General features: G+C 44.4%; 1 long non-coding RNA gene across 1 annotated transcript; it reads right to left on the bottom strand.

Annotated features, from left to right (window-relative positions):
- Nucleotides 1-49,724: 49,724 nt before the first annotated feature.
- LOC130277607 (uncharacterized) lies at nucleotides 49,725-106,616 on the bottom strand. Its single transcript, XR_008845489.1, has 4 exons — nucleotides 106,530-106,616; nucleotides 64,979-65,050; nucleotides 63,455-63,560; nucleotides 49,725-49,791 (listed from the first exon to the last, which is right to left on the bottom strand). It is a non-coding gene; the product is annotated as an uncharacterized LOC130277607 (long non-coding RNA).
- Between the last annotated feature and the right edge of the window lie 37,563 nt (nucleotides 106,617-144,179).

Raw genomic sequence — 144,179 nt, 5'->3', positions numbered from 1 at the left:
ATACCCCTTGTTACGTTCCGTGAGGTGTGTCGTTTCCAAAATGGGGTCACATGTGGGTATTTATTTTTTTGGGTTTATGTCAGAACCGCTGTAAAATCAGCCACCCCTGTGCAAATCACCAATTTAGGCCTCAAATGTACATGGTGCGCTCTCACTCCTGAGCCTTGTTGTGCGTCCGCAGAGCATTTTACGCCTACATATGGGGTATTTCCGTACTCAGGAGAAATTGCGTTACAAATTTTGGGGGTCTTTTTTTCCTTTTACCTCCCGTGAAAATAAAAAGTAAAGGACAACACCAGCATGTTAGTGTAAAAAAAATTTTTTTTTTACACTAACAGGCTGGTGTAGACCCCAACTTTTCTTTTTCATAAGGGGTAAAAGGAAAAAAAGCCCCCAAAATTAGTAGTGCAATTTCTCCCGAGTACGGAGATACCCCATATGTGGCACTAAACTGTTTCCTTGAAATACGACAGGGCTCTGAAGTGAGAGAGCGCCATGCGCATTTGAGGACTAAATTAGAGATTGCACAGGGGTGGACATAGTGGTATTCTACGCCAGTGATTCCCAAACAGGGTGCCTCCAGCTGTTGCTAAACTCCCAGCATGCCTGGACAGTTAGTGGCTGTCCGGAAATGCTGTGAGTTGTTGTTTTGCAACAGCTGGAGGCTCTGTTTTGGAAACACTGCCGTACAATACGTTTTTTTATTTTATTAGGGGGACAGTGTAAGGGGGTGTAAATGTAGTGTTTTACTCTTTATTATGTGTTAGTGTAGTGTAGTTTTTTTAGGGTATGTTCACACTGGCGGGTTTACAGTGAATTTACCGCTAGGAGTTTGCGCTGCAGTGAAAAATTTGCCACAGCTCATACTTGAAGCAGAAAACTTACTGTAAACCCGCCAGTGTGAATGTACCCTGTACGTTCACATGGGGGAGCAAACCTCCAGCTGTTTCAAAACTACAACTCCCAGCATGTACTGACAGACCATGCATGCTGGGAGTTGTACTTTTGCAACAGCTGGAGGCACACTGGTTGGAAAACCTTCAGTTAGGTTCTGTTACCTAACTCAGTATTTTCCAACCAGTGTGCCTCCAGCTGTTGCAAAACTTCAACTCCCAGCATGTACTGATCGCCGAAAGGCATGCTGGGAGATGTAGTTATGCAACAGCTGGAGGGATTGCAACTACAACTCCCAGCATGCAGAGACAGCTGTTTGCTGTTTAGGCATGCTGGGAGTTGCAGTTTTGCAACATCTGGAGAGCTATAGTTTAGAGACCACTGCACAGTGGTCTCCAAACTGTGGACCTCCAGATGTTGCAAAACTAAAACTCCCAGCATGCCCAGACAGCAAACTGCTGTCTGGGCATGCTGGGAGTTGTAGTTTTGCAAGATCTGGAGGTGCACAGTATAGAGATCACTTTGCAGTGGTCTCAAACTGTAGACCTCCAGCTGTTGCAAAACTGAAACTCCCAGCAAGCCTAAACAGCTCTCTGGGCATGCTGGGAGTTGTAGTTTTGCAACATCTGGAGGGTTACAGCTTAGAGACCACTATAGTGGTCTCAGACTGTAGCCCTCCAGATGTTGCTAAGTAACTCACCGGCTTCCGTTGGATCCAGGGAGCTGCGTCGCGGTCCTCTTCTTCCGCCGTTCGTCGCCCGCTGCCGCCGCTGATCGTAGCCAGCTGCCGTCGCCGATGGGTAAGTGGATCTTCGGTGCCGGTCCCTGTCGGTTTCCCAGTCCTGCCCCGCCTATTGTGGGTGGGCAGGACGGGGAAACCGAAAGTAAACCCCTCCGCCCCTGATCTGCTATTGGTGGTCGCGTCTAGACCACCAATAGCAGAGAAAGGAGGGGTGGCAACCCTGCCACCTCACTCCTATCGCTACAGGGGGATCGTGGGTGTCTAGGACATCCGCGATCCCCCTTTTATTCCGGGTCACCGGGTCACCATAGACCCGTAATGACCCGGAATCGGCGCAAATCGCAAGTGTGAATTCACTTGCGATTTGCGCCGATCGCCGCCATGGGGGGGGGGGTCTAATGACCCCCCTGGGCATTTGCGCGGGGTGCCTGCTGATCGATATCAGCAGTCACCCTGGCCCGGTCCCCGCCCGGCTCGCGGTGGGGACCGAAATACAGGTACGCCCTTGGTCCTTAAGTACCAGGGAGCAAAGGCGTACCTGTACGCCCTTGGTCCTTAAGGGGTTAACATCCTTCTTCAACAGTGTGATGATGACATCAGCAACATAAGCCTTTTAAAACACTTTATAGGAAACAGTACCACACTTTAAACCAGTGTTTCCCAACCAGGGTGCACCCAAGCTGTTGCAAAACTACAACTTCCAGCATGCCTGGACAGCCGTTGGCTGTCTGAGCATGCTGGAAGTTGTAGTTTTGCAACAGCTGGAGGCACACTGGTGCAGAGACACTGCTATAAACAATGGGATTTTTCTATGTTTTTTATAGGGTGTATTGACAGCTCACAATGTTTAGATCAGTACAATTGCATAGCTCGCAGCATGCTTCATCTCATGTAGTATAATGTTTCAATGGAGCCTGAAATGGATGCATATTTGTGTTACAATGTGTGTCTGCAACCTGAGAGAAAATGAAAATAAGCAAATAAATACAAATGTAACAAACAGCAGAAACATTACTGAGATTAATACTGATGATGATGCTTCTCAAACCATTCAGATGTTATGTCCTACTAAGCTTAGTGTTTTAGGCTAGGGCTACATTTCGGGGTTAACGGCACTACAACCTCAGTGTTTCCCTATCAGAAACAAGGCAACCATGCCAAGATAAAAAATTGGTTGGAATTTTTACACTGGTCTCATAGGGAAACTTGTGGTTGTGTTAAGAACCATGTTTCATGACAGTCAGGTTAATGCCTATCTATGAAATTGTTAAGCTGTGTTCATACATAGTATTTTTGTTAGTATTTGTTGTTCCTTATTTTGGTTAGTATTTTTAGCCAGAAGCAGAAATGAGTCTAAAACACATAAAAGGTGTAAGTCTTTCCAGTACAGTGACCCCCGACCTACGATGGCCCCGACATACGATAATTTCAACATACGATGGCCTCTCAGAGGTCATCGCATGTTGAAGGCAGCATCAACAAACGATGCTTTTGTATGTCGGGGCCATCGCATAAACGGCTATCCGCCAGCGCTGACTGCTTCATCTGCCCCCGGACAGCCATTTAAGGTGCTCCGTGTGGTCCGGTGACGATCACTCACCTGTTCCCGGCGCTCCGGACCGTCCTCTTCGGGATCCCCTGCATCGCCGTCGCTCTCCTTCATCGTCATCACGTCGACGCGCACGCTGTCCCGCCATCCAATAGGAGCGTCAAGCGCAGCGGCGATGAAAAGCGACGATCCCGGGCAGCAGAGACGGTCCGGCGCGACAGGGACACCCCGGGGACGCGGTGACACCGATGGAGGGCGACATCCAGGGCAGCGGTGACGGTCTGGAGCGGCGGGGACAGGGGAGTATAAGTTCCTATTCTTTTCATTGCACGGATCCCTCAACATACGATGGTTTCAACTAACGATGGTTCATTTGGAACGAATTACCATTGTATGTTTAGGGACCACTGTATATCACACTTGTCACGATTCGGCAGGCTGGAGGTGGATCCTCTGTGCCAGAGAGGGATTGGCGTGGACCGTGTCGGTGGACCGGTTCTAAGTTGCTACTGGTATTCACCAGAGCCTGCCGCAAAGCGGGATGGTCTTGCAGCGGCGGTAGCAACCAGGTCGTATCCACCGGCAAGGGCTCAACCTCTCTGACTGCTGAGATAGGCGCGGTACAAGGGAGTAGACAAGAGCAAGGTCAGACGTAGCAGAAGGTCGGGGCAGGCGGCAAGGTTCGTAGTCAATGGTAATAGCAGGAGGTCAGGAACACAGCAAAGGCAAACACAGAAGAAGCCTTCTCCAGGCACTAAGGCAACAAGATCCGGCAAGGAAGTGCAGGGGAAGTGAGGTAATATAGCCAGGGAGCAGGTGGAAACTAATTAGGGTGATTGGGCCAGGCACCAATCATTGGTGCACTGGCCCTTTAAATCTCAGAGAGCTGGCGCGCGCGCACCCTAGAGAGCGGAGCCGCGCGCGCCAGAGCATGACAGCCGGGGTCCGGGACTGGTGAGTGACTTGGGATGCGATTCGCGATCGGGCGCGTCCCGCTATGCGAATCGCATCCCCGCCGGCAATGTCAGTGCAGCGCTCCCGGTCAGCGGGTCTGACCGGGACGCTGCAGGGAGAGAAACGCCGCGAGCGCTTCGGGGAGGAGCAGGGACCCGGAGCGCTCGGCGTAACAACACTTCTCCAAGTCAATCACACTTCTGTGAAATCACACTGTCCACTCAGGAAGCAACACTGATTGACAATCAATTTCACATGCTATTATGCAAATGGAACAGACAACAAGCGGAAATTATAGGCAATTAGCAATACACCCACAATAAAGGAGTGGTTTTGCAGGTGGTGACCACAGACCAATTCTCAGTTCCTATGCTTCCTGGCTGATGTTTTGGTCTCTTGAATGCTGGCGGTGCTTTCACTCAAGTGGTAGCATGAGACGGAGACTACAAAACACACAAGTGGCTCAGGTAGTACAGCTCATCCAGAATGGCACATCAGTGCGAGCTGTGGCAAGAAGGTTTGCTGTGTCTTTCAGCGTACTGTCCATAGCCTTGAAGAGCTGCCATGAGACAGGCCAGTACATTAGGAGATGTGGAGGAGGCCTTAGGAGGGCAACAACCCAGCAGCAGGGCCGCTACCTCCGCCTTTGTGCAAGGAGGAGCAGGAGGAGCACTGCCAGAGCCCTGCAAAATTACCTCCAGCAGGTGTGCACTCCAACAGTCAGAAACAGACTCCATGAGGGTGGTATGAGGGCCCAACATCCATAGGTGGGGGCTATGCTTACAGCCCACCACTGTACAGGCATTTGGCATTTGCCAGAGAACACCAAGATTGCCAAATTTGCCACTGGTGCCCTGTGCTCTTCACAGATGAAAGCAGTTTCATACTGAGCACATGTGACAGATGTGACAGAGTCTGGAGGCGCCGTGGAGAACGCTCTGCTGCCTGCATCATCCTCCAGCATGACCGGTTTGGCAGTGGGTCAGTAATGGTGTGGGGTGGCATTTCTTTGGGGGCCGCACAACGCTCCATGTGCTTGCCTTAGGTAACCTGACTGCCATTAGGTACCGAGATGAGATCCTCAGACCCCTTGTGAGACCATATGCTGGTGCAGTTGATCCTGGGTTCCTCCTAATGCAAGACAGTGCTAGACCTCATGTGGCTGGAGTGTGTCAGCAGTTCCTGCAAGAGGAAGGCATTGATTCTATGGACTGGCCCGCCCGTTCCCCAGGCCTGAATCCGATTGAGCACATCAGGGACATCATGTCTCGCTCCATCCACCAATACCACATTGCACCACAGACTGTCCAGGAGTTGGCAGATGCTTTGGTCCAGGTCTGGGAGGACATCGCTCAGGAGACCATCCCCCACCACATCAGGAGCATGCCCAGGCGTTGTAGGGAGGTCATACGCCCGTGGAGGCCACACACACTACTGAGCCTCATTTTGACTTGTTTTAAGGACATTACATCAAAGTTGGATCAGCCTGTAGTGGCGTTTTCCACTTTGATTTTGAGTGTGACTCCATATCCAGACCTCCAAGGGTTGATAAATTAGATTTCCATTGATAATTTTTGTGTGATTTTGTTGTCAGCACATTCAACTATGTAAAGATGAAAGTATTTCATACGATTAGTTCATTCATTCAGATCTAGGATGTGTTATCTTAGTCTTCCCTTTATTTTTTTTGAGCAGTGTATTTAGGTTCCACTGTTTTGGATGCGTTCCAAGTGACCACATCCAAATGAGATAAAATACTGACCTTATGATTACTGAGGAAGGGGTAGTTATTTCCATTATCTAAAGTACCCTGAAATGCGTCTAGTCTGAATTGTTACCCACTGACGCACCACTAATATTGTTAAGTGGAGATAAGGGATTGCAGTGGAGCTTTTGAATGCAGTGGATTCGCTCCTAAATCGGCACCATAGATTGCACCTTTGATTTCATCAGAATGGCTCTTAGAACCTCATCCATAGCAAAAATACCTCCCACCATCACTTACCTGCTGCAGCTCTTCCACCAACATCAGACGCTGTCCCACAGAGACTCCGAACTTGCCAGTTTGGGACCACGGAGTCACAGAGTTATTTGCCAGTCTGCGATCACGGACCTGCTGTCTGTACTCCGGAACATATGTCCTGCAGTAGAGGACTCTGAAAGTGGCTTGTCAGACCAAAAGCACAGCTTTCCACTAACATGGAATGGCTAATCCAGACTGTTTCTGTGCAGGACATCTGGTGGGCATCAGGTGAGAGGTACATAGTAAAGATTTTTACAGTGCCGGTCATCCTGAACTAATAAAGGGGTGAAAAACCTTTCTTTTTTTTTTTTCGATATCAACTGGCTCCATAAAGTTAAACAGATTTGTAAATTACTTCTATTAAAAATCTTAATCCTACCATTATTTATCAGCTGCTGAAGTTGCGTTCTTTTCTGTCTGACAACAGTGCTCTCTGCTGACACCTTTGTCTCTCTCAGGAACTGTCCAGAGTAGGAGAAAACCTCTCCTGCTCTGGACAGTTCCTGAGACAGACAGAGGTGTCAGCAGAGAGCACTGTTGTCAGTCAGAAAAGAACAACTCGACTTCAGCAGCTGATAAGTACTGGTAGGATTAAGATTTTTAATAGAAGTCATTTACAAATCTGTTTAACTTTCTGGAGCCACTTGATATAAAAAAAAACTTGTTTTTCACTGGAATAACCCTTTAAGCCTTGGATGAGAGCCAAATTGATGCATACAAGGCTACAGTGATCATCTGACATCTACCACACCCTAACTGCGTATCTATCCAGCTTATGATCAATATGCCAGAGTAATGGATGCCGGACTATGCAACTTTTAGTGAACCACATATGCAATTGGTATGTCATTTTTCTATCTCTGCACAACTGAGTAATATCTATATACAATATAACATCCAATAGTGGTAACTCAGAATTATTGTATTTTAATTTTTATTATCATATCTTGTATTATATCCTTTCACAAGGGCCCTGTGTTAATATTTTTGTTAAAATATTTTAATAAATTCTCCTATGTATGTGAAGCACGGTTCCATCACTTATTCATAATTATAATTGTCCATCATGCACCAACTCCAAGAAGGATCTGGTGACGTCTTCAAATTTGGTCCTCTTCAAGAAGCTCATTTTAACTAACATACTTCATGTGAACCCAGCCTAAAAGTGGTTTAAAGGGGTACTCCACACCCCAGCGTTTGAAACATTTAGTTCTGAACGCTGGCTGCGGGCTTTGGGAATCGTCACGCCCCCTCCCATAGACTTGCATTGAGGGGGTGGGGCATGACGTCATGAGGGGGTGTGGCGACCCATCGTTCGGAACTAAATGTTCCAAACGCTGGGGAGTGGAGTACCCCTTTAAATTCACTGTGAGTTTGGATAGAATGGGACTCTGTTGTAGTAACAAGTGCAGCTGCCCATACAAGGTGCAGTGTCTGTGTAAACAGAGAACATTCTGCTGATCGAAGAGGGTTTCCCATTTCTTTTATGTCCTAGATAACCCATTTAAGGGGAACTCTAATGCAGCAGTTTTGCTGCAGTCTGCAACTAATAATCAGTTTTGATAGTTCAGGTTAATAGAACAGATGAAAAAAACCTCTGCAAACATATGTGGTGAGCTCTATGTGGAAAGCCTTGTGGGGGTGTAGGGTAGTTGGGGTGTTGCTGTTCAATATAATAAAGGGCGCTGTTAACCCTTGTCACTCGTGATGCCAGGGTGAGGGTTAAAACTCTGTAGTGATGCTGGGCCTATCGCCACCCTTCCCAAGAGCGATAGGTGAGTGTGAAATAAATAGATTGTCCACAGCAGTGCTGAACTTAAAATTGCAGGAATCTTTACTGAAGATTTTCTGTATATGCAGTAACAGTGCAGATAACAGAGTCTTTACAAACAGCACAGCAGTGATTGACAGATGCTTAGGACCGGAAAGTTCCCTTTAGATATTGAGGATTGTATTGCTGAGATAGCGGAGAATTGTAAGAACTATCCATCTCTAGCACAGGCCTAAGCCGCAAGGCTTTGGGCCTAGTAATTTGTCTTGTAAGCTGCGGAGGTCCTACCTCGTCCAAAGTCAACAACCCAAGAGAGCGACAATATGGCCCAGCTCCCTTATATGGGCAGGGGGCTGGCCATTTTGGATTGGTCCAATCAGCTGTCACTCACCATTACAATGGATTGTGGGTGATCACATGTCCAAAATCACCAAAGGTCCTTTAACAAAAACCATAGAGTTCTGCAACACGGTCACATGACCCGCAGGTCCTGCAACGCTAAAACAGTGAGTAATACCATATACATTTAATTATATAGATAATATTTACAAATATTAAGTGACTAAGGGGTGACTAGGGGTTAAATGTGGAAAGCGAACCCCGACAGTCCTAGGGACTCTAACTTTGGGGACTAATTACCAAGGCACAGTATGAAATACGGTGCCGGGACACCACACACATTTTTTATGTAAATATGATAAACATTTCTAATTAGATCTCATGATCTCCATTACACCTGATATGGAGAATCAGAACCAAGTGTCATATCATTAACCATGAATTTACTGAGCAGAGGTGGTCATTATGTGTGGGAAATATTGGTTTTTTAAACAAGTGTTATCTCTGTTAAGTAAAGCAAAAACCATGAGGCCACCAGTGATAAGGATGATGTTCTGTGATTTCAGAGATACATTTCATTGACCCCAGACACTGAGAGATGTTTTTTTGGCTTCCTTTCTCACAGAGAACAAATGATGCATTTGATTAATGTTTTAGTTTGGGGTTTTGCTGTTCCCCAAGGAACCCTTGGATGAGTTGTGGAGTCTTTATATTGGCAGCATCTGAATGTAATGTAGGACCAAGCTGTAAATGCTGCCTGTTGCTATGGAGTGTTCTCCACTAAAACCTTGGCGTTCATCAAGCTCCCAACTGTTCATTCCCATTTCACATTGTATTTCAAATGTTTTCCATTTCCATAGTATGCGCCACTGTCTTATTAAGGGCTGGAAATGCATTATTGAAAAACACAGTGGTCATAGTTAAAGCCAATTGTAGAGATTTGTACTTATAACCTTTAGAAAGCCCTTTGTGCAAGAAAAAAAAACATAGCATTTATGAAGAATTAACGGCATAGGCCATATTCGAATTTGCGATATTTCGCGAATATATGGACGAATATTCATCATATATTTGCGAAATTCGCATATTCGTTATATTTTCCTGCTTATTTATGTGCACATGCAAAAATATATGCGCATATTCGCGAATATTGAGCCCTCCCTTCTTTAAAGGGTTATCCAGGAAAAAACTTTATATATATATATATATATATATATATATATATATATATATATCAACTGGCTCCAGAAAGTTAAACAGATTTGTAAATTACTTCTATTAAAAAATCTTAATCCTTTCAGTACTTATGAGCTTCTGAAGTTTAGGTTGTTCTTTTCTGTCTAAGTGCTCTCTGATGACAAGTGTTTTTTCCGGTATATTTATGCGCATATGCAAAAAAATATATGCGCATATTCGCGAATATTGAGCCCTCCCTTCTTTAAAGGGTTACCCAGGAAAAAACTTTTTTTTTTTATATAACAACTGGCTCCAGAAAGTTAAACAGATTTGTAAATTACTTCTATTAAACAATCTTAATCCTTTCAGTACTTATGAGCTTCTGAAGTTAAGATTGTTCTTTTCTGTCTAAGTGCTCTCTGATGACACGTGTCTCGGGAACCACCCAGTTTAGAAGCAAATCCCCATAGAAAACTTCTTCTAAAGTGGGCGGTTCCCGAGACACGTGTCATCAGAGAGCACTTAGACAGAAAAGAACAACCTTAAAGGAGTATTCCAGGCAAAAACTTTTTTTTTATATATCAACTGGCTCTGGAAAGTTAAACAGATTTGTAAATTACTTTTATTAAAAAATCTTAATCCTTCCAATAGTTATTAGCTTCTGAAGTTTTCTGTCTAACTGCTCAATGAGGATGTCACGTCCCGGGAGCTGTACATGATGGGAAAATATCCCCATAGGAGCTGCACAGCTCCTGGGACGTGAGTCATCAGAAAGCAGTTAGACAGAAAACAGCAACTCAACTTCAGAAGCTAATAACTATTGGAAGGATTAAGATTTTTTAATAGAAGTAATTCACAAATCTGTTTAACTTTCTGGAGCCAGTTGATATATAAAAAAAAGTATTTTCCTGGATAACCCCTTTAATGGTATAGGGAACTAATGGGCTAGTGCAGTGCTCTCCAACCTGCGGACCTCCAGATGTTGCAAAACTACAACTCCCAGCAACACTAGAATTAATATACAGTATGTGATTTTTTGGGTATACTGACATCAGAAATACATTACAATGTATCATCTTTTAAATTACTGTAGTTGATATGTGGTTGTATTATGTGCGTGTATAGGAGTTAAAAGCTCCTTGAGTAAAGCATGTGGTGAGTAAAGCTACCAAAGGCATTACAGACATGGTTGTGAAAGCTGCTGCGACAGTCTCCTAAGACCTCAACATGAAGTTGCTTAATCCTGTTTGAAGAAGGAAGTCTATTATTTGTGAGTGGAGGGTTTACAAAAAATAGGTCTAAAATCAGATCCAGAATCAACAAGCGAATTTCAAAATTTAAGATATTTCATCATGTTGTTTTCAGGTATCAAGTTACCATTAAAGGGGTACTCCCCTGGCCAGCGTTCGGAAGTAAATGTTCCAATCGCTGTTTTTGCGAGCATGGAATAGAAAAAACATTAAAAAAAACAAATACTATGCGTCTCCACTCCTGCCACTGCCACATTCTCCCAACGCTGCCCTCATTGCACAGCATTGGCTGTGTTTGGGGTTGGCGCATGCACTGCCTGCTCAGCCAATCAGCCGCTGAGGCTGGAAACCATTGTTGCCTAGCTAAGTGGGGAGTGCATGCCCTGTCCCCAAACATCCAAACAGTGCTGTGCTATGGGAACAGCTCTGGAAGAATAGGGGTGGTGGGAGTAGGGAGGGTAGTATATATGTTTTTAGGTTTCCCTCCAAGGCTGAGCACATTCCATGAATTAAAAAGAGATCCAGAATACCCTTTTAAGGGATTAATGAAGACAGGGGTAAAGAGAAGGAAGACTTCTTAGGGAATGTGAAAAGCCTGCTCATGGGCATTATATTAACAGCCTTTAATCATATAACGCAAACATATGTAGATGCACTTTGCAGTCACAGGGAGAAGAAATTATTCAAGATAACAAATGATTAGGGATGAGCGAATCGAATCTGCCGAATTTGAATTTGTTACGATTTTCAGGAAAAATTTGATTCGCAACGAATGCGAATATCGCCAAAATTCTATCGTGCAAATCACTTCATTAAACTCCATTTAGTGTGGTTCAGGCTCCAGGGCATCTAAAATGGTGGATCCACATGGGGCAAGGAATCCAGGGAAGGCGGGAACAAGAGTAGGCGGGATGACCCTGAATCGCATGCAGCCTATCATCAGCTGCAGCACTGGTGTGTACTGCTGGTGTTGTGCACAAATACTTTTTAAGTGTACTGTAGCACATTTTTCTCCCCTCATAAGTGGATACCACATACCTACATCTAAGTGGTGTACTATTGTACTATTTTGTACCTGTTAAACTCTCAAGTACTCACTGCCTGGTGTTGTACACAAATACTTTTTTAAGCGTACTGTAGCGTATTGTACTCCTCTTATATACGCACTATGTCAGGCAGAGAAGTGCACACGGTCATCCACTTAATCACAAGTGACATCTGATACCCACAGTCAACAGTCGGTGGGTTCCTCAGACACAACCATCTGTTAGCATGGCGCGCGGCAGTCCCTGTCCTCCCATTGCCTCTGTCCTATGCTGTTCCCTCCCCCACAGAAGTATCTTATACTGTGGGTTCAGCTCCACTATTTAGGGAAGACGATCTAGAGGACAGGCAGCAGCTACTGCCCAGCCAAGAAGTGTAGAAGACATCCGCCACTTCCTACGCTAGGCGGGCAGGTAGTGATGAGGAGAGGGGAGAGGGAGGTGGTGTTGTAAACATTGAGACTCCTGAAGCAGACACTGTTGAGTAACCTGAGGAAGACATCACCTGAGGGGCCCTCTGCGCCTACCTTCCACTGCCATTACTGCTGGGGAGGGGTGGGGTGGCAGGAGCAGTACCAGCTCCATCAGCAGCAGCCTAAGTCTACAGTCGCTGATGAGTACCTTTCTTCAACTGCATAGTGAAGCAATTCATCAGCAGCAAGTAGACCTGGAGCAGGACCTGAACCAGCAAGTGGTGGCATATCTTGACATGACTAGTGTTGCTCGCGAATATTCGCAATTCGAATATTATTCGCGAATATCGCATATTCGCGCATATCGCATATTCGCGAATTCGCGAATTTCGCGAATATAGCGCTATATATTCGTAATTACGAATATTCGTTTTTTTTTTTTTTTTTTTCTTCACAGTACACATCACAGTGATCACCCCTCTCTGCTTCCAGCTTGTGTGGTGTAAAGAAGGCTGTAATACTACTGTGTGAGACTGTCGTGCAAAAAATCGCATATACGAAAATTAGCATATGCTAATATTCGCATATGCGAATTTTCGCGTATGCTAATTTTGTATATGCAATTTTTCGCATATGTTAATTTTCGCATGCGCGAATTTTCGCGTATGCGAATTTTCGCGTATGCGAAAATAAAACGAGGATATAACGAATATGCGAATATTCGCGAATATATGTCCATATATTCGCGAATATTCGCGAATTCGAATATGGCCTATGCCGCTCAACACTAGACATGACCATGCCAACACACCTTGAAGATCCGCTGGACTTCTGGGCAGCCAAAAATTATTTGTGGCTGCAACTAGCAGAGTTTTCCCTGGAAAAGCTGTCCTGCCCGGCCAGTAGAGTGCCATCAGCGGGGGTGTTTAGTGCGGCGGGGCCATAGTAACCCCAAGGAGAACTCATCTGTCCACGAAAGATGAGTAGAGACTGACCTTTGTGAAGATGAATCAGGCATGAATCAGCCAGAATTTCTACCCACCAAATCCTGATGCATCAAAGTAGATTGAACATGGTGCCACACCAACACTTCACAAATATGGATAGTGCAAAACATGTTTAAGGTGCTGCTGACTAGTTACAGACATTCCTCCGCATCAGACCACAAGTATGTATTGAGGATATGCATTAGCTAAAACGTAACTTTTCTTAGGATAAAATATGCGTACTCAAAAATTTTTTGAAATCAAACAAAAGTAAAGGTGTGAAAAAAACACCATTTGCCACCTACACCACCAAGTATTGATGTGATGCAAAGACCTCTAAAAGGTGGAAAGAAACAACGTATGGTCCATTGTAACCGGTGGGGGTAAAAACTTACCCTGTAAGGCCCTACTTTTGCATTATTAATTCCCTTGTTTGCAAGAGTTACAGGCCCTAAAAAGGGCGGCCCCACACACCCATACAGGAACTTCTCCCTATTTCCCCCTACAAACACTGCCATTTCCCAGGATATTTAGGTGGAGATAGAGAGAGTTTCCGGTGTGGGGCCGCCCTTTTTAGGGTGAGTAACACTTGCCAAGAAGGGAATTAATAGGACGAGAGTAGGGCCTTACAGGGGAAGTTTTTACCCCCACCTGCTACAATGGACAATAAGTTGTTCCCTTCCTTTTCAAGGAAAGTGTTAGTCGTGTTAAAAAGGGCGGCCCTACACAGGATCCAATCCCTATTTCCACCTGAAAACCCTGGGAAATGGCAGTGTTTGTAGGTGGAAATAGGGAGAGGTTCCTGTGTGGGGCCGCCCTTTTTAGGGTGAGTAACACTTGCCAAGAATGGAAATAATAATGCGAGAGTAGGGCCTTACAGGTGAAGTGTTTACCCCAACCCATTACAATGCACCATATATTGTTCCCTTCCACGTTTTAGAAGTCTTTGCATCACATCAATACTTGGTGGTGTAGGTGGCACATGGTGTTTTTTGCACACTTTCCTTTGGTTTTTTGGTATATTTTATCCCAAGCATATTATTAAAAGTTAAGTTTTACGTAATGCATATCCTCAATACTTACTTGTGCACACTAACACTTTTACAAAAGAGACCGTTTTCTTCTGTCTACCTGCCTCAGCTACTATTCTGATCCTGCCACCCGCCTGATGCCAAACATCTGATGCCAAGTTCTCCTTTTTTCACCCACCTTCATCACCGAGTACTGGTATTGCCACCCACCGCACCACTCACCGGGTCACTTTCAGGACTCCTGATACTGCTGCCACCTCCCAGGTTGTCTCATTCTGCCACCGTATGTTCTCCTCATGTTGCCGCCACCTCCATGCTGTGTCATTCAGTCACTATATTATCTCCTCATGCTGCCGCCAACTCCAGGCTGTGTCATTTAGCCACTATATGTTCTACTCATGCTGCTGCCAACTCCAGGCTGTGTCATTCAGCCACTATATGTTCCTATTTTAAGACCAGTATATGGAGGGTTAATTGATTAAATCAAGTTTACCAATAGATTTCCCTGCAGGGTCATCCAATAGTTCCCATTTTTCCCATACACTTAAAATATTCCCAAAAGCTTTATTGAAAACTTAGCACCTAAAGTTAAAACATCAGTGCAATAGCCTATTGCTATTGTGCAATGGATATATATAACTGAGTGGGATAATTCCCATCTGTTGTAGATATAGTTGTATGAATTCTGAGTGTGTCTGCAGTAGACTTGCATTGAGGAGGCATGGCCGTGACATCACGACCCCAGCAGCCCGCACCCAGCGTTCGGAACAAAATGTTCAGGACGCTGGGGCAGTGGAGTATCCCTTTAAAGGGGTACTACCATGCTGACAACTTATCCCCTATCTAAAGGATAGGGGATAAGTTGCCTGATCGCGCGGGGTCCCGCCGCTGGGGACCCCCGCGATCTCGCACGTAGCACCCCGCTCTCATCAGGCCCCGGAGCGAACATCCCTCCGGGTCTGATGACTACCGTTCACGGGGCCGGAGTATCGTGACATCATGGCTCCGCCCCATGTGACGTCATGCTCCACCCCCTCAATGCAAGTCTATGGCAGGGGGCGAGACAGCTGTATCGCCCCCTGCCATAGACTTGCATTGAGGGGCAGAGCGTGATGTCACACGGGGCGGAGCTGTGACGTCACAATCGCCCATCATCAGACCCGTGGGCTGCATATGTAATAACTTGCAGGTTCCTTTAAAGGGAAAGACACAATTTGTAGCTGCTAGCAACTCTTGCTGATGAAGGTCTAAAACCGGGTATCCTTCTTCTATTAGGTAATAATTCCCTAAGGATACGTTCACACATACAGGATCTGCTGCATATTTTTACTGCATATTTTTGCAGCTGATTTTCCTATTTATTGAAGTTAATGGGTGGCAAAATCAGCGGCACAAAATATGCAGCAGATCCTGTACATGTGAACGTACCCTATAAGTGTATTTGAAAAGGGATTTTGTAAGCATGACAAGGTGTTGATGCATACATTGAGATAAAAATGCTAATGTTTAGGCAAAACAAAAGAGATTACAGTAGTGAATATATTGTATGGACATCCAGCTTCTCCTACCGGTCTACAAATAGTACACTGGCAGATGTATTAATAGGTACTACGTGCTGGCACATCATAAATGACCTTTTATTTGGCTACTAGGCTCACAATGCATATTGATTCAACATGTCCCTTGTGCTGAAGTATTTGTGTGTGTATTGTTCCTTTATATAGCTTACAGATTCTCAAGATTGCTACATTTTCAAAGGTTGCAAAACCTACAGTACAGTTTTGTGCGGAACACTAGGAGACATAATACTAGATGTTTGTAAAGTTTCTTGGTGCATCTATAAGACTCTTAAAATTGAGATATGTGACATAAAGTAGTGAATGTGTCAGCCAAGAGTTTTCGGTATTTCCGGTCAGTCATCCCTTGAAGAACACTATAGTTATCATCTTTCTAATATGGCTGATAACAGGGAGCAGTAGATCGCAATATTTTGATAACATCTTGGGGCATAAGGAGTAGATTGGGAACTAGTCATCTGCACATCATTAAAAAGCTTGCGGGTGGTTATAGTAAAATCCTTTATGTCTCTAGGCCTTTGCCAATCTTAAAACTATGCCTTGCTTCAATGTTTCAGTGATTTAACCCTTTCTCATCCCAAGGAGTCATCGACGTTCCGCTGATCCTGCCAAGAAGTGGTTAATGCCCTTTGCTGAACTCCGTGAGGCCAAAGGTGATATCATTTACTGGGGCTTTGATGAATTTGATACAGTTTAAGCGCAGAGGAGGGGCAAGGGAAGGCTTAATCCTGTTTACATTAGAACCGGATTAGTGTAAAATTGACAGACTCATTTTATAGGAGATGGGGATGAATGTAGAGAGGGTTTGGAGAGTGGGGTAAGGTTAGGTTTGTTTGGATTGACAACACAAGAGAACAATACCGACAGAGGATGCAGGGGGGGCTGGTTGAGTGCAGACATCATGGAGCGAAGGGGTCATGTTATGTTACTTATACAGCATGACTAAGTGTGGAAATGGCTTCCACATTTCCTTCTTTTAGTAATTGAATGCGTTTTCTTTTACAGCATGGCTCATCAATACCATCCAGTAGCTACATACCAGTGACATGACTGATCCATTGCACTAGCCAAATAATAGTGACTAGTTACACAATAGAATTATTATTTTTGTTTTACATTACCTTTAGGCTGTGTTTAGATTTGCAGATTTTGCAATGCATTGCAAAGGGGGAAATCCACTGTGGAAATCACAACATTTCTGCAAAATAATGCTGTTTATTTCCATGTTAATTTGCTCTTATACATGTGGATAAGGTGTTAAAGAGTACCCCTCATGACCTTGTTAAATGTTATAATCCTCCCAGTTCACTGCCCCCATCATGATAAACCACCCCCTGCCTTTATTTTTATTATTTTTTAGTTCTCTACCTTGATATTGCTCTGTATTTTCTACTCAGTGTCAGTCAAATTCCCAGACCGGAAAGGGGCGTTACACAGCAGGTGTGACATCATCTTAAGCCATACAGGGGAGAACTTCCTCACTCACTCTGCTAAACACAGCCCAGAGCAGTTCAGTGTGAGATGAGCTATAATTGCATAAGGCTAAAACCACCCGAAGGTGTACCGCTGGATCCTTGGCTAGGCACTGGGGCAATAAAGACTCTGACGCCAAGTTATAGACAACGGTAGCTTTACTGAGGGTAGACAGTTGGTAAAGTCTATATGGTTCAGCCAGGGCCCCAGGAGGTGACCAGTGACGCAAAACCTTAAGGGCCTGCTGGGACTTGTGCTTACTTAAATTGATGGTGGCTGCAGGACTTGACTTTGAGGCCTCCAACACTCTGGACACACACACTAGGAACGATTGTACCGGACCTCAGCAAAAAATAAGAGAGAGAAGCTAGCTCCACCCAGAGCTTATATGGGGGAGACTAGCAGGGAGCTCTTGGGATCACCTGGTCACTTATACCTCCTGGGTAACAATCACATGACATAACTCTTAAAGATAAAACACATTTTATAATGCGATACACTGCAGAACATTTTTACAGGGGGGAAACAGGTGCAAAGGGCCCTGGGGACACTGAAGGAGGATGCCTGATAGGACAGCAAGGGTATGGGGCTACATCTCCCATACTGGGCCACCACAAACTCCCCCTCTTAAATACAGTTGTTCTCGATGCGCAGTCCTGGAGGGCGGAGGACTGAAGTGTCCACTGGGGCCTAGTGACAGTTCCTGGGGCATTATGCAAAATGTCCTTCACAGGTTTGGTTATAGAACAAGGTAGAAACAAGTCCATGTAGCCCTGTAAATGTCCATACATGATTTGGTAAACATGTGGTATCAACAAGCTTTGTAACTGCACATTTTAGACCATAATACACATAAGTTTGCAGATTGGGCTGCCGGAGGCTATCTACCCAATGCTGCTGGGACCCCATTGGGTTCTTAACACTTCTCCCCAGAACTCAACAAGTAGTGTGATACTATATAACCATTTTACCTCTGCATGATGTACTCTGCCTCTACACATTTCTTACTGGGACAACAAGTAATGTTACAGTCCTACCTTATGTGTTTACACTACATTGTTAGCTAATCCTTGTACCTTGTGGGAATTTGTCCTTGTGTTGACCTTTGGGACCTGCGCAACACCACTTCTGGAGAGTCTGGAACACCTTCATCTTCAGGAGCTCTTGGAACCTCTGGAATGGCAGCTGGCTCTTCCTCAGCAAACTCGGTAGCTGGTATTATCCAGGACTAGTTGGATTTGGAGTGGTTGGCAGCAGTGGTGGAGAGACTGGTGACAGGGTCGGCACTCTAGAAACGGGGGTGGAGCTGGAGCTAACAGTGACAAGACTGGGACTGGTGTAGAGATTAGTGTCGGTTGGACTGGCCCTGGGGTTGGTGAGACAGAAGATCACAGGCTGACTCGGAGAAAACATGGGGAAATCCATAGATGGATGGATCCCTTCGCCTGGGATGTATTCTCTCTCAGGTCTGGCGTCAGAAAGAGATGGTGCTTAGGAGCACTGGCAGATCTTCTTTTAGACACAACTTGGTCCGCTTTCGGTGAACAACCTGCAGCTCATAACCATGCTTTTGTACTTCGTACACATCAGAATCTGGATAGGGTATGGCCGTCACCGTGTATGGTTCTGTCTCCTAGAAAGAGTCTAACTTATAGGTTCTTGGAAACCTCCACAGCCACACTTGACCAATTGAAGTGCTTTGTCAGAGGCATGACGATTATAGTCCTGTCATTGTCTTTGCTGAGCCTCGCCCATCTTCTTGCCAACAATTTCTTTGGCTCCTTGGATTCTTCTCTGGACCCACTCAAGGGAGGCTTGCGGAGAGTTGTTGAACAGGGCTTGGAGCCCAAATGTTCGGTCTTTAGGCAGCTGTCCATGTCCCCCATCATCAAGTAGAAAGGGGCGTACCCCGTAGAAAAGTGGTCTGTGTTAATATAGATTTCCAATAGTTCGGGCAGCAGTCGGGGCCACTCTTCTTGTCTTGGCACGGAGGCTGCCCGCAACATGTGGATAAAGACTTTATTGATGTGCTCACAGAGCCCGTTCCTCTGGGGGTGGTAAGCAGTAGTCAGGAGTTTCTTGCAGACATGGAATTGACACAGTCCTCTGAAGAGTTGGGCCTTGACGGCCGTTCCACGGTCTGTTAGGACAGACTCCAGACACCCAAGGGTTTGCACCCAATTGGAGTAGAACATCTGGGCCGTTGTCTTGACTGTGAGATCTATGACAGGAACAATGACAACCCATTTAGAGTAGTGATCCACCATGGTGAAAGCATAGGTGTACCCGGACAGGGTAGGAGATAACTTGACATGGTCTAGCACGACCAACTGGTTAGGCCTTTCATTCTGGATGGAATGGAGGAGTGCTCTTGCGTCCTTGCGGATGTTCTTGGTGACGTTACAGGCAGCATATTCACTACACCATTTCTCAATGTCGTTCCGCATTCCAATCCAATAGAATCTTCGCCTGACAGTAGCTCCGGTCTTGTGGACTCCAAAGTGTCCCGACTGATCATGGCATACGTTGAGGACCATCGCCGCATTTTTTCAGGGAACCAGAATCTGATGAAGTCGATCACCAGAGACCGGATCCAAAGAATTTCGGTACAACAGTCCTTTGTGCACAAACAGTCAATTCCTCTGTCGCCACAGACGTTTCAGCTCGGGCCACCAGACGTTCTGTCATAATGTCTTTCGACTCTAGGAGGTACAGCTGGGCTACAGGAGTATATTTGGGCAAGACAGTAGCAGAATCAGACAGGTTTACTAACTGCACCGGGACTCTCCCGTTGATGACAGTGACAAGGCTTCTCGCAGCTCGAACAAGAGGATGATCTTCCAATTGCATAGGTTCCAGCAGGGCTTTATAGTCCCTATTCTTGACTCTGGGACGTGCACGACACCAGATGATGGTCTAAGTGTTGGGTTGTAATGTCACTGATCTGATGTCTTGAACTAGTACTCTGCAGATTTCACCTGGCTTGTTGGCAAACTTCTGCTCCGCCTGTAGAACTTTTAAGTGGTGCTGCGCAGCCCACTGGCCTGAAGGGGACATATGGGGAAGAAAGGCATGCAAGGCATCTTACACTTCAGTGAAACAATTCTTCATAATGTTCATCCCCAATTTAAACTTAGCAGACCCCTTATCTGTCACATTAGTTACAATCACTCCCTGCCTACTAAATACATGCTCTCCCAACTGAATGGTTGGCTCTCAGTATCCATGTCTGGGGACTGGTTGCCACCCACAACCACTCAGAAGTTATCAACATCAGGCTCACACAATAAACTAGCATCCCAATGCTGATAGAAAACACTTTTAGGTATAAAACACTTGTTACCCTGTATCTATCAACGCCTCCAACGCTACACCTTCTACAATAACTTTTACATAGGGGCAGGAGGCGACATAAAGTGAGAGTCCTGACATAGGTTGTTCGGGGACTGGACCTGATGACTGTTTTCCTGAGGGTTGATCCGCGATCTCAAGGGAAATCAGTTTAAATCCCAGCACTGCATTTTCCAATGTCCTGATTTGTTTCAGTAACTGCAAAAGGGTCTTTGAGTCCCCAATGGTCTGTTGGATGGAGGATTGTGGTAATTGAATTTGCGGGGAGCAGGATCAGGGGCAGGTTTTCTAGGCAGGGATGGTTCATGGTCAGTTGGAGGTGCCCAGGTAGCAAGCTCCTTCACAGCCTTAGTCAATTGTTCAATGTCCTGCCTAACACTCTGTAAATCTGAGGCTGCAGTGACTGACAAAATAGAGGACACTGGGGTGAGGGCTGGTGACGATGATGGTATAGATCTGGCTACCGCCCCTAGTGGCTCTGATACAGGTATAAGGGGTGCACAAGCTTCCTCTAACTCACTTGGATAGCCAGTCTTTTAAAAGCAGGGAAATACAAGTTGGGGTTTTGGACCGCTAACATTCTTAGCTGGGCTTTTCCCACTTATTATGAGCTTTATCAATAAATCTGTCCATTAACACATTGTTGCACTGCTCGGGAGTTATACCATCTAGTTTTTGGACAGTCTCTAGAACATTCTGTAGGGCTATAGCATATGCTCTCAAGGTCTCACCTGGCTTTTGTCGCCTTTCGTACAGCCGAAGATGTACCTCTGATGGAGAATGTGACTCAAATACCTGATACAGTCTTTCAAAGATCTGCTCTACAGTTGCCTTCTCGGAGGATGGCCAGGTGCAGACTTACTCTAGCGCCGGTCCCTGGAGTTGTCCTGTGAGCAATTGCACCTGTTGATTAGGAGGGAAAGAATAAAAGACAAGCAAAAACGGGATTCTTTCTTTGAAATCCCTCAAGGTGTAGGGGTCTCCATTGTAGGTAGGGAGGACGGGGTTCCCCCATGAATACCGGTGCAGATGCTGGAACACCAGGACTTTTGATGCTGACTGCAGGTAGAGCTGGCAAGATCCTGGCTGCTGGAGATGAAGGGGTGCTGTCGGCTGGTTGACCTGGAGAGCTGGGTTCTGACATCTTGTTGAGTTTTAAGTGCGCTGTCGCTTCAAGAAGAATAAGATGCTTTCCCCTTTAAGATGATTGCTGAAGTGCTGCAGCAGCTTGGACTTGACTGATGGGGGTACTGTAATAGATGCTTCCCCTCTATTTTGCAGGCACCAGTTGTAATCCGTCTTGTGACCAGACTTGCAGGTACTAATGGGTTAATGCTAGCAGGTACTGACACCGGAGACTTAAAGGGCTACTCCGGTGAAAACCTTTTTTTTTTAAATCAACTGGTATCAGAAAGATTTGTAAATTACTTCTATTAAAAAATCTTAATCCTTCCAGTACTTATTAGCTGCTGAATACTACAGAGGAAATTATTTTCTTTTTGGAAAACAGTGCTCTCTGCTGACATCATGAACACAGTGCTCTCTGCTGACATCTCTGTCCATTTTAAGAACTGTCCAGAGTAGAAGAAAATCCCCATAGAAAACATATGTTGCTCTGGACAGTAAAAAACAATATGTTGCTCTGGACAATAAAAAATAAATAAATAAACATCTGGTATGGCACTGTTTCCAAATCGGAGCATCCAGCTGTTGAAAAACAACAACTCCCAGTGTTGCTGGACAGCCACTGACTGTCCAGGCATGCTGGGAGTTTTGCAACAGCTGGGGACACCCCGTTGGGGAAACAGGGTATTTTTGTTGCGGATTCAAATCCCCAATTTAAGCCTCAAATGTGCATGGTGCACTTTGGAGCCCTGTCGTATTTCAAGGAAACAGTTCATGATCACATATGGGGTATTTCCGTACTCGGGAGAAATACTTTTAATTTTCACAAGAGGTAGAAGGGAAAAGAAGGAAAATTTGTAAAGCAATTTCTCTTGAGTACAGAACTACCCCATATGTGGGTGTAAAGTGATCTGCGGGCGAACAACATGGCTCAAGAGTGAGAGCGCACTATGTACATTTGAGGTCTAAATTGGTGATTTGCACAGGGGTGGCTGATTTTACAGCGGTTCTGACATAGGCCATGTTCACACTATGGAATTCTAGCGGGCTGAATTCCGCGAGCGGAGGTTCCGCCTGGCGGCCGCCGCTGGGGTTGCTTCGGCGCTAGGGCCGCAGGGCACTGAGCCGTCACCATCGACGGCTATGCAGTGCTCACGGAATCCGCGCAAAGAATGAACATGTCCGCCGCGGAAATACTGCAGTGTGAATGGGTCTCGCAGAGACCCATTCACACTAATCTTAAGTTCACACCGCGGAATTCCACTCGCGGAGAAAATTTGTCCGGAATTGAACGCCACGTGTGTTTACAAAGCCCCCATAGTGCCAGAACAGTGGACCCCCCCTACATGTGACCCCATTTTGGAAACTACACCCCTCACGTAATGTAATAAGGGGTGCAGTGAGCATTTACACCACCAGGTGTCTGACAGATTTTTGGAACAGTGGTCCGTGAAAATGAAAAATTTAATTTTTTATTTGCACAGCCCACTGTTCCAAAGATCTGTCAAATGCCAGTGGGGTGTAAATGTTCACTGCACCCCTTATTAAATTGTGTGAGGGTTGTAGTTTCCAAAATGGGGTCACATGTGTGTGTGTGGGGGGGGGGGGGGTCCACTGTTCTGGCACCACGGGGGGCTTTGTAAATGCACATGGCCTTCCATTTCTATTCCAACTAAATTCTCTCTCCAAAAGCTCAATGGCCCTCATTCTCTTCTGAGCATTGTGGTTCGCCTGCAGAACACTTTATATCTGCATATGGAGTACTTCCTTACTCAGAAGAAATGGGGTGACAAATTTTGGGTGGCTTTTTCTCCAATTACTACTTGTGAAAATGAAAAATTTTGGGTAACACCAGCATTTTAGTGGAAAATATATAATTTTTCATTTTCACATACAACTTTAGTGGATATTTGTCAAGCACCTGTGGGGTGTTAAGACTCACTGTACCCCTTGTTATGTTCCTTGAGGCTTGTAGTTTCCAAAATAGTATGCCATGTGTTTTTTTTATTTTTTTGCTGTTCTGGCACCATAGGGGCTTCCTAAGTGTGACATGCCCCCCAAAAACCCTTTCAGCAAAATTTGCTTTGCAAAAGCCAAATGTGACTTCTCTTCTGAGCATTGTAGTGCGCCCGCAGTGCACTTGCTGTCCACACATGGGGTATTTCCATACTCAGAAAAGATGGGGTTACAAATTTTGGGGGGCATTTTCTCCTATTACCCCTTGTAAAAATGTAAATTTGGAAAACCAGCATTTTAGTGAAAAAAAAAAATTAATTTACGCATCCGACTATAAGGAAAAGTCGTCAAACACCTGTGGGGTGTTAAGGCTCACTGGACCCCTTGTTATGTTTCTTGAGGGGTGTAGTTTCCAAAATAGTATGCCATGTGTTTTTTTTTTTTTTTTTACTGTTCAGGCACCATAGGGGCTTCCTAAATGTGACATGCCCCCCAAAACCATTTCAGAAAAACTCACTCTCCAAAATCCCATTGTCGCTCCTTCCCGTCTGAGCCTTGTAGTGCATCCACAGAGCACTTGACATCCACATATGAGGTATTTCCTTATTGAAGAGAATTTGGGTTACAAATTTTTGGGGCTTTTTCTCCTTTTACCCCATGTAAAATTTCAAAAACTGGGTCTACAAGAACATGTGAGTGTAAAAAAGGAAGATTTTGAATTTTCTCCTTCACTTTGCTGCTATTCCTGTGAAACACCTAAAGGGTTAAAACACTTTCTGAATGTTATTTTGAATACTTTGGGGGTGCAGTTTTTATAATGGGGTCATTTATGGGGTATTTCTAATATGAAGACCCCTCAAATCCATTTCAAAACTGAACTGGTCCCTGAAAAATTCTGATTTTGAAAATGTTGTGAAAAATTGGAAAATTGCTGCTGAACTTTGAAGCCCTCTGATATCTTCTAAAAGTAAAAACATGTCAACTTTATGATGAAAATATAAAGTAAACATATTGTATATGTGAATCAATATATAATTTATTTGGAATATCCATTTTCCTTACAAGCAGAGAGTTTCAAAGTTAGAAAAATGCAACATTTTCATGACATTTTGGGATTTTTCACCAAGAAAGGATGCAAGTAATGATGAAAATTTACCACTGTGTTAAAGTAGAATATGTCACAAAAAAAACAATCTTGGAATCAGAGTAATCGGTAAAAGCATCCCAGAGTTATTAAGACATAAAGCGACAGTGGTCAGAATTGCAAATAAGGGCTCAGTCCTTAAGGGGTTAAAGGAGTAGTTTGAAAAATAAATAAATAATAGTTTGAAGAAAAAATAAATAAATAAAAATTATCCCTTATCCTCTACCCCTTATTTACCCATAATTCACTAAAAGGGTATTTGGAAATGGGTTTTATAGCTCCAAAAATATTATTAGATTGTTAAGAGAACAAGACAAATTGGGTGGGTCAAAGAAAGCTTATGTCTTTCTTGTGCCTGTCTGATAATTCAGCCTGTCTAAGCACAGCCCATTAGACTAGTTATTGCACTAGTCTAATACTCTCTTCACTCATACAAGAAATCCCGTGACATTATGCACTGCTGGCCAGAGATCACAGGCTGCAGCAGACTCCACTGGTCTGACTGTAATTGTGACACTGTGACAGGGTCAGGAGACTGTATACTTCACGCCTGTTTTTCACAGTTGACAAGATAAAATCTTGTGATGTATAATCATTGTCAGGACTCAGTTTGCGAGAAATTACTGAGAAGTCGTTATAAATGACATATTGTATAGCTTAGAAAACTGGTTGCGGATCTAAAGAAGGAAATATCAACCATAATATTGGAACTAATCTAGACTTTTCCTTGTCTTGGTGTAACTGTTCAAATTTAGATGCAGTGCCGACACTGTAAAATCAAATGCTGGACACAGATATGCAGAACATTTGACCTTACATTTATACCACCGAAGAGACTTACTCACCCTACAGATTTCTTTATTTGTAAGATCCGTCATTCAGTCCGTTAGAAGGATGGGAGTTAAAGTCAATGGGATGTGTCATGACCTGGTGGTGCCAGTTGTGCACCTACCCAATTAGCACTTACCCAAAACATGAGACGAACAGACCCTGAAAGGGTTGGAGCACAACGGCCATGTGAATTTGGCCTAATCAGTCATCACCTACTACCTTAAAGGGGAACTCCACTGGCCAGCGTTCAGAACTAAATGTTCCAAATGCTATTTTCATGCTGTGGGGATCGGCCACACCCCTCATGACATCACGGGCACGCCCCCTCAATGCAAGTCTATGGGAGGGGGTGTGATGGCCATCATGCCCCCTCCCATAGACTTTCATTGAGGGGGTATGATCGTGATATCACAAAGTGCGTGGCCGACCCTCCCAGCGCGAAAACAGCGCTGGAACATTTAGTTCCAAATGCTTCCCAGTGGAGTACCCCTTTAACCACTTCCAGACAAGACTTGTCACCCCTTTAATATCTTGTGGCCATAATACAGAGGCTAGAATGCACCAGTAGTATTGCCATGTGAAAGCAGATTAGTGTATTTAACATCCGTACTATATTTGTATTTTGAAGACATCAATATGTGATCTGTAGGGGACGTGTCCTCATCTGCATGACTTCCTGAGTGCTGGGTCTTTTCATCCAATCACTGCAGGCTCTCTGTAACCCCCTCCCCTTTCTATGCTGCAGTCTGATAGGATAGGAGTGAGCACAATGGAGTGATATAAGGAGAGAGCACAGAGGAGTGCTATGAGACAGGACAGAGCACAAAGGAGTACTTTCAGACAGGAGAGAGCACAGATGAGTACTATCAGACAGGAGAGAGCACAGAGAAGTACTATCAGACAGGGGAGAGCACAGAGGAGTGCTATCAGACAGGAGAGATCACAGAGGAGTAATATCAGACAGGAGAGAGCACAGAGGAGTCCTATCAGACAGGAGAGAGCATAGAGGGGTGCTATCAGACAGGGGAGAGCACAGAGGAGTACTATGAGACAGGAGAGCACAGATGAGTCCTATCAGACAGGAGAGAGCACAGAGGAGTACTATGAGACAGGAGAGAGCACAGAGGAGTCCTATCAGACAGGAGAGAGCACAGAGGAGTACTATCAGATAGGAGAGAGCACAGAGGAGTGCTGTCAGACAGGAGCGAGCACAGAGAAGTACTATCAGACAGGAGAGAGCACAGAGGCATCCTATCAGACAGGAGAACACAGAGGAGTGCTATCAGACAGGAGAGAGCACAGAGGAGTCCTATCAGACAGGAGAGTGCACAGAGGAGTATTATCAGACAGGAGAGAGCACAGAGGAGTACTATCAGACAGGAGAGAGCACAGAGGGTACTATCAGACAGGAGAGAGCACAGAGGAGTCCTATCAGACAGGAGAGAGCACAGAAGAGTACTATCAGACAGGAGAGAGCACAGAGGAGTCCTATCAGACAGGAGAGAGCACAGAGGAGTCCTATCAGACAGGAGAGAGCACAAAGGAGTCCTATCAGACAGGATAGAGCACAGAGGAGTCCTATCAGACAGGAGAGAGCACAGAGGAGTGCTATCAGACAGGAGAGAGCACAGAGGAGTCCTATCAGACAGGAGAGAGCACAGAGGGTACTATCAGACAGGAGAGAGCACAGAGGAGTACTATCAGACAGGAGAGAGCACAGATGAGTACTATCAGACAGGAGAGAGCACCGAGGAGTACTATCAGACAGGAGAGAGCACAGAGGAGTCTTATCAGACAGGAGAGAGCCCAGAGGAGTCCTATTAGACAGGAGAGAACACCGAGGAGTCCTATCAGACAGGAGAGGGCACAGAGGAGTCCTATCAGACAGGAGAGAGCACAGAGGAGTGCTAGTCCCACCCCCTCTTACTGGACTTGGACAAAGATGATGCTGCAGCCAGACAGGTTTGTGTTCTGGATGGAATGGTTTGCTTTTTATAAGCCATAAGTAAAGTAGAAAGGTTAAAGGGGTAGTCCAGTGGGGAAAAACGTATCCCCTATCCTAAGGATAGGGGATAAGTTTGATATCGCTGGGGGTCCGACCGATGGGGCCCCCTGTGATCTCTCTGTACGGGGGCCAGGCTCTCCGGCCAGATAGCGGGTGTCGAGCTCCGCTCGAATCGGCAGCCGACACGCCCCCTCAATACATCTCTATGGCAGAGCCGGAGATTTCCGAAGGCAGCGCTTCGGCTCTGCCATAGAGTTGTATTGAGGGGGCGTGTTGGCTGCCGCTTCGTGCGGAGGTCGACACGCCCCCCTCCCGCGGGCTGTCGGGGCTCCGTACAGGAGATCGCAGGGGGCCCCAGCGGTCGGACCCCCCCGATCTCAAACTTATCCCCTATCCTTAGGATAGGGGATAAGTTGTTCACCACTGGGTTCACCACTGGACTACTCCTTTATATATAAAAAGTTTTTGAATCTGACAGTGTCCATTTAAAATTAATTAGCCCTAAAAAAGGTTACATGTAGCTGGGTGAAATGAAATATTCTTCTTGACTGAAGAAAATGCTCTGATTTCTATATGAACGTGGCTGTTGTATCTTCATTGGACACAATAAGGAGGCTGTTACATGAGGCCAATAGTTCCCTGTTTAAAAAGGACCAGCAATCATCCGATAAACTAGCAATCACTCAATTGTTAGCTGTTCATTTTGTTCTGCAATGCTAAAAAATCATTGGCCATTGTTACGAAGTATGTGCACTTAAAGGGGTACTCCGCCCCTGGCATCTTATCCCCTATCCAAAGGATAGGGGATAAGATGTTAGATCGCCGCGCTCCCGCTGCTGGGGACCCCAGGGATCACCGCTGCGGCACCCCGCCATCATTACTGCACAGAGTGAGTTCGCTCTGTGCGTAATGACGGGTGATACAGGGGCTGGAGCAGCGTGACGTCATGACATCACGGCCCGTCCCCTTAATGCAAGTCTATGGCAAGGGGCGTGATGACCACCACGCCCCCTCCCATAGACTTGTATTGACGGGGGTGGGTCGTGACGTCACGAGGGGCGGAGCCATGATGTAACAATGCTCCGGCCCCTGTATTGCCCGTCATTACGTGCAGAGCGATCTCGCTCTGCGCAGTAATGATAGCGGGGTGCTGCAGCAGCGATCCCCGGGGTCCCGAGCAGCGGGACCGCAGCGATCTGACATCTTATCCCCTATCCTTTGGATAGGGGATAAGATGTCTGGGGGCGGAGTACCCCTTTAATGGTTAGTCGCAGCAAAGGGACGCACAAATAATCTAATGTGCAGCCCTCTCCGCATGATATTTGAGTCTTGTATTAGGCTCTGCAAGATCAGTGCTGGTTTACTGCACTTCTTAACTCGTGTAATAGGGCCCTTACTTTCTTAGATAAAAGTGTCTTGTACTGTTGTATGCTACCATGTAGTGTACTGTCCAGAATTTTGGTTGAACACCTAAATATACAATTGTTAAGAAAACAAAAACATTGAAATATGTGACATTTCACAAACACATTTGATATGTATGAATTACTTTTATTAAATCATTAAGTATTAGTCCTAATTCAGTATCTTCGTATAAAAGCAATTAGAATTTTGCCAGGACTTAAAGGGGTACTCTGGTGGAAAACTAATTATTCTTTTTTTATTATTATTATTTTTTTTTTTTCAAATCAACAGGTGCCAGAAAGTTAAGCAGATGTGTAAATTACTTCTATTAAAAAATCTCAATCTTTCCAGTACTTATCAGCTGCTGTATACTACAGAGGAAGTTGTGTAGTTCTTTTCAGTCTGACCACCGTGCTCTCTGCTGACACCTCTGTCGATGTCAGGAATTGTCCAGAGAAGGATACGTTTGCTATGGGATTTGCTTCTACTCTGGACAGTTCCTGACATGGACTGATGTGTCAGCAGAGAGCTCTGTGGTAAGACTTAAAAGAACTCTGGAGCATACAGTAGTTGACAAGTACTGGAAGGATTACAATTTTTTAATAGAAGTAATTTACAATCTGTTTAAATTCCTGGAACCAGTTGATTTGAGAAATTTTTTTTCCACTGGAGTACCCCTTTAAAGGCCCATTATACATTAGATATGTGTCAGACTTTTTGATTTCAATGGGACCAGGGGTCTCCAAACTCTCTCTTGACAGATGATGTCAGTCTAGGGAAGGATTGGATATGTTAAATTTCAACTACCCCGCGCTATTGTTCTCGGTAAGATAAGGTGCGGCAGAGGAGTCTGGCAGTGGTCTAACCCCCCCACATTATAAACACATGAAAGATCACTAGAGCAGTCATGTATATGTAGGGCTTAGGAGACATAGCTGTTAGCCGAATGTCCTGCATCGCCCACACACTCTTTCTTTTCTTTATTAATTAATTGTTGATCAATTTTCACATTACGCTTAGGATCTGAATTTCTTAATTGATGTGTCCAAGTTGAATCCAAGGTGATTGAGCCTCCTGGTCACTTGAAGGACTAGTCTTTATATCATTTACAATCTATGAAATAATTTTCCACTTGAATGCTATAAGTACCTAAGTATCCGTCTGCAAACTTTGTGCCATCATTTATTTTTAGAATCCGGGGTACTCCAGTGGAAAACTTTTTTTTTTTTTTTAAATCAACTGGCGCCAGAAAGTTAAACTGATTTGTAAATTACTTCTATTAAAAAATCTTAATCCTTCCAGTACTTATTAGCTGCTAAATACTACAGAGGAAATTCTTTTCTTTTTGGAACACAGAGCTCTTTGTTGACATCACGAGCACAGTGCTCTCTGCTGACATCTCTGTCCATTTTAAGAACTGTCCAGAGAAGAAGAAAATCCCCATAGCAAACATATGCTGCTCTGGTCAGTTCCTAAAATGGACAGAGATGTCAGCAGAGAGCACTGTGTTCCAAAAGGAAAATCATTTCCTCTGTAGTATTCAGCAGCTAATAAGTACTGGAAGGATTAAGATTTTTTAATAGAAGTAATTTACAAATCGGTTTAACTTTCTGGCACCAGTTTTCCACCGGAGTACCCCTTTAAATTCAGTATGCCGCTCTAGGTTCTGATTCTTCTAGACATTCTCCCAGTTTCTTAAATGTGCATGCCAGAAAAAAAATATATAATAATAAATTAAGTGTTAAGGCTCCATAATCATAGTCGCTTAGTTATAGATCTCATGTTTTTCATCGACCGCCCTTCATACCCCTCGCTTTAATTCTATTACATAAAAGCTGGGAATTCCACCATCTCTTCTGGTGTGTAGGTAGGTAATACTCATGAACTGTAGACCTTTACCTGTTGTAAATCAATCAGTCATGGAAAGGTAGGGGCATTGTCAGCTGTATGTAATGAATGAGGGCATTCAACCCTATCTAGATCATGCCCCCAAACCTACTCAGCCTTGTATACTGTTTTCCATAGTTAGGTCCTGGAATTAAGCAATTTATAGACCAGCATTCCTCAGTACTGTCTATGTCTGCTCCAGAGATGTGAGACCGGGTGGAAATACAGGTATAAAGAAGTAGACTAAGTCAAAATCTATCACTTCTACATGTCGTCTACTTCATGGACCTTACAACATGGAACTTATAAAATATTTTTAGCATCAAAGAATTATTGTAATTTTCTTATGTCTTCATTAGAGATGAGCGAATTTACAGTAAATTTGATTCGTCACGAACTTCTCAGCTCAGCAGTTGATGGCTTATCCTGCATAAATTAGTTCAGCTTTCAGGTGCTCCGGTGGGCTGGAAAAGGTGGATACAGTCCTAGGAAAGAGTCTCCTAGGACTGTATCCACCTTTTTCAGCCCATCGGAGCACCTGAAAGCCAAACTCATTTATACAGGATAAGTCATCAACTGCCGAGCCGAGAAGTTCGTGACGAATCGAATTTACTGTAAATTCGCTCATCTCTAGTCTTCATGTATCATCCACTGTCCATTGCTGCAGAGATTGCAGGGCACTTGACTGCTATAGAAACACCCAGTGAAAAGTAATATGCATATGGCACAAGAGCTGCTAAAAAAAAGTCTCTGTTTGTAAGCTTTGTTTTAATACGGCTATAATACAGTGACCCCTCGACCTACGATGGCCCCGACATACGATCATTTCAACATACGATGGCCTCTCAGAGGCCATTGCATGTTGAAGGCAGCATCAACATACGATGCTTTTTTTTGTCAGGGTCATCGCATAAACGGCTATCCGGCAGCGCAGACTGCTTCAGCTGCCACCGGATAGCCGTTTATAGCCGTGTGCTCCGGTGACAGTCAATCACCTGTCCTCCGGGCTCTGGCGCGTCCTCTTCGGGATCCCCTCCATCGTCGGCGCTCTCCATCGACTTCATCTCGTTGCTGCACACTTCATCCAATAGCAGCGGTGTGCGTAGCGACGTGATGGCGGCAACGGAGAGCGCGGATGCCGGGGAAGCAGAGGCCTTACCGGAGCGTCGGGGACACCACGGCAGCGATAGAGGGCGACATCCCAGGCAGCGGTGGCGAGCGGTGACGGTTCGGAGCGGCGGGGACAGGTGAGTACAACTTCCTCTAACAGTGGTCTACAACCTGCGGACCTCCAGATGTTGCAAAACTACAACACTCAGCATGCCCGGACAGCCGTTGGCTGTCCTGGCATGCTGGGTGTTGTAATATTTCAACATCTGGAGGTCCGCAGGTTGTAGACCACTGTCCTATACTTTACATTGCACGGATCCCTCAACATACGATGGTTTCAACAAACGATGGTCCGTTTGGAATGGATTATCGTCGTATGTTGAGGGACCACTGTATGTGAATATTGTTCTGAAGTGTCTCTCTATCCCCAATGTAGCTGGTACAGTGGCTTATTGTCAAAACAATACATTACAGGTTCCCCTTAAAGAGATCTTCTGGCCAACCCAAAGGAAATGAGATACTGTTATTTTAAACGTACTAATTTGGTTAAAAAATTTGCGATGTATGTAATCATGGGTATCATTTTAATTGTATGGACCCACAGAATAAAAAAAACATGTCTATTTTACCATTAAACTACAGCATGAAAAAAAAACTTCCAAAATTTGGAAAATTGCGGTTTTCTTATCAATTTCCCCACACAAATAGTATATTTTTTGTTGTGCCATACATTTTATGGCAAAATGAGTGATGTCATTACAAAGGACAATTGGTCACTCAAAAAACAAGCCCCATACTAGTCTGTGGATGAAAATATAAAAGAGTTATGATTTTTAGAAGGCCCAAATTAGCTGAGTCCTTAAGGGGTTAAGCACACATGGTGCAATGCTAAACTGTAAATAGTTTGCCATTCTTAGATGCAGTATTCTTGTGTAAAACCTGTAAATCCTGCCTAGCAACAAACAGAGAATGATCAGCTCACCGGGTTCCGTTTGTGCAATCAGCTAACAGATTACCTGTGAATGTAGCTCCATATAAAGTACCAGGATTCCAGCTCTGACTATAGTGGTCAAATCTTCCTTTATTAACTCCATATTAAATTCATTACATTACACCTTGGATACAGTCAGGGGCAGACGGACCAGCCTGTCCCATCGGGCGAAGTCCGAGGGCCCGGCCGGGAAAAGGGCACACTGCCGCCGCTCCTGAGGGTCCATGACACTTTTCCCGGATCCCCAGCAGACAGCCTTGCCTTCGCCTGTATGTGCGGTACACGCACATATAGGAGAAGGCGTACCCTCTGTGTGGGTCGCATCTGCGACCTACATAGAGGAGATGTGACCTCCGAGCCCATGCAGCACAGGCGCCGATGACGTCACTCATCGGCGCCTGCACTGTGGAGGAAGAAAGACACGGGTCCCTGCTGCTGAGGAGAAGATCACTGTGTGGGACATCAGGTGAGCATAAATTTTTTTAATTTTCAACAAGGGACTCTGCTGCCTGCACCTTGGGGGGGGGCTCTAACTCTGCTGCCTACTCCTAGTGGGGGAGGGGGGACTCTAACTCTGCTTCCTGCACCTAGGGGGGGCTCTAACTCTGCTGCCTACTTCTACTGGGGGACTCTAACTCTGCTGCCTACACTTATTTGGGGGGGGACTCTAACTCTGCTGCCTACACCAACTGGGGGAAACTCTAACTCTGCTGCCTACACCTACTGGGGGAGGGGGGACTCTAACTCTGCTGCCTACACCTGATGGGGGGGACTCTAACTCTGCTGCCTATACCTACTGGGGGGACTCTAACCCTGCTGCCTACACCTACTGGGGGGGACTCTATTTCTGCTGCCTATACCTACTGGGGGGAGGGGGGACTCTAACTCTGCTGCCTACACCTGCTGGGGGGACTCTAACTCTGCTGCCTACACCTACTGGGGGGGGGGGACTCTAACTCTGCTGCCTCCCACCCACAAAAGTCTCATTACCGCCTGCAAGTTTTAGTTTTTTTGGGGGGGTCCCGCAGGATCCCAATCCCGATGCAAGGCTCTGGTTGGGACAAACCTGGTCAGATGATGTCCTGATCCTTTCTTAATGGGAAGTTATAATAGCGAAAACATAGGTCATAAAAATTGTTATTTTAATGGGAAGTTAACATCTACTACCTAAATATGCAGGTAAAACGTTGTTTTTCGTAGGTGTCTACTTGATTCTTCATCCATCCAGCTGGTCACTCCACTGTATCCGCCGTAACTAACTATATGCAGAATGGGGAACTGGTTTGACCAGTAAGTGAGGGGTTAATGTGCCCGTGAGTGACATAAATATTTACTTCTCAGTGGAGTCACTGGTAATCCGAGATAATAAGTAATGAGTAGGACAAGCACCCAACGCTGCTCACAAGTGTAACGTGAATTGTGTCTGCAGTGTCAGGTTTACGTTGTCCCTGGTGATTTCGCTCCTGCGCTTATGCTGCTCATTTCATATAGATGTCACTACTGCATTATAAGTGTTTTCTCAGCTTGTGCGCTATCAGACCTGAGTGGCACATTATAGTAATGGGGTAAGTGTATGAAGCACTGAAATCCAATCTCTTTAAACAGATTTGATGTCTGCCTGTAGCACAACATTTCCTACTAATGGTCTCCTTCATTTTGTAGCAATGTTATCCACCTGATCAGATTACAGTTGGTTTTAATTACCCAGCTAATAGAGTCCTTAACCACTGTCCTAGCTCATACACTATGTAGGCCGAGATGTAGGTCTAATGGACAGCAGGGATGTTTCTATTACACCCATCTGCCCGCAACATTGTATTCATTCGAAACGTAAACAGCAATGACATAGACTTTGATGTGGGTGTGTATAATCACTTTACACCCCACTGCAGTGTTTACCAACCAGGGTGCCTCCAGCTGTTGCAAAACTACAACTTCCAGCGTGCCCGGACAGCCGAAGGCTGTCCGGGCATGCTGGGAGTTGTAGTTTTGCAACAGCTGGAGGAACCCTGGTTGGGAAATACTGCCCTACTGTCTTTCAAGGGTAAAACATTTAATTCCATAATCATAGGTATTTCTTCCTATAAAGAGAATCTGACAGCTGGTTCACCCGCACTAAACCCAAAATGCTAGGTTATAGTGCTGGTAAAAAGCTGTAAAATGAAGGGACACTCACTCATTTTGGTGGCTTCTGTGCATAGTTGTGACTGATTATTGTTTTATTCATAATGCATGCTACTTGGAGGTGGGGAGCCAGCTCGCCAAGCTCCCCTGCCTCCTCAATATTCACTCCCTGGCCCACCCTCTTTTGCGATGTGTGAGCTTGGGAAAGCTCTGCTCTTGCTACATCCAAGCTTAGTGCCTGTGCACTGCTTTTGGAGCACTCAACCCCACCACCCCCCTTGAATTTTGATGAAGCAAGGGAGATTAGCGAGCCAGCTCTCCATCTCCAAGGGGTAAATGTGCCCATGAGTGACATAAATATTTACTTTTCAGTCATTGGTAATCCGAGATAATAAGTAATAAGCAGGACAAGTACCCTTACCAAGGCCCCTTTCCTCTGATTACTTAGCTTAGTGGGGTGGGCAGCTCTAGGAAGAGTCCTGGTTGTTCCAAATGTCTTTTATTTATAAATTATGGAGGCCTCTGTGCTCTCGGGGACTTGTTTTACCCTTTTTCAAATCTGTGTCTCTACACAATCCTGTCTCTGAACTCTACAGGCAGTTCTTTCAACCTCATGGCTTGGATTTTTCTCTGATATGGATTGTCTGCTATGACAGTTTATATAGACAGGGCTGTGTCTTTCCAAATCCTGTTTGAATTTACCACAAAGATGATCAAGAGAAATAGGATGCCCCCCAAGCCGAATTTCAGTTTCATAGTAATTGGTCTGAATATTTATGTCCATGTGAAATTGTTGTTTTTACTTTTTATTAAATATGAAAAAAATCAATTTTCACATTCTCATTATGAGGTACTGAGTGCAGAATGATGGGGGAAAGTTTTTTTATTTTAGCACAAGACATTGTACATTAGTTATTGACTCCCATTGGTAAAAAAAAAAAAAATATATATATATATAATAATTCTGTGCCTCTACATATGGGCAAAAAGAGGTATATCTACACACACCAGCCTGGAGTAGGCCTATGCCAGGTGAATGGAGCTGTACGAATACTTTGAGATATTCTGTGGGAGCCTTCATGGCATATACAACAAATAAAGTGCTCAAATAAGATATAAAGAGAGTCTCCCCATTGTCTGCAGATGTCACTCCGTACTTCAAGATTTGATGATGTAAACCAATATGTTCCAACATATTAAGAAACAGTAGTTGACACACGTGCCAGGCAAAATGGCTCTGGTGGATGTCACCAACTAATTGTGACTTCAAGACTCCTGGGCAACAGAATGGGTCTCAGAGCCGGGGGCAGAAATGTCCTGCTGGTCTGTGCTCAGGGACAAAGATGCTGTTTATATGTGCTTGAAACATAATGCCAAATTGTAAGGTTTAATGTAAGTTATTTTTATACCACACATGATATCTACCCTAATGTTGTTGCCTGACACAGGCCCAAACAGACACAGCCATATTTTAGTGTCATCTGCAATGCCCACTTACACTCTGGTGTAAAAGCACTAAAGGAATATGTTGGTGCTTTATATATTCAGAATTATTATTAGTATACTGATCACTTTATATCAGGTGATGTTGTGATGTCAGTAGGAAAGATACTATATGTCTGTCTCACTAGTTGACTTCTTTGCACGATACAAGACCATTTTCATTTTTAAAGGAGTACTCTGATTTAAAAATTTATACCCCCCAAATGTCCCCCATGGCTGCACCTCTCTGGCCATGTACTTTTTACTCCAATCGGTAAAGCCTTTCTCCCAGTGTGGTGCTCGGTATTTCATGGCACTTCCTGGTTATGGTGGTGTGGAGGATGACGTAAAAATCGTCATCCCCCATGCTGCTTTGCTGCAAGTTCCTGTCCCTCCGTGCCTCCCTTCTTCGCAAGCTCTCTCCTCCCTCCTGCTCTCTCCTCCCTAATAATGTCAATAGTAATGCCGCCCATGCCCCTAACCCCACCCCAATCATCTGTGTCTCCCTCCCCCTCCATTCCCTGGCTACAATATGAAGATAACTAACTTGCTACTAGAATATCTCTGGTAACTATCAGGGATATAATTGGACTACAGATGACCGATCCCGGAATGCGCAGTGCGCAGGCGCATCTGGCGCAGGAGCTTGCCCGCTATGTAAAACTTACTAAGTATTTTTGAGAATATCCCTGGTAGTTACAACAGCGTAACTATCAGAGATATCATTGGCCTAAAGAGATCACATGTCCGGTCCCGGGAAAGGATTAGTGCGCAGGCGCGTCCGGCGCGCGCTGATAGGCTAGGGGCATTGTGAGGTGTTTGCACAGCCCAGCGAATGACGGCTGTGCAAACAAAGATTGTATGAATATGTAAATGGTGGGAGTGATCGAGTCGTGGCTAGGGGGGCCGGCATAGAGCGGGGAGGATCCTGAACAAGGTGACGTTTCGTTACCAAGATGACTGCGGCCCGGGAACGAAATTCATAATTGTGACAGACAGCCTGTACTTCGGGGATGCGTGGAAGTAAGACAACGGAGGTAATTAAGGTTGTTATATAACTTATTGCTGGCTTTACAATGGGATAAGATAAGGAGTACTCCTTTAACTAGTGTTGGGCGCGAATATTTGCATTTCAAATTTTTATCACGAATATCGCAAATTCGCGAATTCATGACCATTACGAATATATTCGCTATATATTCGAAATTGCGAATATTCACTTTTTTTTCCACGTATGTGAATATTCCTATATACGCATATTCTTATATGTGAATATTTGCATATTCCTTCTTTTCACTTGTGGGCCAATGAAAATGATGCAAATACACTTGTCAGAGGTTCTCAACAACATCCCTAGCAACCAATAGTAAAGTTGCCCACCCCCTCACTGTTTTCTTCCTCGAATACGTGAATATTCACATATGCGAATATGCAAATATAACGAATACGCGAAATTCGCAAATATAGGACGAATATTCGTCTATATATTCACGAAATATTGCGAATTTGAATATGGGCAATGCCTCTCATCACTATTTTTAACATGAAACACTGTGAACCGTGGTTTTTTTTATTTTTATTTATTTTTTTTTTTTTGCATGTGCTTCGACAAATGTGGTGTTAATAAGAATGTATTACTAAGAAAACACTAAAATGTTATATAAAAAATAGGTACTAAAAATCATGGCATACAAATTAGGTACTATAAGTTGTGGCATAAAAATTGGTGCTTAAATAATATACAAATTAGGTACTGAAATGTGTGGTCTCCAAATTAAATACTGAAAATTGTACAAATTTTGAACAAAAAAAATGTAGCATTCATATTAGGTACAAAAAATTGTGGCTACAAATAAGGTACAAAAAAATCATAGTTGGAAATGAGGAACATAAACTGTGGTGAACAAATTAGATGCAGAAAATTGTGGCATATGAGTTAAAGCGTTACTGTCATTTAAATTAGCTTTTGAAATGTTGGACAGACATGTCAAAAGTTAAGATAGGTGGGGGTCTCAGTGTTAATGAATGCTTCAGCCAGCTACAACTTGTGTTTGCGACAGGTCTCAGGAGTGAGGTCAAGTGAGTGCAATTAAAACTTTTGACACAAATTGTGGCTGCAAATTTAAAAAGTTGTGGTGAACAGATTACGTGCTAAAAATAACAATATGCACTGAACATTGTGTACTGCAAGTTTATTACTTACAGGGGTACTCCGGTGGAAAACTTTTATTTTTTTATTTTTTTTATCAACTGGTGCCAGAAAGTTAAACAGATTTGTAAATTACTTCTATTAAAAAATCTTAATCCTTCTAGTACTTATTAGCTGCTGACTACAGAGGAAATTATTTTCTTTTTGGAACACAGAGCTCTCTGCTGACATTCCTTTCCTTTTTAGCAACTGTCCAGAGTAGGAGAAAATCCCCATAGCAAATATATGCTGCTCTGGACAGTTCCTAAAATGGACAGAGATGTCAGCAGAGAGCACTGTGCTTGTGACATCAGCAGAGAGCACTGTGTTACCAAAAGAAAATAATTTCCTCTGTAGTATTCAGCAGCTAATAAGTACTGGAAGGATTATTATTTTTTAATAGAAGTAATTTACAAATCTGTTTAACTTTCTGGCACCAGTTGATTTAAAAAAAAAAAAAGTTTTCCACCGGAGTACCCCTTTAACCCCCTAAGGACACAGGACGTAAATGTACGTCCTGGTGAGGTGGTACTTAACGCACCAGGACGTACATTTACGTCCTGTGCATAACCGCCGGCATCGGAGCGATGCCCGTGTCATGCGCGGCTGATCCCGGCTGCTGATCGCAGCCAGGGACCCGCCGGCAATGGCCGACGCCCGCGATCTTGCGGGCGTCCGCCATTAACCCCTCAGTTGCCAGGATCAATACAGACCCCGGCATCTGCGGCAGTGCGCGATTTGAATGAATGATCGGATCGCCCGCAGCGCTGCTGCGGGGATCCGATCATTCAGAACGCCGCACGGAGGTCCCCTCACCTGCCTCTGTCCGGCTCCCGGCGTCTCCTGCTCTGGTCTGAGATCGAGCAAACCAGAGCAGAAGATGACCGAAAACACTGATCTGTTCTATGTCCTATACATAGAACAGATCAGTATTAGCAATCATGGTATTGCTATGAATAGTCCCCTATGGGGACTATTCAAGTGTAAAAAAATGAAAAATCCCCTCCCCCAATAAAAAAGTAAAACGTCCGTTTTTTTCCTATTTTACCCCCAAAAAGCGTAAAAAAAATTTTTTATAGACATATTTGGTATCGCCGCGTGCGTAAATGTCAGAACTATTAAAATAAAATGTTAATGATCCCGTACAGTGAACGGCGTGAACGGAAAAAAAAAAGTACAAAATTGCTACTTTTTTAATACATTTTATTAAAAAAAATTATAAAAAATGTATTAAAAGTTTTTTATATGCAAATGTGGTATCAAAAAAAGTACAGATCAAGCCGCAAAAAATGAGCCCCCATACCGCCGCTTATACGGAAAAATAAAAAAGTTAGAGGTCATCAAAATAAAGGGATTATAAACGTACTAATTTGGTTAAAAAGTTTGTGATTTTTTTTAAGCGCAACAATAATAGAAAAGTATGTAATAATGGGTATCATTTTAATTGACCCTCAGAATAACGAACACACATCATTTTTACCATAAATTGTACGGTGTGAAAACGAAACCTTCCAAAATCAGCAAAATTGCGTTTTTCGTTTTAATTTCCCCCAAAAAATAGTGTTTTTTGGTTGCGCCATACATTTTATGATATAATGAGTTATGTCATTACAAAGGACAACTGGTCGTGCAAAAAACAAGCCCTCATACTAGTCTGTGGATGAAAATATAAAAGAGTTATGATTTTTAGAAGGCGAGGAGGAAAAAATGAAAACGTAAAAATTAAATTGTCTGAGTCCTTAAGGCCAAAATGGGCTGAGTCCTTAAAAACTCTATTCCACTAATTTCATGATTCAGAAAAAAGAATGATCCACAAATACATGGAACCAGCAGATCACTGATTCGGCACTAGAATGATAGTGATCAGTTATAGGGGGATCACTGGGAGCAGGGGTGTAGCTAAAATCTTGAAGGCCTTATTGCATAAGGTTGACCCCCCCATCCCACACACATACAGGATTACAACAAAACCACAATTTCACCTTGTATACATTTTAATATTTAAGTCCAGCCATCCACACCATGGGCCCCACCTCCTTAGCATATCCCCATCCATTCACACCATGTGTCCTTCTCCTAACGCACCAGTTGTATGTCCCTGCTATCCCCTGAATGTCACAAGTGCCGTCTTTTCAACTCTTCTCCATTTGAACATGGTGGTACTGCTCATTGTGACTGAGCACCATTCTAAGACTGTGAGGATAACAGCTGTGTAACTGCAGTAGTGAATGGATAATAGATCCGTTTTCTGATTGAGTGTGTGGTGCCGGCTGTAAACTCTTTGGTCTGATGGTCTCCTTCTCCTTACCCTTGCCCTATCCATCCACACTCTGTCCCCCGCTCCTTAGCATGCTCCCCACCATCATACCTGTTGAGTAGTGGCCAATGGCGGGTCTAAACCCAGTATGAGCATAGGAGAGAGAGTACCCTTGTGTTGAATTTACTACTAGCCTGCTAGCAGGAGTTAATTGTAGTTGAAATCTATGCCAGCTAGGAGCTACCATCGATTTCCACTGCTGTGGCACGTACAGCCTTAAATGCACTTGAATACATCAAGAGGCAAACGCCATCAAACACTGGCAGGTCTTTACTTAGGACCAGCAAATGAAGCAGCGGTCTTAGTAAATTCTGTAATAAATCCCCATTTCCACTACAAGTGACTCTGCCCTAACAGCTTTACTTTTTCTACTGTACAAAAAGATTTCTTGCCTGGAAACGAACAACAGGTAGGAAAACTACTGTTGGTTGATCTTAATATTAGTTTCTCTACTATTTATGAGTTACTTATGCAAATACCCTGTCATAATTATGTGAATAATAAAAAATAAAAAAGCCAAACTAAACTAAAATATGAGTAGAGTCCTGTGCATTTAGCCACATTATGAGTCGAGGCAGGACTGGCTGAGGCAGAGCATTGCTGTGGCTGGTGATTGGTGAGCGGGTCATCACTTACCTCTGTCCAGGAAGGTGGAGGCCGGAGTGTGCGTTAATAGCTGGGCCCTGTACAAGAAATCATGGGGAGTCCCAGCAGTCTAACCTACCATGATCAGACACTTATCCCCTATCCTATGCATAAAAATATTCTGTGCATAAAAATGTCAGCGATATCCAAAGAAACTAAGCAGGTGCAAAATACTCACAGATGGTAAAAGATCGAGGAAGGTGAAAAAGCAATTCTCATTCCTCATATCCAGGTAGTTAAAGGGGTACTCCGTCCCTAGACATCTTATCCCTATCCAAAGGATAGGGATGAGATGTCTGGTCGCTGGTCTCTGTGCAGTACCCGATATTCGTTTAGCTTGGAGTGGGCAGTGGGGGTCATGAAGTCCCTGTTATGCCCCTCCTGACGTCATGTCACACCCCCTCAATGCAAGTCTATGGGAGGGGGCGTGGCAGTGACATCTTGACACCCCCCTCCCCCCGCCTGCTCCAAGCATTTGGAAGAAAAAAGAAAATGTTCCAAAAGCTGGGGCAGCAGATTACCCCTTTAAATGAAGTTGGATGAAAAAAAAGACTTTGAGGGAGAGCTCTTAATAACCAATGGAAAGCTGAGGAATGCATCCTTTGAATTTGATACTCCTTTAAATCTCTGTCAACACTAGGATTCCTTTCCCAGGTACCTTGTTGAATAGATACGAACAAATCCTGACTGACCTCATTCACAGTGGATCCACTAGGTTTCTCTTGTGGTTCCAGAAATTGTAAACATTGCCCTGTTCTTGCTGTCAAAAATTAAGCAAAACCCCAACAAAATCTTAGTGGACCCCAATAATGGTTGTGTAAACAGATCTTAGCTTGTGTTAGGGGTAGGGGGGGGGAAGCTACTGTCAGATAACCCCAGAGTGACTTATCTCCTCAAGAACAGAAGGGTCGCAGACACTTCAAGTTCTAAATGCATGATCCTTCTCTTCCCCAACATATTTTGTCACTGGAGAGTTAGAAGACCCCCTTATACATCAGATGGTTGGCTAGTTCTTCCCAAACATATATCTGATGTGTATGGCCTGCTTCATTGTTTGATAGTGGATGAGTAGACTGTAAACACGGCTCCAATAGGTTTACATGTCTGATTGAAGTTAGATAAGAAATTGTTCAATCATTTTGTTGGTTACATGTAGTAAAAGGTACATTGTGATATATGTGATGAAAATATTAGAACACCGGAGAACAATTTTCTGATTTGCTGTGATAAAAAGTAATGCATCTTAAGGCATCAATGTGACCGGCGAATCTCAGATCATGTAACCAAGCCCTTGGTAACCTACCACCCATTGATGCCATATATCTAGAGTTAGATCTGTATACACAGACTTACAACATTCACAAACCCATCAACTGCTATAAAAAAAATTAAATTAGTGCGCTCCAAGCAGGAAATGCACATTACAGGAGATCATTTATGTCGCATAATTGTTTAAAAGGTGACCTGCTGACCAGTTCTCGGCTTGTTTAGTCTGTTGCGAGATTATGAATCAGGACTCAATCAATCAAAAGGTTTTGTTTGTCAGCTATCCATGCCTTTATTTTGTATGCGTCTCCACTATTAATTCTGTATTATAGCACAGCAGTTCTATCAGAGGACTAACTACCGTATTTTTCGCCGTATAAGACGCACTTTTTCTTCCCCAAAACTGGGGGGGGAAAGTCGGTGCATCTTATACGGCGAATACACCCCTATCGCGGCGGTCCCTGCGGCCATCAACGGCCGGGACCCGCGGTTAATACAGGACATCACCGATCGCGGTGATGCCCTGTATTAACCCTTCAGACGCGGCGATCAAAGCTGACCGCCACGTCGGAAGGGAAAGTGACACTAACCCGGCTGTTCAGTCGGGCTGTTCGGGACCGCCGCGATTTCACCGCGGCGGTCCCGAACAGCCCGACTGAATAGCCGGGTTAGTGCTTACAGGACACCGGGAGGGACCTTACCTGCCTCCTCGGTGTCATCTCCGTTCAGGGATCTCCTGTATGGCCGGCGCTCTCCTTCCTCGTCATCACGTCATCGCGTACGTGCGTCGGCGTGCGTAACGACGTGATGGCGGCGACGGAGAGCGAGGATACCCGGCCGGCAGCAGTGATGTTCCGGAGCGACAGGGACACGGCGACAGCGATGGAGCGACATCCAGGGCAGTGGTGACGGGTCCGGAGCGGCGGGGACACGTGAGTACTATCTCCTATGCAGTGGTCTTCAATCTGCGGACCTCCAGATGTTGCAAAACTACAACTCCCAGCATGCCCGGACAGCCAACGGCTGTCCGAGCATGCTGGGAGTTGTAGTTTTGCAACATCTGGAGGTCCGCAGGTTGAAGACCACTATTGGGTTCAGAATCTTTTTTTTTTTAAGATTTTGCACCTATAAATTGGGTGCGTCTTATACGCCGGTGCGTCCTATAGGGCGAAAAATACGGTAATCTCTTCCTAGGAAATCTTTCTTTAAACTTTGGGAGTTCTTCCTTCTGAATTCTAACCACAAATGACTCCTGTGCAACACGACTGGGTTCCTTGTTTTGTAGCTAGTAATGATGACAACAGTGTACTAGGCTTAGACCTCATTCACGTCTCTCCAAAAATTACTCACCATTGTTGCCAATCCACCAGCAATTTTAAGTTAAGTTAAAATCTTATGGCTGGGGGGTGTTATGGTGTGTGCAGCCTAGGACGATGTGGCAACACCACATGTGGTTTACTGTGAATATCCGTGGTTTCACAGTAAGTACAGGTAAGGCACATAATGGCCATAGGGGTGATTTATCATCTCTTCACCTGGCATATTTGTGAACAAGTCACCATTTTGTTTGTGCAAAAATTTTGCACAGCACCCTCTAAGTGGATGGAGTGTGGTGCAAATTGAGCATGATGCCATGAAAAGAGAACGTTCAGTCATGGATTGTAAGGGTATGTTCACGTTGAGGCAGAGGAATCTCTAGACTTTGTGAGGCCTTAGGCAAACTTGATCATGAGGCCCCCTACCCCTGTGAATTTAAGAGAATGGCGGTGCATAGTGTATGTATCGGCGCTCATACGAGAAGCATGCAGGAATTATTTCAAGGGTTAGGGTAATAGTAGACCCCTTTAGGTAGTAAAAACAGCAAAAGCCCCCTTAGTAAACAGCAGCAGTCTCCTTTAGATAGTAAAAACACCAGCAGCCCCCTTTAGGTAATGTAAACAGCAAAAGCCCCCTCCAGGTGGTTAAAAAAAAAAAAAAGCAAAGATACTCACCTGGTCCTGTAGTCCGCAGCATGGCCTCTTCTTCTCCCTTCTTCCTCTGGTTTGTTCTCCAGCGCATAATGATGTCACTCATGTGCCAGAACGCAGAGGAAGGACGGTCGGGCTTCTTGCAGCTGTCTGTATATCTCAGGCAGCGACAAGAGAGATTGACAGGGCGGGGAGCCAATGGCTCTTCGCTCTGTCAATCAGCATAGTGCCGCATTTAGCTATAGTAGTGTCTGTAAGATGCGCTTTTCATAAAATGCATCCAAGACCAGACAGCTCTGCATAGGGGGGCGAGTTAGGTGGCTGCGAGACCTTAGGCAGCAGCCTAACTCACCAAATGGGAGAGCCACCTCTGCATTGAGGAATTGGAGAGGAATTTACTTGAGTAATTCTGCTCGTTTATTTAGCTCCAATTTAACCTAAATGAAAGTTCCATTGACTTCAATGGACTTTCCGCTGCTCTGTTCATAATGAGAAATTTTTGCTAGAAAAATACAACACTGAATTCTATTTGAGTATTGAACATGTTCATCATTCAGGCAGAATCTGCGGCTAAACGCCTATTGAAGTCAATGGTATTTTTTTGAGTAACATACCGTAGTAACATAGTTCATAAGGTTGAAAAAAGACCTGAGTCCATCAAGTTCAACCTATATCCCTAATGAGTCCCTACTGAGTTGATCCAGAGGAAGGCAAAAAAAACATCATACTAGTCGTAAAACTTCCTTCCCGACTCCAAATATGGCAATCAGAATAAATCTCTGGATCAACACTTTGTCCTTATATATCTAATATACATAACCAGCAATGTTTTTACTCTCCAAAAATTTATCAAGACCCCTTTTAAATTCTTTTACAGTAACACACAGAATTTGCATGGAATTTGTGCAAAATTCAGTGTGAAAAATTCCATGCACATACAGCGCAAATTCGCTCCACATTCTGCGAAAAATTCCATACACATTCCGCGCAAATTCTGCTCCACGGAAGGGAGAAAATTACAAAAATCATGATTTTTCTCACCAAAATGATTCTTCTTCAATTCCACTCCAATTCCTCAGTGTGATCATACTCTTACACATATGTTACAATGAAGGGTTTCTATTGAAGAGCTGGCACATATACATGTATGCAGATATGTTTTTCTGGCATTTTTTTCCACCTATGGGAGCTCTATGGGAGGAAAAACACAACAAAATGTGGAAAAGGCACCAAAGCTAGAGCAGGCTGCATTTCTGGCTTTAGCTAAAAACCTGCAGTGACAGTTTTCCAAAAAACTGTCCAGTGGAAATCAAGCCTAAAGGGTGGAAAAAAAACATGAAGAAATGGCACCTCATACTTCATTATGGACACACAGCTAACATTTGGCAACAGAGTTTTGAGTCAAAAAAGGCCAAGCCGCAAATTGGCATTTTTTGTAATTTTTTTAACAAAATGGCATGTCTGTTTCTAGCCCAACTGAACCATGCAATAGGCTCCTTAAACCAGTATTTTCCAACCAGGGTGCCTTCAGCTGCTGCAAAACTACAACTCCTATCATGCCAAGATAGACAAAGGCTTTCCGGGCATACCGGAAGTTGTAGTTTTTCAACTTCTGAAGGCACCTTGGTTGGGAAACACTACCTTAAACATTTACTTGATCTGTGCTCGCATTGACATTGGTTCTCCCCATGTAATATTACTTTAAGACATAAATGTAAATGAATGTAGCCAATAACGTGATCTAATAGATGGTAGGGAGCAGTGATTATTCGTTGAGATAGCAAGGGCCCACTTGTCTTCATAGCAAATATAACATGTGGGCCTCAAGAGTAAGCCTGCTCTTGGTTCTTGGTTACACTTTTTCTTTGTCTGTATTTCTACAGTAAAAAAAAAAAAACTAATGTAAGCTGATCCTGGTCTGACAATAGATATAATTTCAATGATTCCTTATTTCCCGCATTGTATAGATATGTAGTTAAACATTCAATCTTAGGTTTTCATAATGTCATGCAAAACGTTGGAATGTCTTGTGGGGCAGTAGTTATTTCATGGGTGGTGAGTTCCCTATGGAAAACCAACAGGCACAGCCAAGAGTGGTCTTCCATGTCGGACTCCATTGCTGGGATGGTCATGGTTTATCAGGAACAATGAGCGATCAACCTGCTGCTCATAATGTATAGGCGTGTATGGTTCTTTAACATTTCATCAAGAAAATGGTCTATACCACCATCCAATGATTAACCTTTTTTGAACAATACTCAATATTGCAATATATGCAAATAATAGTGTAAATTACAAAGATCACACCATGAGGTTTGGTTTTTAGGGGGCAACCCATTGGACCTTTTTTTCAGAAATGTTCCTGTCCCGGTAAAACATTTCTTTCCCATCTGATTTATCATGGCATACAATTGTACACATTCGTATTGTCCCTTTCACTGGACAGTAGCCCCCTTTTCTTTTCTTTTTTTACAATGGCCAATTGCTACACAAAAAAAATGAAATAAATTAAATGAATGACTGCTGTGGACATTCTGTCAGAGTGCCATATCCTGTCGAGAGATTCTGTAGGGCGAGTCCATGGGAACGTGACTCCTTGAGCTCTCTGCGGGCTGAGTGGGGAGATGGAAAGGATTTTTTACACAAGGTAAAGTGTTGGAAGTGTAGACTATAAAAGGAAGGCATTTTAATGCCCAGCCAGAGCATACACACTGCACTTTCTGCCTCACACTGCAGTCTTTGTTCACCTTCCGATCGTTCTGTTTGTTGCACGACTTTTGCTGAGAAGTAAATGGGCTCTTGCTGTAGTCAGTTGGCTTTTCAAATTCCCCTTTAAATGGATGTGAATTTGAAACTTCTGTCTAGCCCCAAGAGGGATTCTATTGCACCATTTGCACATAAATTGTGATGGCAACTTAGCTTATGGAAGTTTAGGAAAGTTAACTCTTTTTTTACATTAGTAGATTTAACATCTTGAAGAGCTGCAGGTTCTTTCTTGTTCAGTTGGACGTGCACATTAATTCTGTACTTTTGTAAGTTGGGCTTATGATACATGACCATTGTTAAGAAATTGATGATATTTTTCAAAAAGTAGAGTCTGAACAAGTTCTCTCAAACAAAAGTGATAACATGATGTACATAAATCATTTGTTTGCTCTTGCCATTGACTGTACCCTGTTCTTTGCTTCTTATGACTTCTGTACTTTTTTGCATCCACTTTGCGATCGCCAAAAATATCAGTTCAGAAAGTTGTAAAATGATGTTAGGGTAACCTACCAGTACAAAGATTGGCAACATTTTTCTAAAACGTCTGACGCTGGGTTCACATCACGTTTTTCTCTATACGGGACCGCATGGGGGAGCTAAAAACTTGCGCTCCTGTATCCCTGCCGTATGCGGTCCTGTATGTAATTCATTTCAATGAGCCGTCCGGAGCGAACCGGTCGGCTCATTTTTCCCCGTTGCGGTTTTCTACCGGGCCTAAAACCGTGGTTGACTACGGTTTTAGGTCCTGTAGAAAACCGCATACGGGGAAAAATGAGCTGACCGGTTCACTCCGGCCGGCTCATGAAATTAATTACATACAGGACCTCATATGGCAGGGATACGGGAGCGCAAGTTTTGAGCTCCCCCAGCTGTATGCAGTCCGTATAGGGAAAAACGTGATGTGAACCCAGCGTTAGACTAAGAGCATGCAGTGTATTTTTATTGGAACATTTTACATAAAAATATGGGACACATCACTTATCTAGCCATATTTCAAATGTGTGCAGATGGCGTGGCTTCCCGTTATATACAATGGGATGCATATTGGGCACATTTTACATCCATATTTTGTCCTGGTATCTTATATGGACTTCATTGGAACAAATCTAACGGGAATGTCTTTCCTTTATACTTTTGCTTGTTTTTGGATTTGTAACGCGATACTTCAGTGAGTTGAACCATGTCAGAACAGGCTTGAGTTGTTTTTGCAGAGTGGATGATGAGTTTAGAATGGGTGGAGAACAGGTAAGGAGCCTGATAACGCGAAAAATAGGCACTATTCTCTAATAAGATATATTATAATGTTTCTTATATTTTGTTGTATTATTGATTTAAGCAAAGTTTGCTGAAACTATAGTGACCATCGTGTAACTGTAATGTATTCTATTTTCCTATATCATTGTAATTGCTTCTGGGATGCTAAACTTGTATGTTACATTGTTGTAATGTTTTTGTATTTTTTGCTTTTGTTTATTTGACAAGCTCTAAATAAAGGCTTTTACAAAATGGCAACAAAAACACCATGAAAAATGCAGCAAAATGCTGTGCATATGAATCTATATATTTTAAGGTGAATGAGGCTTCAGATGTGTTGACAAGTGAACCATTTTGTAAATCTAGATCCAGATTCATTTCATTTGAGTAAAAGTGTTTATACACCTACATACTTATGCAGATACCTCTGTTTGTGGCTGATCTCCTTTGGAAACAGAAAAGGATTGGGTTTTTTGATATCCATCATGCCCAATCTTTCTAAAAAATATGAGAATACTGGCCAGGTCCTGACTAAATCAATAGGTCCGGCATTGTTCCTCTAATGTATATGACCATCTAAAGATTAGGCCACCTGGTACACACACAATTTTTTTCAATGATTTTTTCTTCTAAAAAATGGCATTCATTTTAGATTTTTTTCATACAATTTTTAACAAGCATATTTGGGGTGTTTTATTATTTTTTTATAATATGTAACATGCAATTGTATATTGTTTTTCAAGTTCAATAGAGAAGCCTACGGAAAAAAAATACCAGAAAAAAACTCAATACTCATACTCAATACTCATACTCAAAGCAAAATGTCATTGACCCAAAAAAGCCGCTAAATGCCAATAGCAATCTGTAAAATCTGTTTGCTCCTAAGAGCTGCAGACATCCTTGTAGAAATTTTACAGTTTAAGGCTAAGTTTTTGGAATACTATCATTGCAGTTTTTGAGACAAAGCCAGAAGTGTACTCAAAAGGAATAGGAGATATAAAGGAAGAACTTATACTTCTCCTCCCTTATGGATCCAATTCTTACTTTGGCTCAAAAACTGTAGTGGCAGTATTCCAAAAACTGCCAGAAAAAAAAACAAGTGAAAACTTAGCCTCAAAGCAATGTGTACCTTTTTTTTAGAGCTGATGGTTGCCAAACTTATATAATCACCTTTTTTATTCTCGTATAAGTGTCAATGAGGTGGAGCTGAGCTGCTTGAGTGCCACAGCCTGGCACAGCTCCATGCTCACCCTCATCACCCAGCCCCTCCTTGACTCATGCACAGGGCTCCAGAGACTTTTTGAGGCCTTAGGAAAAACTCGAACACGAGGCCCTCACTGACGAGATGTTGCAACGTAGTGAGAGTTGGCAGCACCTGGGACAAGGCAAATTATTGAGTGCCCACCCCAAATGTAAGTGAATGACGATACAGTGGCATACAGTGTATATACTGCCACTTACCAGGGACGCACACAGGATTTTCTCAAGGGTTAGGACATAGAAACCCCCGTGTACTCCCATATAGAGTAATTTTTCTCTGTTGTGAACCCTTTTATAGAGCCCTCTTCATCTGTTGTATCCCCTTATTTAGTACCCTCTTCCCCTCCTGTCTCTCTTAAATACCTGGCTTCCTCTTCCCCTTCATGACTTCTCCTACTGCCCACCCCCACCCCAATGGATTCCCACAGCTTCTCCCATCCTTCTTCTTTCTCCTCCCTCCCCCCAATTAGATCCCTTTACTCCCCTCCCCCACTTCTCCTATCCCTCTTCTCTCCCCCCCCCCCCTTCCCCACTAGATCCTTTTACTTTCCCCACGGCTACTCCTATCCCTCTTCTCCTCCCCCACCATTAGATCCCTTTACTTTCCCCACAGCTTCTCCTAAACCTCTTCTGCCACCCTATCAGATCCCTTTACTTTACCCACAGCTTCTCCTATCCCTCTCCGCCCCCCCCCCCCCCATTAGATCCCTTTACTTCCCCACAGCTTCTCTCACGGGACGTAGCTAGAAACCACAGGGCCCTGATGTGAAAAATTGCCCTTAGCCCCCCTACCACCTGACAACCCACTTCCCCAATCCTGAACGACCCCTTACTCAGCCGCACAAAGATATCGGTGACTACAGCACTGATGGGACACAGTCAGGGGGACTACACAACAATATAAGTGACTAACAGGCAGGGCCAGACAGACAAAACAGGCATTAAAGAATAAGCAGCCAATTTTTCTGGTGGGGTCCAACTGCTGGGACCCCAACCAATCACCCAATCACCTTGGTTCCAGTTGCTTTCCAGTTGTTGTAAAGCTATAACTCCCCTCATGTCTGGTGAGCCTCAGGAATTATATGAGTTGTAGTTTTGCCACAGATTAGGGTACAGTGTCACCCATCATCACTGCGGAACTGACTACAGCTCTGATGGGACAGTCAGAAGAATACACAATGATATCATTGATCTGAGAGATGGCTTCTCTGTTGTCTTTTCTTTTCTTCTCCATCTGATTCAGACACCAGGACTTCTTCCAGCTCCATCTTCTCTGCAGAGTCTGACAACCGGACATCATAGGTTCTCACTGTTAAGGCGTGCGCTCCGGTCCCCGTCCCCGGACCAGAGCGCCCGCCCCCTCGGTCCTTTGCCCCGGGATCCCGGCGTCTCCCGGTCAGTCACACTGACCGGGAGCCCGGGTTCCCTTGTGTCTGGGACGCGGCTGCGGTGACGGCTGGCCCCCGTTCACGCGCCGCGTCCCAGCTCCACTCACCTGGCTCCCCGCTACCTTGCGCCGTCCTTCTCTGCCTCTCGGCGCATGCGGCCCCGCTCTCTAGGGCGCGCGCGTGCCGCCTTCAGTAAATTTAAAGGGCCAGCGCACCGGTAATTGGTGCGCTGGTTCCTCACTTCCCCTGCCTTCCCTAATAAAAGTCTCCTGCCCCTTCCTGCCCTTGCCGGATCTTTGTGCCCTAGTGCCTCTGAGAAAGTGTTCCTATAGTGTGTATTGCCTTGCCTGTTTGCCGAACCCGTTGCTACTGCCTACTCGCCTGTGAACCCTTGCCGCCTGCCCTGACCTCTGCTACGTCCGACTACGCTCCTGCCTGCTCCCTGTGTAAAACGCCATATCAGCTGCCTGAGAGGTTGAGTTGCTACTGGAGGATACGACCTGGTGGTTACCGCCGCAGCAAGACCATCCCGCCTTGCGGCAGGCTCTGGTGAAAACCAGTAACCACTTAGAACCGGTCCTCTGGTACAACCCGCGTTATCGCCTCTCAGGTCCAGAGGATCCACTACCAGCCCTGCCAGTACGTGACAGTAAGATCCGGCCATGGATCCCGCTGATGTTCCTTTGCCAAGCCTAGCGGACCTCACCTCCATTGTGGCCCAGCAAGGTCAGCAGCTGACCCAGCTAACCGCCATGATGCAGCAGCTCCTGCCGTCTCAACAACAACCAGCTCCTCCTTCTGCACCTGCTGTATCTCCACCGCCTGCAGCTATCCCCCGAGTCCCTCTATCCCTGCCGGACAAGTATGACGGAGATTCCAAGCGGTGCCGAGGGTTCCTCTCACAGTGCTCTCTCCACCTCGAGCTACTGTCTGACCAGTTTCCTTCCGAGCGAGCCAAGGTAGCCTTTATCCTCAGTCTGCTCTCCGGGAAGGCCCTGGCCTGGGCTACGCCGCTGTGGGACCGCGCTGATCCAGTCACCACCTCCGTCCAGAGCTTCTGCCAAGAGTTCCGGAATGTTTTCGAAGAACCAGCCCGGGTTACCTCCGCAGAGACTGCCTTACTAAACCTGTCCCAGGGAAACTCTACCGTGGGCGACTATGCCATTCAGTTTCGCACCTTAGCTTCAGAACTGAACTGGAACAATGATGCCCTCTGTGCCACGTTCAAAAAGGGACTTAATAGTGAAGTAAAGGACGTTCTGGCTGCACGTGAACTACCTTGCACCCTTAGTGACCTCATCTTACTGGCCACTAGAATAGACAAGCATTTTGCCGAGAGACGGGAGGAACTTCTTCTAGAAAAAGGAAAAGCTCAACCTAGACGCTACCCTCGTCTGGCTCCCGTTTTCCACCTCAACCCCTTTCCGGGCCTCCCGCTGTGGAAGCCATGCAGGTGGATCGGTCACGCCTGACCCCACAGGAACGAAACCGTCGCAGAGACAAGAACCTATGTCTGTACTGCGCCAGTACTGAGCACTTCCTACAAGACTGTCCTCTTCGTCCACCGCGTTCGGGAAAGGCTCGCACCTAGTAAACGTGGGAGAGGTGTTGCTAGGTGTGGATTCCTCCTCTCCACGACTCATCATATCCGTGCAGTTGTTCATCTCTTCCAAGTCCTCTTTCTCTGATTCCGCCTTCTTGGATTCCGGTTCAGCTGGCAATTTCATTCATGCTTCCCTGGTTGACAAGTACCATATTCCTGTAACCCGTCTTCCTAAGCCGTTCCTCATTTCTACAGTTAACGGTGAGAGACTCTCTACAACGGTGCAGTTCCGTACCCAGCCTCTGCAGATGGACATTCGTCCACCCATTCTGCTCCTCCGAACTCCTCCTGGGTCTGCCATGGCTGCAACGACATTGTCCTGTCCTGAATTGGACCTCCGGTGAAATCCTGCGTTGGGGCTCCTCTTGTTCTGGCCGTTGTCTCAAGCCTTCCCCTGTCAAACATGTCCCGCAAGTCGCTCCGCCTCCTGGTCTGCCCAAGCCGTACCATTCTTTTGCGGATGTCTTTTGCAAGAGGCAAGCTGAGGTTCTTCCTCCTCACAGACCTTATGACTGTCCTATTGACCTGGTGCCCGGTTCGACCCCACCTCGGGGCAGGATCTATCCTCTCTCTCCTCCTGAGACTCTTGCCATGTCTGACTATATTCGTGAGAATCTAGATAGGATTTATTAGAAAGTCTTCCTTCCCTGCTGGAGCCGGGTTTTTCTTTGTGACTAAGAAGGACGGTTCTCTCCGTCCCTGCATTGACTACAGAGGCCTTAATAAGATCACCGTGAAGAACCGTTATCCTCTGCCCCTGATCTCGGAACTGTTTGATCGCCTCCGAGGGGAAAAGATTTTCACCAAATTGGACCTACGGGGGGCCTATAATTTGATCCGCATCCGAGAGGGGGACAAGTGGAAGACCGCCTTCAACACAAGGGACGGGCACTTTGAGTACCTGGTGATACCCTTCGGCCTTTGTAATGCACCTGCCGTCTTCCAAGCATTTGTCAACGACATCTTCAGAGACCTACTCTATACCTGCATGGTCGTATACTTGGATGACATCCTAATCTTCTCCCCCAATTTGATTCAACATCGGGTCCATGTGCGTCAAGTTCTCACCCGCCTTAGGAGCAATCGCCTATACGCCAAAATTGAGAAATGCCTTTTTGAACGGTCCTCCCTACCTTTCCTGGGATACATTATCTCAGCCCAAGGACTTCAAATGGATCCAGACAAGCTCTCTGCGGTACTGGATTGGCCACGCCCCTCTGGACTCTGATCCATACAAAGATTTCCGGGCTTTGCTAATTACTACAGATAGTTTATTCCGCAGTATTCCACTCTCGTGGCTCCTATCGTGGCTTTAACTAAGAAAGGAGCCAACCCCAAATCCTGGCCTTCTCAAGCCGAAGAAGCCTTCCAGTCACTGAAAGCTGCCTTTGCCTCTGCACCGGTTCTCTCTAGGCCAGATTCCACCAAGCCTTTCTCTCTCGAAGTGGATGCCTCCTCGGTGGGCGCTGGAGCTGTTCTTACCCAGAAGTCTCCCGGGGGCAAAACAGTAACTTGTGGCTTCTTTTCTAAAACATTCTCCCCCGCAGAGAGAAACTATTCTATTGGAGACAGAGAACTGCTGGCCATTAAATTGGCACTGGAGGAATGGAGGCATTTACTCGAGGGCGCCCCACACCCTGTGAACATCTTCACTGATCACAAGAACTTGGCTTATCTCCAGTCCGCCCAGCGACTAAATCCCCGCCAAGCTCGATGGTCCTTGTTCTTCGCCCGCTTTAATTTCGAAATCCATTTCCGTCCTGCATGCAAGAACATTAGAGCAGATGCTCTGTCTCGCTCTTCTGATGTAGTGGGCGATGAACTAACTCCTCAACATATTATCCCACCTGAACGGCTGATTGCCGTAGCTCCCTTGGACCTGAGTCTTCTTCCTCCCTGCAAATCTTATGTACCTCCACGTCAGCGGTTGCAGGTGCTCAAGTGAGGCCACTCTTCACTTTTTGCTGGGCATCCAGGGATGCAAAAATCCCTTCAGCTGATCTCCCAAAGATACTGGTGGCCATCTCTGAAGAAGGATGTCTCGGACTTTGTCCACGCCTGTGTGATTTGCGCCCGGGATAAATCGCCCCGCCAGAAACCAGCAGGCCTTCTCTTGCCTCTGCCCGTTCCCACAAGGCCCTGGTCTCACATTGCCATGGACTTTGTTACTGACCTTCCCTCCTCCCATGGCATGACTGTGATCTGGGTTGTGGTTGATCGCTTCTCCAAAATGGCTCACTTCGTACCTCTCTCCAGTCTACCTTCTGCACCCATGTTAGCCAAACTATTCTTCCAACACATCTTCCGTCTCCATGGCCTCCCCGAACATATCGTCTCGGATTGTGGGGTACAATTTGTCTCCAAGTTCTGGAGGGCCCTTTGTGGGCAATTCGGGATCAAATTGGACTTCTCTTCTTCCTACCACCCTCAGTCCAATGGCCAAGTAGAACGGGTGAATCGAATTTTGGGCAACTATCTGCGCCACTTTGTATCCTCCCGTCATGACAATTGGGTGGATCTCCTTCCCTGGGCGGAATTTTCTTACAATTACAAACAATCATCTGCTACTAACAAATCTCCTTTTTTTGTAGTTTTTGGCCAACATCCTCTTCCACCTCTGCCGCAGTCTTCCTCTCCTTCTTCTGTACCTGCTGTTGACAATCAAGTGCAGGGCTTCTCCACCATCTGGCATGATACCCAAACGGCTCTCCTCAGGGCATCTGCTCGTATGAAGGTCCAAGCCGACAAGAGACGCAGAGCCCCTCCGGAATTCCGCCCAGGTGACAAGGTTTGTCTCTCCTCGAAATATATCTGATTCAAGGTTCCTAGCTACAAGTTGGGTCCTAGCTACTTGGGACCATACAAAATCAAGAGTCGGATTAATCAGGTCTCGTACCAGCTCCATCTTCCTCCCTCCCTCCGAATCCATAACTCTTTCCATGTCTCCCTTCTTAAACCTGCTGTCTTCAACCGTTTCTCTCCCAAGCTTTTTTCTCCCACCCCTGTTTCCGGTACCTCCGATATTTTTTCTGTTAAGGAGATCTTGGCGACCAAGATCTCTCGGGGGAAAAGATTTTTTCTGGTGGATTGGGAGGGTTGCGGCCCTGAGGAGAGGTCTTGGGAGCCTGATGAGAATATCTTGGACTGCAGTCTCAATCTCTCTTTTCTGGGCACCAAGAAGAGGGGGAGACCTAAGGGGGGGGGTACTGTTAAGGCGTGCGCTTCGGTCCCCGTCCCGGAGCACCCGACCCCTCGATCCTTTGCCTTTGGTGTGACTGACCGGGAGCCCGGGTTCCATTGTGTCTGGGACGCGGCTGCGGTGACGGCTGGCCCCCGTTCACGCGCCGCGTCCCAGCTCCACTCACCTGGCTCCCCGCTCCTTGCGCCGTCCTTCTCTGCCTCTCGGTGCGCGCCGCCTTCAGTAAATTCAGTAAACCGGTAATTGGTGCGCTGGTTCCTCACTTCCCCTGCCTTCCCTAATAAAAGTCTCCTGCCCCTTCCTGTCCTTGCCGGATCTTTGTGCCCTAGTGCCTCTGAGAAAGCGTTCCTATAGTGTGTATTGCCTTGCCTGTTTGCCGAACCCGTTGCTACCGCCTACTCGCCTGTGAACCCTTGCCGCCTGCCCTGACCTCTGCTACGTCCGACTACGCTCCTGCCTGCTCCCTGTGTACCACGCCATATCAGCTGCCTGAGAGGTTGAGTTGCTACTGCAGGATACGACCCGGTGGTTACCGCCGCAGCAAGACTATCCCGCCTTGCGGCGAGTTCTGGTGAAAACCAGTAACCACTTAGAACCGGTCCACTGGTACAACCCACGTCATCGCCACTCAGGTGCAGAGGATCCCCTACCAGCCCTGCCGGTACGTGACACTTACTTTGTCAGTAGATCCTCATCCTCTGTATAAAGACAATAATCATTATTATTATGCTAAATAATGTACCCCCTGAATATAATACTGGCAACCACTGTATCCCCTGAATATAAAACTACCATCCACTGTAGCTCCTGCATATAATACTGCCACCCACTGTACCCCCTGAATATAAAACAACCACCTACTGTTCCACCTGAATATAATCATACATACATCCTTCTAGCTTACACACACCTCCACACATCATACATACATACATACATCTTGCTTACACACATCTATCACTCATGCACGCACATCATTTATACACATAATTTATACATCATACATAGAGTATATACACACACATCATTCATACATACGCCGCCTCCAGACCCCCCCCCCTACACATGTGTGGTGGCCCAGTACGTGATGGTGTTTCCCTGTACCCTTCTCCTGCCCTGTCAGGCAGAGTCCCTTTATGTCCCCAGGGCCCCCTGCAGTGTTATCCCCTATGTACATACCTTTTATGTTAAAAATGTAATGTTTCTTTAATGACTGTGACCATTTGCTTGTTACCCAGGAGGCACTAGTGACCAGGTGACCCCTCAAGTGACCTATGGGCTCTTTGCTAGACACCCCTATAAAAACCAGGGGAGAGCTTCAATCTCTCCCTTCCAGCATTCTTGCTCCTGCTGAGGTCCAGTGCAGTCGTCTCAGTGTGTGTGTCCAGAGCATTGGAGGCCTCAAGCCTAAAGTCTGCAGCCACAAAGTCAGCCCAAGTAAGCTCAAAGTCATCTTCATGTCAATTGTCAAGTCAGTCAAGTCAAGTCTTCAATATAGTCATGGTGGCCTGCACTAAAGTGTCTCTACATACTGCAAGTCCCAGCAAGCCTGTGAGGTCCCCTGTGTCACTGGTCACCTCCTTGGGATATTGGCTGTACTATATAGGCTGTATCACCTGTCTACCTTCAGTAAAGCTACTGTTGTCCGTAAGTTGGCATCAGTGTCTTCAATGCCCCCGTGCCTAGCCCAGGACCAGCGGTATTACCTTTGGGTGTTTAAGGCTAAACCACGCCCTGGTGTCACAACAAGAAGGGGTTCATAAAATCTGCCCCCAGGGTTACAACATCTGCCCTACATTGCACTCCTGCATGCCACAACTGTGCGGGGGAAACCCCATTGGATTTCCAAAGTTTTGGTATAGCGGGGGTGCAATGTAGAGCAGATGTTGTAACCCTGAGGGCAGATGTTATTAACCCCTTCTTGTCGTGATGCCAGGGCGTGGTTTAGCCCTAACCACCCAAAGGTAATACCGCTGGTCCTGAGCTAGGCACGGTGGCAATGAAGACACCGACGCCAAGTTACGGACAACTGTAGCTTTACTTAAGGTAGACAGGGGATACAGCCTATGTAGTACAGCCAATATCCCAAGGAGGTAACCAGTGACACAGGGGGACCTCGCAGGCTTGTTGGGACTTGCAGTATGTAGAGACACTTTAGTGCAGGCCACGGTGACTATATAGAAGACTTGACTTGTCTGACTTGACAATAGACATGAAGATGACTTTGAGTTTACTTGAGTTGACTTTGTGGCTGCAGACTTTAGGCTTAAGGCCTCCAATGCTCTGGACACACTGAGATGACTGCACTGGACCTCAGCAGGAGCAAAAATGCCAGAAGAGAGAGATTGTAGCTCCACCTCTGGTTTTTATAGGGGTGTCTAGCAAAGAGCCCATAGGTCACTTGAGGGGTCACCTGGTCACTAGTGCCTCCTGGGTAACAAGCACATGGTCACAGTAATTAAAGAAACATTACACTTTTAACATATAACATATGTAGATAGGAGATAACACTGCAGGGGGCCCTGGGGACATAAAGGGACTCTGCCTGACAGGGCAGGAGAAGGGTACGGGGAAACACCATCCTGTACTTGGCCACCATACATGCATAATACATACATACACACACATCATACATACACATCATGCATACATCCTTCTAGCTTACACACATCTCCACACATCATACATATATCTTGCTTACACACATCTATCATTCATACACACACATCATTCATACACATCATTTATACATCATACATACAGTACATACACACATATCATTTATACACATGCTGCCTCTTGACCCCAAATATCATATTCCCCTGCCCACCCCACCTACTCCTCCAGACAACCGATTCTCATAATACCCCCCCCCCCCCCCTCTGCTCCTCCGGACCCCAAATCTCATACCACCCTTCCCCCCTCCTGACCCCAAATCTCCCAAAACAACCCCACCCCACATACATACAATACATACACACATCATTCATACACACTCCACCTCCGGACCCCAAATCTCATATTGCCCCCCCTCTGGACCCCAAATCTCATACCACCACAACCCCCCGACCCCCAAATCCCATAACCCCCCTTACCACAAAATCTCATACCACCACCCCACCCCCTCCTGACCCCAAATCTCCCCAAGCAACCACATGAGGGCCCGACCTGCAGCTGTGGTGTAGTGTAGTGGCAAAGGGGCCCTGCCGGCCGCTGAGGCCGCTGCTTCCCATCCTTCCTGTCTATTGTGGCGCAGGGCTTCTAATGTAGGCCGTGCACGGTGACGTCATCTCATCGCACGTGGCCTGCATAAAAGCACTGAGCCATGATAGAGGAGGAGAAGCAGCGGTAAATTACAGGAGAAGGGATTCATTACTAAGTGGCGAGGCATACATCCTATGTTACTTAATCAGTGGGGGACGAGATAGGAGGCCGCGAGGCCCTTGCCAGTGCGAGGCCTTAAGCTGCCGCCTATCTCACCTAATGCGGGAGTCGCCTTTGCAGGGCTCTATACATATGTCATGTAGGAGCTGGGCAGTAAGGACAAGCAAGGAGGCTTACCACACTGTGACTTTTCAGCTTCGCTTCCTTAACACTTGGATGAGAAATAAAAAATGGGATTTGTAAGTTTGGAAATCAGCTGTAGGAAAGGTACAGTTTGCTGTAATGACCTAACAACTTTCAACAGTGTCTGCCCCTCTGCCCACACTACGTTTTTGCAATACAGTTCCCGTATACGTTTTCAAAACAGTATGCATTGACTCTCCATTGAAAACTGTATGCCAAAAGATGCACCTGGTTTCATCCCTCTTGCATACTGTACAGTTTTGTCAATTTTTTTTTTCCTGTACCCAAAACTGTAGTCTACCATGGTTTTTGGTCCGGGTAAAAAAAACTGTATTACATCGTATACGCTTTTTTTAAACATAGGAGTCAATGGGAACCGTATAGAACTGTATGTGCGTACAGTGCCATCCGGTTTGCACCATACGGTTTTTGACTTTGCACAATTTTTTTTCTTGGAATTTCAATCAAACAAGTGAAACTTTATTCATAATGGAGTGAAAAGTAAAAAATGTATACGTTTTTTTCTTAAAAAACGGATGCATGCGGACATCATTTTTCAAACCATATATATGCATGGGTTAAAATATGTACACACATTTTGATACAGTTTAGTCCGGTTTTGAGGAATCCGTTACGGGAACTGTATTGCAAAAACGAGGTGTGAATGCACCCTTAGCAGGAAATACAGCTGACAGCCACAGTAGAGAGTAGAGATCCACATAGAGTGGTCAACACATGGAGTGAACATGGCTTTCAATTGGATTGATAATGGTAGCGCAATTTTGCAGGTTAATATGCGTTTTACTTTCTAAACCACTTTCCAAACCTGACTGTTAATGACACTTGGTTTTGCAGATAAAACCACTGCAAAGTTGCACTGCCATTAACAAGCTAGTTGAAAGCTGGCATCGGGTGCCAGTGGCTGGTCACTCCGTGGGGCTCTGCTCTTAATTGGCTGTTTATTCTCCTTGGAAGTGCTGGAAGTGCTATATTTTTGGGTATATGGTCATCATCAAACCAAATTAGCACAAAGAAATAAAACACAGATTAACCAAAATATGTTAACCACTTCAAGACCATATACATTTCCGTCTATTTAATACAGTGCATGCAGATTTGGAAGCTATAAGCAATAAAATGTATTTTTTGTTTCATTATTTAACAGGGTACTTTGGTGGAAAACATTTTTCAAATCAACTGGTGCCAATAAGTTAAACAGATTTGTAAATTATTTCTATTTAAAAATGTTAATCTCTTAATCCTTCCAGTACTTATCAGATGTTATATACTCCACAGGAAGTTGTATAATTAATTTCTGTCTGACCACAGTGCTCTCTGCTGACACATTTATCCATGTCAGGAACTGTCCAGAGCAGGAGAGGTTTGCTATGGCGATTTGCTCTGGACAATTCCTGACATGGACAGAGGTGTCAGCAGAGAGCACTGTGGTCAGGCAGAAAATAATTTTACAACTTTCTCTGTAGCATACAGCAGCTGATAAGTACTGGAAGGATTACAATTTTTAAATAGAAGTAATTTACAGATCTGTTTAACTTTCTGGCACCAATTGATTTAAAAAAAAGAATGCTTTCCACCAGAGTGCCCCTTTTAAACATTTTTATCTTTTATTTCTATGAAAAATAAGTCCTTATTTTATTTTATTTTTGTATAATTAGGATTTTTTTTTATTGTGTATCCTTTTAATTGTTTCCAAAAGGTGTAGATCTGGCTGTAATTTTTTGTTATATTATTGTGTTTTATTATATCTTTTATTGTCATGTTTTACTTTATAATAACATTTTTAAAGAAAAAATAAAAATTTCTAAGAAAAAATAAAAATTTTATTATGGATTTCCCCCTATGATTTAGACTGATATATTATGCACGACTTGTAGCTTGTGGGCCCCGGTACAAAATCTGTAACTGGGTTTCCATCTACCTGGGCCAGATGTCTTTTCATGTGTCAGAGGGGCCTTAGGGGCCCCTCTGGCTCCAGGGCCCGGGAACATCTGCTATTTCTGCACCCCTTCTTGGTGGAGATTTCATCTGGAGAAGGTCCTGGCAAAACAAGCCAATGTTAGGACTGCTTGGAAATGTGCTTTCCTAATAGACTGCAGTGCATTTCAGAGCGGATTCTGGCAAAAGAAGGAGCATGTTGAATTTTCACAGCAGAAATTCCACAGAAATTCTGTAGTGTGTATGGTGCATCAAAATCCCATTGAGAACAATGGAAGTTCCACTTGTAAAATCCATAGTGAGAATACAGCCCCCTGTCCTACCGCTTCTGCAGCTACCTTGTGACAAGCAATCACATGACTGTAAGGACCAGGAGCAGGTGATCTAAGTTTGGCACAGAAGTACTGTATGGGGTCCATGTATAATTTGTCGCAATATGACACCCATCTGAAATTGGACTACAGTAATTTAAAATAGGGCTTACAGAGTCCAGAAATCTGGCAATGATTTAGGTGCATCCCTTTATTGAAATCTTACTTCCCTTTATGACAAGACATGTATAAATTGTATTGTCTACTACAACAATGCAAAGTAAATAATGTTGTGCTATGAAAACAATCTCATAAGGCCAGTTTTACATGTTCACTCACTAGTACAAAAATGATTTTGCCATTGCTCTGCCATACTATAGGACATTAGAACTGGTTCTGGAATTGTGGATTTAAAAAAAAAAGATATTTGTATAAACTGTTAAACTTGATGTCAAATTTTGTGAGCAAGAATTTTGTAAAATCCCATTCATAGTAGGTAACAAGTCAAGACAAGGATTCTGCTTAAGATGTTCTTTGTAGAATTTAACACCAAAGGAATGATTTTCCAAGCACATCATAAGATAGGACCCATTTTAACATAATATCTTATGGGGTCAGGGGATCACTCTTTATTCCTGAGGATTACTAAGGAATACTATTCTCACTGCCATTAATATCACACCTTACCACTTGTATTTGCTAATTTCCCTCTCATTAGTGCAATTCCTTTTAACAAAGACTCTTCATGAGATCCAGACATAAGGGATAGAGACATGGTGCCTGGGCCCTAAAAACACATTCACACCTACCTCATAATGAGGATACAGACAAGATGATTGTCACTTACTATGCAATGGTGAAATACACCTTGCTTGTTTTGAATAATGACACAGTAAGCTGCGCTGAACCCGACACCTCCACAGTGACGGTATGGGTTAAATGTAGCTAACTGTGTCATTATTCAAAATAAAGAACGCATATTTTATCATTGCATAATTAGAAATGTCTTCTTCTGAATGGCTTGTCATACACTGTTGATCTATGAAGGCTGATGTTCTATAAGACAACATCATATATTAAAAGGGGGGGTTACCTGGCTTAACAAGAATTAAGATATTAAACAAAAGTATACTTACTCCCCTGGTGTTTCCCAGTCTAATCCCACCATGTAGAAGTGCTCTGACTGCTGTACACTGTGCACGGGATGCTGCAGCACATGTGTACTTGCAGCAATGAGGAGTGCTATCAGACAGGAGAGAGCACAGAAGAGTGCTATCAGACAGGAGAGAGCACAGAGGAGTCCTATCAGACAGGAGAGAGCACAGAGGAGTGCTACAGACAGGAGAGAGCACAGAGGAGTCCTATCAGACAGGAGAGAGCAGAGAGGAGTCCTATCAGACAGGAGAGAGCAGAGAGGAGTCCTATCAGAAAGAAAAGAGTACAGAGAACTACCTTCAGACAGGAGAGAGCCCAGAGGAGTAGTATCAGACAGGAGAGACCACAGAGGAGTATTATCAGACAGGAGAGAGCACAGAGGAGTAGTATCAGACAGGAAAGACCACAGAGGAGTATTACCAGACAGGATAGAGCACAGAGGAATCCTATCGGACAGGAGAGAGCACAGGAGAGTGTTATCAGACAGGAGAGCGCACAGAGGAGTCCTATCAGACAGGAGAGAGCACAGAGGAGTACTATCAGACAGGAGAGAGCCCAGAGGAGTCCTATCAGACAGGACAGAGTACAGAGGAGTGCTATCAGACAGAAGAGATCACAGAGGAGTACTACCAGACAGGAGAGAGCACATAGGTGTGCTATCAGATAGGAGAGAGTACAGAAGAGTACTATCAGACAGGAGAGAGCACAGAGGAGTACTATCAGACAGGAGAGAGCACAGAGGAGTATTATCACACAGGAGAGAGCCCAGAGGAGTCCTATCAGAAAGGAGAGAGCACAGAGGAGTGCTATCAGACAGAAGAGAGCACAGAGGAGTCCCATCAGACAGGAGAGAGCACAGAGGAGTGCTATTAGACAGGAGAGAGCACAGAGGAGTACTATTAGATAGGAGAGAGCACAAAGATGTCCTATCAGACAGGAGAGAGCACAGAGGAGTGCTATCAGACAGGAAAAAGCCCAGAGGAGTGCTATCAGACAGGAGAGAGCACAGAGGAGTTCTATCAGACAGGAGAGACCACAGAGGAGTTCTATCAGACAGGAGAGAGCACAGAGGAGTCCTATCAGACAGGAGAGAGCACAGAGGAGTCCTATCAAACAGGAGAGAGCACAGATGAGTGCTATCAGACAGGAGAGAGCACAGAGGAGTGCTATCAGACAGGAGAGAGCCCAAAGCAGTGCTATCAGACAGGAGAGATCACAGAGGAGTACTACCAGACAGGAGAGAGCACATAGGAGTCCTATCAGACAGGAGAGAGCACAAAGGAGTGCTATCAGACAGGAGACAGCACAGAGGAGTGCTATCAGAGAGAAGAGAGCACAGAGGAGTCCTATAAGACAGGAGAGAGCACAGAGGAGTGCTAGTAGACAGGATAGAGCACAGAGGAGTGCTAGTAGACAGGATAGAGCACAGAGGAGTACTATCAGATAGGAGAGAGCACAAAGATGTCCTATGAGACACGAGAGAGCACAGGGGAGTGCTAGCCCACCTTCACTTACTGGACTTTGTCCATTTCCGTGCTTCAGCTTGGACAAAGCCATGATTTTATAAGCCATGATTTCTATAAAAAGGAAATAAAATTTTCTTATGAAGTTTAATATTTTACCAGGATGTACAACATAGAGAAAGTTTTTGAATCTGACAGTGCGCATTTAAGCCTTAAACCCCCTTGAAAGGGATTTGTTGAGCATAGTTGGCAGATCAGTCTCTGCCCTTTTGTATGAACTGGGCTTGGCATTTTTGATGAGATCATGGCATTCAAGTTGATCTGCCCCGTGGTGCATATCTGTGGATTATCAGAAATGACTGATCAGCATGCCAACCATTGCATCTGTCAATGACCAAAGAATGTAACATGGCAGATTCACTGCCACAGATATCTGGCTTTAGTCATCATCTATTTGGCTGTTTTGTGTCGCAAAAAAAGTGCCACCAGTCACCAGTAAGTTTGCCTTCATAGACATCTAATATTTCTAATGTATAGACAGCTGAAAGAATTGGATAATAATCTTATAATAAACAGATGCCGATCAATTTTGCAAAACATTTGCTTCACTTATCTTGTACTGATTTACGTGTTGTTTTGCAATCATTTTGCATAATGGTTAAAGTTATAGTTTAAAAATCTAACAACTTTCTGTTAGCGGAGATCAAATACACATTATCATTGCCAAAGGAAATAGGAAGTAAGGGCTGGAAATAAGGGTGTGAACGTTGTGGACATTCAATCTATTTATCCATCTCTTTATCTCATATATTTCTATCATGTATCTCAATTCCATCTCATATCTGCCTCTGTATCTCATCATATCTATCTCATATGTGTCTCTGTATCTCAAATCTATCTTGCTATCTATCCATCTATCTATCTATCTATCTATCTATCTGTCTGTCTATCTATGTTTCCATCTATCTCATATCTCTCTTCATCTGTCTCTTTATCTCATTTGTCTCTGTATCTCAAATCTGTCTATCTATGCGTCTGTCTATCTGTCTGTCTATCTATCCATCTATCTATCTATCTATCTATCTATCTATCTGTCTGTCTATCTATGTTTCCATCTATCTCATATCTCTCTTTATCTGTCTCTTTATCTCATATGTCTCTGTATCTCAAATCTGTCTATCTATGCGTCCGTCTATCTGTCTGTCTATCTATCCATCTATTTATCTATCTGTCTGTCTGTCTATCTATCTATGAGTCTATCTATCTCATATCTGTCTCTGTATCTCAAATCTGTCTATCTATGTGTCTGTCTGTCTGTCTGTCTATCTCATATCTGTCTCTTTATCTGTCTATCTCATATCTGTTTCTGTATCTCATATCTCTTTATTTCAATCTTTGTCTCTTTATCTATCTCATACCTATCTATCATCACAACTGATAACTTGTAGCCTACTTCCTAAAACAAATAACTTGGCTAGAAATGAAGAGCCAGGGAATCTGTGCCAAAAATATTTGCTCTTTGCTGATGACTGTGTCCAATACACATATTGTTATACTTTATCTTTGCACTGTAGTGTCTTACATATGTGTCAGTTTATGTTTGTATTTTTAACTACAGTTTTTTCTCGGCATGGAAATGGTCACAATATAATTTTTATGTGAAAGCATTTATCTGTGCCGACCTTTCTCTCTCAGTACATTAAGATCTGGAAAAAATTATTTTGCATAAAAGCTGAGCAGAGTGAAAGGATTTTTCAGCACGGCACATGGGAACGGTCTCAATGTAACAATTATAGCAGAATAAGGTTCTTTATTCGCGGCCGAGGAGTCCTCTTTGATCTAACATTTCTATACACACACGCTGCACAGCGCCCTGAATGGTGATTATCTAGTCCACATGTCCAATGACAATGCGGTGGAATGTGGGAACACATTGCCTGGCTAAGCTGCCCCCTGTGGCATTGAAGAGGTTAACAAGATTAGGCTCACTTTCCGTCAAGGACGGTATTTTTTCATTATTTAAACAACGCTTTAATGCAAGTCAATCAGCAGACATGATGAAAGGCGCCAAGCGTGAAATTTTACTTCTAGTACCTCAGATAGACATTGATACAAGTAAGAATATTGAACATTTACGTAAAAATAATACAATTATTGGCTGCTATAGCTGTCAAAATGGCATACCTGACTAAGAGAGGCCTATACTTGGGGGCAACGTAAATGTTCAAGGTGTTTATTTTATTTATGTATTTATTTTGCTACATTGTACTATTACAAATATGAGACTCATGTCAAAGTCGTTCATCGTTTATAAGATATATTTTCTAAATTCCGAACCAGTAACAATCTTGTTATATTGTCCTTCACTGTAGCTCTGCATATAATATCTATTATTTTATATAAAATATCTATTCTTTTTCAATTCGAAGTCCAGACAGAGCTTCTGAGAAAAAAAATTGTCTATTATTGAGTTTGTTTACATCATATTTTTGCATCCTGTTAAAAGCTATTGGTTTTGTAGGGCAAATTTACCAGTAAAATAGGATGGGACACAAAAAACACAATACAAAAGTTATACAGGTTCCTAAAATAGAAGTAAATGATAACAGGATGCAACAGGATAGGCATCTTGTTGCATCCTGTTTTAAAGGTGCACATTTTTTAATTTACATTAAAAAACAACAGTACTTTTCAACAGGGTGCCAAAACATGGTGGAAACATGGTACTAGGAGACCAATTGTCAATTATCTGAGGAACTCCAAGGCTACTTTGACACTATGAAAGTGGCTCCGTACAAACGAATGTTAAGGGCTTTTTTTTTTTTCACTTTACCACCCTTAACGTCCGTTATTGTAACAGAGCCTAAGAGGAGTCATAACACGCAAAGAGGATCCCATTCACTAGAACGGGATTCCTCTAATGTCCGTTATAACTCCCATTATTTTGGCCGAAGATAGCGGGAGAAAAAGACGTCGTAAGCACAACTTTTTCTCCCGCTATCTTCCCAACGGACATCACCTACCATGCACAAATGTTAGTGTGAAATGAGCCTAAGTAAGTGAAAAGAGGTCTTGTATTCAGAGACCTCAAGTTTCTGCCAGAGCTCGGAACAGCTACAAAGATCATCTCCGTCTCTGCAGGATCCAAAACATCCATGCATTAAATGGGTGCTGTCATTAAAAAAAATGTTGCTATTGCACTCCTTATGGTAAATAAAAAATCTTTCTAATGTACTTTGTTTTAAAAAAAATGAAGTTTTCTATGTTTTATTTGTGTTTAAAAATGCTGCAACTAGGTGTCTCCCTACTTGTCCAGAGCACATTTCCCCCCCCCATCTCTTGCACAGACTTTGGACTCCTGCTGGCCTGGCAGAAGTCCAAAATCAGGAAATGCAGTCTGGATTGCTGAGGGGGGGGGGGGTGCAGCCTTGGCCAAGCATAGATCATATCGCACTGAACTGCTCTGGGCTGTGTGGAGCAGAGTGAGGGAGGAAGTTCTCCCCTGTATGGCTTCAGATGATGTCACGACTGCTGGGGAACGTCCCTTCCCTGTCTGGGAATCTGAATGAGACAGAGCAGAAAATACTAAGTAATATCAAGGGGTCAGTGAACTGGGAGGATTATAAAATGTAACAAGACCATGACAGGTACTCTTTAAAAGGACAGCTTGTTCATTTCAATGAGCACTATGTTCTGTTACCATTTTCTTGGGGAGGCACTGCAGGAGAGTTGACATTGCTGTAAAATTCCTTATTACAGATGATCACTAAGAGCCTCAATAATATCAAGGGGCCCTTCCAATGAAACAAAGAGCGTCCAGAGTGCACAACCTTTTCTTCATCTTATCATGAATATATTTTTTCCAATCAAGTTTCTAATTCTTTATGGAGTGCATCTGAAAATCACTGGTTATTATTATCAGTGTACTAGATCTAAAAATGAACTGCAGTGACACCTGTAATTGGTCAGTCTTTACCCTGTCTCAAGACCCCCAGTGGGTCAGAGGCACCACCAGCACAGCAGGGTTGGTAAACTTAAGTTTTCTTTAAGATAAGGGAAGGTACACATAGCCTCAGTGAAGTTTACCAATCTTGTGCCCCACTGTGCAATTTTGATTACTTGTGATTTATAGATGTTCCTACACCCATTGTACAGATCAGGCCAACATTCAGACTATGTTTTACACATACAAAAGATCTCTGAACCCACTGATTTTGGTGTTATTGGCCGACCATTTAATATGTCTTCCAGTGGCTTTTAATCTGTGATCCAATATTCTAATTGTATTTCATTATCCCATTATGTATGTGCACAATTGTGTATGTTATATGAAGTTTCGCATCATAGTGCCCCAGAAAAAACACTTTGTACAGTGTCAAGCAAGCCATATATGTTATTGTAAGTATTTTTAGATTTAAAAAATCATAAATAAAATGTTTTGGTTTAGTAAAGGTTGTTAAATATTAGGACCAAAAAAACTGAGGGTACAGTTGGTAAACCCTTTATAAAATCTAACTATTAAAGAATGCCATTTAACATAATAACCATTTTGCAAACAGCGAACAGTCAATAAGGGCATATTTAAACAGCAACCCATAGGGCAAATGTGCCATCACATATGTACGGCGATCCAGATCAGTACTGAGCCTGATTACCAGCCACAGCTGATGGCAAAGTTGATCAGTTGTGGCATTGTGTGGCACCGAGTTATTTTTGTAGGCCAGATGTGGGAATGCTGCAAAATGTGTTCCCCTAGTCAGCCATCTGGGTCCCAATTGAGACACTGGATTAATCTGAACTGTCCTATTTAAATGAATGGGGTCAGTTCAGTGACCAGTTTCCCACTGGTGCGCTACAAGCCCTACAATAGCCCTATACATAAATTAGAAATATAATGCCATTTTTATATAGGGCTGTTGTAGGGCTTTGCCAGGGTAAGGTTGCACGGGATCACTCTGCATAAAGCAGGTGTTATAAGCATAGGAAGCAAGTGATGGACAGTGCACAACCCCCCTATCATCAGAACCCCTATGGACTCTTTGCAAAAATTCTGGCCACTATATATGGTAAGTCCCAAACCGACTGCTAAACCTGCACCTGAATTTAGTAAGTGAGTCTTTATAGAATTTTCCTTACCCTACTTTTGAGTTACTGTTCATATATATCATGTTTGATTGTTCGCTGTTATGTTAAACATCATTTATAATAAGTTATGTTCTAGAATATATTTCCTTAGTATTTTGAGTCATACTTTTTTCTACTTCTACTGTCAAGTATTACCTTTGCCACCAGGTAAGTGGCTGAGCCATAATATCCATAATCTCCATGACCCTAATTTAGCCCCAATTTGCTAACAGACGACTGAGATTCTCCACACAAATTCGTTGATCATCTGTGGCTTTTGTAGTCTGAAAGGCCTACTGCTGTTTTTGTAACACTACAGCTCCTCATTAGACCGGTGCCGTTAGCAAATAGCCCGGGTGCTGGTGAGGCTATCTAAATACAATTACCACATCACTGAGAATATGTAAAACTGTGAGACTTAAACAAACAGACAACTCCCCCAAATAAAGCTTGATAAACACTCCGCTCAGCAGCCTTTGTGCAGATTTTACATTGCAAAGCCTCATTGTTTAATGGGATGTCAGCAAGTCTGGACCTTTTCTATGCATCTGAAAACAGCGAGGCTAATTACACCCAGTCAGCTGAGGAGCCTTTAAAACAACAGAATAGATAAAATAGGCATGATTGAAAGGGCATCAAGAGAGGAGAACATGACAAATGTGATTTCACTATTGTGTCCTAATCATTTCTTCATTACAACGAGCCAGGAGCTTATAGGCCGAGAGAAGGGAGCAGAAGAAGAAGAAGCACGGTCTTCTCCACACAGTGCAACACCGGTGAAGCTTATTATAGGAGGGGGTTGTAAAGTGTGAGGCTGGAATCGCACACACAATGGCAGTTTTTATTAAAGTTGTTTCAGACAAAAGCTTATACAAAAAAGGAGAAAAGCATATACATTGGAACCAATATGTCTTCACCCATTTGTGTCCATTCCGGTGTTTGGCTCAAGAAATTGTATTATAAACTGCTATAAAATCTGTGTGTGCTTCCAGCCCCAAAAAAAACTAAAAAAACTTTTTGATAAAATGTGCGTTTTTTTTTTTTTTTTTTTATTTTTTTTGGAACTTCTCTATAGTGCTTCAGAAACACATTACAAATGTAATAAATAAATAAATAATGCACTGGAGGTACCAAAGTACAGTGTGCCCTCTACAGCTCTATGCAGCAGGAAAAGCCAAGGACCGATTTCAGAGGTCACGGGCAAGTACCGGTTTTATGGCATCCTGTTATCAGATGCTTAAACCCTATCTTATGGATAGGGGAATCATGTTTTTGGACTGGATAACCCCTTTACTCTAGAATAGCATTTCTCAGAAAGCCCTCAAATAATTTACCTACAATAGATGTTAAAATTACAGGACTTAAATGGGTACTCTGGAAGAAAAAATAATGTTTTCAAATCAATTTGTGCCAAAGTAATAAAGATTTGTTAATTACTTCTATTTAAAATTCTTAGGCCTTCCAGTACTTATCAGCTGCTGTATGCTCCAGAGGAAGTTGTGCGTTCTTTCCAGTCTGACCAAAGTGCTCTCTGCTGACACCTCCTGCTGTCTGTGTCAGGAACTGTCCAGAACAAAAGAAAATGCCCATAGCAAACCTCTCCTGCCCCGGACAGGGACAGAGGTGGCAGAAGAGAGCACTGTGTGATTAGACTGGAAGCTGGCTCTGGAGCATACAGCAACTGATAATATTTATAAATCTGAATAACTTTCTGGCACCAGTTGATTTGAAAACATTTTTTACTACCCCTTTAAGTTTCCAGAATCATTTTGTGACCTCTTTTTGAATATTGGCACTGCATTTGCTACTCGTCAGTCCTGTGAAACAATCCCTGTTGGTAAAGAATCCTTAAATATGAGAGGTAAGTTATTTTTTTACTGTAAATACATTAGAGAAGAAAGCATTTAGCATATTGGCCTTTTCCTCATCCTCCTCCACCATTACTTTCAAATTAGTTATTCACCATTTGTGTAGGTAAAGAATAGTTTTAGGTTCTTTTTACTTTCTGTGGTTATCATTTTCTCGGTTGCAATTTTTGCTACTTTATTTTACAGAACTTATTCTTCTTATGATTTATTTTAGTGCCTCCCCACTACCTTTTTGTTTCAGTAGTCTAAATGCTTTCTTTTTATAATTTGTTTTAATAATTTATAACCCTGGCAGTTTAAGTTAACCACATAGGTTTTCTCCTATTATCAATATGTGTATTGCCATAGAGTGTGTTGTTCACAAGATTTATTTAGGATGCTCTTAGAAATAACCCATTTAGCTTGTGTAATTTTATCTCTGAGTGAGATGTACCAATCTATGTCACTAAGGCAGTGATTCCCAACCGCGGTGCCGCGGCACACGTGTGTGCCGTTCAGCACTGCCCGTGGTGCCGCGGGATTTTGCCGTGATTTTTTTATTTTTTACTATTACTTTTTTTTAAATGTCCCGCCCCGGCCTGACGGCGCAGGGGGGAAGGGAAGTCTGCGTGCGCACTGCGCACACAGCGTCCCCCTGCATCTCCTGCGTCTCCTGTGTTCCTCTCTGTCTGCCGCGTGACCCGTGTTCCCCTCCTTCCCCCTCTGTTCCCTGTGTCCCCCGTGTCCCCCTCCTTCACTCTCCGTCTCCTGCGTCCCCCTCCGTCCCCCTCTCCCTTGCGGCGCAGTGAGCCGGATATGGTGCCCTGGGGCGGAACGAGCTGCACCAGCGCCGGACTCCCGTGCCTCCTGTGGAACTGCAAGCTGCGCGGGCCGGCTTGCTTAAGGTACCGTACCCTTTCCACCCCTCTGTTCACCTTCTCAACCCTGTCTAAACCCCCCACCATCACCCAGGTACACCCTCTAACCCCCCCCCGTCACTCCTGTCCACCCCCCCCCCTGTCAGCCATGTCTGCCTTGTCTACCTCCCTGTCCATCTCTATCACCCATGTCCACCCCCTGTACACCCACGTAATCCCTCCCTGTCACCCATGTAATGCCCCCCTGTCACCCATGTCCAACCCCCCCTGTCACCCATGTCCAACCCCCCCTGTCACCCATGTCCACCCCCCCCCCAGTCACCCATGTCCACCCCCCCGTCACCCATGTCCACCCCCCCCTGTCACCCATGTCCACCCCCCCCTGTCACCCATGTCCAACCCCCCCTGTCACCCATGTCCACCCCCCCAGTCACCCATGTCCACCCCCCTGTCACCCATGTCCACCCCCCCCCTGTCACCCATGTCCCCCCCCTGTCACCCATGTCCACCCCCCCTGTCAGCCATGTCCGCCTGGTCCACCTCCCTGTCCATCTCTATCACCCATGTCCACCCCCCCTGTCACCCATGTAATCCCTCCCTGTCACCCATGTAATCCCTCCCTGTCACCCATGTCCACCCCCCCCTGTCACCCATGTCCACCCCCCGTCACCCATGTCCACCCTCCCTGTCACCCATGTCCACCCCCTCAGTCACCCATGTCCACCCCCCCGTCAGCCATGTCCGCCTTGTCCACCTCCCTGTCCATCTCTATCACCCATGTCCACCCCCCCTGTCACCCATGTCCACCCCCCCTGTCACCCATGTAATCCCTCCCTGTCACCCATGTAATCCCTCCCTGTCACCCATGAAATCCCTCCCTGTCACCCATGAAATCACTCCCTGTCACCCATGTCCACCCCCCCTGTCACCCATGTCCACACCCCCCGTCACCCATGTCCGCCCTCCCCAGTCACCCATGTCCGCCCTCCCCAGTCACCCATGTCCGCCCTCCCCAGTCACCCATGTCCGCCCTCCCCAGTCACCCATTTCCACCCTTCCCTGTCACCCATGTCCACCCTTCCATGTCACCCATGTCCACCCTTCCCTGTCACCCATGTCCACCCTTCCCTGTCATCCATGTCCGCCCTCCCCAGTCACCCATGTCCACCCTTCCCTGTCACCCATGTCCACCCTTCCATGTCACCCATGTCCACCCTTCCCTGTCACCCATGTCCACCCTTCCCTGTCACCCATGTCCACCCTTCCCTGTCATCCATGTCCACCCTTCCCTGTCACCCATGTCCACCCTTCCCTGTCACCCATGTCCACCCTTCCCTGTCACCCATGTCCACCCTTCCCTGTCACCCATGTCACCCATGTTCACCTTCCTGTCACCCATGTCGCCCCACCTATCATCCCCGTCACCCATGTCCTCCCTCCTGTCATCCATGTCTGCCTTGTCCACTCCCCTGTCCATCCCTGTCACTCATGTTTACCCCCCTGTCTACCCCCGTAGTCTACTCTGTCACCCATGTCCACCCTCCTGTTCACCCATCTGTCCCTTTGTTACCCCAGTCCACCACTCTCTGTCACTCCTGTCCCTCTTTTACCCCCTTGTCCACCCCTCTGACCCCCTGTCTCCCCTGTCCACCCTCCTGTCACCCATGTCCACCCCCTGTCCACCCCTCTGTCACCCCTATGCCCCCGTCACCCATGTTCACTCTTCTACACCTATCTATCACCCATGTCCACCCCCCCCTGTCACCCATGCCCCCCCCCCTGTCACCCATGACCACCCCCCCTGTCAGCCATGTCCGCCTGGTCCACATCCCTGTCCATCTCTATCACCCATGTCCACCCCCCCTGTCACCCATGTAATCCCTCCCTGTCACCCATGTAATCCCTCCCTGTCACCCATGTCCACCCCCCCTGTCACCCATGTCCACCCCCCCCCCGTCACCCATGTCCACCCTCCCTGTCACCCATGTCCACCCCCTCAGTCACCCATGTCCACCCCCCCTGTCAGCCATGTCCGCCTTGTCCACCTCCCTGTCCATCTCTATCACCCATGTCCACCCCCCCTGTCACCCATGTCCACCCCCCCTGTCACCCATGTAATCCCTCCCTGTCGCCCATGTAATCACTCCCTGTCACCCATGAAATCCCTCCCTGTCACCCATGAAATCCCTCCCTGTCACCCATGTCCACCCCCCCTGTCACCCATGTCCACACCCCCCCGTCACCCATGTCCACCCCCCCGTCACCCATGTCCGCCCTCCCCAGTCACCCATGTCCGCCCTCCCCAGTCACCCATGTCCGCCCTCCCCAGTCACCCATGTCCACCCTCCCCAGTCACCCATGTCCGCCCTCCCCAGTCACCCATGTCCACCCTTCCCTGTCACCCATGTCCTCCCTTCCATGTCACCCATGTCCACCCTTCCCTGTCACCCATGTCCACCCTTCCCTGTCACCCATGTCCACCCTTCCCTGTCATCCATGTCCACCCTTCCCAGTCACACATGTCCACCCTTCCCTGTCACCCATGTCCACCCTTCCCTGTCATCCATGTCTGCCTTGTCCACTCCCCTGTCCATCCCTGTCACTCATGTTTACCCCCCTGTCTACCCCCGTAGTCTACTCTGTCACCCATGTCCACCCTCCTGTTCACCCATCTGTCCCTTTGTTACCCCAGTCCACCCCTCTCTGTCACTCCTGTCCCTCTTTTACCCCCTTGTCCACCCCTCTGACCCCCTGTCTCCCCTGTCCACCCTCCTGTCACCCATGTCCACCCCCTGTCCATCCCTCTGTCACCCCTATGCCCCCGTCACCCATGTTCACTCTTCTACACCTATCTATCACCCATGTCCACCCCCCCCTGTCACCCATGCCCCCCCCCCTGTCACCCATGACCACCCCCCCTGTCAGCCATGTCCGCCTGGTCCACCTCCCTGTCCATCTCTATCACCCATGTCCACCCCCCCTGTCACCCATGTAATCCCTCCCTGTCACCCATGTAATCCCTCCCTGTCACCCATGTCCACCCCCCCTGTCACCCATGTCCACCCCCCCCGTCACCCATGTCCACCCTCCCTGTCACCCATGTCCACCCCCTCAGTCACCCATGTCCACCCCCCCGTCAGCCATGTCCGCCTTGTCCACCTCCCTGTCCATCTCTATCACCCATGTCCACCCCCCCTGTCACCCATGTCCACCCCCCCTGTCACCCATGTAATCCCTCCCTGTCGCCCATGTAATCACTCCCTGTCACCCATGAAATCCCTCCCTGTCACCCATGAAATCCCTCCCTGTCACCCATGTCCACCCCCCCTGTCACCCATGTCCACACCCCCCCGTCACCCATGTCCACCCCCCCTGTCACCCATGTAATCCCTCCCTGTCGCCCATGTAATCACTCCCTGTCACCCATGAAATCCCTCCCTGTCACCCATGAAATCCCTCCCTGTCACCCATGTCCACCCCCCCTGTCACCCATGTCCACACCCCCCCGTCACCCATGTCCACCCCCCCGTCACCCATGTCCGCCCTCCCCAGTCACCCATGTCCGCCCTCCCCAGTCACCCATGTCCGCCCTCCCCAGTCACCCATGTCCACCCTCCCCAGTCACCCATGTCCGCCCTCCCCAGTCACCCATGTCCACCCTTCCCTGTCACCCATGTCCACCCTTCCATGTCACCCATGTCCACCCTTCCCTGTCACCCATGTCCACCCTTCCCTGTCACCCATGTCCACCCTTCCCTGTCATCCATGTCCACCCTTCCCAGTCACACATGTCCACCCTTCCCTGTCACCCATGTCCACCCTTCCCTGTCACCCATGTCCACCCTTCCCTGTCACCCATGTCACCCATGTTCACCTTCCTGTCACCCATGTCCCCCCACCTATCATCCCCGTCACCCATGTCCACCCTCCTGTCATCCATGTCTGCCTTGTCCACTCCCCTGTCCATCCCTGTCACTCATGTTTACCCCCCTGTCTACCCCGTAGTCTACTCTGTCACCCATGTCCACCCTCCTGTTCACCCATCTGTCCCTTTGTTACCCCAGTCCACCCCTCTCTGTCACTCCTGTCCCTCTTTTACCCCCTTGTCCACCCCTCTGACCCCCTGTCTCCCCTGTCCACCCTCCTGTCACCCATGTCCATCCCCTGTCCACCCCTCTGTCACCCCTATGCCCCTGTCACCCATGTTCACTCTTCTACACCCATCTATCACCCTTGTACACCTCTCTACACCCCTCTGTGCACTCCTCTACACCCCTCTGTCACCCATGTACACTTCTCTACACCCCTCTGTCACCCATGTACACTTCTCTACAACCCTCTGTCACCCATGTACACCCATCTGTCACCCATGTACACTCCTCTGTACCCCTCTGTCACCCATGTACACTCCTCTGTACCCCTCTGTCACCCATGTACACTCCTCTGCACCCCTCTGTCACCCATGTACACTCCTCTGTACCCCTCTGTCACCCATGTACACTCCTCTGTATTCCTCTGTCACCCATGTACACTCCTCTGTACCCCTCTGTCACCCATGTACACTCCTCTGTACCCCTCTGCCACCCATGTACACTCCTCTACACCCCTCTGTCACCCATGTACACTCCTCTACACCCCTCTGTCACCCATGTACACTCCTCAACACCCCTCTGTCACCCATGTACACCCATCTATCACCCATGTACACTCCTTTACACCCCTCTGTCACCCATGTAGACCCATCTATCACACATGTACACTCCTCTGTCACCCATGTACACTCCTCAACACCCCTCTGTCACCCATGTACACTCCTCTCTACCCCTCTGTCACCCATGTACACTCCTCTACACCCCTCTGTCACCCATGTACACCCATCTATCACCCATGTACACTCCTCTACACCCCTCTGTCACCCATGTAAAAAAAAAAGAAAAAAAAGCTTGGCGCCTAATAGGTTTGTTTTGCAGGTTTAACGGTGAAAAATTGTGTGTGGAAGAAATCGTGATGATGGCCCAGACCAGATGGAGAAGAGAAGGCAACGATGCAAATTAGAGAAGACGTCATTGGTGAGTTGCTGTATAAAGCAGCACTTTAAACTACATACCCACTGATAAATAGATATAGTGCATTGCGTTTTTTACCGTTTTTTCCTTTTTTTTTTTTTTTCTTGCCCGTCAACCTCGGTAGCGGTGCCCCATGGAAAAAAAAATTTCCGAGGTGTGCCCCGACCCGAAAAAGGTTGGGAAACACTGCACTAAGGTCTTCTATTAGTTGGTGAAAAATGGCCTTCCCAAAGTTTAGTGTTTTTTAGCCCCCTACCAAACAACTTATTAAAATAATAAATGTGTAACGCGCTGCACTCCGGCCGCAAGCTCCGGCCGTGAGTGCAGTGTCCCGGGGTCCCCGTCTGTCGGCGGGGCTGGGATTCGCATCGCGGGACGCGCCCGTCACTCTGCCCGTCACAGTAGCTCTGCTGCTACTGTTACTCAGCTCCGCCATGCTCGTCCCCGTCTCCTAGGGTGCGCGCGCGGCGGAGCTCTGTGATTTAAAGGGCCAATACGCCCATAATTAGTCTTTGCACCTGACACCACATGATAAGTTCCTGCAACTCCCACACACCCCTGCCGAATCTTCAGTGCCATTTGCCTGAGAGAAAGCGTTCCCTATAGCCTGTTTGCCATACCCGTGTTGCCGCCTGCCTTGACCTTCTGCTTCGTTGACTACGCCTCTGTCTCATCCTCCTGTACCGCGCCTTGCCCAGTTACCTGTGTGGTCGAGCCGTATTGGGGGTAGCGATCAGAGTGTCGTCTGCCGCAGCAAATCCATCCTGCTTTGCGGCAGGATCTGGTGAAGACCAGTGGCACCTTAGACTCCGCTCCCTGATACGGTCCGAGTCATCAGCCACACAGGAAGAGGATCCACTACGTGCTCCAAGACATCAGCATCCAGGTGCGTGACAAAATGAAGATTTATTTTGTAGTTGTCACTAATACCTAAATGACCCCCTATCTCTACTATGGATATTCTGTCTGGTACATTGATTGTTAGGTCCAGAAGTGTCCCTCCCCCCACCGCAACCTCTCGTTAGGTCCTGCACTAGTTTAGACAGGTAATTATTCTTCATTATTGCCAAAAACTGTTTTCATTGCTAAACCTGAAAGTTTCAGCTTTCTGGTTTATATCTGGGTAGTTAAATCCCCCATAATAATGACTTTTCCTTACTTTTCTGCCTCATGTATTTGTCCTATTAGTATGTTTTCTGCTGCTTTCATTATACTTGCACCTTGAACGAACCCCTATCACAGGGGCGGACATATCACCTGTGCAGCCGGTTCAGCTGCACAGGGGCCCAGTGTGTGACAAGTGACATACCTCCGCAGACCCGCGCAGGAGGACATCAGTGACGTCACTTGTCAGGCCGCCGCCAGAGAAGAGAAGCACTGTGCAGGCCAGGTAAGTGTGTCTATGTGTGTGTGTGTGTGTCTGTGTGTGTGTGTGTGTGTGTGTTTCTGTTTGTGTGTGTCTGTCTGTGTTTATGGGAGGCTATGCTTCCTAATGTGGAGAAACTGCTACCTAATGTGGGGAATCTATGTTACCTTATGTGGGGAAACTGCTACCTAATGTGGGGAATCTATGCTACCTAATGTGGGGAAATTGCTACCTAATGTGGGGAATATATGCTACCTAATGTGGGGAAACTGCTACCTAATGTGGGGAAACTGCTACCTAATGTGGGGAAACTCCTACCTAATGTGGAAAATCTATGCTACCTAATGTGGGGAAACTGCTACTTAATGTGGGGAATCTATGCTACCTAATGTGGGTAAGCTGCTACTTAATGTGGGGAATCTATGCTACCTAATGTGGGGAAACTGCTAGCTAATGTGGGGAAACTATGCTACCTAATGTGAGAAAACGATGCTATCTAATGTGGGGAAATTATGCTACCTAATGTGGAGAAACGATGCTACCTAATATGGGGAATCTATGCTACCTAATGTGGGGAAATTATGCTACCTAATGTGGAGAATCCATGCTACCTAATGTGGGGAATCTATGCTACCTGATGTGGGGAATCTATGCTACTTAATGTGGGGAAATTATGCTACCTAATGTGGAGAAACTATGCTACCTAATGTGGGGTAACTGCTACCTAATGTGGGGAAACTATGCTACCCAATGTGGGGGAACTGCTGCCTACCTAATGCTGCAAATTAATATGAGTTGCAGTGCAATTTTCTTCTTTTTTTTGGGTGGGGGGTGCCAGGCACATTCTTTGCACAGGGGCCCTCTGCTGTCTGTGTCCGCCCCTGCCCTATCAGTAACTTTTATTCTTTCTCTCTCCCCTTATTTCTACCCATTAATTTTAATCACATACAGTATGTCCCCATGACCCTTAGTTACCAGTTAGTTGTATAGGACTTTCCTTGCTGAGTTAGTTATTTAAAGGGTAAACTTAAACTGTGTACAGAAGGGTTAGACAATTTTTTACTATTAAGATGATGTAGTACTACAGGTATAAGCATGCCTAAAATGGCATGACATGCTTTCACTTGTAGTTCTTCAGCTGCATCAGGAGACAAATAGTTAAAGGGGTTTGCTATGAAGATAAGTTGGTCTAAACTGATGCATTATGTGAAATGAAACATATTTGCAAATACAAGTAAATATCAGAAACCAATCATTTTTCTAAAGGCAGCCCTACCAATATAGGCTGGACGCTCTCTTCCTTTTTGCTTGTTGCCATAGGATAGGAAGAAAGTTTCTTCTTCTGGTTGGAAGTTTCTTCTTTTGGTCAGGCATGCTCAGTTCTCCTCACACACAATGAATATACAGCCACATAGACTGAATCATACAGCTGCTACACTGCATACAGTTACATGCTTATACATGAGGCAATCTGCTTGTCTGGCTGAATTATCACTGACCAGGATGAGGTAAATATACATCATATAAAATTATGTACTGTATAGGTTCTATATTACAGGCTGTAGCACAAAAAAAAAAAATTTTTAGGTGCTGACATTAAATTCCATTCAACCTAACAACATTTTAAGTTTGCTGTGAAAAGTGGATCATGGTAAAACCCTTTTAAAGGGGTACTCCACTGGCCAGCGTTAGGAACATTTAGTTCCGAGCGCTATGTGCGCGCTGCAGCGGTCAGCCACACCCCTCCCATAGACTTGCATTGAGGGGGCTTGGCCTGACATCATGAGGGGGCGTGGCTGACCACCACAGCATGCACACAGTGTTCAGAACGAAATGTTCCGAATGCTGGCCAGTGGAGTACCCCGTTAAGCCTTAGAGGGGTTAGCCTGTTAGATTAGCCCAACACATGTATTAAATGAGTGCCAACCTTGTAGATTGGTGCTCATTTACAGAGCCTGTTACAAGGCTCAACCATTGTACTGGGTTGGTCCATGAAATGATCGCAGTATGGTTCATGTAGCCCTTTGCGGCCATCATTCTTCGGCTGCACATTTCCTGTTACACAGAAAGATGTATGGCAGAAGTGGGATGACAGCAAAACAACGCCATCTGCCGACATAAAAGTATTCACTGATCGCTTTCCCAATTACCCTGGGTAATACCGGCCTATCAGATAATCGCTCCATGTAATAGGGCCCTTAGTCTTAAGGCAGAATTTACACACAGGATTTTTTGGGGGGGTTTTGCTAGCATTTGTAATAGCGTTTTATGGCTTTTGCTATTTAAAATGCAGCTTACAGATGGTTTTGCTGAGTAGAAGTCATCTCTCTATGATGTCCATATTCCCTGATAGGACATGAAAATAGAGGTTGTCTTTTTTATCAGTCTTGGGATAGTTACATAGTGAATGTGTAAGAACATTTCTGCTGTTGTCAGTAGCAAGAAGCTAGAGGAGCTGCTTCACGGAACAGTAAGACATCAGCAATATCTCCTTGGCACAGCTCTGCCTGTTATTTAGGCCCGTACTCTTCTGGGTATTTCATTAAGCAGCCCATTTTGTTAGCTCTGCAGCTGGATAAAGCTGTTTTTTTTTTCAAGTGCAGCCTTCTTTTCTTACCCAGGGATAAAGGGCTGCAGTCTCCTTTTCCAGCCTATTCTGGGCACACAATAGGGAGAGAGGGATCAAGACTGGTGTTACAAGTGCGAAGCCTCTATACATCAGCTTGAACAATGGCACTCAGAAGCGTCTGGCTCTTGGAAAAGGCAGTGTTTTGGGGAGGGGGAGAGAAGACGCTTATTGTCCTAATGAAACCCTCCCCAGAGTAGACATCGGCTCTTTTCTTTTCTGTTCCTAAAAGGAAACAGAACAGCCAACCTTCCCCTCCATTAAACAAACATGCCACTAGCAAAGAGGAACTGGGGGCAACAGATGTGGCTAGGGCACAATTTGGGTGATGAAATGACAGAGCAGGATAATCAGAAACCTGTTTGTTTTACATGCATAATTATTCGCAGATTAGTTGCCATGAGATCTGTATTGTGAAACCAATATATCATGCTAGGCTCTGTTTTCTGGCTCATTCTAACTGTTTAATAAAGTCAACAACTGGAACACCAACTATGGTACATCCAATAACCTTTATATTCATAGAAGGGATCAAAGGAAGCCGTTAATAAATATTCGAATTTTGTATATTTTCACAGTTTGTTTTCACAGTTTCTTTTCTTGTTTAAATGTAAGTAGCCATTTTTTTACTCAATGGGCATGTTGTGTCAATAGGGGATATGTTTGTGACAGCTCTAGCTTTACTTACTGTATACCAGGATAGCAAAGTATTTTACAGGATAAAATCCAAATTGTCAGGCCTTGCAATACACATCAGGTTGCTGATAAATCCTGATTTATTTTTCAATCCATAAGACCCAGCAGTGCCTATAAATATTCTAAAAATGCCAAATATTAGGGCCTAGAGATAGCATATTATTGCCACAGTATTTATATATTGTTTAATATATATATATATATATATATATATATATATATATATATAGTTATTAAAAATCAATGCAGCACTACTATACCACAGATGCATGGTGCCAGCGCCCCGACCAGATCACAGTCCATGCAATAGAAGAAAATGGCGCAGCACTCGAAAAAATGTAGAAAAAACTGTAAATTTATTCCTTCATGTCCAACAGAAAAAAAGCAACGTTTCAGCTCCTCAATGGAGCTTTTTTTCAATATATATATTTGTATATATGTTGGATACTAAAAGATGTGTTATACCTTTAATAAAATGTACCATGAGATTGTTACCCAGGAGGCACCAGTGACCAGCTGACCCCTAGAGTGACCTATGGGCTCCCTGCTAGTCTCCCCATATAAGCCCTGGGTGGAGCTAGCTTCTCTCTCTTGCTTCCTGCTGAGGTCCAGTCAAGTGGTGCCTAGTATGTGTGTCCAGAGTAGTGGAGGCCTCAAGTCAAGTCCTGCAGCCACAAATCAAGTGCAAGTAAGATAAAGTCACCGTCCTGTCAGTCACACGTCAGTCAAGTCAAGTCATCTATCTACCCAGCATGGCCTGCACTAAATTCTCCAGTCCAACTACAAGTCCCAGAAAACCTGTGAGGTCTCTGTGTCACTGGTCACCTCCTTGGGCCCTGGCTGTACTGCATAGACTGTAACAACTGCCTACCCTCAGTAAAGCTACCATTGTCCGTAACTTAGCGTCGGTGTCTTCATTGCCCCCGTTCCTAGCCCAGGATCCAGTGGTATACCTTCGTGTGGTTAAAGATAAACCATGCCCTGGCGTCACGGACACAAGGGGTTAATTCCATCTGCCCCTAGGGTAATTACATCTGCCCTGCACCTCACACCCCGCCATACCACACAAGCATAAAAATTATTAATCCTCTGGTTATGATATAAGTGTGTCCATTTTCCATTATGCTCCATTGTCACTGACCAAAAAAAGCCACAAATCAAAGTGCCTTGTATGTACTACATATACATGTTGATTGCTCAGCCTCTAGACCTGAAAAAGCTCTGTATATCTATTGGGCCATATCATGATGTGACCTATACTAGGGCAGTAGTGACAGCCTAAAAAAAACCTGTAGTGAATACCTAAACAAAACACCTGTATAAAATTGCACATTCAACAGTCCCTATACAATGCTTACTCCAGCTTACTCCATAGCAATATAACAATCTTAGTAGACAACTCAAGTGCCAGTAAGGTTGTGCCGCCCATGGTTGTGCTTATATAGAAATTCAATCAGGGAGCAGTGCCATTACAACTCTATCATACTCATTTTATGAAACACATACCAAAACTGCTACAATGGAGCAAATAACCTAATAGTACTATCTGTATCAGTGCCCATACATAGCAGTACCTATTCAGATGTACAGCTATATTCAATACCTAGAAATCTATGTACAGTATAAAGGCCCTTGACATTTCTAGAGCTCCTAAAATAAAATATGTAGAAGTAATGCTTAGAAATCTATGCACAAGGGGGTTGAGGATGGATACTATGTGGAAGGGGGGTGATCAGGTAACAGTTGGTTAGTTTGCCTCTAATGCTAGCACAGTAGGAATTAGAGGAGCTGTCCAGGATTAGAAAATCAGAAAAGAGTTCTTACAAAAAGTGAATGGAACCAAGTTGTAATACCACACAGAACCTGAGAACAGGTGTAGCGCTGTTTTGGAAGCAATTAGAAAACTGTTTGTTTTTCTATTCCTGAATAACCCTTTTAAGCATTACAAAGTTCATATTGAAATCAATAGGCTGTCTATGTATGATCCTCATGGGCCCACCTGAGAGAGTTGCTCTTTGTAGCAACTTTTAGCTCCAGCAAAAAGATGAAGGTACCAGATGTTTTAACATTCCAGAATAAGATATTTGTAAATTTGTTTTCTAAACCAGATAACAACCTTAAACTAGACCTTAACTCTTAAAGGGAAACTCATTAAAGGGAAACACACCCCTGCAATCTCCTGTCCTGCACCCCAGCTCTTCACATGCATGGAGGGACCTCCGCTCACTGCACAGATTACTGTCCACCACGGCACGAAGCAGTGGCCAATAGCCCCCTCTATAGGAGAGGCAAAGATGTGATAAGTAGTTATGTACCAGAGTTCCCCTTTAAAGAAAACGTACGAGGGCAGCATAACAAACAAACATCAATTGTTGTTTCCAGTGGTCTGTCATTGTATGTTGAGATGTAATGCAGGTTTAGAAAAACAATGATAGACAGATCTTTCAATAGTTCTTTATAGGGAGAAATCTATTGATCATCGGCAGGTGGGTAGTGGCAGCGGTGACTCTACTCAGGCCACGTGCTGTCTGCTTTCAGGTGTAGGGTCTCTGAACCTACATTACATCGCAATACTACGCTGTACTCGACTATCTCCGGTAGCCCCCATAGATCATGGAGCAGCAGTGCACATAAGAGACATGCCACTTCATTCTAACAGACTACATGGCTCCCCATTCTTGAAATCGCAGTGGTCTGCCCCCCCCCCATGATCAGATTGTCATCCCCCATCCTCTACATAAGGGATAACTTTCCAAGTTGGGAAAACCCCCTTAATGACAGGTTTTGTATTCTACACCTCATCTAAGCTCATTGGAATAGACAGTTGTTTACCATCACTTAGATATTTAATATGTGGTTCTGAAATAGAACTTTTTGTAATGATATTTATGACCTGAAGATATGTAACCTTAGAAATTAGCTCTGCTCTTGATTAATTGTGGGCTGTGACGGGACACAGTGAATATATGGTATTTGGAATCATATGTAGCCCCTGGGCCAGCACAGCCATAATTACAGTGCATAAACACTGGCTGCAAGAATGACATGACACTGGCAGCCGCACAAAGCAGCCATGGTCAAGTCAGATGAGGCTGTGAAAATTATTTTGACAATTGTTTAGCCTGCTTTACATTTTATTGCTATTCTGCACAAAGATAACACTGTGTGTAAGTGAATGTAAGTCACTGTGCCATGACCAGAGATCGTTAGGGGGAAATTAGAGCAATCAATGATTGTGTGAAACATTTTTCCTTTTCCAAATTGAACCGCGTTTTGGCAAAGATCATGAAATCGCGTGACTTTGCTCATTACTGCCGTATCCCACACAGCGAGCATTCGGTTCATCCGCATCTGAACTGTGTCCCCAACTGGGAACATCATTTTACATTGTTGGTCGGAAGTTAATGTCCTGAGTAGCATACATTACTGTCTTCTAATCTTGAATTGTGGGCCATCATCAGGTCTTGTGCTTGGAACCAGTCATAATCATATTGAAGGCATAAAGGCTGATATTTACTTCCATTGAATATAACAAGCCCAGTGTCTGTGATAAGATGGCATATCATGTTGATACGTAAGCGTCTGTGGAAGGACAAATCATAATCTGCTATTTTTATTACATGATCTAAATATGCGTAAGGAATATGATTGCTTACAGTATATGCTGTAAGACTCACAGTTAGTAGACTGGACCGCTGGAGGTAGTAGATCTGCTGGACTTGTGTAGCTGATGACATGGGCGGTGCCGGGGAGCGGAATCTAAGGTGCCGCTGGTTTTCACCAGAGCCCGCTGCAAAGGGGGATGGTCTTGCTGCGGCAGGAAGCACCCAGGTCACTACCCCTGGCCCGACTCGACCACACAGGCGGCTGAGGAATTTTGAGGCACAGGAAGGATACAGCAACTCGTGGTCGGGATAGCAGAAGGTCAGGGCAGTCAACACAGGTTTGTAGTCAGGATATAAGCAGGAGGTCAGTAAGCAGGCGGCACAGGAGCAAGGTAAGGTCACGGAACAAAGGTCAGAAACACGGCAGGGCAAGACTGAATAACACTTTCTCTCAGGCACTAGGGCAACAAAGATCCGGCAGGGGTGTGTGGGAGGTGCAGGAACTTATAGCAGTGGAACAGGTGTAAACCATAATTATGGGCGCACTGGCCCTTAAAATCTTAGAGCTCTGGCACGCGTGCGCCCTAGGAGACAGGGGTACGCGCACCGGAGCTGAGAGACAGAGGAAGCAGCAGAGGACAGAGGTGAGTGACGGGCTGAGATTCGTATGCGGACGCGTCCCGCGATGCGAATCCCAGCCCCGACGACTGAGGAGGAGAGAAGGGGAATACGCTCACGGCCAGCGTGTCTGGCCGGAGCGCAGAGTGTAATATATGTGTTATGGGTTGTTTACAGAAAACAACAGGCAGCATGGCCCCGCCACTGAAATTCCAAATTTAGGGTTTTGCCGTAAAAATGAACATGTTCATTCTTTTGGCGGAATTCCACCCAGAACTGCATTGCCGTCAATGAGGGGGTGTTTAATGTTCATGTTAATATAAGCGCAGTTTCTGCTGATGTCTGCTGCACACAAAATCTCTGCCTGGAATTTTTGTAGGCGAAAATGTCATGTATGTATGGGCGCTAAAAGTCTGTGTATCATAAACCACACATATTATTCTGAACGTGTGTAGCAGATGGCGGGGGTCATCTGTGACATCGTGACGTAACGACCCCCGCGCCCTGCGATCAGACATCTTATCCCCTATCCTTTAGTTAGGGGATAAGTTGTCTAGGAGTGGAGTATAGTTCTGCTTATTCAATAGAATTTCCAAGTTTGCAGTTGTAGGTATGTTAGCTTAGCTATCATTGCTTTGTATTATTTTTCTTACTAGTTATCCAAGCAGCGACAGTATATTTTAGAGTTTTTATAAGCTTGTTAACAAACCTTGAACTTTGCTTGTTAGCAACACCTTTACATGAAATCTATACAAACATGAAACACACAACGGTATTTCATGTCAGGAAACTGAAGAGCAGATGAGATCCTGGAAATTTCCAATACATTGTAAATACACTTGTGCCGTCCAGTCTGGGGCACCCTCGGACTGCTCGGGGGGCGTTTGTTACAGTGGCAGCCAAGATGTCACCACTGATAAAAGAAAATATTACACAATAGCATAGCCAGCTTTATTGTTCAGAAGGGAGGCCAGTTCTGGTTAAGGGCTACAGTACATCTAAACAACATTTTACAACAAACTAAAACAACATATCAGTATAGTTAACTGCCTATATAAACCAATCACCCAGAATGCCTTTTCCTTAGAATACATATGTTATATCTACTTTTAGTTTTCTACATAGAGCCAGCATTTATATCTACAAAATAATGTCCTGTATAGAACTTTGTGAGCTTCTGCATAATAAATATAGCTGAACATCATTATAGTAGCACCTTACTGAGTACTGCAATAACTTAAAGGGGTTATCCAGGAAAAAACTTTTTTTTTTTATATCAACTGGATCCAGAAAGTTAAACAGATTTGTAAATGACTTCTATTAAAAAAAAATATTAATCCTTTCAATAATTATCAGCTGCTGAAGTTGAGTTGTTGTTTTCTGTCTGGCAACAGTGCTCTCTGCTGACATCTCTGCTTGTCTCGGGAACTGCACAGAGTAGAAGAGGTTTGCTATGGGGATTTGCTTCTAAACTGGGCGGTACCCGGGACACATGTCATCAGAGAGCGCTTAGACAGAAAAGAACCACTCAACTTCAGCAGCTCATAAGTACTGAAAGGATTAAGATTTTTTAATAGAAGTAAATTACAAATCTGTGTATCTTTCTGGAGCCAGTTGATACATAAAAAAAAGTTTTTTCCTGGATAACCCCTTTAAGCACACAACTCTGTAGTAGTAGCAAAAAAGAGCAATGCTTTGTCAGCTCTCACTGACTATTGTAATAGAGTCTAAGGCTAGGTTCAGACTACGGAATTTCCGCCTGCAATTCCGCTTTGAAATTGCAGGCGGAAATTCCGCTTACTAAAATTTATAGTGTAGTGAATGGGTTTCCGTTCACAAATTCACACTTCGGAATTTGTGAACGGAAAATCCGCTTGGAAATTTCCGCCTGAAGAATGGCGTTGCTCTTTCTTCAGGCGGAAATCCGCGTGGAACACATTGCAGTCTATTGGAGGCTGCAGTGTCCACGCGGTCCTAGCGCCGACTGATTCAGCCGGCGCTGGTCGCACTCGGAATCTCCGTCCGGAAATTTTCTGCCCGGAGATTCCGTAGTCTGAACCTAGCCTAAGGGATCCCCTGTTTTTCACGTGTAATACCTGAAAGGAGGCATGGACTACAGGAGGATTCCTGGTTCTTTGTTCCCAGAATAGTCATCAGTTCTCATTGATATACAGCAGCCATGACAAAAACCTAAGCAAGAGGTGGAACATGTAACTGGACATGGAAACATGTAGAATAGTAACACAGATGCCAGGATCTGGAACTAGAAATAAAGACACCATGCAAAGACCAGGGTAGAAGGTCATAGGGTTACCAACTGGCCGGTATTTTTATATTAAGATCCTGGTAATGCAATGGCCGGTATTTATCCAACCAATCCTCCAACTGCCGGAATGTTGCACCATATGCTATACCATTGTTTTCCAACTAGAGCGCCCCCAGGGGTTGCAAAACTACAACTCCCAGCATGCCCAGTCAGCCAACGGCTGTCCGGGCATGCTGGGAGTTGTATTTTTGCAACAGCTGGAGGCAGCCCTGGTTGGGAAACACTGACCTATACTATTTACTACTATATAGTCTAACATGCTGAGAGTTGTAGTTTTCATTTGGGACAGCTGCTGAGCCACAGGCTGTATCAAAACATGTGTGGTGTCCCAGTACCGCATTTCATACGGTACTTATTTATCTATGGGTCCCCGTAGCCAGAGTCCCTAGGACTTATTAATATCTGTTAGTCAGTCCGCCCCTAGTCGCCTCTATTATAGTGTATAGATTCCTATCCATAGAATAATGTAAGGGTTGGTGTGAGACAGCACCGAGGACCAACCTTCGTGCATGTGAAACACCCAGGCAGCCAGCCTGGTGTTAATGTGTGCAAAGTCCAGGAATCACAGCACCAATAGGTCTAGGATCTTCATAAGCTGGTTTCTTTATTCACCCCAAAAATACAACGTTTCGGCAACAATAGCCTTTATCAAGCATGATCATGCTTGATAAAGGCTATTGTTGCCGAAACGTTGTATTTTTGGGGTGAATAAAGAAACCAGCTTATGAAGATCCTAGACCTATTGGTGCTGTGATTCCTGGACTTTGCACATAGAATAATGTATATAGTATTATTTCGCCATATAAATGGTTAATTACTTGTTTCCATGGTATCGCAGGGCCTTCGGGTCATGTGATGTGTTCCAAGCCTCGTTCTGGATGCGTTCCAGGCACTTTGGTATCTCTAGCCTCATTTTGGGTTTTGCAATGTATATAGATCCTGTGATGTAAGCAATCCCATGATACCATGTAAAGTGAGTGGCAGACGTTCGGACCAATCAAAATCGCCACGCCCCCTGCCCATATAAGGGAGCGGCGGCCATCTTATCGCTCTCTTGTTCCTGGGATAGCAAGCAAGTAAGACCTGTATAGCAGTAATCGCAGTGAGTTAGGCCTGAGCCTTGCGGCAACGGCTGAATGATCTAAATTATAGAGTGTGTCATTCCCTAAGCACTCTGCAGCATCACCGGACCCAATATTTCCCCTAAATCCGGACGGATCTGCACATCACTCCCTAAATTCAGAGACTATAAGTTTAATGCAAGGTCCGCAACTTCTGCCAGTCGCTAAGCAACCTAAGAACTGTTATATGAGACTGTTACTACGCATTGGATATTGCACGCACTGCAGTAAAGTTATTCAAGTTCAAGTTAAATCTACTTGTGGTCCTTCAGTCATTTCATTGCACCTATCACTTTTGGGAAGGGGGGGCGATAGGCCGGAACATAGATTCAGCATACCAGCCCTCACCCTGGCGTCATGAGTGACTGGGTTAACATTAACCCCTCACATACCAACACCATACCATCCCTACCATACACCCCACAAGGGCTACCACACATGCTGGGAGTTGTAGTTAGTAACTAACTGCAACTCCTGAATTTAATAAAAAGCGATCAATAAGGCACATCAACACAAAAATGATACTGTTGAAAACTACAGATCGGGTCGCAAAAAACAAGCCCTTATACAGGCCCGTATAAGGAGAAATAAAAAAAAGTTATAGGGGACAGAATAGGACAAAATTTCCCCCGCATATGTGTATCCTGTGATGTTACGCATATATAATTATTTATGCAAATTAGCATGGCCTGTATTTTATTTTATTTTATTGCAAGAATGGTGGCAACCCTAGAAGGGTAGCAGTTCAGAAACAGACATAGTAACCAAGGGTCAAGGGTGAAGCAGAGTCTGAAGTAGTCAGGATCAGAAGTAGTACACGTTTCGGGCATGATATTTAATGTGCAAGGCAGGAGCATAGTCAGCAATAGTAAGGAATCAGGACTAAAAAATTAAAACTACAGGTTTTCTGGTTTGAAGTTATGAATATAAGTAGTTCTACAAGATCCAAGCAGAGTATCCAATAGACAAAGCAGAAATGTTAGGCAGCTTGGGTACAGTCTACAGGAAGAGAGGTCACATGGAGCTGGATGACGAACTGCACTGTGAACTGTAAGTGACAACCATGGAGTGAATGAGAAATGTGGCTGGGTTTAATGGGGTACTGCGATGGAAAACTTTTTTTTTTTTTTTTAAATCAACTGGTGCCAGAAAGTTAAACAGATTTGTAAATTACTTCTATTAAAAAATCCTAATACTTCCAGTACTTATTAGCTGCTGAATACTACAGAGGAAATTCATTTCTTTTTGGAACACAAAGCTCTCTGCTGACATCATGTTCACAGTGCTCTCTGTTGACACCTCTGTCCATTTTAGGAACTGTCCAGAGTAGCATATGTTTGCTCTGGGGATTTTCTCCTACTCTGGACAGTTCTTAAAATGGACAGAGATGTCAGCAGAGAGCACTGTTGTCATGATGTCAGCAGAGAGCTCTGTGTTCCAAAAAGAAATGAGATTTCTCTGTAGTATTCAGCAGCTAATAAGTACTGGAAGGATTAAGATTTTTTAATAGAAGTAATTTACAAATCTAACAAAGAAGCAAGAAGTAGACTCGGCACTGCTGTATCTGTACACGAACTGCAAAATGGATACAGGGATCACGGTTTCTGCTGGGAGAACTCGGGTGGTGCTCAGACTATATGCACAGTTCAATGAAACTTGATAGTAGAAAAGTAGAAAAACAGTCGGCAACTCACCACGCTGGTTCACGTGAGATCCTTCTTTATTGCGGCATACTCACAAATAAATGCAGGGGAGAGACAAACAAGACGGGGGGTACAACAGATAGGCAACGGAACGGTTTCACACGATAGACGTGCTTCTTTTGTGAGTATGCCGCAATAAAGAAGGATCTCACGTGAACCAGCATGGTGAGTTCCCGACTGTTTTTCTACTTTTCTACTATCTAATTTACAAATCTGTTTAACTTTCTGACACCAGTTGATTTAAATAAAAAAAAGTTTTCCACCGGAGTACCCCTTTAAATAGTTAGGCATTGATGAGCATAGTGCAGACACCTGATGCACAAAGTACAGGAGTAAACATTGTGTTGCGTAGAAAAAGTTCTCACAACCAGGAAACCATTACTCCAGCAGGTTGTGGTCATGGAACTGGGACAAAATAACACAGGAACCAACCAAATAAATGTCTTAAAAATCTTACCAGTGTAAAGTTAATTCATCATGTTGAAAATACAGTCTACATATTTCAGAGAAAAGTAAGCTGAGCAGTTTGATATATATTCTTGTGGTAGATGATGAAGAACTTGCACATTATTAATTTAACTACAGTTAAATTGCACATAATTTATTTAACCGCACTTTAACCACTTACATGCTGGAGGAAAACCTTTATAGAAAAAAAAAAACACAGCCAACCACCCCAAAAATAAAAATGCATAAATTATCCTTAAAAAAATAAATTTTATATAAAACATAAAATTATAAATTTTTTATAAATAAAAAAAAAGCTATACATATTTGGTATCTCTATGTCTGTAAAGATCTAAGCTTAGATTTATCAAACTATGTGAGAGAAAAAGTGGAGTGATTTTCCCACAGCGACCAATCACAGCTCAGCTTTCACTTTACCAGAGCTTGCTAGCTGCGCTGTGATTGGTTTCTATGAAAAATATCTCTCACACAGTTTGATAAATCTGGGCACTAAACTATAAAAATATATTCTTAGTTATCCCACATGGTAATTGCTTTAAAAATAAATAGAAAAACACATAAAAATGACAGTATTTAGTTAATTTGCCTTACAAAAAACAGAAAAGAGCAATCAAAAATGTCAAATGTAAAAAGTGTCGTATCATTGTCATTGTAGTGGCCCAGAGAATACAATTACAATGGTATTTTTATCACATGGAGAATGGTGTAAATTAAAAATAAAATTCACTATCCCCCAACTCTGCAAAAAAATAAATAAATATATAAATAAACATTTAATAAATAAGTTATATGAACCCCAAAAATAAACCCTTACAATGTACAACATGTCCGGCAAATCACAAGCCCTCATATTGCTATGTTGAAGGGAAAAAAAAGTTATAGCTCTTAGAATGAATGATTAAAAAAATTAAGAAAAGAGGCCCAAATTGACTTGGTCACTAAAGTGTTAAACATCTGGTTATTCTGGGCTTAGGAGTCCTGTGGATGGTCCCACCAACTGATTGAAAGCTATCTCTGTTTTCACACTGACTCACTACTAGTCACTACATAGGACTACAAAGGACCACCTACTAGACTTCTAAGCCCAGAATATGCAAAATTTCTAATAAATAACAATTTTTCAGTAATGCAACTTAAAAGGTGAAACGAATATATGAGAGAGACTCATTACATGCAAGCCGTGATTTGTCATAATTGTGATGATTTATGGCTTACAGCTCATGAAAACCCCAAATCCACAATATTATATGTGTAACACTCACATTTCAGAAGACAGGAACCCCGGTGGATGTGGATCCGCTGGACCTGTGTGGTAGATGACTCAGACCGTACCAGGGAACAGAGTCTAAGTTGCCTCTGGTTTTCACCAGAGCCTGCCGCAAAGTGGGATGGAATTGCTGTGTCAGGCGGCACCCAGGTCACTACCCCTGGCACGGCTCGACCACACAGGCGGCTGAGTAGATGTGAAACACAGGAGGGATAAGGCAGAAGTCTGGATAGCAGAAAGGCAGACTGCACAGTAGCGTAGTCAAGATGTAGCAGGAGTTCAGTAGGCAGGCGGCAGAAGAGCAAGGTCAAAGTCACAAAGCAAGGGATCAGATACACGGCAAGGCAATACTGAGGAGGGTGGAGGAATTTATAAATGAGCCACAGGTGAATTACACTAATGAGCGTACTGGCCCTTTAAATCTTAAAGCTCCGGCACGCGCGCACCCTAGGGGACTGGGACGCGCGCGCCGGTGCAGAGAGGCGGAGGCAGGAGAAACACCCGAAGAGTGACGGACTGGGGCTCCAATGCGAGTCCCAGCCCTGTCGTCAGCAGCAGGTAAGGGAACCATGCACTCACGGCTGGCGTGTCGGGGCGGCCGGGGCGCATAACGCAACAATATGATTTGGGGAGCCATGTCATCTGGAGTTGGTCCACTGTGCTTCATTAAGTCATGGGTCAACGCATCCGTCTACCAGAAGATTTTGGAGCATTTCATGCTGCCTTTCTTTTTAAGTTGCATTAATGAAATATAATGGACTTTTGCACGATATTCAAATTTTTCGAGTTTCACCTGTACTTGTTAAAAATATTTTTTTCCCTCAAGTATTTACATCGATTTGCTTAGCTTCTTCTGCTCTATAACATGGTGTCTTCAGTTAAGACAGTGCTTTTAATGTCATGGGTTCCCTTTAAATTCACTGCTGGGATAAGATGGCATTGCCATCTGCGCATGTCTGTTGCATAGGAACACAGCGCACAGACAACTTGGTGCAGGAAAAGGAATTGTTCCAATACATACAAAAAAAAAAGGAAGCAACTTTGCAAATAGTCTTTATTTGGAATTTTCTTTTTGTGTCTGCAGCTCCTACACATGCCTATGTGTCTCCAAGACAACAGACTACAATCAGACACTTTGTAGTCTGATCCTTTAGTCATATTGCTGTCCATTTGTTAACTATGGGGGCAGACGAGAGTACGACTACAGAACCAAATTATACATTATTTGTTTCCAATCACAGGTTTAATATCTTAAAAAGCTCAAGGAAAGTGAAACATGAGCTATGACTGGTTGCTATGGTCAAAATCTGACAATTTTTGTCTTGGACAAATTGATAAATCTTGTCCTTTGTTCTGCAAAGAAGATGTAGACCTAAAACAATTTAACTTTTTGAATAGTTTTCTAGTTTTAGTTGCAATTAAAATATTATAAAAAAATAATTGTGAATGTGGACAAATATTTGAAAGACCATTGGTTAAGTATCTTTGGTAAAACAGGAAATGTTCAACCTCTGCTACTAGTGCAAACCAAAACAAATCACTCGGCTGATTTCTGCCCATAGCTCAAATGCCTTTATGTTATACAACGGTTGATGCCAAAGAGTCTCCAGTAATAAAGCAAGAACCATAATATACTAAAAAAGACTGGTATTCTATGTGTTACGCCGAGCGCTCCGGGTCCCCGCTCCTCCCCGGAGCGCTCGCTTCACTCTCTCCGCTGCAGCGCTCCGGTCACGTCCTCTGACCCGGGGCGCTGCGATCCCGCTGCCAGCCGGGATGCGATTCGCGATGCGGGTAGCGCCCGCTCGCGATGCGCACCCCGGCTCCCCTACCTGACTCGCTCCCCGTCTGTTCTGTCCCGGCGCGCGCGGCCCCGCTCCCTAGGGCGCGCGCGCGCCGGGTCTCTACGATTTAAAGGGCCACTGCGCCGCTGATTGGCGCAGTGGTTCCAATTAGGGTAATCACCTGTGCACTTCCCTATATTACCTCACTTCCCTTGCACTCCCTTGCCGGATCTTGTTGCCTTAGTGCCAGTGAAAGCGTTCCTTGTGTGTTCCTTGCCTGTGTTTCCAGACCTTCTGCCGTTGCCCCTGACTACGATCCTTGCTGCCTGCCCCGACCTTCTGCTACGTCCGACCTTGCTTCTGCCTACTCCCTTGTACCGCGCCTATCTTCAGCAGCCAGAGAGGTGAGCCGTTGCTAGTGGATACGACCTGGTCACTACCGCCGCAGCAAGACCATCCCGCTTTGCGGCGGGCTCTGGTGAAAACCAGTAGTGGCTTAGAACCGGTCCACTAGCACGGTCCACGCCAATCCCTCTCTGGCACAGAGGATCCACTACCTGCCAGCCGGCATCGTGACAGTAGATCCGGCCATGGATCCCGCTGAAGTTCCTCTGCCAGTTGTCGCTGACCTCACCACGGTGGTCGCCCAGCAGTCACAACAGATAGCGCAACAAGGCCAACAGCTGTCTCAACTGACCGTTATGCTACAACAGTTACTACCACAGCTTCAGCAGTCATCTCCGCCGCCAGCTCCTGCACCTCCTCCGCAGCGAGTGGCCGCTCCTGGGCTACGCCTATCCTTGCCGGATAAATTTGATGGGGACTCTAAGTTTTGCCGTGGCTTTCTTTCCCAATGTTCCCTGCATCTGGAGATGATGTCGGACCTGTTTCCCACTGAAAGGTCTAAGGTGGCTTTCGTAGTCAGCCTTCTGTCCGGAAAAGCCCTGTCATGGGCCACACCGCTCTGGGACCGCAATGACCCCGTCACTGCCTCTGTACACTCCTTCTTCTCGGAAATCCGAAGTGTCTTTGAGGAACCTGCCCGAGCCTCTTCTGCTGAGACTGCCCTGTTGAACCTGGTCCAGGGTAATTCTTCCGTTGGCGAGTATGCCGTACAATTCCGTACTCTTGCTTCAGAATTGTCCTGGAATAATGAGGCCCTCTGCGCGACCTTCAAAAAAGGCCTATCCAGCAACATTAAAGATGTTCTGGCCGCACGAGAAATTCCTGCTAATCTACATGAACTTATTCACCTAGCCACTCGCATTGACATGCGTTTTTCCGAAAGGCGTCAGGAACTCCGCCAAGATATGGACTCTGTTCGCACGAGGCGTTTCTCCTCCTCGGCTCCTCTCTCCTCTGGTCCCCTGCAATCTGTTCTTGTGCCTTCCGCCGTGGAGGCTATGCAGGTCGACCGGTCTCGCCTGACACCTCAAGAGAGGACACGACGCCGTATGGAGAACCTCTGCCTGTACTGTGCTAGTACCGAACACTTCCTGAGGGATTGTCCTATCCGTCCTCCCCGCCTGGAAAGACGTACGCTGACTCCGCACAAAGGTGAGACAGTCCTTGATGTCTACTCTGCTTCTCCACGTCTTACAGTGCCTGTGCGGATGTCTGCCTCTGCCTTCTCCTTCCCTGCTGTGGCCTTCTTGGACTCTGGATCTGCAGGAAATTTTATTTTGGCCTCTCTCGTCAACAGGTTCAACATCCCGGTGACCAGTCTCGCCAGACCCCTCTACATCAATTGTGTAAATAATGAAAGATTGGACTGTACCATACGTTTCCGCACGGAGCCCCTTCTTATGAGCATCGGATCTCATCATGAGAGGATTGAACTTTTGGTCCTCCCCAATTGCACCTCAGAAATTCTCCTTGGACTTCCCTGGCTTCAACTTCATTCCCCAACCCTGGATTGGTCCACTGGGGAGATCAAGAGTTGGGGGTCCTCTTGTTCCAAGAACTGTCTAAAACCGGTTCCCAGTAACCCTTGCCGTAACTCTGTGGTTCCTCCAGTAACCGGTCTCCCTAAGGCCTATATGGACTTCGCGGATGTTTTCTGCAAAAAACAAGCTGAGACTCTACCTCCTCACAGGCCTTATGATTGCCCTATCGACCTCCTCCCGGGCACTACTCCACCCCGGGGCAGAATTTATCCTCTCTCTGCCCCAGAGACTCTTGCCATGTCCGAATACGTCCAGGAGAATCTAAAAAAGGGCTTTATCCGTAAATCCTCCTCTCCTGCCGGAGCCGGATTTTTCTTTGTGTCCAAAAAAGATGGCTCCCTACGTCCTTGCATTGACTACCGCGGTCTTAATAAAATCACGGTTAAGAACCGCTACCCCTTACCCCTCATCTCTGAACTCTTTGATCGCCTCCAAGGTGCCCACATCTTCACTAAATTGGACTTAAGAGGCGCCTATAACCTCATCCGCATCAGAGAGGGGGACGAGTGGAAAACGGCATTTAACACCAGAGATGGACACTTTGAGTATCTGGTCATGCCCTTTGGACTGTGCAATGCCCCTGCCGTCTTCCAAGACTTTGTCAATGAAATTTTTCGTGATCTGTTATACTCCTGTGTTGTTGTATATCTGGACGATATCCTAATTTTTTCTGCCAATCTAGAAGAACACCGCCAGCATGTCCGTATGGTTCTTCAGAGACTTCGTGACAACCAACTCTATGCCAAAATTGAGAAATGTCTGTTTGAATGCCAATCTCTTCCTTTTCTAGGATATTTGGTCTCTGGCCAGGGACTACAGATGGATCCAGACAAACTCTCTGCCGTCTTAGATTGGCCACGCCCCTCCGGACTCCGTGCTATCCAACGCTTTTTGGGGTTCGCCAATTATTACAGGCAATTTATTCCACATTTTTCTACCATTGTGGCTCCTATCGTGGCTTTAACCAAAAAAAATGCTGATCCCAAGTCCTGGCCTCCTCAAGCAGAAGACGCCTTTAAACGACTCAAGTCTGCCTTTTCTTCGGCTCCCGTGCTCTCCAGACCTGACCCTTCCAAACCCTTCCTATTGGAGGTTGATGCCTCCTCAGTGGGAGCTGGAGCTGTTCTTCTACAAAAAAATTCTTCCGGGCATGCTGTCACTTGTGGTTTTTTCTCTAGGACCTTCTCTCCAGCGGAGAGGAACTACTCCATCGGGGATCGAGAGCTTCTAGCCATTAAATTAGCACTTGAGGAATGGAGGCATCTGCTGGAGGGATCAAGATTTCCTGTTATTATCTACACCGACCACAAGAACCTCTCCTACCTCCAGTCTGCCCAACGGCTGAATCCTCGCCAGGCCCGGTGGTCTCTGTTCTTTGCCCGATTTAATTTTGAGATTCACTTTCGTCCTGCCGATAAGAACATTAGGGCCGATGCTCTCTCTCGTTCCTCGGATGCCTCAGAAGTTGATCTCCCTCCGCAACACATCATTCCACCTGACTGCCTGATCTCCACTTCTCCTGCCTCCATCAGGCAGACCCCTCCAGGAAAGACCTTTGTTTCTCCACGCCAACGCCTCGGAATCCTCAAATGGGGTCACTCCTCCCATCTCGCAGGTCATGCGGGCATCAAGAAATCTGTGCAACTCATCTCCCGCTTCTATTGGTGGCCGACTCTGGAGACGGATGTTGGGGACTTTGTGCGAGCCTGCACTATCTGTGCCCGGGATAAGACTCCTCGCCAGAAGCCCGCTGGTTTTCTTCATCCTCTGCCTGTCCCCGAACAGCCTTGGTCTCTGATTGGTATGGATTTTATTACTGATTTACCCCCTTCCCGTGGCAACACTGTTATTTGGGTGGTCGTTGATCGATTCTCCAAAATGGCACATTTCATCCCTCTTCCTGGTCTTCCTTCTGCGCCTCAGTTGGCTAAACAATTTTTTGTACACATTTTTCGTCTTCACGGGTTGCCTACGCAGATTGTCTCGGATAGAGGTGTCCAATTCGTGTCTAAATTCTGGAGGGCTCTCTGTAAACAACTCAAGATTAAATTAAATTTTTCCTCTGCATATCATCCCCAGTCCAATGGACAAGTAGAAAGAATTAACCAGATCTTGGGTGATTATTTGCGACATTTTGTTTCCTCCCGCCAGGATGACTGGGCAGATCTCCTTCCATGGGCCGAATTCTCGTATAACTTCAGGGTCTCTGAATCTTCCTCCAAATCCCCATTTTTCGTGGTGTACGGCCGTCACCCTCTTCCCCCCCTCCCTACCCCCTTGCCCTCTGGTCTGCCCGCTGTGGATGAAATTTCTCGTGACCTTTCCATTATATGGAGAGAGACCCAAAATTCTCTCTTACAGGCTTCTTCACGCATGAAGAGGTTCGCGGATAAGAAAAGAAGAGCTCCCCCCGTTTTTTCCCCTGGAGACAAGGTATGGCTCTCCGCTAAATATGTCCGCTTCCGTGTCCCTAGCTACAAGTTGGGACCACGCTATCTTGGTCCTTTCAAAATTTTGTGTCAAATTAATCCTGTCTCTTATAAACTTCTTCTTCCTCCTTCTCTTCGTATCCCTAATGCCTTTCACGTCTCTCTTCTCAAACCACTCATCCTCAACCGTTTTTCTCCCAAATCTGTTCCTCCCACTCCTGTTTCCGGCTCCTCGGACGTCTTCTCGGTCAAGGAAATTTTGGCTGCCAAAAAGGTCAGAGGGAAAAATTTTTTTTTAGTAGACTGGGAGGGTTGTGGTCCTGAAGAGAGATCCTGGGAACCTGAGGACAACATCCTTGACAAAAGTCTGCTCCTCAGGTTCTCAGGCTCCAAGAAGAGGGGGAGACCCAAGGGGGGGGGTACTGTTACGCCGAGCGCTCCGGGTCCCCGCTCCTCCCCGGAGCGCTCGCTTCACTCTCTCCGCTGCAGCGCTCCGGTCACGTCCTCTGACCCGGGGCGCTGCGATCCCGCTGCCAGCCGGGATGCGATTCGCGATGCGGGTAGCGCCCGCTCGCGATGCGCACCCCGGCTCCCCTACCTGACTCGCTCCCCGTCTGTTCTGTCCCGGCGCGCGCGGCCCCGCTCCCTAGGGCGCGCGCGCGCCGGGTCTCTACGATTTAAAGGGCCACTGCGCCGCTGATTGGCGCAGTGGTTCCAATTAGGGTAATCACCTGTGCACTTCCCTATATTACCTCACTTCCCTTGCACTCCCTTGCCGGATCTTGTTGCCTTAGTGCCAGTGAAAGCGTTCCTTGTGTGTTCCTTGCCTGTGTTTCCAGACCTTCTGCCGTTGCCCCTGACTACGATCCTTGCTGCCTGCCCCGACCTTCTGCTACGTCCGACCTTGCTTCTGCCTACTCCCTTGTACCGCGCCTATCTTCAGCAGCCAGAGAGGTGAGCCGTTGCTAGTGGATACGACCTGGTCACTACCGCCGCAGCAAGACCATCCCGCTTTGCGGCGGGCTCTGGTGAAAACCAGTAGTGGCTTAGAACCGGTCCACTAGCACGGTCCACGCCAATCCCTCTCTGGCACAGAGGATCCACTACCTGCCAGCCGGCATCGTGACACTATGACTGTTGGATATGAGCAGGAATATTTTAATAAAATAATAATAATGATATACACATTTAAGTAGTAGGTCACAGGGCCCTTGGGAACCTACCTACAGTGGGGGGGAAAAGGATTTAGTCAGCCACCAATTGAGCAAGTTCTTTCACTTAAAAAGATGAGGCCTGTAATTTTCATCATAGGTATACCTCAACTATGAGAGACATAATGAGAAAAAAAAAATCCATAAAATCACATTGTCAGATTTTTTAAGAATTTATTTGCAAATTATTGTGGAAAATAAGTATTTGGTCACCTACAAACAAGCAAGATTTCTGGCTCTCACAGACTTGTAACTTCTTCTTTAACCCCTTAAAGGGGTACTCTGGTGGTTAATTTTTTTGACTATATGGCATCTTCTTTGTAAGTTTAGTTTTTTGCAATATACATGTGTTATATGTTTTGGCAGCATGTATGTGTTTTTCTTACCTGTTTGTTGGGCAGGAAGTTCTGTAGTTCAGAGGGTTTTCTTTTACTGTTCTCCACAGTTCTGAGTCTGTTGTGGACAAGATGTCACAGCTTTTTTTTTTTTTTCTCTGTCTGCAAGAGAAGAATAAGCCACGCCCCCTCATCTCATCCAGCTGAGTACACAGCTCCTCACCTCCCCTCCCCCCTGCTCTGTATTCTAAGGACACAGGTCTGCACAGGAGAAAGAACACAGAGAAGATAAGTGTTATCTGAAGGGGAGGATGAGAAGGTGCACGGGCTGGGGATGTATGGACTGCAGGGGAAGAAATCTCATACTGGGAATGATCTCTATATGTGAAGGGGGATGAGGGTACTCCTGAATGACACATGCTGGGAGTTGTAGTCCCTGTTGTATGTGTGTATGCCAGTGTGCTTCCAGCTGTTGCAAGACTACAACTCCCAGCATGCCCTGACAGACTTTGGGCATGCTGGGAGTTGTAGATTTGCAACAGCTGGAGGGACACTGGTTGGGAAACACTGTTCTAGCCTATTCAGCATACACATCATGTTACACCAGTGTTTCCCAACCAGTATGCCTCCAGCTGTTGCAAAACTACAACTCCTAGCATGCCTAAAGGCTGTCAGGGCATGCTGGGAGTTGTGGTTTTGCAACACCTGGAGGCACCCTGGTTGGGAAACACTGGTGTATGCCCTACAGAGGTGTGGTGAACTACAACCCCCAAGAGACTACAGAGGCAGCATGCTGGTGTTATACTGAAGACTCCTGCATGACACATGCTGGGAGTTGTAGTCCCTTTTGTGTGTGTGTATGCCAGTGTATCCCAACCAAGGCTGATTTATATTAGTGTGCTGTGTATAAGGGCGCCGACCCGGGAAAATAGTAGGATGGGTAAAGGGCAGAACAAACAAACAAAAAAAAGGAGCCGCCCCAAACCAGCAAGGCATGTGGCATGCTGGGATTTGTAGTTTTCAGCACAGCAAGAAACAGGAAATAGAAGCAAAGATAGGAAAACAATGTGGGGGATAAACATACAACAAAGAACAGAAATAGAGTAGCTTAAACAACAAGAATAGAAATGAAACAAAACAAATAGGGTAAGTCAAAAATGGAAAAACACGTTGACCACCGGAGTACCCCTTTAACGACCGGGGTTTTTCCGTTTGTTGCATCTTCGTTTTTTCCTCCTTACCTTTAAAAAATCATAACTCTTTTAATTTTGCACCTAAAAATCCATTTGATGGCTTATTTTTTGCACCACCAATTCTACTTTGTAATGAGATAAGTCATTTTACCCAAAAATCTATGGCGAAAGGAAAAAAAATCATTGTGAGACAAAATTGAAAGAAAAAAAAAACGCCATTTTGTAATTTTGGGGGCTTCTGTTTCTACACAGTACATTTTTCAGTAAAAATTACACCTTCTCTTTATTCTGCAGGTCCATACTGTTACGCCTAGCGCTCCGGGTCCCCGCTCCTCCCCGGAGCGCTCACGGCGTCTTTCTCCCTGCAGCGCCCCGGTCGGTCCCGCTGACCGGGAGCGCTGCACTGTCATGGCCGTTGGGGATGCGATTCGCACAGCGGGACGCGCCCGCTCGCGAATCGCATCCCAGGTCACTTACCCGTCCCGGTCCCCTGCTGTCATGTGCTGGCGCGCGCGGCTCCGCTCTCTAGGGCGCGCGCGCGCCAGCTCTCTGAGACTTAAAGGGCCAGTGCACCAATGATTGGTGCCTGGCCCAATTAGCTTAATTGGCTTCCACCTGCTCCCTGGCTATATCTGATCTCCTCCCATGCACTCCCTTGCCGGATCTTGTTGCCTTGTGCCAGTGAAAGCGTTTAGTGTGTCCAAAGCCTGTGTACCTGAACTTCTGCTACCCATCCTGACTACGAACCTTGCCGCCTGCCCCCGACCTTCTGCTACGTCTGACCTTGCCTCTGCCTAGTCCTTCTGTCCCACGCCTTCTCAGCAGTCAGCGAGGTAGAGCCGTTGCTTCTGTCTACTCCCTTGTACCGCGCCTAAATTCAGCATCCCGGTGACCCGTCTCGTCAAGCCGCTCTACATTTCCGCGGTCAACGGAGCCAGATTGGACTGCACCGTGCGTTACCGCACAGAGCCCCTCCTCATGTCCATTGGACCCCACCTTGAGAGGATTGAGTTCTTCATTCTCCCCAACTGTACCTCTGAGGTCCTCCTCGGTCTGCCTTGGCTCCGGCTTCATTCCCCCACCATTGATTGGACCACCGGGGAGATCAGGAACTGGGACTCTGCCTGCCACAGGAAGTGCCTCTCCCCCCCTCCCAGTCCCGTCAGGCAAGCCTCTGTGCCTCCCCATGGCCCCCGTCCTGGTGTCACACTGCCCCGTGCCAGGCCTCGCCCTCTGCCCTCCCTCCCCATTCCCACTCCTGCTGTACTGCCTGCCGTTGAGGAAACCCTCCATTCTTTCCCGGTGTCCTCATCCCAGGGGAGGCAGTTACCGGACAAAGAGAAGGGGAGACCTAAGGGGGGGGGGTACTGTTACGCCTAGCGCTCCGGGTCCCCGCTCCTCCCCGGAGCGCTCACGGCGTCTTTCTCCCTGCAGCGCCCCGGTCGGTCCCGCTGACCGGGAGCGCTGCACTGTCATGGCCGTTGGGGATGCGATTCGCACAGCGGGACGCGCCCGCTCGCGAATCGCATCCCAGGTCACTTACCCGTCCCGGTCCCCTGCTGTCATGTGCTGGCGCGCGCGGCTCCGCTCTCTAGGGCGCGCGCGCGCCAGCTCTCTGAGACTTAAAGGGCCAGTGCACCAATGATTGGTGCCTGGCCCAATTAGCTTAATTGGCTTCCACCTGCTCCCTGGCTATATCTGATCTCCTCCCATGCACTCCCTTGCCGGATCTTGTTGCCTTGTGCCAGTGAAAGCGTTTAGTGTGTCCAAAGCCTGTGTACCTGAACTTCTGCTACCCATCCTGACTACGAACCTTGCCGCCTGCCCCCGACCTTCTGCTACGTCTGACCTTGCCTCTGCCTAGTCCTTCTGTCCCACGCCTTCTCAGCAGTCAGCGAGGTAGAGCCGTTGCTAGTGGATACGACCTGGTTGCTACTGCCGCAGCAAGACCATCCCGCTTTGCGGCGGGCTCTGGTGAAAACCAGTAGCCTCTTAGAACCGGTCCACTAGCACGGTCCACGCCAATCCCTCGCTGACACAGAGGATCCACTACCTGGAAGCCGAATCGTGACACATACTATTAAAATGATACCCTATTTATGTAGGTTTGATTTTGTCGTACTTCTGGAAAAAATCATAACTACATGCAGAAAAATGTATACGTTTAAAATTGTCATTTTCTGACCCCTATAACTTTTTTATATTTCCACGAAGTTTTTAGCGGTACCATTTTTATATTGATCGGACTTATTGATCGTTTTTTATTCATTTTTTCATTATATAAAACGTGAAAAAAATACACTGTTTTGGAATTTGGACATTTTTTGCACGTACACCATTAACCGTGTGGTTTAATTAATTATATATTTTTATAATTCAGACATTTCCGCATGCGGCGATACCACATATGTTTATTTTTATTTACACTTTTGTTTTTTAAATGGGAAAAGGGGGGTGATTCAAACTTTTATTAGGGAAGGGGTTAAATGATCTTTATTCGCTTTTTTCACTTTTCCCATATGGGGCTATAACACTGCATACACTGATCTTTTACATTGATCAATGGTTTCTCATAGGAAACCATTGATCAATGATTCTGCTGCTTGACTGCTCATGCCTGGATTTCAGGCACTGAGCAGTCATTCGATGATGGGACACCAGGAGGCAAGGTAAGGGACCCTCCTGCTGTGCCTCAGCTGTTGGAGATGCCGTAATTTCACCGTGGACATCCCGAACAGCCCCCTGAGTTAACCTGCAATGGTTTAGTTTCACTTTAGACGCGGCGATCAACTTTGAACGGCGCGTCTAAAGGGTTAATAGCATGCGACACTGCGATCAGTGCCGTGCTATTAGCCACAGGTCCCGGCCTTTGTTAGAGGCCAGACCTGACCCGTTATGAACGGGACCAGACTCAGGACGTACCGATACGTCCTGGGTCCTTAACAGGTTAAAGGGGTTATCCAGGAAAAAAACTTTTTTTTTATATATCAACTGGCTCCAGAAAGTTAAACAGATTTGTAAATTACTTCTATTAAAAAACCTTAATCCTTTCAGTACTTATGAGCTTCTGAAGTTAAGGTTGTCCTTTTCTGTCTAAGTGATCTCTGATGACACGTGTCTTGGGAAACGCCCAGTTTAGAAGCAAATCCCCATAGCAAACCTCTTCTAAACTGGGCGTTTCCCGAGACACGTGTCATCAGAGATTACTTAGGCAGAAAAGGACAACCTTAACTTCAGAAGCTCATAAGTACTGAAAGGATTAAGGTTTTTTAATAGAAGTAATTTACAAATCTGTTTAACTTTCTGGCACCAGTTGATTAAAAAATATATATTTTCCATTAGAGTACCCCGTACCCCTTTGAGTGTGGATATCTATATATATATTTTTTTTAATTAAAATATTCATGCTCCTATCCAACTATCCTAGAACGCAAATCTTTTAAAGTGTTTTTCTATCTTTTCCAGACACTTGGGGTACAAGTGTAAGTTTGGTCAACTCGGACTTCTTTGATCTACACTGGTGTAGTGTGCCTCCGCACATCCATTTGTATTATAAGAATCATTACATGTGTGGTGTGCCACTGTGGTGAGTGGCAGGGCCACGGGTGTTGCGGTGATGAGTGTTGGGATCAGATGTTATTAACCCCTGGGGTCGGATGGTATCAACCCCTATGTGTTCGTTAAGCCAGTGTGGTTTTCGGGTTCCGGAACACCACACGCCCTGATTCTCCGCTATCCCACGGTCTAGTAGTGAAGAAAGAGTCCATAACCAGTGGAGGGTAAACAGAGGTTTTACTTAATAGAAGACAGGTGTAATTATCTTCACAGCTATGGCCAGAATTCCCAGAGAGGTGACCAGTACCCAGAGGACCTCACAGCTTGCTGGACCAATACTTTTACTTTGACTTGTAATTAGACTTGACTTGTACTATGTGTAGGACTTGACTAACTTCAGTGACAGCAGGCATAGACTTTCAGACTTACTGGAGAGTTGTAGCTTTGTGGTACTCCAGATGCTTGAACACTGGCCTCTGGTAGCTACTTCAGCAACGGCTTGTTCTCAGATCAGATGGTAGGGTCTAAGAGAGCTGGAATCTAAGAGAGTGAATTAAGATGGCTGCCCCTTTATATAGTGGGGGGCTGTGCTAAAGCCCATTGGTCAAGCTATGGGTCATAGGTTAATGCTGGTGCTTTCTGGGAGTACATGTTGCAACAAATCTTATAACTGCATAATATAACATGTGACATGCTTACCCACACAGGTCCTTGAGTCCTCCACAGGTCTTGTATACTATCTATACATAAGGATCCTGTCTATGCTCTTAAAGGCACATATACCACATTTAATAAATTAACAGGAGAACAAGGGGAGTCCCTGCAGGGGAGCCCCCAGGTCACTGAGGGACTCAACCTGACAGGGCCTACAGGTAGTACAGGAACGTGTACCTGTACTGGGACATCACAAACCCCTTAGCTTAACATAAGTCGTCCTAGACATAAGGTGGCCGTGGAGCCATATGCAGGCCTGAGGCATTTTATGCACAAACGTCCATTTCAGGCTGATGAAATAACAAATAACATTAGAGTCTTGGTATAATAGTCCATACATGCTCTTTTGTAGTTGAACAGGATTGTGAACCGGATTGAAGATTGTTTATGACTGTACATATACTGTTACTTTACTCCTAAATAACTTTTCTATGCACTTATAACTGGACTTTGCAATTTATAGCTGGACTATGCATATTATAATTAACTATACACAACTGACACTTTTGACTATGCATTTATTGACTTGCATAACTATTTACTAGACAGAACATGACATTTTTGACTGTGCATGTGACATACTATACAGGTGATATACTGTACACGACTAGACTATATACTAGACATTATTTACTAGACATTATATACATGACTACATGGGCGACGGCCCTCCGGAAGCCTCCGGTGTCTCCTCTGCTGGTGCTCGGCCCACTTGCCGTCGTTCTCGGGTAGCGGTACCTTCATTCAGGCGTCGTCGGCCCCGAGGGACAGTTGATGCAGATGTTCCGATAACTCATGGAACATCTTCGCCACCACGGCGGCAATCATCCGATCCTCCGGCTCCATCTTGGGACTCCCGGTGCACGTGGATTGCTGTGACTCCCACATCTTACTGCTCTCTGCCAGTACTTCCTGTGGACTGAAGAGGTCAAACTCCGCTTTGCCTTTTATATTGGTCTCCAACAAGATGGCTGCCAGCAGGAAGGACGTCATCAGTGGGGCCTGGGACCAGAAGCGGCACAGCTGTACATCCTCTTCATCCACTCCCCTGGCAACAGGGGGCGGACCTTTCAAATTCCACTTGGGGCTGGAAACTACGACATTGTTTCCATGCCCGGGGGCGGGATGCTGGCCTTGGCAGGAATCCTTGGCGCGCTTCTTCGGCAGATCTTTAACCCTTTCAGGTACAATAGACATTTTGGCGCGCAAAATAATTTCTGCTCTTATCTTGCACATTGTAAATCCACTTTTTGTAAACTTTCTTGCCACTGACAATACTGTAAACTTCACCTTCCCTACTATTTCTTCAGTGCCAGCACTTAAACTGATTTCAAAGACACAGTCCCGTACACTTGGCTGGCGCACACTTTTTTGCAAAGACATGCGACTTGGTATTAGACACAGATCAGACTTGAGGGATAGGATTTGCGGCAACTTGCCTTGGGCACACACCTTCATACTGTAGATGGGTGGCCGGACTGAATGGTTGAGGCACACACTCGTATCCTGTTTGTGGGATGCCAAAATATGTGGTGTGCCACTGTGGTGAGTGGCAGGGTCATGGGTGTTGCGGTGATGAGTTTTGGGATCATATGTTATTAACCCCGTGGGTCGGATGGTATTAACCCCTATGTGTTGGTGACGCAAGTGTGGTTTTCGGGTTCCAGAACACCACATGCCTGAATTCTCCGCTATCCCACGGTCTAGTAGTGAATAAAGAGTCCACAACCAGTTGAGGGTAAACAGAGGCTTTACTGAATAGAAGACAGGTGTAATTATCTTCACAGCTATGGCCAGAACTCCCCGAGAGGTGACCAGTACCCAGAGGACCTCGCAGCTTGCTGGACCAATACTTTTACTTTGACTTGTAATTTGACTTGACTTGTAATTAGACTTGACTTGTATTATGTGCAGGACTTGACTAACTTCAGTGACAGCAGACATAGACTTGTAGCTTTGGTGTACTCCAGATGCTGAACACTTGTCTCTAAGGCCTCTGGTAGCTACTTCAGCAAAGACTTGTTCTCAGATAAGATGGTAGGGTCTAAGAGAGCTGAGTGAATTAAGATGGCTGCCCCTTTATATAGTGCGGGGCTGGACTAAAGCCCATTGGTCAAGTTGTGGATCATAGGTTAAGCTGGTGCTCTCTGCGAGTACATGTTGCAACAAATCATATAACTGCATAACATGTGACAGGCTTACTCACACAGGTCCTTGAGTCCTCCACAGGTCTTGTATACTATCTAGACATAAGGATCCTGTCTATGCTCTTAAAGGCAAATACACCACATTTAATAAATTAACAGGAGAACAAAGGGAGTCCCTGCAGAGGAGCCCCCAGGTCCCTGAGGGACTCAACCTGACAGGGCCTACAGGTAGTACAGGAACGTGTACCTGTACTGGGACATCACACGTGTATATGTTTTACATACATAAAATGCACATTTTCTTATTGCCTGTCTTTACATTTAGTTCCTGCAGAACTAAGGCATGGTAGTTTTCATAGCATCAGGACACTATGTTTGCACCTTTATAGCTTTGTACCTAAACAGGAGTCTTTTGTCCACACGTAGAATAAAATTTGACTGTATGGGCGTGTTACAAGAAAGGAGAAAATTGTACGTTTACATTCAGTAAAACTGCATTATAAAATCCATTAGTGACTTGTGTTAAAGGGTTTGCAGCTCAAACTGGCTGCATTCTTGACATTTTTGCATAACTGCCAAGAAAGTGAAATAAAATGTCCTTTTTAATGCTCCCGCTAAGAATAGGCCCACTGCTTTCTGATTTAAACTAACAAAGTGGAGGGGACAATGTGAAAGCAGAAGTTCATGGCTGGGTCGAGCAATTTATGCTGCTGGGAATAGTGGTGCTGGTATAGCTCTGTAAATTTCCGTCACTGGTGTTTTGCCATGAGAAAATTAAATACAGTGGGGGTCATTTACAATAGAGAGAGTCTAATACCAGGTAGTTTTGCACATGTACTCTTGAAGTTGCAGTGAAGTGTATAAATATAGGGTATATTATGTTAATATACTATGTATGATTATATTTATCAGCTTTATTGCAGAAGCTAAACTTGGTGCCAACTCTCAGAATTAGATAAACATGTTAGATGGCAGTTTATAAGGGCAGCTGCATAGACTTCCAATATGCACTGTTAAAAGGACAGATATAAGGGAAAATTGGATTCTTTATGTATAACATAATTGTTATAAGCGGTTCTAGAGCTCTCTGTGAAATATTTATTTGCCCCCTTTCTTATGAGACTTATATACAGTTCAGGTGGAGGATAAGGGCCGTCCTACATAGGTAGATAACTGGGAGCAAAGGTCCCTATGAATGTATGTTTGGCCAATAATAGTCCCATGTAAAAGGGCTCTAAGGCTGCATTCACACCACGATTGCAGCCTATGGTTGCTGGATCCGGCTGGGGGAGAGGAAAACCCGGTGCTCCCGTACCCCAGCTGGACCGGCACTGAAATTTATTCACTTTAATGAGCCGACCAGTGTTAAACAGTTGGCTCATTTCTGCCCCGTCTCCGGTTTTGAGACCGGACCTAAAACCATAGTATACTACAACCTAAGCACAGGTGGAATTTAGCCGATTCTTCCAAATTGCCTAAAACCAGATGTTAAAATCACAGCTGGTTCATCAAACCAGGGGGAAGCTGAACCATGATTGCCATCCAGAAGCATTCGGCGTTCCCTCACCACCATTAATTTATTGAGCCTAGTGATGTCACTACACTGTCTACTCCGTTTCACAGTTACTACTGTGGCTGCCAGCCCCTGTCAAAAGATGGGAACTGGCTGCCAAAAATGTGAATGCCACCCCTTGCCCTAAGGGCTGATAACTGTCGATAACTGCCCGAAAGCTGAGTTAGTGATGATGTCATATAATGCCATTATGATGAGTTTGACACATAGCTGTTTGTTCCTTTATTTTTATTTTTTCATTCATTATTTTTGAGCCAAAGCCATAAGTGGATCTAGCAGGAAAGCTAAATCTTTTCTTAATATTTCCCATTCCCTATAAATGAATATTTATAAGAAAAACTACCACAAATGTAGTGTATGTGTCAACTCCCCTAAATGAATAGGATTTAGTTATATACTGTAAGAATAAATAAATTATATAAAAGTATACCTATAGCCAGCCTTAGAGGTAAGATTTTCCTCCCATTATGGGAAGGAAGTTTTTTGTTTCTTTATTTTGCAATTCAAACATCAGAATAAGGTCATAAAGAAAATAACATCATATTTTACAACCAGTATTGTTGCACTGCTAATACCTTCATTATTGGGAACGCTGTCACTTAATCAGCCCTACAATGCACAAATGCTTTATTGTTCGACATTACAACAGAAATAAATCATTTCAAAAATATCAAGTATGAAATAATAATTCTAAATGTTTTTTAAATAATAATATGGAAATATTGTGTAGAATAAACAGCAAGATTAGGAGGGCGCATTAATCATGTCATTTCCTTTGTGTGTCTATTCTATCAAGTTGTCATTATTGGCTTCACATGTTGATTCTCTGCACATAAATCAGTGCTACACACAAATAATGCATTCGGCTGTGTATCACCCCCACGGGATACCAATTGTTGACCCCTTTAAAGCTGTGTTAAATGAGCAGAATGTATGCTTAAAATAGGTCCGGTCCCTGAAGTAATGAGCAAGCTGATACTGTTGTGATTTGTGATAGAAGCTACCTGTTGCTGCTACTAGGAAGCTTATAGTGTTGTAATTACAGAGTCCCATATGGTACAGAGTCATGATTATGCCCCAGTAACAAACACAGTCCCCTTCTGGTTCAAAGCAATGCAGTGCAAAGTCTCAGCATATGGTGAAGAGTCAGGAATTCCCTAAGCATCCCATAGGCTCCCAGCACCCTGTCTTCATCAGGCATCGATTTAGTCAAATGTAATCTGTCTGCTATTACTCTTGGGTGCCAGTAATGGAAATTCTTATAAGGTCCCTCTGGGTTCCACCATGATTTGAAAGACATGGGAAGGCAATAAACATCCATTCACTGTAGATAATCCTATTGTTATCCTAGGTTTGATATCGCTGTATAATACCTATGGGGATATGAGGGTTAATTGATTAATCATTTTATCGTATGAAACATCAGGACATATATGTGTGGGAGAGCATTTGAAGCCGTTTACTCACAGTGAAATATTTATCTCCTGACATTCTATTTTCTTACCAACATACAGTGGGGCAAAAAAGTATTCAAAAAAGTATTTAGTCAGCCACCAATTGTGCAAGTTGTCCCACTTAAAAAGATGACATCACATTGTCTGATTTTTAAAGAATTTATTTGCAAATTATGGTGGAAAATAAGTATTTAGTCAATAACAAAGTTCATCTCAATACTTTGTTATATACCCTTTGTTGGCAATGACGGTCAAACGTTTTCTGTAAGTCTTCATAAGGTTTTCACACTGTTGCTGGTATATTGGCCCATTCCTCCATGCAGATCTCCTCTAGAGCAGTGATGTTTTGGGGCTGTCGCTGGGCAACATGGACTTTCAACTCCCTCCAAAGGTTTTCTATAAGGTTGAGATCTGGAAACTGGCTAGGCCACTCCAGGACCTTGAAATGCTTCTTACAAAGCCACTCCTTCATTGACCGGGTGGTGTGTTTGTGATCATTGTCATGCTGAATGACCCAGCCACATTTAATCTTCAGTTCCCTTGCCGATGGAAGGAGGTTTTCACTCAAAATTTCATGATACATGGCCCCATTCATTCTTTCCTTTACACGGATCAGTCCTCCTGGTCCCTTTGCAGAAAAAAACAGCCCCAAAGCATGATGTTTCCACCCCCATGCTTCACAGTAGGTATGGTGTTCTTTGGATGCAACTCGGCATTCTTTCTCCTCCAAACACGACGAATTGAGTGTTTACCAAAAAGCTCTACTTTGGTTTCATCTGACCATATGACATTCTCCCAATACTCTTATGGATCATCCAAATGCTCTCTAGAAAACTTCATGTACTTAAAGGGGTACTCGGCCCCTAGACATCTTATCCCCTATCCAAAGGATAGGGGATAAGATGTCAGATCGGCGGGGTCCCGCTGCTGGGGACCGCCGGATCTCCGCTGCGGACCCCACTATCATTACTGCACAGAGCGAGTTCACTCTGTGCGTAATGACGGGCGATACAGGGGACGAAGCAGCGTGACGTCACGGCCCCGCCCCTCGTGACATCACTTGTATTGAGACTTGTATTGAGGGGGCGGGCCGTGACGTCACGAGGGGCGGGGCCATGGTGTCACGATGCTCCGGCCCCTGTATTGCCCGTCATTACACACAGAGCGAACTCTCTCTGTGCAGTAATGATAGCGCGGTGCCGCAGCGGAGATCCCGGGAGTCCCCAGCAGCGGGGCCCCGGCGATCTGACATCTTATCCCCTATCCTTTGGATAGGGGATAAGATGTCTAGGGGCCGAGTACCCCTTTAAGCTTAAGCAGAGGGACACGTCTGGCACTGTATGATTTGAATCCCTGGCGGCGTAGTGTGTTACTGATGGTAGCCTTTGTTTCTTTGGTCCCAGCTCTCTGCAGGTCATTCATTAGGTCCCCCGTATGGTTCTGGAATTTTTGCTCATTGTTCTTGTGATCTTCTTCTTGACACTATGGAGTGAGATCTTGCGTGGAGACCCAGATTGAGGGAGATTATCAGTGGTCTTGTATGTCTTCCATTTTCTAATTATTGTTCCCACAGTAGATATTTTCACACCAAGTTGCTTGCCTATTGCAGATTCAGTCTTCCCAGCCTGGTGCAGGTCTAAAATTTTGTTTTTGGTGTTCTCCGACAGCTCTTTGCTCTTGGCCATAGTGAAGTTTGGAGTGTGACTGTTTAAGGTTGTGGACAGGTGTCTTTTATATTGATAACAAGTTCAAACAGGTGCCATTAATACAGGTAATAAGTGGAGGACAGAGCAGACTCTTAAAGAAGTTACAGGTCTGTAAGAGCGAGAAATCTTGCTGGTTTGTAGGTGACCAAATACTTATTTTCCCCCATAATTTGCTAATAAGTTCTTTAAAAATCAGACAATGTGATTTTACAGATTTTTTTTTATCATTATGTCTCTCATAGTTGAGGTATAACTATGATGAAAATGACAGGACTCACTCATCTTTTTAAGTGGGAGAACTTGCACAATTGGTGGCTGACTAAATATTTTTTGCCCCACTGTACATAAACACATGTTGATAGGATCTGAATGATTTAGCAATGAAAAGATATGGGCAATACCAATCTGAAACCAGCCTTATAGGAAATGTCTCCATAAAACATTGTTCTGGTTTGTTAATGGCTAATTTAAATTGCACAATCCATTTTTGTTACAAATATCTCCTAATGATCAGCTGTCCCCATTCATCAGCTGTAGACTGAGATGGGTCAGGCAGAAAGCGTTTGAAGGGGTGAATATTGTTTACGATGCTGCTGAGGGGGGGGGGTTAAATAAAAAAGGCATACTTACCCAGTTATGTTCCACTGCAGCTCCATTTAGCTACTTCCAGTCCCTCAATCTTCTGTCTTCTTGCTGCTACCAAGATGAGCGCTAAGTGTAGGACATTCCACTCAGCCAATCAGTGGTCACCTGTTTCAGACAGGGATTGGCAGAGCCAGCAGGTCCTGCAAACAAAAGATCTAAGTATCTAAGATATAAGGACCAGATAGAGCCGTACTGGCTATACCCCTTTAATTCCCTTACAATGCCACCATGGGGAAAAGGAAGCAGTGCATAGCTTCAACTAAAAAGGAAGCAGTGCATAGCTCCAACTAAAAAGGAAGCAGTGCATAGCTCCAACTAAAACCTTTCCTGCTTTGACAGTTCCTGACCTGGACAGAGGTGTCAGCAGAGAGCACTGTTGTCAGACTGAAAAAAACTTCAGAAAGAAATGCAACTTCCTCTGTAGCATACAGCAGCTCAAGGATTAAGATTTTTAAATAGAAGTAATTTACAAATCTGTTTAACTTTCTGGCACCAGTTGATTTGAAAAAATGTTTTTCCACTGGAGTACCTCTTAAATTTAAGGTCAAAATGGGCTTGGTCCTTAAGGGGTTAATGTTGGAGAAAATATGGAATCACTTTGCTTGCCAAAGTTATTTAGGGGGACACTCTGATTCTTACAATCATTTTATGGGCACTGTATGGCCCTATTACTGTTAGGGGTACTATGTGCTCGATAGGGATGCTTATACTGTCAGTCACTCTCTGCTTGGCCCCATTATTGTTAGGGGGCACTATGTGTGACAGTTATTAATCTCAGAGGCATTATCTGCGTACAACTATCTTATGGGCTCTAATTGTGGTTTTGATAACTGTCAGTGGCACTGTCGGTCTCTAATTATGCTAGGGGTACTGTGTGTAGCAGTATTAATTTTGTGGTGAAAATAGTCATGGAAGTATTCCCAATATCATGGCATGTACTGCCCCTATGCAACACAGTAGGCACATAATAAAAAGAAATAGCAGCAGGATGACACAAGCATTTGTGGGGAATTTGTGTTGAAAGAGTATGGAAGAGGTTAGAAAAATGAAGAGTCAAAGGTGTCTGCACAACAAACTTTGTAGAGAAGAGTTGTACCTAGTGTCATGGTGGTTTGGTCTGGATGGAGAAGATGAGGAGAGAGAATGTCCCCAAATCAAAGAAGACATCACATGTGATTCACTGGATGAAATTACATTTTTAGCTTCGGCCTCTGTCTACACACATTTTTGATTATTCTCCCTAGTGTTTTTAAAGACCCTAGGAACTCTCTAAAAATGTACACCCAATTCCCCCCATAGTCCTAAAACTACTACCAAGTAAATCCCAAGACCTTCCCAATTTACAATAGCAGGTCATTTTTTTATATAATTTTATTTAACCCCCTAAAGACCACAGGTTTTTTCATTTTCGAACTTTCGTTTTTTCCTCCTCGCATTCTAATAATCATAACGCTTTCAATTTTCCACCTACAGACCCATATGAGGGCTTGTTTTTTGCGCCAACAATTTTACTTTGTAATGACATTAATAATATCTCCACAAAATGTACGCCGAAACTAGAAAAAAAATATTAAAATAAAATAAAAACGGCATTTTGCAGCTTTTGGGGGCTTCTGATTCTACGCAAATGACTCCTTATCTTTATTCTGTAGGTCCATACGATTAAATTATGAGTTGTGCACAAAAATTTGGTTTAAAAATGTCCTCCCTTGACACCTATAACTTTCTTATTTTTTCATATACAGGGATGTTTGAGGGCTCATTTTTTGCGCCATAGTCTGTAGTTTTTATGGGTACCATGCTTGTTTTCATGGGATTTTTTAGTAGATTTTTTAGGGTATATTAACTGATAAAAAATACGCAATTTAGGACTTTGGTATTTTTTTTTACGTATACGCTATTGACCGTTCAATTAACATTCAATTTTTATAGTTTGGACATTTACGCACACGGCGATACCACATATGTTTATTTTTATTATTTATTATGTTTACATATTTTTTATATGGAATTTGGGAAAAGGGGGATGATTTAAACTTTTAATATGAAAGAGGTTAATGTGTGTTTTTTTAAACTTGCATTAAACTTTTTTTTACACTTTATTAGTCCCTTAGTGGACTTTTAGATTCCTCATGCAGGTCAATGTAGTTCCATAGAACTCTATTGATCTGTGTGCCCTGCGCTCGTGTGATAAACCCTAGACCAGCCAGGCTCTATTAGTCACAGAGCCACGGACCGCACTACAGGAGAGGTAAGCCCTCTGGCTACCTCAGCAGTGGATCGCTGCTGGGGGGGCCATCACGCTGCTGGGGGGGCGATCCACTCCACTGGGCCCACAAGGGACTGTTTAAAGGTCCCTTTAGATGGCGCTGTCAGGTGTGATGGCGGCAATCTAAAGGGTTAATAGTCTGCCACGGTGATTGCCGTATGTCAGCTATTGATGGTGGCCCTTAGCTGCAATTTTCAGCTGGGGGCCGACTGGTATGGCGTGGGCTCTAGTCGGGAGCCTGCACCATACACAGTTAACGGCACAAGGATGTGTATATGTGGGAAAAGGGGGGCCCAGGAAAATTTTTCGCATCAGGGCCCTGTGGTTTCTAGCTACGCCCTTTGTCTCAGGTATGGTCAACTTTAGTTTAAGGTGTATGGTCACATTTACCTGGCTTCTATTAAAATAGTTGTCTGTCCATGTAAGGCTAAGTTCACATTGCCATTGTGCTCCGACCCGTTAAGGGTCCGTTTGGTTCTTTTTGGTTTTTTTGGCACCGAACAGCGCTAAAAATGGGTTGGAGCACAACGGACTCCACTAGGTCACCACAGATCTCATCCACTTGAATGGGGTCTGTAGGAGATTCGGTCGTATAGCAGAGTAAAATAGTACATGCACTTTTTTTTTTTTACGCCAAAATCAACGGAATTGGAGCCCGACAGCAAAGTGAAAGAGGCCTTATGAAGGAATATACTTGGACATCGAGAGAACCTTATCTTTTTGCTACCCCCATGTTCCCTGAAACTTAACCTAAACATCTGTAATAAGTGGTAGAATAAAAGATGGAATGGAAAAAATAAACAAATTTCTATTATATCTAATAATATTTGCTGCTCTATGAAAAAGTTTTATTATGATTTATGCAGTTTACTGAACTCATAAGAAGTACCTTTTGTATATCCCAGGAAAACATCTGTTAAGAGGCCTTGAAATGTCTGATCCACTGTCTCTCTTTTTTTTCTTTTTTTTTGCAGTGTTTCGTCTTCCTTTGTCCTCCTGCCGCTGGATTGTTTACACACCATTTTGTTTTAGATTTATATTTAAAACTCATTTTCACTTGATATTTAAACCCCAGTCCTTTGTTTTACAGAAATGACGCAAGTAAATTATTACACTGAACGTTTAGGCGCATTGTATTCAACGTGGTAGGGTCATTTCAGTTTCAGGGGTGTGAGAGCGGTTGTCATTTCATTTTACAATGTAAATTTATTTTTGTTTGGACATTCTCTAATAGCAGGAGACATGTCTCCTTGGAAGTGTAAATACTATTGTATTCTTAATGGACCTGTATAATTAACCTCTGTATCAACAAGTCACCGGTGTGCAGCATTTGCTATGGCCCAGCAGGGTAATGTGACTGGTTGATCAGAAGTAATCTTGTCTTCTATTCTCTTAACGTTAAATGTGGAATTGTAATTGCAGTCATTTAAAGTAGGCGTCATTTTCTTTCTAGGCATGGGTATTCTAGTCGCAGATTTCGTTGGGTAGCCAGCTATAAAAATGTGCTCAGTGAAATATTGATCTCTCCTCACCTTGTCCTGCTCAGACACATAAATAAGTGAATTTACTAAAACTGTTTATCTCCTAAACAGCACAAACTTAGGACCCCATTACACGGGGCAATTACAAAGGCCGATATCGCCCTATGTAACAAAGCCAGTGTATAGCCGACGAACATGCAAAAGGTACAAAATCAGCACTCATTTACTGTACAGGGTTGGGCCAAGTAATAGGACCCTTAGATCAGTGTTTTCCAAAAAGTGTGCCAAATAAGGCTCCTTTCACACTGCCATTGTGCCCAGTCAAGAATGTCCGTTAAGGACTTTTTATTTTTTTTTGGCTTTTGATGGACATTATTTGGATGGCGCACAACGGTCAACAATGGGTCCCAATGGATCCCATTGTAGTCAATGGGGTCCGTCGGGCGCCGTTGTTTTTTAGCGGGAGTAGCAGGAGAAAAATACAATGCTTGCAGTAATTTTTCTCCTGCTATTCTCCCCTGATCTTCTGACGTGCGCTGCACTGCTGTGTGACAACGGTAGTGTGAAAGGAGCCTTAGGTTAAGCTTCCACTCGGTTTTTTTTTCTGCGTTTTTTGTGTGCGCAAAAAACTCCAGAAAAAACTCCAGAAAAAAAGCCAGTGCAATTTCTTGCATTTAATGTTTTTTTTTCTGGCATTTTTTCTGGCATTTATGCATTTGAGTGGAAATAGCTTTTTTGGCCCCTTTGGTGTTTTTTCAAAATTTGTTGGGTACCAAAAAAAAAAAAAAAAAAGGATGCAGTAGTGATGGAAAAAAAAGTATTAAACAAAATATGTGTTTTTTATAATGAAATTTTAATTAATTTTTAAACAGGGATCAATTTGTGTGGGCGGGCAGGGCACAAAAAATTTAGCTGACAATAATAAAAATGTAGTGTGTGTGTTGTTTTTGCCTTTTTTTTCCTTTTTTAAAATATTTTTTTAGGTAGTACTACTACTACTACTCCCAGCATGGAACACACTGTTCCATGATGGGAGTAGTAGTTCCTGTACTAATAGACATATCGCTCCGGGTGTCACTCCTGACACCCGATGCAATCGTCCTATCCAATGCAAAGATGTGGAGCGGCTCTATACAGCGCTCGCATCTCGGTTCTGTACTCCGGGCCAGTCAGTGATGTGAATAGAAATTCACATCACTCATTCATATTTTCCGCCCAGAGTGGGGATTGGCCGGACCGTTGCAGCCAATCACTGCTCTCAGAGGGAAATATTAATGAGTGAGTGGCCGGCCGGAGCACAGAGCAGAGATGCGAGTGCAGGAGAAAGCCACTCTGCATCTCAGGGATGAAGGATGATTGCAGCGCATATCAGGAGGGACACCCACTGTGATCTGTCCTTAATTGCAGGTACTACTGCTCCCAACATGGAGTTAACTCTGCTCCATGCTGGGAGCTGTAGTACCTGCATTAGTAGACAGATCGCAGCGAGTGTCACTCCTGACACCCGCTGTGGTCCTCCTGTATAATGTATAGATGTGGGGCCGGTCGCTCTTCTATGGTCCCCTGCACTGCCGTATATATACACCTATTCATATTTCCCGCAGAGAGCTTTGATTGGCTGGAATCATCTGGCCAATCAGAGCTCTGCGGGAAATATGAATATGTGTATATATATGGCAGTGCAGGGACCATAGAAGAGCGACCGGCCCCACATCTATACATTATACTGGAGGATAGCAACGGGTGTCAGAAGTAACACGGGCGATCTGTCAATTAGTACAGGTACTACTACTCCCATCATGGAACAGTGTGTTCCATGCTGGGAGTAGTATTACTACCTAAAAAATGCTTTAAAAAAAAGTGAAAAACACACAAATCGATCCCTGTTTAAAAATGTATTCAAATTTCATTATAATAAAGATACATTTCGTTAAATACAATTCCATCACTACTGTATATTTTAAATATATTTTTTTAATGGTACCCTATGAAATTTTATTAAAAAGGTATCTCCATCACTTTTTTGGGATCGCTAAAGTCCAAAAATGAATAAAAACCGCCTGCAAAAATGCCAAAGTTTAAACCCACATGTCATTTTTCTTGGCGTTTTTTTACTCCCCTAGACTTCTATGGGAGGAAAACACCATAGGCTCAACTTACTGCGACTTTTGCAAAACCACCAAGGAGCTGAAAAACACCAAAAAAGAGTGAAAAAAATGCCAAAAGGATTTTTCTAAAAAAACGCCAAACTGAAAAACGCAAAGGGGAAAATTATTTTGCGATTTCTCATTGATTTACAGCTAACATCTGGCCGCAGCGTTCTTTGGCTGAAAAAACGCCATGCGGCAGAATTGGCATTTTTCTTGGCGCTTTTCCCCAACAAAAAAGAAACAAGTGGAAACTTAGGCTTAGATAGACAGTTTTCTCACAGTGGCTCATGCTGTGCAGTCCATCTGCTGCATCTATAGACTGTTTCAGTGTAAGTTTAGACAAACTATTAGCTGGCTAACTCTACACCAAAATCATGCACCAAAATTTTGTTGCAATTTGTTCGGCGTATTTTGGCTATGGCCACTTTCAAACTTACCCACCTCCTTTTTCAAAAAGTCATGCTCCTTGTCAGGTGAGGCAATAAAAAGTGTCTAAGGGTGCAGATTACGCCAGAATTTGGACACATTTTTCATAGTAAACCTGCCACATCAACTTAATTAAAAGAGAGAGCTCTTATACAGTGTAATGATCATTGCACCTGTGTGAGCAGGACACAGTAAGGTCATGTTCCCACCATGGAATGTCCGCCCGGAAAACACAGGTGGACAGTTCGCTCATAGGGTGCGCTGGTAGAACATTCCAGCGCTGGATCGCTCAGAAATGAATGAGCCCGAAGACCAAGTTTTAGCTTCTAAAGAGCTGGGTCTCACAGTGCAGAAGCCTTGCATTTTCTTTCGCCATTTTGTTGCAGTCAAAAATCGCAAGCGGTGAACCCTATTGGGTACATAAAGCAAGTTATGGCCATGCGCTCCTTTTGCATTTGTGACTTTTTGTACGGAACTTATACATATTTTAAATTGTCATTTTATTGACAAAACTAAACTGTATAACCTCTTCCACAAGAAAGAACTACTGCGTAAGTGACATGCGGCCAGCTGCTGAAGCAAAAACTGAAGAAATAATTTCAACGAGGTGCAAACAAAATACTTCACGTGAGCTTCAAATTGCCCATTATACCCATTATATGGGAGAGATTTTTCCAACATTGTGCTGAGAAACAGTGGAGCAGTTTCCAATAGCAACCAAGCAGATTGCTTATTTCACAATTAAAAAGGCCCCTGAAAAAATGAAAGCTAAAATCTGATTAGTCGCTACGGGCAACTGCTCCACTGTTCCTCTGTACAAGTTTTCCTAAATCTCCCCCTATGGAAAGGCACCTCGCTGCAGTTTAGAAAACACAAAGGGGGAGATTTATCAAAACCTGTTGCGTCTTTTATTTAAAAAAAAAAAAAGTCTTTAAAAATAAAAGAAGCAATCTGATTGGTTGCTATGGGCAACTGGTCAACATTTCCTTTATACAAGTTTTGATAAATCTCTGGTACATGACTCCTTACCCTGAATGTGGTGCCTGGTAGTGGTTTGTGACTTTCCTCCATTAAAGGGGTTATCCAGGAAAAAACTGGCTCCTGGTTCTTTTCTGTCTAAGTCCTCTCTGATGACACCTGTCTCGGGAACCGCCCAGTTTAGAAGAAAATCCCCATAGCAAACCTCTTCTAAACTGGGCGGTTCCCGAGACACGTGTCATCAGAGAGCACTTAGACAGAAAAGAACAACCTTAACTTCAGAAGCTCATCAATACTGAAAGGATTAAGATTTTTTAATAGAAGTAATTTACAAATCTGTTTAACTTTCTGGAGCCGGTAGATATATATAAAAAAGTTTTTTCCTGGATAACCCCTTTAAAAACAGATACATTGTTTTCAGCAGGGGGTAGCTGTCATCCGAATGAGTGTTCTAGCTGCCATTGTAAGTGTGTATGCAGCTTTACAGATATTTTAGATATATTGAAGTTAAGAATTGAATTTCAGCCAAAAGAGATAAAATGAGCTCAGTCTGACTAATTTTTTCGAACATGTCAGCTTCTTGGACCAGAAAAGGCGTTACATGGGTCAAAAATGACAATGCTGCTAGTTATCTAGAAATGGGTATGAAACTGCACATAACGCCCAGGGGAAAGCCTCATAACTCATCATAGTACTGCCTGTGAATTTCTGACATTCCTGATATGAGTTATTGATATTAAACTGATATATCATTAGAGGAGCAGGGTGGTCTTCACAGCGTCTTCCCTCAGAGAAGAGAGGTCACACATTCTGCTGACAGGTATATGCTGAGAGCTAGATTTACTGCGGCATGAAATGTGAAAAAGTGTATATTTATCCAGATGATTTGCTTTCTGAAGAAGCCTATCAGCATATGATCTGATTAATATCCCATAGTGCACATTCATGTTCAAACAATGGTACACCTTAGGTAAGACACTAGGTTGATTTAGAGGAGTACTCCGCCCTTAGAAATCTTATCCCCTATCCAAAGGGGACCCCCACGATCTCTCCTGCAGCACCCCCTGTCATCTGGTGCATGGAGCAAACTTCGCTCCATGCAAGATGACTGGCGATGCCGGGGCCGGAGGATCGTGACGTCACAGCCCCGCCCTTGGGGCGGGGCTGTGACATCACGATCCTCCGGCCCCTGCATCGCCAGTCTTCAGGCACGGAGCGAACTTTGCTCCATGCACCAAATGACAGGGAGTGCTGAAGGAGAGATTGTGGGGGTTCCCAGTGGCGGGACCCCCATGATCAGAAATCTAATACCCCAAACCTTGGATAGGGGATAAGATGTCTAGGGGCGGAGTACCCCTTTAAGTTGACCAAAGACATTGAGGTGTCCTGGTCATTTAAAAAAACTTAAGACAGGTCATACGGACATGTAAAAAATTAGGATTGCTAAGTGTGCAGGCCCCGACTGATCTTTAGACATCACTGGGTGAAGTGCCCAGTAGCACGCTTCACTCCCCAGTGATAGTTAGAGATCGGTCAGGACTGAACACTCCAAAAAATCAAAACTTTTGACATGTCTGTCTGAGAGCAGAATAAGCAATCGGGATTGGAGGAGAAAAGTTTAAAATGTCACAGTAATTATAAAAATAAAAATAAACTTTTGTCATGTCACAGAGACACGTTAAAAGTTCTGATGGGGTCTGGGTGCTAAGAGCCCCATGCTTTGCTAGAATGAGAGAGGGAACACTGAGCACTTCTTTCCGCATCTCTCCTTTCTGAGCGAGAAAGGCGCATAGACTATCAATACAATCCATCTCCTGCAGTGAGGAGAGATGGGGAGAGAAGCGCGCAGCCAAGTACACCTGGGAATTCTTAGCACCAAGGCTCAAACTGATCAAAACTTTTGACATAACTCTGACGTGTCATACGTTTTCTTTTTCTTTTTTTAAACTACAGTAATAGTTTTAAGGGTTTGTATAAATATTTTGAAATTTTAGTGTCTGATCAAAAGCATATAGGAATATATATGATACTTCTACAGGTTTCTTAGGCATTGTTGAACTCTTACACTTCTTCAGTGGGCTAGTGTAGTCTCTTTTGTGTTTAGCATACTTTCCATTTGGTTTATATAATATTTGACTTACAAGGAGAAGATAACGGGGTACTCCGGTGGAAAACTTTTTTTTTTTATCAACTGGTGCCAGAAAGTTAAACAGATTTGTAAATTACTTCTATTAAAAAATCTTAATCCTTCCAGTACTTATAAGCTGCGGAATACTACAGAGGAAATTCGTATCTTTTTGGAACACAGAGCTGTCTGCTGACATCATGAGCACAGTGCTCTCTGCTGACACCTCTGTCCATTTTAAGAACTGTCCAGAGTAGGAGAAAATCCCCATAGAAAACATATGCTGCTCTGGACAGTTCCTAAAATGGACAGAGATGTCAGCAGAGAGCACTGTGTTCCAAAAAGAAAATAATTTCCTCTGTAGTATTCAGCAGCTGATAAGTACTGGAAGGATTAAGCTTTTTTTAATAGAAGTAATTTACAAATCTGTTTAACTTTTTGTACGAGTTGATTTAAAAAAAAAGTTTTCCACTGGAGTACCCCTTTAAGGGTTACTAAGGGAGACCTGATAGCAAGGGGTCTGGTGTCATGAACTCAATTGCCACCTGAAGAAAATCTTTGTCTTGTTGTCAATATGAACAAAGTTCAAGGCTCTCCAAAAAGTTGTTGTAGCATCCAAATTATATGCAACTTTCAGTCCATTGATACTTCTGGCCTAAAGGCCCATGCACAGGGCCGATTAAAGGGGTTCTCCGGTGCTTACACATTTTATCCCCTTTCCAAAGGACCAATGACCACAAGGCCGGCGGCGTGTGACGTCACGCCTCCGCCCCCATGTGATGTCATGCTCCGCCCCTCAATGCAAGCCTACGGGAGAGGGCGTGACAGCTATCACGTCCCCTCCCATAGGCTTGCACTGAGGGGCGGAGCATGATATCACACGGGGCGGAGGAGTGACGTCACACGCCGTCGGCCTTGTGGTCGTCGGTAATCAGACTCGGAGCGAACACGCTCCGGGGACTGATTACAAACAGGGTGCCGCGTCCAAGATCCCGGGGGTCCCCAGTGACGGGACTCCCGCGATCAGGCATCTTATCCCCTATCCTTTGGATAGGGGATAAGATGTCTAAGCACCGGAGAGCCCCTTCAACACATGTTTGTGGCCTTTTGTGCGCCCCTCGTTGCCCTACTATTCCTCTGGTCTTTGGAGCCATGTAAAATGCTAAATTTTAAGTGCTAGCCCAGTGTGCCTACAATATGACACATAGGCATGTGGGCTCAGATTTATCAATCTGGGCGAGAGAAAATGAGGGATTTTCCCACAGCAACCAATCACAGCTCAGCTTTCACATTACCAGAGCTCGCTAGATGAGCTGTGATTGGTTACTGTGGAAAAATCACTTTTTCTCTCACACAGTTTGATAAATCTGGGCCCATGGAATCCAAGAAAACTTTACACAAGTGAATTGTCATAAAACCCTTAGCTTTAATGCAAACCAAGGCCATGCTGCTGGTATAGACAGAGCCTAAGCTTCATTGGCCGGTCATCTGATCCCAAATATAAGTTTCCATAAGAAATCACACATATGGCCTAATTGGCAAATGAGTCAAGCCAATTGGACCACTTTCAGGTGTTAACAAATTGGCATAATATGCAGTTTAAATGCAAAGCCATTGTAGCAATGTACAATGTCTCTATATTGGGCTATTACATTTGCCTTTTTTATTTCATCGTGTGATGTCCCCCTGTATGCCCTCAGACAAAAACAGAGCAAACCTGTGTTACAAGACTTGGCTATATAGACAACGGTGGAACAAGTATCAGGGTGTAGCTGGAATTCATGGCCTTATTGCCAAACCTTAAATCTGAATCTGCCTCTGACCCCAAGACGTTCCCAATACTGAACAGAGGTAGACATGTCGGTTGACAGTGTCTGCGAGAGCCAGACACTGCAGCACTGATAAAGGCAGCCTCACCCGCCACACCCCATCAATGGTCCATTAATTGTATGACTTCAAAAGAAACTCATCCAGCCTGACCAAACCACACTGTCTCTTTACCCAGCCTGTAAAGGGAATATGCCTCTTATTGTTTCTTGGAAAATAAGAATAGTTATCTGTAGTGCGTTGCTAGATGTTGCCAGCTTTAATTCAACTAGATTCCTCCTCTCCTCTTCTGTTACATGTTTTTTTCTTAAACCAGCGGCTTCATCAGGTTTAATGGAAATATTTTGTTACATAAGAAAAAAAAAAAAAAGTTAAATTTTCTTCCTTCTTGACCACCTCCAGTTAGTTGACAGCAGCAAAATACCACAGCCTAGCCATAGAGAACACTGGGGACAAGATCACTCCTCATTACCTTCCCATGTATATGGATTACATTCATTTTGAGTTGTGGGTCACTGGAAATCCCCTTTAACTTGTAGATACATGAGTAGATAGGGCATGATGTACCTTTTGCAGAAAATGCATTCATCCATAATTTACAAATTACAAATAGTTAAAAAAATATATATATACATATACATATGTGGAAAAAACATACTAAGGCTGGGTTCACATGACGTTTTTTGCCATACTGTTTTCAATCAGTTTTTCTAAAGAAAATTGTATGGGAAAAAGTAAACCGTATGCATTTTTAAACTGTATACTGTTTTCAATAGTGCATACAGTTCCGTCCGTTTTTATTTTTTTTTAAACATACGTTTTTGAAAATTTGAGGGGTGTTGCGTGGGGACTTTAGGATGCAAATGCGCATGTGCAAAGTAAAAACCATATACGGTTTCCCGTATGGAACCGTATACATGTGCGTTTCCCATTGACGTCCATGTTAAAAAAAAACTATGTGGTTGCAGTACAGTTTTCTCCCTTACTCAAAACCTTGGTTGACCACGATTTTGTCACCGGTTTAAAAACCGTACTGCAACCGCATACGTTTTTTTTAACATGGACGTCAATGGGAAACGCACATGTATACAGTTCCATACGGGAAACCGTATACGGTTTTTACTTTGCACATGTGCATTTGCATCCTAAAGTCCCCACCCAAGACTCCTCCCATTTAAAATGGACAAAATTTTCCAAAACGTATGTTTTAAAAAAAAAATTTACGGACGGAACTGTATGCACTTTTAAAAACAGTATACAGTTTAAAAAACGCATACGGTTTACTTTTTCCCATACTGTTCCATCCTTTTTTTTGCCATACAGTTTTCTTTACAAAAACTGATTGAAAACAGTATGGCAAAAACGTAGTGTGAACCCAGCCTGACCTCAGTTGTGAACTTTCCGTAGTGTAATATATATTTATCACACTGTTTATAACACTTAGTGAGGTAGAATCATATAAATATACTGTATCACTGTAAATGTAACTTTCGGATTGAATTCAATACATAGTATTTTGATTAGTAGAGTACATGTCCCTCTCCTAAAATGTTTAGTTTTTGTTGTTGTTGTTGCTGGATTTCAGTGCAGGCTTCAACTTTGTTTAATATGTAAATTCTGTTTTCTTTTCATGCTACAAGGCATTGTTCTATCTAATTATTAACTGGCTTCTACAGACTTATCAGCTATTCTGATCATTCTAATGTACAGGACATATTTTGGTTCATTTACAAAATAAATATTCATTCCTCAAAGAATTGAACATCTATTTAGTTTCTGCAAATGTTCCTTTTTATCTTGGCTTGTGGGTGTTATTTTTAGATACATTCAGGATGGCTACAAAAAAATACATAAATAAAACATAGCCCTAAAAATGTACTCCTGAATCAACAAATGGAGCCTTTGTTATTTCAACTAAATATTTGTATTGCCTCAAAGATGAGACATACAGTATGGTCAAATATTGGGGTTATCCCTAATAACTTTCCTAATGCCATGCAATAAAACTAATATTTTTACTGTTATGCGCCATATTGATCTTAGAAGCTAAATTAGTGGGTGACAATGCTATTACACATGGCCAACAGCAGGAGTAACCTTAAAGGGATACTCCATCTCTAGACATCTTAGACCCCTATCCAAAGCATTGGGTGATAAGATGTCTGATGGCCAAGGTCCTGCCGCTGGGGACCCGCCGATCTCGGCTGCGGCACCCCAGACATCCGATGCATGGAGTGAACTTCGCTCTGTAGCGGATGACTGGCGATGCGGGACAGAGGCTCCTGATGTCATGGCCACGCCCCGCTCGTGAAATCATGGCCACGCCTCCTCAATGCAAGTCTATTGGAGGGGGTGGGACGGCCATCACGCCCCCTCCCATAGACTTGCATTGAGGAGGCATGGCTGTGATGTCTCGAGCCGGGCATGGCCATGACATCAGGAGTCTCCGGCGCTGTACCCGACGCTCTAAACAAATGTCGGGTGCAGCAGGAAGATTGCAGGGATCCTTCGAATGCACAATGTAACAGTTGAGTCCCAGATAGCAAGATAATATATAGACAAAAAATGCCCAAAAATTCAGAGCTCCACATAACTCCTATATGCAGCTTCGCTATAACACACGTGTAGGGCAATCAAGTGTTCGCAGCACGCCAACTATACATTACTCATAAAGTGAGCGACTTTAAAAGACAGGACTCACGTTTCTTGAAATGGAAATTCTTCCGATTTTATTTTCTTTGACTTTATTGCACATAATTCGTCTCAAAGGACCTTCATTTTAGAAAGTAGAAAACAGCAGCATTGTAGGCATGTTCACCAGTCATGGCACTAGTAGTGTACGTGAATGTACACCTAATGTGCGCAGGGGACATATAGAGCGGGCTCGGGAGTGGTGCTATCAGCCACTGTTTACCTACCTAGATGATGCTTGATGCTGTGGTGGCCACTTCTGGTGTCTGGTCACCCCTTCCCTCCAAAACTTAATGGTGGGGAGCTAGTCAGTTGTCGTGACAGCCAGGAGAACTCTCTGAAGGGCTTCATGTTTGCCAGAAAAGCAATAGAATACTGTAATATATTGGTATTGCAGTGTACTTTACATACAGTAAAGCATATAGCATAGCCAATTCCTGAAAGGGAGGACTAGAAAGTAATAAAAAATTATAAATAAATAAAAAGAGTCACATCACTCTCCTTTTTCCATTTTTAAAATAAAATCTAAACATTATTTATCCCTCACAGTGCACGTCATAGATGATAAAACCATTAACCAAATTGGTAGTTTTTGGTAATTGGTAGTTTTTGGTAATTGGTAGTTTTCCAAGTGCATTTCAATCTAGTCATTATACTGTTCTTCTATTACAACCTGCCTATGGGTGTAATAGGAGTAGAAACCTGGCAGTCATAGAGACCGTCATAGGGCTCCCAGCTACTGTAACAACCACTTAGAATGCATTTAGCATGTAGTGGGGGAAGGCTGTCAATCAGACACCAGAACTGACCAGCAAACAGCTCCTAGCTGCCTTGATGCCACAGTCACCATTTACTGTGGCATCTAGGTGGTTAAATTACTGGGACTGGAACTAGCTCCAATGCCGGTTGGTGATCACAGATTCCGGCTGCAAATAGTAACTGCCAGCTCCCAAGAACGCTCCATATGTCCCCTGTGCACAAACGCATACATGATAATGATGTAAAGTGGTTAATAGAAGCCATGATTGTATACTTCCATTAGATAAAGTTGTGTGTCAGTCATGTGAGGAAAAAACTGTGATTGAGTCCATTACAAGCTACAGCTCTGAAAACTCTACTCTAACAAGCCGTAGACAGTGGCATATTTACCAATAGGCCAACAAGACCCATGCCTGGGGTGAAAGTTTAAGAGGAGGCAGCAGAAATATCAGTTATCTGCTACCACTTAGTGGGTTCCGTGCATACCTCGACAAGGTGGGGGGGTGCGGTTAGAAGTTGATACCAGCAAGGCCTGCACGTAGGTATGTGGAGGCAGCTTTGGCAAGAGCAGTGCTTATTATCCAGTGAACGTTCTGGTGGGGGAAGGCAAAGCTCTGTGTGTGTCTACATCTGTAAGAGTGTCTGCTCTGTGTGGTCCCTCACAGTGTCACAGACTTCATCCCCAAACCCCAACTCCCCGGTCATCCAACTGCCTAGCTCCATGGGCCCCGTATTCTCTTTTAGCTGGGAGTTCCTACTACTAAACAAGCCCAGAGCTGTGCCAGTGGGCCATATTAGACATGGCCTGCTCCATCGTGGGCCAGAAGGTGAGGACTATTCTATGCTTGTACTATGTTTAAATAGCATATACATACAGTATATACATTGTGTGTATATACACTATGTTTCCTGGGTATATATACTCACTGTATACTATGTGTATATACTATCCGTATAGTGTGTGTGTACAATCTGTGTACCATGTGTATATACGACGTGCACCACTATCGTCAGTATACACTATTTGTATTACTGTGTATATACACTATGGGGGAGATTTATCAAAACCTGTGCAGAGTAAAAGTTGCCCACTTGCCCATAGCAACCAATCAGATCGCTTCTTTCATTTTCAAAAGGGCCTGTGGAAAATGAAAGAAGCGATCTGATTGGTTGCTATGGGCAACTAGGCAACTTTTCCTTTGCACAGGTTTTGATAAATCTCCCCCTATGTCTACTATCGTGTGTATATCCCATGTCGGAATGGAAGGGGGGGTGTTCATGGGGGTCAGCACAAACCTAAAATACACTGTGTGGTCATCACCTGACCAGAACAGAGTTTTATCCATAGGAGAAAGTATAGAAACAAGATTACAATGAAATGACAATGAACAGGTAAAACCATAAGGGAGTGCTACAGAAAGTATACTGGAAATTTGGATAGTTGGATAACACACTGTGAAGGTTATAACACGGGCACTACCACTATGACCACGAGATGACCAGCAGAAGGACAGCGGTAAATCACACATTTTAAGCCCAACAGTTAATCTTAGTGCCTTAATGTCACCCGATGACACACTTTCAAGCATACTCTCTGTCACTGAACTGTCACTAAGTGTTGATCAGAAAACAACCATGTCATTGCTTTTATTAATTCTACTTTTATAGATGATACCCTGTTCCTCGGGGTATCCATACTCTCCGTGATACTCGGAAATCTCCTCTCACTTATCTCGATGCCAAACTCTATTCACAAGATCCAGAAGTTCAAGCCAACAAGGCCCCAGTGCCAGGCCTGCAGGTACTGAGGATAATTTGGAGGGTGGAGATGCACATAAGTAAGCCATTCTTTTGTCCCTATTATTTTGATAACAGATGCTAAAAGCCTCATCACAGGTGAGTTGCAGGTGAGCACACCATACAGCTTGGCAGTCGGAGCACTCACTTAATTTCTCCTAACAAGACTTCTCCTTGTTAGGGTTTTAGGCCAGTGAACTTCTAGGATTACAGCAGTGTGAAAGGAACATGCTTTTCTTAGCATGTAAGACTGATCCACAATAACAGGGCAGCGTTTCACCCTGAGCCTCTCATTTGCATCTCAGGTTTTTTTTCACTCTCTCTTTTTTACCACATTATTACTCACTGGAGCTGCTTGTACGTTATAGAGAAAAGAGCAGGCTTGTTCTGCTTTAAAGAGCTTAGGAAGAGAGATAAATTTGTCTCTTCTTAGCCTAATTATTCTGTTCAGCTCTGGGCAAGATGCCCGCTTTAACCACAAGGCTGATGAAGGTACAGCACAGAGATGCTAAATAACACTGGAAGCACTCGCCCATGTAACACTTGCTAAGCAGTTATAGCATTTGTGTAGTGTTACACTTTGAAAAACTACAATAAAAAATTGAATCAAACAAAAAGCTACAATGTATGTAAACAGAAGTAACCATCTATCTACACAAATCATAATATGGTATTTCACTTACATGATATAAAAGAATACAATTGTGTGATGTCCCAGTACAGGACATGGTCCTGCACTACACTTAGGCCCTGTCAGGTTGAGTCCCTCGGTGACCTGGGGGCTCTCCTGCAGTGTCTCCCCTGCTGTTATTATAGTGTTATTTAATGTAATAGGATTATAGTCAGTATGTCAATTTATAGTCAGTATAAAGGACCTTTGGAGGACCGCTTGGGTGGTTCCGGTACCCAAAAACCACTCTGGAATCCCAAATATTAGGGGTTAATAACACCTTGCCCCTGGGGTTAATACCATCTTGCCCCATCCACCTACAGTGCTACACCCCGTGGTCCCGTCATCACCATGGGTAACCACAATTGCATTTGTTCCATGGACTGTTTGCAAAGAACACAGGCTAAATAAGATGCTTGGATGAGATCAGGCTACTTCACTTCGTCATTAAATGGCTAGGTAATGTCTACTACAGTATACATACACTGACTTGTAGTATTAGACAAATATCTATCATCTACATAATCTATCTACCTTTCTACTTTGTGTAAAATCTCTACCCTGGACCCAATCCACCCATCCACCCTGCAAGTCACCATCCAGGATTCCAATCCAAAGGTAAATCTTGGGTGATCAGATATTCTTGGCCTCCTGTCTGTACTGTGCCCATGTCTTATGTTTTATTCAAAATCTATGGGGGACATTTATAAAAAAAAGCATTTAGTAGATTTTTTTTATAGCTTATATTTGTCTCTAAAATATCTCACGTGCGACTAGGCCCCTTTCTGTGCGACTTTTAACCGGCCGAGCAAGAAGAGCCAGAAAATTCTGTTTGGCTTATGAAAGCAAATTTTCAAAAATGACTTGTAGTGGTCAGCGTGTGTCATAATGTGCGACTGTCACAAAAAAAGTTGCACAGCATAAAAAAAATGCCATCTACAGTATTTACTCCAGCTCAACCCTGGCTTACAGATTTTGCTTACACGAGTGACACACTTGCTTACGTGTGACAAACTAATAAAGGCCGTGTGACTTGTTAATAAATTTGTTGCATGTAAGCAAATCATTAAGCAAAATAAAACAACAACAAAAAACATACATAAGCAAGATTTTATAAATGTCCTCTATATGTCTTAAAAAGGGTTCCAAAGTTAGCAAAAACAGGCAATGCATGAGAGTCTATGTATGCAGAATATGTTGCGGATTATGTTGTAGTATTGTGGTTTGTGCCCAGATGGGTCCAGGATGAACAAAGTTTAAAGACTGTTGAAAGAGAGAGTTGTTTTTATTTATTTAGCTTTTTTTATTTTAGCACTTTGTCATTTGTTGCAGTAGGGTGTCATCATTAAAAAGTTGGTACTTCCTCTTTACAACATTATTTTTACAACTTTACAACATCTTGTGTGTTTTTTATATGATTTTTATTACTGCCACTCTTATCTCCCCAGGAATACTTTAATAAGGTGCCCTAAAACCTGAAAACATATTTTGCGCAAATTTGTCTAAGCCCCACCCCTTTTGAGAGTCATGTTTATGTAGCTTGTATAGTAGGCTGTGTCGTAATGAAATGTTTTATTGATGGCTGCTTCATAATTGCTGATAAAATAGACTTTTAATAGCCTGAGATACATTGCGTTTAGGGAAAGTGTGCATTAAGTGCGAACTGTTGGCAATGCAAATACTAGATCCCAGGTAGTGTAGGTAGGATATGCTATATAAAATAAAAATATGTATCTTTTATGGAATTAGATTTCTAGATTTTTCCCACTAATATATTTTGGCTTGAGGTGTTTTGATATTTGACATTTAATCAGCATAAGACTGGTTTATACCCCGGCACTGTGTCCTCATATCTGATACACAAGACAGCCACGTAGTTGCCATTTTTCCTCTATACTTTATGTATTGTAGGCTTGTCTATGCACCTGGAGTAAGTCTCTATATATCACAAAGAGTAAACCAATTACTTAAGCGTACCATGCGGACATATCTACTGAATCATTCTGACACTCACCATTTCTTCCCATCTCATCTGACACTGTTCTCTCCTAAAAACAATTATGTCCATCATTTTTTCTATCATTTTATACAGTGATGGCTGTAAATGTTGGCACCCCTGAAATTTTTCAAGAAAATGAAGCATTTCTCACAGAAAAGTATTGCAGTAACACATGTTTTGCTATACACATGTTTATTCTCTTTGTGTGTATTGGAACTAAACCAAAAAAGGGTGAGAAAAAAAAACTAATTGGACATAATGTCAAACCAAACTCCAAAAATGGTCTGGACAAAATTATTGGCACCCTTAACTTAATATTTGGTTGCACACCCTTTGGAAAAAATAACTGAAATCAGTCGCTTCCTATAACCATCAATACGCTTAAGCAAGGGTCAAGTCCTGGGGGAAAAGTGTGGGAACTCACCCAAGATTTCCACTCAAGGGCTGGTCCTGCAGGACTCTTGCTAATGGGAACCGTGCTCCTGCTGTGGAAAAAGTGCAGGAACTCAGTTCCCTCGCATTCCTGCAGGACTTGAGCCCTGAGCTTAAGCTTCTTACACCTCTCAGCCAGAATGTTGGACCACTCTTCCTTTGTAAACTGCTCCAGGTCTCTCTTATTGGAAGGCGCCTTTTCCCAACAGCAATTTTAAGATCTCTCGGTAAACAGTAGAATGATGTGCTTTACCAAAAAGCTCTATCTTGGTCTCATCTGTCCACAAGACGTTTTCCCAGAAGGATTTTGGCTTACTCAAGTTCATTTTGGCAAAATGTAGTCTTGCCTTTTTATGTCTCTGTGTCAGCAGTGGGGTCCTCCTGGGTCTCCTGCCATAGCGTTTCATTTCATTTAAATGTCAATGGATAGTTCGCTATGACACTGATGCTCCCTGATCCTGCAGGACAGCTTGAATATCTCCGGACTATCCTGCGTTGACACCTTTCCTCAATTTTTCTCTTCCGTCCATGCCCAGGGAGATTAGCTACAGTGCCATGGGTTGCAAACTTCTTGATAATGTTGCGCACTGTGGACAAAGGCAAATCTAGATCTCTGGAGATGGACTTGTAACCTTGAGATTGTTGATATTTTTCTACAATTTTGGTTCTCATGTCCTCAGACGGTTTTCTTCTCCTCTTTCTGTTGTCCATGCTTAGTGTGGCACACACAGACACAGTAAACTGCCCTTGAAATGTCATTCAGTGGCCTAAAGAATTACTATGTAGACATCCCAATTGGTGGGCTATCTTTTGTGTTCTTTTTGATCCCATTTAAGGAGGTCTTGGTCCTAATTCTTAGGTCTTAAAGGGGTATTCCTGACAAATACATCTTATCCCCTATCCAAATGATCAAGGGGAGCTCCTGCCGCTGGAACCCCCGCAATCTCCTTGCAGCACCCAAAACTTCTGTGTTTCAAGGACTGGAGACGTGACGTCACACCATGCCCCCTCATTACATCACATCACGCTCCCTCCATTCATGTCTATGACGGCCGTCACACCCCTTCCCATAGACATGAATGGAGGGGGCGTGGTGTGACGTCACGTCTCCAGTTGCGGAAACACAGAAGTTTCCGAGACTAGAGAAGCAGCCCTGTATAGAATGCGGGTGCTGCTCCATGATCACGGAGGGTCCCAGCGGGCCCTCCTGTGATCAGACATCTTATTCCCTATGCTTTTGATAGGCAATAAGATTTATTCCGCCGGAATACCGCTTTAATGCATCTAAAAGGTAAATCATAAAAAATAACCCATTTGAAATTAGAAGTCCATATGACTTCTATATCAGCACATGCAAAACTATTTCTGAATCTACAGGGTAGGCCATTTATATGGATACACCTTAATAAAATGGGAATGGTTGGTGATATTAACTTCCTGTTTGTGGCACATTAGTATATGTGAGGGGGGGAAACTTTTCAAGATGGGTGGTGACCATGACGGCCATTTTGAAGTCGGACATTTTGAATCCAACTTTTGTTTTTTTTTCAATAGGAAGAGGGTCATGTGACACATCAAACTCATTGGGAATTTCACAAGAAAAACAATGATGTGCTTGGTTTTAACGTAACTTTATTCTTTCATGAGTTATTTACAAGTTTGTGACCACTTATAAAATGTGTTCAATGTGCTGCCCATTGTGTTGGATTGTCAATGCAACCCTCTTCTCCCACTCTTCACACACTGATAGAAACACCGCAGGAGAAATGCTAGCACAGGCTTCCAGTATCCGTAGTTTCAGGTGCTGCACATCTCGTATCTTCACAGCATAGACAATTGCCTTCAGATGACCCCAAAGATAAAAGTCTAAGGGGGTCAGATCGGAAGACCTTGGGGGCCATTCAACTGGCCCAAGATGACCAATACACTTTCCAGGAAAATGTTCATCTAGGAATGCTCGGACCTGACACCCATAATGTGGTGGTGCACCATCTTGCTGGAAAAACTCAGGGAACGTGCCAGCTTCAGTGCATAAAGAGGGAAACGCATCATCATGTTGCAATTTCGCATATCCAGTGGCCTTGAGGTTTCCATTGATGAAGAATGGCCCCACTATCTTTGTACCCCATATACCACACCATACCATCAATTTTTGTGTTCCAACAGTCTTGGAGGGATCTATCCAATGTGGGTTAGTGTCAGACCAATAGCAGTGGTTTTGTTTGTTAACTTCACCATTCACATAATAGTTTGCTTCATCACTGAACAAAATCTTCTGCGTAAACTGAGGGTCCTGTTCCAATTTTTGTTTTGCCCATTCTGAAGCACCGGAAACTACGGATACGGGAAGCCTGTGCTAGCATTTCTCCTGCGGTGTTGCTATCAGTGTGTGAAGAGTGGGAGAAGAGGGTTGCATTGACAATCCAACACAATGGGCAGCACATTGAACACATTTTATAAGTGGTCAGAAACTTGTAAATAACTCATGAAAGAATAAAGTTATGTTAAAACCAAGCACATCATTGTTTTTCTTGTGAAATTCCCAATAAGTTTGATGTGTCACATGACCCTTTTCCTATTGAAAAAACAAAAGTTGGATTCAAAATGGCCGCCCATTGGTCACCACCCATCTTGAAAAGTTTCCCCCTCACATATACTAATGTGCCACAAACAGGAAGGTAATATCATCAACCATTCCCATTTTATTAAGGTGTATCCATATAAATGGCCCACCCTGTATTTGCCTAACTTTCCTTTGGTCTTAGTATTTCAACTTCTCATTATTTATGAAGTCTCATTAAGTAGATAGAAGTGCTGTAAGTATACCCCATGCTCGGCTCATGCAATAGTTTGCTATTATGTAATGCTCATTACATTAGCTCATTGCTATTTCTTCTATTTGGGACTTCCTATTTGTTGAGAAATTCCTTATTACAAGATTGCCTGTTTTTTATTTTCTTTTGAATCTACTTCTGACTATCTTAATGGGTGTTTCCGTGTTAATTTAAAGCATTTCTGTAACAAAAAAACACCAAACATTAACTTTTCTTAAACATTATGTACCATTGATGTGTGGGAATGTCTCCTTCTTTCTAGTTTACTATGATTTTTTTATAACAGATCTGTATTAGGTGCTGGCACAATATCAAAGTATGGCTAAGGATGTCTGATGTTCCCTGTATTGTTATGCCCTGCATTTTAGTGGGGATCTTTATGTAGCACCTTATTCCTATGGTACATTTCAGAAACCTTATTGCTCAAGAAACGAATGATAATAGATAAATCCTGAATGGGGTTATCCGGATACTAAAAAAAATTGATGTATTTTGATGGGGTCGTCATGAAAATAAAAATAAAAACACATACTCATTTATCTTCCTCGGCCCCCAGAGTTAATTTTCTGACATATTCCACTTTCCCTCAGCAGCTGCTACTTCCTTCTTGTTTAGGTCCGGTTCTGTCCAACTGTTTTATTCATGTAAAAAATAATCTCTGCTCTTAAAGGAGTAGTCCGGCATGCACTTTTCTTATTTTATCCGGTCCGGGCTGCAAAAAAAAAAGAAAACAAACCTTCTCTTGCCTGCCTATGCACCCCCGGAGCTCCGGTACAGGTGTTCGGTCGCCGGGCTGTTTGCTTCTTACTTCCTGTTAGCCCGGCACGTCACACGGAGCTTCAGCCTATCACTGGCCGCAGCGATATCCGGCCTCTGCCGGTGATAGGCTGAAGCTCCGTGTGACGTGACGGGGTAACCGGAAGTAAGAAGCATACAGCCCGGCGACCGAACACCTGTACCGGAGCTCCGGGGGCGCGTAGGAAGGCAAGAGAAGGTTTGTTTTCTTCTTTTTTTTTTTGCAGCCCGAACCAGATAAAATAAGAAAAGTGCGTGCCGGACTACTCCTTTAATTATAATTTTTTTACCCATCTAAGAATTTAGCTTTTTGTTCTTTTAGTTATACTGTACAGTTTTAAAAGTGTAATTTTGAATTAGTAATGTCTTTGTTTTTGGTTTGCATTGTTTTTTGTGTTTTATTTAAAAAAATTAGGAGTCCTAATACTACATAGGTATGTTGCCCATATACTAAGTATTACTGAATACAGTCATCATGTTTGGAGAACTACCTACAGCATTCTTTTTCTTCCCAAGTTTGATTGACATGTCACACTTGGTCATTGTATGATTGTGAAAGATAGGCCAAAGAGAAGTCCAACTTGATCACAGAGCACATGCCAGAATCTGGATGTGAACTGAACTCTACTTTCTGAGATGATATGCAAAGGTAATCCATGTACACAGATGATAGATTTGATATGATTAAAGTGGTCGCAAAAGGAAGACCTGATAAAGGAATAAAGTGTACCATCTTGGAGAGCCCTTTAACCATTGCCGCAATACAATGGAAAAGAACTAGACAAATAAGTTGCGAAGTCTATGGCACCATGGGTCCATAGCGAGTCAGGAACAGGCAAAAGGAAGCAATGGACCAGCAAGTCTTCAATGGGTCTATCAGTCCTGGTTGTTTGAAGGTGGAGAAGCTTGGTCCTCACAGAAAAGCTGGGTTGTTGATGCTGGCACTATTCCATGCCATGACTCACAATTAATAGTAAAAATGAATGAAACACAAACAATACATATCACGTTTCGTCTCTGGACAGGATACTTTGACAGGTTCATACATGATTCCTAGTGTTAGGAACATTTAAATACTGGGGGGGAAAGGCCAAAGGGTTAGGCCAGAGTTCAGCAGGTAGGGGTAAACATGAGCTTGCCTTATTTTCCACAATCAGCTCATTCCACAAATGTGATTTAAAACAAAAAGTTATACCGTATATACTCGAGTATAAGCCAACCTGAATATAAGCCGAGGCCCCTTCGTCATCATCCCCCTCGTCATCGTCATCGTTCCCCCCCCCCCTTTCATCATCACTGCCTGTAAATCCCTTCAATCAGTGGTCTTCAACCTGCGGACCTCCAGATGTTGCAAAACTACAACTCCCAGCATGCCCGGACAGCCATTGGCTATCCGGGCATGCTGGGAGTTGTAGCTTTGAAACATCGGGAGATCCGCAGGTTGAAGACCACTGCGGCCTTTGTCATCATCCAGCCCCCCCCCCCCTTTAGTTTTCTACTCACCTCCCCTCGGTGGGAAGGAAGGTTGAGCTGGTCTGGGCCATCTATGCTGCAGGGACCGTCAGGTGGGGAGGGTTAGTCGTTCCAGGCTGTCCATCTTCACCAAGAGGCCCTCTTCTCCACTCCGGCCCGGCCTCGGACTAGTGACGTTGCCTTGATAACGACGCACAGGGACGTTCATGCGCAGGGACGTCTCTGTGGATCGTTGTCAAGGCAACATAACTAGTCCGGGGCCGGAGCGGAGAAGAGGGCCTCCCGGTGAAGATGGACAGCCTGGAACGACTAACCCTCCCCACTGGACGTTCCCTGCAGCATAGGCCCGGACCAGCTCACCCTTCCTTCCCACCGAGGGCAGGTGAGTAGAAAACTAAAGGGGGGGGTCTGGATGATGACTAAGGCCGCGGTGGTCTTCAACGTGCGGACCTCCAGATGTTTCAAAGCTACAACTCCCAGCATGCCCGGACAGCCGATGGTTGTCCGGGCATGCTGGGAATTGTAGTTTTGCAGCATCTGGAGCTCCGCAGGTTGAAGACCACTGAGAAGTGATTGACAGGCGAAGAGTTCACTCGAGTATAAGCTGAGGGAGGGCGTTTTCAGCATGAAAAATCGTGCTGAAAAACTCAGCTTATACTCGAGTATATACGGTAAATTAATATCATATAAAGTAAACAGATTTGTTTTACCTAGTACATGATCAGTGATAAAAAAAATTATAATAATAATATTATGTCATGTTGCACCAATATAAATAAATAATAAAATGTTTCAGATTCAAATATAGAAATAGTTAGAAATAAAATATAATAATAAAAGCTTTTTAAAAACAGGCTGTTTTTTAATGTATTTATTAGTTTGTCTTCTTCTTATTTCTTTTTTGGTAGTTTCTCTCTGGAAATAAAGTTTTCCATCTTTGAGAACTGTTCTACCACCAAACATAATCCTAAAAACTGATTGTCAGCATTAAAGTTCTTATTTTAAAGCGTTACTGTTATTAAAAACAACTTTTGACTGCAATATTTTAGAATAGCTGAATGCAGGTAAAGCGGGTTCTTGGGGGCCATGGCCCCTCTAGCAAGTGTCACCACTCCAGCGGTTTATGGTCCCCAATACTATAATTCTTCTCAGCAGATGGAAAGAATTTGGGGAAGAAATTTTACTGCCAATTTCAGAGAGACCAATCCTGACAGAAGAAGTGTCCACCTTCAGGAAGAAAGGCTTCAAGGATTTGGGTCAATGGAGAACTGGATCAGAGGCACCACCGAGATTAAAAAACAAAATGGAAAATGCACTATTGATAGTTTTCAATCACGAGGTGGTTCCATTTATAAACTCTTATCAGAGATCACTTGTTCCACGAAAGACAGATAAGTCTTTTCAAAGAGATACTTCTGCTAATTGGTCTATAGGTATTTCTCCTGGTGACACTGCAGCAATGGAAAATGTTGTTAACAAACTCCTGGAAGACAACTGGGCATTACTGAGGTTGGAGGGCATAACAAGATGAATGCCCATCACAAGTTTGGAAGGCCATTATCTATTCAGCACCATTTGGAAAATCTAATTTTGGGTTAAAAACCTTGCCCCACAAGTTCTGATCAAGAGTTTGGAGATCAAGGGGAATGAATACCTGTTCTTTGTTGGGATCTTATTTAAAGAGTTAGCATTGTTTTAAACAAATTTTTCATATGTTCTTCAGACATGTCAAAAGTTTACATCTCACCGTCTCTCAGTCCTAAGACCTGCTGTGATTGTGAGTTATAGTCAGGTTAAACATGCAGCAGTACGCTTTACCCCCTGGCCAGCTGCCCAATCTGAATGATGCATTTAATTACGGCCTTTGGAGCACATCAGTCTGATCATTTGGCCAGGCAGTGAGCAATGCTGCCACAAGCTTCACAATCACCGCAGACCTCAGGACTAAGACCTGGTGTGATGTAAACTTTTGACATGTCTGGACAGCATGTTAAAAGTTTGTATAAATGAGAAGAACACTTTAAAGGGAGTCCCAACATCAAATGCTATCCCCTGTCCACAGGAAAAGTGATAACAAGCTGCTCACTAGGAGTCTGAGTGCTGGGACAGCTATAAATCCAGAGAATGGAAAAACTTTGGGTTGCTCTCATAGCAAAGTGATACAGGTAAGTTCGAACTTGAACTACAGGAACCTGACAAGTCATTGCTATCAAACAAGGGTACATCAGTAAGATCCAATAAGAAGACTAGTCAGAATGGCCAATGGCAGGGCACATGGAGTTGTGGTAGCCCTTGGGGGGTGTATGGTAGTTGGGGTGTTGTTTCGATAGATGAGGGGTTAATGTTAACCTTATAGTTCGTGACGCCAGGCTGAGTGCTAGTATGCTGAGGTAATTCTCCGGCCTATCACCGCCCTTCCCAGTAACGATAGGTGCATGTATAAAATGACTGAAGGTCCACAAGGTACTTGAACTTGGATAAACTTTACTGAAAGGCTTGCGGTACATCCAATGCACAATAACAGTCTCATGCAAACAGTCTCTATATAGTTCAGTGACTGGCAGTTGTTGCGGACCTTGAATTGTAATACAAGTCTCTAAATTTAGGGTAATTTGCGAAGATCCGTCCGGATTTAGTGGATAGATAAGGTCCGGTGATCTTGCAGAGTGCTTAGGGATTGATACACTCTCGATTCTGAATAGATCAGCCGTTGCCGCAAGGCTCGGGCCTAACTCACTGCGGAAGATAGCTGCACAGATCCTGCTCGTTTGACAGCCCAGGAACCAGAGAGAGAATAATGGCCACTGCTCCCTTATATGGGCAGGGGCGGGGTTATTCTGATTGGTCCGAATATCTGTCATTCACCGTTACAAAGAATGATGGGTGCAATATGTCACAGGGACCTCCAAAGGTCCTTAAGCAAAAAACTATAGAGTTTACCTGATCACGTGACCCGCAGGTCCTACTACACTCCGGACAGGTAATTAATTAGTTATATACATTAGTACTATTATATTTACATAAATCCTGAATAAACTATTAGTTTAATGACTATCTAGATGAGAGGTGACAAGGGGCAGACTAGACAAAAAGGACCCCGACGTCCTAGGGACTCTGGCTATGGGGACCTACATACACAGGTATCGGATACGATGCGGTACCGGGACACCACAGAGTTAAGTCCAAATGGTGGACAGACAGAAGGACAGGGCAGGCAAAGTTGTTTTATAGCAGTAAAGAGTCAGAATTTCAGGACAAGTAGAAGACAGATGTGGTCAAAAACATGCAAGGTCGAAATGTCGGCAGTCAGAAAAGTACACCTTTCAACTTGATGAGAACTTTTTGTTCTGGCATGGTCTGAGGGGTGATGAATCTGTAAGTAGCCTGAGGTATCCTATTTGGCCAACCCCACTGATTTTGATAATCTAGTCAAATGGGGAGAGGGAAACAAGCCACTGCCTGATATCTGTGTCTTATCTCAGTAGAATCGAGCATGTTGAATTCCAATATGTGTGATACTTCTTTCCCTAAACATTTGCCATGGAAGGAGAGTCTGGTAATGGATTTTTCCATTAGATAGTTGGTTGAGCCCACTAAAATCTGTAGGTTAAGCTCTCATTTACCTAATGTGTATGGCCAGGTATAGACATGAGATATTTGTTAACAGAGCCAAACATTCTTAATGGGATCTGCCAGTAATTTAATATGTATGGGCCACCATAGGCATTAGATTGTGTCCAGACCCCACCAAACAAGGCTAAGGCTTGGTTCACACCATGTTTTTGCAATACAATTCTCATATACGTTTTCAATTAGAAAATGTTACAGAACCGTATTGAAAACTGTATGCATTGACTCTCCATTGAAAACCGTATGCCAAAAGATGCATCCGGTTTTGTCAGTTTTGCATCTTGTACGGTTTTGTCAGTTTTTTTCCCGTACCCAAAACTGCAGCCCACCACGGTTTTAGGTCCGGGTGAAAAACTGTATTTAAACATATATGTTTTTTTTTTTTAACATGGGAGTCAATGGGAACCGTACAGAACCATATGTGCGTATGGTTCCATCCGGTTTGGACCATACAGTTTCTGACTTTGCACAGTTTTTTTTCTTGGAATTTCAATCAAACAAGTTGATACAGTTTAGTCAGGTTTTGAGGAATCCATTTTTAAAAAGCTGATATGGGAACTATATTGCAAAAATGTGGTGTGAACCCAGCCTCAATCTAGCAACACATAGCTCATGCCTTTGGCCTTACATTTTTATGAACCATCATTGGATGAAACAACTGGGCCTAGCTTAAATACCCACCCAAAACATAATACACAAAATCCATTCATATTGTTGCCAGTCAAGAATCCATCTTATGGCCCCAGGCTGTAAGGCAATAGTACCAATAAGTCACTCTGTGTGCAGCAGAAATTCTACAGAATATATTACATTACTGACTTCCTCTTTTGAAAACCACAGACAGAAGTTTTTTATAGCTTGTAGGAAATAATAATCATTAAATGTTTCACTTTTTACATGTGCTTGAGGAATGGTATAAACTGGTGTGAATATACATACCATGTCACTAATTGATTTCAAAGTATACTATAAACTCTTTACACATAAAAAAAAAATCTGAGAAAATGAAAATAGTATATGTATCCATATCCCTTCAATAGATAGTGTGGCCAGCAGCTATTACTCTCAGAATCCACATACCTTGGCTGGGCTTGGAGAGAAGGGAGTACGCCATTTCTAATGGAGATGCTTATCTCCAGTTACAACTAAAGGATTAGGTGTTAATATGCAACATGGCCTATCATTCAGAAGGTCTCAATACCTTGGTGAAGGTGTTCACCTCTCAAATTAACCAGATATTGTAAATAAATATTATGCCTTTTTATGACCCCTACAACCATTTGTACATTATTTAATGTCAAATGCAATAAGATCAAGCTGCATGACACATCTAATACTCTATTGCATATTCTTTTTCCTTTGTCTGGAATCATCCTAATGTGCCAGCTTCAGTGTAGAATCCAGTGAACTTCGTAGGTGACAGGGAATTATCAGGCGCTGACCGGAACAAAGAGGATTCAGGTAGGTAGGTTCAGGTAAAAAAGCTTTATTCAGCCAAGATGCA

Source organism: Hyla sarda, chromosome 6 (assembly GCF_029499605.1).
Source record: "Hyla sarda isolate aHylSar1 chromosome 6, aHylSar1.hap1, whole genome shotgun sequence".
Lineage (NCBI taxonomy): Eukaryota > Metazoa > Chordata > Amphibia > Anura > Hylidae > Hyla > Hyla sarda.
The sequence above is the reverse complement of the archived record's forward strand: the minus strand, read 5'-3'. Positions and strand labels throughout refer to the sequence as shown.